The 126,508-nt window shown below is 39.7% G+C and overlaps 2 protein-coding genes across 2 annotated transcripts; one reads left to right on the forward strand and one right to left on the reverse strand.

Moving 5' to 3' along the window:
• The first annotated feature begins 22,415 nt into the window (after nucleotides 1-22,415).
• FREM3 (FRAS1 related extracellular matrix 3) lies at nucleotides 22,416-94,153 on the forward strand. The gene is made up of 24 exons (XM_054825299.1): nucleotides 22,416-27,441; nucleotides 29,298-29,387; nucleotides 56,453-56,599; nucleotides 59,147-59,377; nucleotides 59,628-59,753; nucleotides 62,694-62,945; nucleotides 71,943-72,092; nucleotides 74,325-74,534; nucleotides 75,740-75,937; nucleotides 76,526-76,690; nucleotides 77,652-77,834; nucleotides 79,424-79,554; nucleotides 80,966-81,124; nucleotides 82,360-82,663; nucleotides 84,652-84,783; nucleotides 85,081-85,409; nucleotides 86,879-87,071; nucleotides 87,841-87,945; nucleotides 88,200-88,327; nucleotides 89,255-89,389; nucleotides 91,257-91,383; nucleotides 92,430-92,617; nucleotides 92,704-92,850; nucleotides 93,623-94,153. The coding sequence occupies exons 1-24, from the start codon at nucleotides 22,416-22,418 to the stop codon at nucleotides 94,151-94,153; spliced, it is 9,387 nt and encodes a 3,128-aa protein (XP_054681274.1).
• Nucleotides 94,154-96,512: 2,359 nt separating this feature from the next.
• On the reverse strand, nucleotides 96,513-121,654 carry SMARCA5 (SWI/SNF related, matrix associated, actin dependent regulator of chromatin, subfamily a, member 5). The gene is made up of 24 exons (XM_054823428.1): nucleotides 121,290-121,654; nucleotides 118,577-118,651; nucleotides 115,540-115,706; nucleotides 114,702-114,802; nucleotides 113,933-114,033; nucleotides 111,824-112,003; nucleotides 110,217-110,372; nucleotides 109,983-110,114; nucleotides 109,138-109,206; nucleotides 108,493-108,602; nucleotides 107,993-108,219; nucleotides 106,184-106,305; nucleotides 105,943-106,095; nucleotides 104,526-104,658; nucleotides 103,670-103,818; nucleotides 103,309-103,428; nucleotides 102,967-103,077; nucleotides 102,290-102,403; nucleotides 101,971-102,093; nucleotides 100,634-100,766; nucleotides 99,518-99,636; nucleotides 98,334-98,546; nucleotides 97,793-97,903; nucleotides 96,513-96,815 (listed from the first exon to the last, which is right to left on the reverse strand). The coding sequence occupies exons 1-24, from the start codon at nucleotides 121,437-121,439 to the stop codon at nucleotides 96,750-96,752; spliced, it is 3,135 nt and encodes a 1,044-aa protein (XP_054679403.1). The 5' UTR covers nucleotides 121,440-121,654; the 3' UTR covers nucleotides 96,513-96,749.
• Between the last annotated feature and the right edge of the window lie 4,854 nt (nucleotides 121,655-126,508).

Here is a 126,508-nt window from a genome sequence, read left to right on the forward strand (position 1 = left end):
TCTAGTAACACTGGTACAAAACTTTTGTTGGTTAAATTACTAACTTGTGTTTTGATCCCAAATGTATTTTTCAAGTCTCATGTGTACTTTTAGTTGGAAAGAATTAGCACTTTATTAAGCTATTTTAACTAAAGCACAAAAGCTCCAGCTGAAATGAACATATTCCTTAAAGAAATCCAGGCTTTGACAGTACAAACCCAAGCACCTTTACAAAACTGTGTAGTCCAGGGGTGTTACATTGCCAGTGTGCATCTGTCACTCATTGATCCAGACTCTCCAGATACTGGTCCCCAGGTTTTCTACAATTATCAAAGTTACCCTCAGGGCAAGAGACCAGAAGGTAGGCAGTGAACTTTGGTTCCTCACAGCTTTCTGCTCAACAGCTTCTTTTACTTCTCAGTGCTGAAGTTGGTGAGGTGAATGCTGCATAAAGGCGGAAGGTGTCCTCTGCAGCAGCAAAATCTGAACTAGTGTGTGTTAGTATAAACTTCCTTGTCCACAGGGCTTAAATTTAATCCTTTCTTCCACTTGAGTATTTCCTAGGCCATAGCTTTTGCATGTGCTATTCTCTCCTTATTTGGAGCCCCTGCAGCACATTGATTTCTTTCTCAGTCTTGAATAGTAAGCAATTCAAACTAGCAAATACTTACACTGACCCCTGGGTCACCAGGTTCGCTCTCCACACTAGCTTTTAAAGCTCCTGAAACAAGAGGCAGGTCTCCCAGTACACCTTTAGAGGTTTATTCTTTTGCAAATCACTATAACTGTGAGAGAATGTGTATACATTAATTTCTTCATTTTGAGCGCTGTTAGGACTGTACTCATGCATTATGCTCTGTTTTAATATTAAGACTCCCTGTCAACACTTTTCTCATTAAATCATTGTTATTGTTTCTCTGCACCAGGACTTCCATTTTCTCACTGCAAAAATTGATACTCATACCTGTTGGCTGAGGAGACCTTGCAAGCTACCCAAACAGAAAAACCACATGTATCTGTGCACCTGTACACATGTGTCTATTTGCACACAGGAGGGAAGACAGTGAAAAGGGAAGAAGTTTGGTTTATATTTCCCATCTTGGTAGGGGTTTGGACTTGGCAATGCAGCTGATGTATGCATCTTGCTGCTTTTGTATACTATTTTTAAAAACTTGTTGTCTGACCCTGTACATTACAGTGACACAGTTTCCCAAAGCAGACAGCCCTGTTTGGGTCGACTAGCTCTCAAAGAGAGCAAGAGGCTGTGAGGTGTGTATTGCGACGAGAATTTTGGCTTGACTTTTCAAAGGGGTTGGCTTACCTTAGTCCTACGCTCACTTGTTTTTTCCTTGCCCTAACTCAAATTGGGTTTGGGCTTTATTTATTAATATATTTCTCCCTGTTCCTTTAAAAAACAGGAGAAATTAGGAGCCTGAATTCCCTTGGAAACGTAGGACTCGAGCTAAAATGAGCAGTTGTACTGATGCACATGGAGAACACAAGAAGGCTGAGAAAAGCAGGGCTTCTGTTTCCTCCTTTCCAATTTTAATTTTGTCTTCACAAATATTGTAGTGCAGCATCTTAATGGAAGTGCAGTGAGATTGCCAGAGTAAAAGCGGCCATCTCTTTCCTTTTTGTACCTCCACTAGAAGACAAGTCAGTATGACAGGCTGGGGCAGAGGGTGAGTCCAGCAGAGCCCAGCCAGCAAGAAGTGACAGCTGCAAGCCAGGCTCCCACTGCTGCCCTTTCCACCCAGCAGCCATGGGGCTCAGCTCCCCTGCCAGCAGCTCCAGCTGGGGTGAGACTTCCAGCACCTTCCCCATGCAAAAAGAGGAAACAGTTTGAGAAGTAGGACTAATCCGTGGGCAACTTGCTATCCTTGTCTGTCTGTATAAAATGGAAGATTGGAAACGTGGTGAGGTTTTGGGGGGATTACTGTTGTGTTTTAATTTTAAATGCATGAGTGAATGCTTTCAATCCCATGATACATCTATAGCAGAAACTTAATTCTGGCATTTTCTTGAGAATCGTTTGTCTTTGATTTTGAGTATTTCCACCACTTTTTCTTCTGGGTATATAATAAATGAAGGACTGTCTGAAGGACTCTTGATCTGTGAATCTCATTAAAGGAGTTCACCTTTCATTTAAATAGTTGATCAATATATTAAACAAAATGCTGTTTGACCATCTGGTTGCCTAGTAAATGGGGAGAACTATCCCTGGTAATCTCATCAGTGAGCTGGAGTAGGACCTTCCATTTCTTTCTTCTATGCACCTCGTGTCAATTTTATTGCCTCAAAGGACTATGAGGAAAAACAGGATTAGAATCCCATGAAATTAGGATTAGGACATCCTTAATTTATTTCATCATGCCTGTATATTTCAGGTGCATGTCTGCACTTGAACATGCCATCATGCTTAGGACAGGAGGAGGAAGTTTAGGACTCTTATTTCAGCCTTCACCCTCAGTCTCCTGGCTTTTGTGTATTTTGAAAACACATCTATGACATTATTTTAAAGATCTTGTAAGCAGTTTATGAACCACCTTTGAATAATATTGTGTCTGGAGTGCCCCAAACAGTGAAGTTTGAAGAGCCATCCTACAAGCGATCTTAAATATAAGGAGGCCACATAGCGATATTATAAGAATTTGTGCATAGGAGGCCTTATATGTAACATCCCATCTTGGTTTTTTTTTTATTTTGTAGACATGAGACCGACCCACAGAATTCAGGAATGTGCTTCACTGGGCCATATTCAAGCAAAAAAGATATTGATAATAAAAATCAGAATAAACAAAATACTAAAAAATTATTTTTGCATTTGGAGACATTTTCCCAAGAGGGGTCATCTGAAATTTCAAAGATAGTGTTTGCTACCCACAACTATCCCATTTTGTAACTGGTCCCCAAACTGTGAAGGTTAAAAGCATGAACGCCTCTCTTGGCAGAATCCTGTTCCTCCTGCCCTGTGTCCAGCGGTGGCAGAACTCTGACCGGTTTGCTTCCTAAATTACTTTTATCTGTTTGAGAAGCAGGCAAATCTTTCTTTCAGTTTCAAAAGGAAGGCTACTTCAAGCAGGCTTCTCCCATTCTGTTTGGTATGAACAGTTCCTAATGCCTTCAACTCCTCAGAAGAAATTTTTGGGAGCATGGGTAAGCAAAGCTAAGTCAGTCAGGTGGCACTGGGAGAAAGAAGTTTCACCTGGACAGTGAGACAGACTGACCCGTCTGGGATGTGGCACTATACTGGAATGAAATGAGACTTTCTCCCCGTGCAGCCAGCACTGTTTATCTCCATCTGCCATTTTCAGAGAGCATGGGAACAGGCTGGCCCTGCTGTCTCTGTCCTACTTGTATGTGTACACTAGCTATATTTCTCTGTCCTTGTACCTGGCTAGTAAGCTGGATGCAGAAGTGCGTGTGAGCTATTCTGCTGAGTTCCAGAACTTTACTGAATTGGTTGGGCTTTGCTTTACTTACCTGTTTCAGTAGCTGGGAAGACAGGTTTTCAAGGCAACCAAATGCCATTATACTTTATATTGAATTGCCATTTAAGTATGAAGTAACTTGATACTTGTTCCCTTGATGTAATTGATCACTCTGTTTTTTTGCTGAGTACCATGACCATGGATTATAGTATTATTTTAAAGCTGGGAGACAGATGAATGGCAGGACTTCAGATAGGAGGAAAGGAGTTTGGAGTTTTGCCTCTTTTGCAGAAATTTTCAAGTTATGTAATCGGACCCACTGGCTGTCTGAGAGAAAGAGATTAGACACAAGTAGGATTTGTTAAAACCATACATTAAAGATACAAGAAAGTCAATTGTGAGAGTGAAGTAGTCAGACATCCAGGAAGTCTCTGAAAACAGGAGATTATGTATTGCTCCCATAAAGAGAGCATGTCAGGGAGAACAAGATTAATCAAATGCTTTTAGGTGTCATTGCCAACAGTGTTCTTGTTGACTAAGTAATGTTACATGAATCTGTCTGCTGGTTCCCCCTACCTGCGTAAATCACTCTGATCCGTCTAAATGAGGCTGATTTAAAACAAAGCAGTGTCATTGCCCACATGTAAGAGATTACAGAACAGACAGTGGGATCGGTTACATGTCTTAGATTTTTGAGTGTTTTCTATGAAAAAATGGAAAAGGAGGAAAGGGACTTTTGATTTTTTGGAGGGGTGAAAAAGGGAGAGTGTCTTCACTTATGCAAACAGGCACACACTGTACGAACTTCCCTACAAATGTTTCCTCTTTAGTTTTGGAAGTATGGCGTTAACTAACAACAATGAATTATCAGTTAGGAATACTAGAAATTGATAAAAAAATTAGTTCACTCACTTAAATTCAAAGATGACAAGCAGCCATTCTCTTGAGAATGAGAAAAATCTTTGATTTTAAACAATATTGTCTTTGCAGCAGAATACTTTATATCACATTATCATACTTCCAAACTTATAGGTTACATCGATCACATCTATCTAATCTGTTAGTCAAATTCTAGTAGCTTCTTTTTTGGCTTGTCTGTTTATTTTTCCTGTTGATAGATAGTTTTAGTTTGTAGAGGAACACTATTGCATTGTATTGTTATGTGTTGGTATCAATTTCCATTCAAAGGCCAACTTTATTCTCAAATGATGCATAGTATACTGACGCTGGATATAAACTTCAACACATTTTTCTTATAGGTAAAGACAATTAAAACCCCTAAGATATCTTCAGAAAAACATGATTAATAAGCAATTACTGATAATATTTTTTTCTGGGTAATTTTGGTGGCCTTTTTTGCCTTGGAACTAATGACAAGATTCATGGGAGCTTGAGTCTCTATTTTCTGGACTTTTGGTAGCATCATAGGGTAGATCGGCCCTGGGAGGGCACTGGGGCTGAGTTGGACCTGCGTCTGCTCTGGTTCACTTTCCCCTGTTGAAGAACTGAGAAATATTACTGCCTTCAAATAGGTGAGAGCAAGTCAGTCAATAAGGTCCTGTAAAAGGCAAACAAGATGGCCAGCTGTGAGGAAATTTGGGGGAGAAAAGTTGAAAGAATTCATGTTAGTGCAGAAGAAAAGCCAAACTATTTAGACACACCCCCTCTAAACCCTATAGCTCCTCCTCCATAGAAGTGGATTGGAAGGTGCTTAGAGGAGGTGTGCAGTGACCCGGGTAGCTCTGGGGTATGCCACAGAAACAACTTAAGAGGACTTTGAGAGCAGCTCCAAGGAAAGTGATAGCAGAACATGGGGGTGAGTGGGATCATTAGGGGAAATGTGACTGGGCTGAGTCTTGGTGCAGAAGTTTGTCTTGATGCCCTCAAAGGTGTAGCCAAGTGAGATTGTCCTGGAAAGATCAGGTCACCTCCATGATACAACTGTGAGGGTAAGGTCTGGAGTTCATGTTAATCTACCACATGCATGCAAACATTACAGATTGGTGAACTGTGTGAAATACCTTGTTCAATCATGTTGTAACTAAAGCTTTCTTCCTGAATGAGGCTAATCTCCGTGTTTCGACTCTGACCTGAATTCCTTTTCTTATATGCCATAGCTATTTTCTAGGCACAGCCAGCCAGAGCCCTGTACCACTTTCATAACTTCAGTTGTTCAACTGCCAAAGTTGTGTGGGCAAAGATTTACACAGATATGATGGAATGTGTACATCTACACTAATATAGTTGGAGTCTTGTTCTACATGTTGGGGAAGATGACTTAGACAAGAATGGTGGGAGAAGTGCTACTGGTTTCAATGTAAATGCCTGCCTCTCTTCCCTTCATCTCCATCAAATGGAAATGAATGAATGAATGTAAATAAAACAAATGATTGCTGTCCAGCTCTTGTTCCTTTAAAAGGTAAAAAAGTGTTTCATACTGTGGTTACTTACTTTTAGGCTTTTTATTTGATTGAAAACCCTATTTCTAGATAAGTATTCTAGGGAATGGGCACTTGCCCAACAGAAGGGCCTGTGTTCATGTTGCTTGCAACACCTGATGGGCCCAACATAGCAAAATACCTTTTTATGAAGCTTTGCAGTGTTCTCCATTTGTCAAAACCTGCTACTCCAGACGTGTTTGCTGTCTGGCCTAGACATACTTGTTTGATGAGCATGCAGATTTCTGAAACCTTCAAAGACATTTTTCTGTACTTTAGGCAGAATAGGTGATCAAAGACATGGATGAAATAGGAAAGCTTGATACTAATGAACCAAATTCTTGTGGAACTTGGCTGCAGAGCTCCTGTAGACTTCAGAGGGACCAAGGTTTCACTGAAGTTGATGGGTTTGTGTGGCCAGGACCTTGGGAGTGTGTTGTTAGCATGTGCTTAAAAATTATAGCATGCTTTTGTTTGACACACCCTAAGTTCAGCATACAGAACAAATATCTCTAAAGGTATCTTTTTAGAGTATCATATTATTCCATAGCAAAGAGAGCAAAAACTGACAAAGGAATGCCAATAGCCAGCTGTAAGCTTTCTACTACTACCAAAATGTCATAAATTTCATCTCATTTCAGGGTAGCTTTTTCAATTAAAACCTAGTTGAAAAGAGAAAGTGAATGTTTATTTAGTCCTACAAATGCACTGTATTTGTTTTGAGGGCTTTTGGTTTTGGGGGTTTTTGCCCCGAACATCATGGTGTACTTGGTTTTCTAAAATAGTTTACATAGGAATTCCAAGCTGTTTTGATGCCCTTTTTGATGCTATATGTGTATCAATTAAGAAAATTTATAAAAGTGTGTGCTTTTAGGTAAGCAACACTAATTGTGGGTTTTTTCATGCCTTCTCAGAAAAATTAATCCATAAGAAACTAGAAAACCTACCTAGAAAACTATTGAGGCACAAATTATACCAGACATGCAAAGGATGATGTACAACTCTGTGCTACTTAAAGAATAATTTTTTCACGTAAGAAGAGCTTGTAGAAAATCATAACATGGGGTGTGTAGTATTCACTGTAAAGATGTGTGAATCTAGTCTGAGGCATATGAGTGCTACAATTTCTAGTATTATGGGGGAAAAAAGACCATGAAACATGCATTTAAGATCAAGGAATTCAGGCCCATATCCTGTAAGGTAGGCAGACCCAGAGCAAAACTCAGAGTGAGTTTTCAAGCGTGATTAAAAAGGTTAATGCAAATGTTGGATGTATAACCAAGACAGTAACTAACAGAAGTAGGAAGATGAATCTACCTTTTTGTAGCTTTGGTAATGGCAAGCACAGATACTGGCAGCGCAGATTTCTAATATTTCTGATAGTAAGAAGGGGATTAAATTTGGGGAGAGTTTAGAAAACAGGGAATGTAAAGGCTTTGAAAAAATGCCATACTATGGTATACTTTTTTTCTTTTATAATAAACTTTATCATGCTCTTAAAGTTAACTAAGTAGTTAGAATTAGAAATATGTAAGTACATCTACAGTACCATAGTGGTATTCTTCAGATGAGAACTTTTGGCCACATAACCTCTGAGTGGTTGTTCAAATAAAAGATTTAAATAATTGCTAGAGGAACTAAGTCAAAATAGCTTGCATTTTGGCTTATCAAAGCACATAATTTAATAAACTTGTGTACCTGTTGTGAAACTCAATGCTGTAAATGGAGAATAACAAATAGCTTGCAAGTATAAGAGATGATGAGGGCTCGTACACACACTGCAGCCTGAAATGAATTGCTTTCCTTGTTCAGTGTTTCCAAACAGGCTGTTAGGGTGGGGAAAGAAGTTTTGATGACGGAGTTATTTGGGGGTAGGAGGGGGAAATTGGTTTCTTTTTTAAATAAAGGACTTCAATGTTTGTAATGGGAGACTTACAATAGTCTCTTTGTCGTGGGCTCTTTGTGATAATGAGATTATTCTGTGATCTAAAACCTCCCTTTCTGCCTTCAAAGCAGCTACAAATTATAGAAGGTTTTGCTGTTAAGCCTCTTCCTCTCAAAAGCTGTAAGCTTAAAAAAAACAAACAAGGAAATTATATAGTTTAGATCCAAAGCTTGTTTCTTTTCTTATTTAGCCTCTGGTCTTGCAAACTCAGAGCAACGGGGCAGTTTCATGTATGTGATGACTCCATTGATCTCAGCTGCTGGGGTGGGGCTGAGCATCACCAGGTGTCAGTGAAGGATGTGCCAAGCAGGTCAGCCAAGCAACACCTGCTCCTAACACCTCAGAGGACACTTAGACCTTAAAGCAGTGGTTTGCAGAGGTCACTGGTTTAGTAGACACGGCTAATTTTAGAGTGTGGAAGTTTTAAAAGAGCACTGGCAAGTTTGTGAAAATGAGTTTTTGCCACCAGCTGTAGAGGTAGGCAGCTCTTCTTTCTATGGGTTTGAACATTAGTAAGTTTTCTGTCAGTTTGTTTGCATCTAAACTTGGGAAGGTTTGTCTTACTGATAACCCAAATGAATATCTCTCAAGTTAGTCCTAAAATTTTTGTTCCTTGCTTAGCTTCTGTTTTGTACAAAATACAAATATTTTGTTTGTTTTGTGATTAGGGGTGTGTGTTTTCTTTTTAAACTACATGACTAGCCAAAATGTTTGTGACTCTACTGAGAAATACTAGGAGGCACAGATGATGTAATGCTGTTTTATCAAGGGAGGGAACAAGAAAAAGATTTGTAGCATTCCATTTCTTAGGAAGTTGTTTTTCTGATATAAAAGCCAAATTCATTTTAGGTAGAGCTCCTACCATGTCACGGTTATGCTCCTAGTCAAAACCTGCCATGTTAATGGCACAGTGCAGACTGTTCTTTTGGCATATGCTATAAACCAGTAACTTTCTAGGCACTGAATCCTTAGACGACGCCATGAGAGGTTTGATGGCTGACCTTGGGAAAAGCTCACTACTTCTCTGGAACAATTAGAGTTGTGTTGTTTGTGGGTGGAGAGTATGTCTCCTGTGTTGGTACCACTGAGGTTCCTTGTGTGCCCCAGGGCATGCAACATGAACAGTTGAATCTAAAATGCCATGCAATGTTCAAACTTGCTTTAAACTACTGCAGTCATATTCTGACTCTGTATCACCAAATAAATCAGTATAGCTGTTACCTCTTACTGATTAAGCTATTATCAGGGTTAAGGCAGTATTTATATTTTGCAGTCATAGTGAGTATGTTTGTATATTCTTAAATGAAAACTACAATTATGTGTGACTATTAAAAAAAGTTTTAAAGCATCAGCTTTCAAAGACTCAAGCTGTAAATGACAACTCTTTTCCAACCTTGTTATTGTGTGAATTGCTTCTGATTGGCCATAGTGACTGTAGGAGTGTACAAATAAATACCAGTTGGTTGGGTCTGAGTGCCTGAGGGTGTGTGAGCTGGCTAAAGGAAAGAAACAGTACGATATATTCGTACAGTATGATATAAGTTGTTTGTAACTTTACCTACAACTGAATGCAGTGATAGTACTTTATACCTCCTGAGAGTCTCTTATCTGTTCATACTAACCTTGTTTATATATCAGATGCCTTGTGTTTGCAGCTGTACCTGTGCACAGCCAGTTCTGCTTAAGCCCCTGATTGCTCATGTGTGTTTAAACTGCCTGTCAGCCCCTGGGGTGTGTTGTGGACCTTGGAAGCTGCTATCAAGTATGGTCCACAAACTTATTGTCCCCATTCAAAGAAGTGATTTCTGAAGATGTATGATGATTGTTTCAGTCTGATGCTGTACTTAAACAATTTCTTTACTGAGGTATGGAATCAATAAATAGAGAAGAGAGCTTAGTAGTATAGAATGAAGGAAAGAGCACTAGTAATGTCAATAGCCAAATCTTATTAGATTATTATAAATTTGCTATGTTTTATAATGTTGATATTTGTCTTTCTGTTTATACTGGCAATATAAAGTATTGTATTAGTGAATGTTCTTAATCTTAAACTTAATAGCTTCTCCATTGAACTGTACCGGTTAGTCTTGAAAATGTATTCCAAATTTAAAATAAAAATAATAAAATAATCTCTCCAGTTGGAGCAAAAGTGTTCTTGTTGCTGCTGGAGCTCCTATGAACTTCCTGGTTGTTATCAGATTGCACCATTAGCTGCTACAAAGTGGTGTTAAAGAGGATTTTAATATTAGCCTAGCAGACTTTCTGATCTTTTACTAAAGCTCAGAGAAGCACTTTTCTCCTAAACATTGTCTGCAATTCCTAGCATGAAAACTCTCATTTAATATTTACAGCTTTGTATTTCCCAATACTTACCAGCTTCAACAAAATGTTGCGGAGTAGTAGAATATGATTGTTGAAAAATCCAAGACATACTGTTATAATATTTTATAGTTTGAGTGGAACAGAGTTATAACTCTACAGTGAGTTCTGATAAGATATACAAAAATCTAGAGGTAGCTTTCAGTGCAGTTTTTTACATGTATGCAACATGAAGCACTTCTGTTGGCTTGCAGACCATAGAACTATCAAACTTAAAAATAATCTTAAGCATGAGATTTTCAAATATTAGGGAGAGAAACAGCTGTTCAGAAGGAAGTGATTGCTACCTCTGCACAATGTTGGACTCTGACTCTGTATTTGAGATTTAGCCGAGAGAGACAAAATATGGCAACATCCATGTTAGGAAATTAAACTGCCAAATGCTAACCTCAAGGTTATTGCTGAAATATATTAAAAGTGAATCAATTGGGAGCACTTGAAAAGGTCCTTATCTTTGTTCTTTAATTTTTTGGAGACCAAACTGGCAATAAGGGTTAGATTTAATACAGTGCTGTGTAGATATATGCATTGTTGTGGGACTAGTGGTAAGTATAGGTTGTTGTTGCTCTATTGATGGTGTTTACTCTGGACAGGGGACTTGGAAGAAAGTAGGACTGTTATAAGAGGCTTGTACAATGCCTGTAGTGTCCGATTAATCTCTTGCTGACTCACTATATATAGCCAATAAATGTATATTGACTACTATATAAACTAGTATATGATTTATATATTGACTATCTAGCAATATAGTACTAGAGACATGGGTTGATAGATCTCCTTCCATCTTAGCTGGAGGCTTAGATTTTTGCTTTCCATGCATAGTTGGGGATCATGGGAGAATAATTCTGAGTTTTGTGTATAGTATCTTATACGTGATGCTTTGATTAATGAGTGGTGGTGTCCCCACCTAAGCAAAACTGCTTAGAAGGGGTTTCTTGCTTCGATGGGAGAGCTCTTTCTCTTCTTTTTTTAAGCCTTGTATTTGTTTAACTTACTGTTAATAGTCTTCCTTTTCACAAAGTTGCCTAGCCTTTACTTACATTGTGCCAGTTCTTGTTAATAGTAGAATGACTGTATAAAATAAGTGTGTGTGGGGGGGGAAGTCAGAGGTACTCATTAAAAGGCAAAGGTGACTCTCTCTTCTTGGGGAGGCGGGGTGGAAAAACAAACAAAATGAGATACAGCATTAGTTTTCTTCTGCGTGTGCTCTTTACTGAGCAGCATCTTTCTAGTGATGTTTGCAACATCTGTACTGTGCCTTGGAATGCGCAACAGCTAATTAGGGTGCATAAATATCCTACTGTGGGCATTCATGTCTACAAATATTTTCCTGTATATGTTTTTGGTAGATTTTATAGGTTTGGTCTTCCAAAAGACTTAAGTCAGAAACTATTTTCTCAAAGTTAGGGCATGGAAAAAGAGAATTTTTCCAAGTCTCTTGCTGCTTCTCTACAGCAATGTGGTGACCAGAGCAGGCAAGAAACCCCACGCTGAGATGTCAGAAGGGGAAAAGCCTTAACGTGTTATGCTATGTTAAGGGTAACCTGAGATTCTCCAAGGGCGTGGATTCACCTGGTCTAATCTAGCCTAGATATTATTTTGGGCTGTGGGAGACCAGTGTTCAAATGCCCACTTTGCCTTTTGCCCCAGGCTTCCTGGGGGACACATACCACAGGCTTTCTTTTTGGCAGCATCCTCCCACATAGCTGTGCTGCCTGGAGCCCAGGCTTGAACCTGTCTCCTGAGTCCTGCCTGGAGTTGGCTGGTTCTACTAGCTTAATGAGTACTCTCCGCATCGTTAAGTATCAACTTCATACCACTGAAGTATATGTCTCTGTTGAAAAGCTGGGTTTTTTCTGTCAAATCAGTGCTTTCCTTTGGAAGAGCACCATTTTGTCAAAAAAGAAAACAAGCAAAACCTCTAGGTGAACCCAGGTCTACTCTTACTTACTTGACATATAAACCCTGAAAAGTGGTTTTATTGCTTTCATTCTCCTCCCCACTGGGCTGTCTGGAGTAGCTTGGTAACATTACAAGCACGTACATTGTCTCTGTTGTCCCATGAATCTGAACAACTTTCTCATTTATCATAAGTAGAAACAATGCAGTAAGGAGGAGAAGGCTAATTCTACAGTCTTTTAAAGATTACGTATGGGTAGAGGTATTTTGTGGTGCTGAAAAAGGGGATTATTTTTCAAATGGTTAGCATCAACAGTAGAGTACTCCTATTTTTCTTCTTTACAGGGAAGCTAAACAAGTAGGAACTATTTCTCACTTCACAGAGTAGGAATTTCAGAAAAGTACTGCTGTGATCTGGCAATACACTTTTGCTCATTTTTTTTTTTTTTTTAAGAAACACAAGGATCATTGTCCCAAAGAAAGATATGGATCAGATCCCCTGAATATTGGAGTGTGTATGTGACTCCCTAGAACAGAATAGCATCACTGATTAGGAGCCAACTAAATCCTCTTTATATTTAACATCAGCTAGAATTTGAACTTAGATCCTCTATGTCAGAGCAGATGGTGCAGATAAGATGGGTAGCATCTGGTTTCATAGGTCCTAAGCAGATGTATCACTGCATCAATGTAGCAGCACATCACATGCCAAAAATCCTGAGTATGTTATTGAAGATAAACCTGTGTGGAAAAACTCTGATGTAAATACAGGACAACATAGAGTCCATTCCTAGTAGAATATTGAAATGTTGGGTTTGGGTTTAATTTGTGTAAGCTTCTTCCATATTTCTTCATCAAAATAAGAAAAATTTGAATAGTTGCTACAGGGCTTGGGAATCTCCAGCGACAGATGCAGCTCAGATTCCTAAGTTTGGCTTGCACTTAGGAAAAGCATAACAACATTATAACATAACAGTACAGAGTGAAAATGGTTGTTCTTAAAAATAAAACGGGGTTAACTTGATTTCAGTTTCCTAGGACTTCTGACCAAGCCTACTGCTCTCCCTGTATGTTATCTTCTTTTAATCCATCAGTCATCAAATATTACAAAAAAATCATGCACTTTTCTCCTTTAAAATATGAGAAATGGCCAATTCTTAGAGCCACCCAACTGCTTTTGGTTTTGTAAATACAGGGAGCAAGTCTCCAGAGTGGCAGTAGCTTCCGACAACTGTAGGTGAGCAAAGAGTTATTAAATTGTACTCTGTTAAAGAATGAATCTAAAGAAAATTTTGCTGGCTTTGTAGTAAAGCTGCTAGGTTGCAGATTTGATGAAAACAAAACCAATTGATAAAATGGGCCAAATTGCTGTGGAAGACCTAGTTTATGTAATCATCCTGATTTAGAATGAATTAGAGCAAAGATATGAAGAATATATTTGGCATATCAGCCATTTTCATTTTGCGTGAAATAGAATTTACAGTTTACAAAATCTGGAAAGATGTGTCAATACCTTATAACTATTTTGTATACAATTTTAAAAAATCCTTTTATCTCCATAAATATTTAATGGATATAATTTATTGCTGTATTTCTGTATTGTGGTAAAATATAGGACATTTACTTTAGCTTAAGGTTTCTTTAACTTCTATCGACTTACTTTCTTGTCTGTTTTTCATACCTACCAACTTTCATGGGTGGTGAGCTGTGTTCTAAAATTGTACAGCTTCTCTTCCACTAGGGCAACAGCTAGAGGAGCCCCCACCTCTCAAATAAACCTCTGCGGTGTACAGTGGATCACAAATGTGCTCCTGTTCTACTCCACAGACTTTGTGTCTGCTCCGCACAGAGGTGGACAGGCAGCTCCTCCGCGTGCATGAAAGAGTTAAAGCTTTCTAGCCATTTCTCCCGTCGGAGTAGTTTTGCCTGGAGTACAGTGGGCTGCTTGCATGAAAGGCTGGCTAGTCTACCTGAGCAGATCTCCGAGGGCAGCTACTGATTCTGTAATCCTCTCTGTTGGTAGTGCTCATGCGAACAACCTCATTGACCTTTTCTTAGTTATTCTAAAGAGTACTAAGAGGTACTAAGAGAAGGACTAGCCTAGATGGTGAGGGACTGTTTATCAGGGAGTGTAGTGACAGGACAAGGGGTAATGGGTTTAAGCTGAAGGAGGGTTGATTTAGATTAGATGTTGGAAAGAAATTCTTTACTGTTAGAGTGGTGAGGCACTGGAACAGGTTGCCCAGAGAGGTTGTGGAGGCCCCCTCCCTGGAAGTGTTTAAGACCAGGTTGGATGAGGCTTTGGGCAACGTGGTCTAGTGGAGGGTGTCCCTGCCCACAGCAGGGGGGTTGGAACTAGATGATCTTTAAGGTCCTTTCCAACCCAAACCATTCTATGATTCTATTCATTTCAAAGAACCCAATGCATAGTTTGGAATTCACTTATTTAAGAGGGAAGGAAGATTATAGGCAATAGACTATTAGATAAATGAGCAACCTGACCTACCTTGGCAGAAGCTTGCCTATGTATCTTCTATAAAATCAGGAAATGTCACAGAGGGAACACCTGCAGCATGAAGGAGGGAAGGAAACCTGTGCCATGCACTCAGTAAATGTGCCTGGGTAGCTACTTGGCCAGCAGAAATCAAACACAGATGAAGTGTGTGTACACAAAAATGTTTTTGAAACTTGAGTGAGAAGAATAAAAGGGTACTTTCTGTTTCTGTAATTCTTCAAAGGTGCACATAACCATTGGGATCTCACTACATTTGTATGTAAGTACAGTTTTAAAAGATGGACATTGTAAACTTTTTATAGAACGTTGCATATATTTATAGAAATATAAATGTATGAAATAGTGGTCTCTAGCCTGTGCTCATGGTCTTTACTTTCTCTTAATTGAGGTATAAGGAAATAGCTGTTTCTGCTTTGTACTGTCATGTCTAGTTAGAGAATCCCTGATCTTATTTTCATGGATAGTCACTGAAGATGCTCATTGGTTTCTAATTGGTTCCAAATTGATATGGAAAGCACATTGGTTCAAAATATGCCTCTCCCAATACAGTTGTCTAGTTCTACCTTTGTATTCTGGAGCAATTATTGTAAGAGCCATGAGTTCTTAACTTTCTTAGAAGAGGAAGGGTTGGTGGTTGTTGTTGTTGTTGTTACACTCCAGTGCTAATCAGGCAGTCTGGGAATGCATTTAAAGGCAAATGCTGCTCCTACTCACTGTACAGGGTAGAGCTGTTGTGTTTGCAGGAGCACGTGTTTTTTGGTCACTGCTATTCCCCTTCACTCTGCGGAACCTGTCTCTGGGGGAACTGAGCAGAACTGCCCAAGAGTGTATCTCGAGCCTGTAGCCAGATACTGAAGACTTGTTTCTGCCTGTCCTTGTGGCAGAATACATTTTTGTCTGGGCAGAACGCTCTGGATCTGACACTAACATTTAAGGTTGCATGAGTAAAAAGTTGGACTCTTCAAAATCCAACTGTTTGCAAGCCTTGTCTATGTACTCCAGAACGCTACTGCAAATTAGTAAAGCAAAGCCATGAGTTTAGAAGCCTTGTGCACAGGGGAGCTTCCTCAATGTTTGTATGTCACTGCCCATTTGCTCTACCTTGTCAATCAAACTCAATGAAGCCGCTGGCTCTGTCATAGGGAGAGTTATGGTATGAAATACCTATTGGAGCATTCCACAGGGAGCTCCTGGGCTTCATTTATGCTCTGCAGCTGCAAGATGGAGAGGGTTTAAAGAGGCCCTGAGGATGGCAGCTGCAGCATCTTTTTTGTTTTTCCCCATGTTTAAATGGAATAGACCTTTCTTAAAATTAAGTAATATTCAATCACTTTCAATATCAAATTGCTACCTGTTTTTTTTAATTACATCTAACCAAGAACTAACTAGTCTGCGAGGAGAAGGATATTATAGATGGACTGCTTAGTGTTTATATTTTCAATGTTAACATAGAAGGAAGAACCTGTACATAGCTTTAGTTGGTCATACACTGTTTGCTTAGGAAATTTCATCACAATGTTTGTGACTGTTTTGTAAAAAATTACAAAGTTCTTCATTGTACTTTTACAATAATATGCAAAATTTAACATCATGAAGCCATCGTATGCACTTGTACAATGCTGGAAGATTCTCAAGTCTAAGTGAAGACTGACCATTCATAAATAAACTTCAGAGGGAGCTCTCTTGCTCTACACATGGATTAAAATATCTTATGTCCTCATAGTAATACTGTGATTTAACCCTAAAATAATTTCACATGAAAAGCTTCTAATGAATGCATTTGTTTGCTTTCATTTATCATATCTCCTTGCCCAGAAAGTGCTGTGCTTTAACATGAATTTTTAAGTTAGTCAGCACTTCAATTGACCGGGGTGGGAGGTGTTGCATGAATGATCATTTCAGATCCCATGACATCCTGGCTTGAAATAAACTTGGGGAAGCAGGCCTTGACAAACATCCCTGCATCTTGCAGGCATCAGGTTAAATAAGAAAGAGTACATTTCATGGATATGGACTCTTTAATGCGAATGGCCTCCTTTGAAGGTAAACAAACCTAAGGCTGTTACCTCAAGCATTACAGTAAATCCTTGTTGATTTATGGGGGGAAGGGGAAAGAACAATGAACAAGTGTGTGAGGTCCCAGTATCCTTGAATATAAGGCTGATTTTGAGTCAAAGATGTTAGTCTCAAGGTTTTCCCTATCGTTGTTTAAATAGCCTCTTGGATACTTTTGTTTTCCTCTAATTATTTAAAAAGTGAGAAATCATCACACTGATACAAGAAAACACTCTTGGGCATCCACTGAATTTCTAGTTGTGGAATGCTTACTTATTTGAAGTGAAACATAACGCTATACAGTACAAATTAACCTGATCTTTGTTAGGTTTTTTGCAATCTTTTTTCTTTAAGTAGATTTTTACTTACTTGAGTATATTCTTAGCATTCCATTTAGACATGTAGTTTTAGTATCTGACCCTACCAGATCCCTCTCTAAAAAGTGCAAAAGTGGATAACTCTGAATTCACGCTAAAGTTCCTCAGAATCCCCAGCTATTCCTCCTTATGTTGACAAGACTTCAGCCAGTGCAAAAATTGGATGGAAATTTATTAGGAACTGTGAAAGGACTTTTAGACACTTAAAAAAACAAAACAAAACAAACCTCTAAAGTATATTCTTTGCATGGGAAGTTGCAGCAGATAGTGACCCTGAGGATGTTCATCTATACAGCCAGATTCTAGGGGCTGATTTATCTCCAGGCTCTGTTCTCTGATGAATGGTTATGTACCCTGAATTTAGGGCAGGGTCTTCAGTGATACTTTCTACTCCAACAGTTACCCCTCTACTTTTTTTTAACTTGTATGAGTATTTCTAAAGGGGTTCAGAATACAACAGAAGAAAGGATTTCAGTAGCACAATCCTAAGACCTTAGCCTGGAACTGAGGTTTATAACCTGGTTCTGGTACTTGAGGTTTTTAAGGACTATAGTGTTGCCATCCCCAAAGTCCTATAAAGGTCCTAAGTTTTAGAAATCCAGTTTGTACATATATACACCCCCCCATGTTTGTTTATACACACACAGACAGTTGATGAGGACAACTGTTCCCAGTAGAGCGTGTGGCAGATGCATTTCAACATCTTATTTTACCAGAACAGGTACATATACTTCATAGTATGAGATCTTGCAGATCCAATCTATTTTCTTCTAGGTACTTGGTTCCCTGTGAGCTGTAAATTGCAGCAAGTCTGCTGCCCGAAAGTGCAGGTACATGCTTGCTCTCATTCGTTAATCCATTTAGCCCCTATAGCATGAGACAGTATAGCTTAATATGTCCTAACATCATGTAATGCCACATGATAGAGGTTTTTCTTTTCTCCTGAAGAGAAATATGGTAGATAGTATTGGAACTACATTAATTTGGGGGGGTGGGGGCAAAGCCCTGTATGAAATGCAAAGGTAGCATGCAGATGAATGGAAGTATGCATGCAGAAACCCCAGCTGTGCGCTGCCAGGGACTGGTGCACTGCTTACAGCCTCTAAACAAAGGTGTTTGGCACCTGGTGTGTGGTTAGAAGAAAGGTAGATCACACAGCAAAAGCTCTCATAAGATATGGGGCAGGGTCCTGATGCTTCCAAACCAGGGCATCTCATCTACATAAGGTAGAGGTTTGTTTTTAAAGGGAGATGTTGCTGACTTTTTTTTGTTACCAAAAGCATGTTAAGTGAAAGGAGCACTAGTATGCTCAGCCTTGTGAAGCAGTGTTTGACTGACGGTACTAATATGTTATTAAGATCTGATTACTTCCAGGGTGGGGGACAGGTGTCTAATTTGGTCATTGCTGCATCTCTTATTGCCATTCACAAATGAAATAAATATATTAAAAGAAAACCAATGCAGATGTAGTTATGCCCTTAGCAAAATAGTTATATTCATTAGGTTAATTCAATAAATTACTTATTTTTCTGCTTTGTTTTTTTCAGATTCATTCATGTTTTCCAATTTGACTACCTTCAAGAGTTCCTTCCCTCCAACTAGTGTCTCCAAGATCCATTCAAGAAAACACTTCCTCTTACTTCACTTCAGGATGTGATATACAAAAAGATGGACTGATGCTAGTAGCTGACTATTCTTTTGATTCTTTTTAAATTTTTTTTTTAAACTTGAAACCAAGCTAGATGGAAAGGACTGTTCCAAACTACTGAAGAGTCCAGACAGACTGGAGACTTAAACTGGAGTAAGCTGGAGCTGTACAGCCAATAGTGAATTCAGAGGCAACTGGGCAACAAATTCCAAGGTAAGCAAAAAATATCACCCTGTTCTTGTATCTCTGTATATTTGCACACACTTAACCGATGCTTGTTAAGACTTGCTTATAATGCTCGCTGTTAAGCATGAGAAATAACCTAACCATCAGAAAGAGGCTTTTGGAAGATGTATTGTCTGGCTTTAAAGTGCTCACACATCACTTACGTAGCAGGTATTCACTCAAACATCTTTGTGGTTGCAATTTTATGTATGTTTGTGTGACGATGAAAAAGGATCTTGGTGTGATTACTGTAAATCTACTTCTGTGGAAAATCTGTCTGCTGTTTTAGGCTGCAGGTCATAATTTCTGTAATAATTGGCTCTGAAATCTTAACTCCCAGCACATCAGAGGGTTGCCACAGTGACCTGTCAGATTGCCTCAACCTACTTAGTTACTAGAGGTTAACGTGTGCATCAGTGCTTGTGTATCCAAAATTAATTACAATTGTGTGATTAAGAAAAAGTTTTGTTCAGAAGGGAATACTTGCAGAACTTCCTTACCTTCACTTTTTTTAAACGCAATTTGTCAGCGCAACACTTAGTTTAAGTGTTTTTTAATGGAATAGGTAGAGATTTTTCTCTTCCAGCTTAATGAACCCTCTAAGCACTTTTTTTGCTCTCCTTTCCTTTCCTTTTTTTTTTTTTTAAATGACCCAGACTTAGAACTTGAGGACCTAGCTGTGTATGTTGTGCTGCACCAAGGTTTGGACTGTCTCCTAGCTGTGTCTTATGCTCTTCTGTGATTGTAGAGCCTAATTTGGGATCAGGAGTATTAATAAAAGATATGTAGAACATAGAGGGGGAAAATGGGCAACTTCCATTTTTTAGTTGTAGTTATGCTACTATAATAGTGAACTAACATGGTGATAAATCAACCTCTCTAGAATCTTCCACTGATATCAAGCATCTGTGTCTTATTGACTGACTGATCTCTACTGTTAGTAATAACTTGCTTTAATATTGGAATACAGTGGGGTTTTTTAACTGGAATATCATTGTAGGACAGAGGCTACTCAGCTATGTTTGAGGCACAGTGAAGCTACTTGAGCAAGTAAAACTTGGTTTTGTGTAACAATTCTTCAAACTTGATTGTAAAATATCTTGTATAACTAGCATTGATCCAAAGCCCATCAAAGTCAACTGAAAGGTGATTGCAGGACTTGGAGAGCTTTGAATCAGGTCCTAAGAGCTGGGAAAACAAATACTCCTTTTCTGCAAATATGTATGAAAGCATTTCCACCGATTTTAACATGTAATATGAGCACCTATGTCTACATGCTTATAGGACTGGACTTCAGTGACATAAGAAAGATGAAAAGCCAGTGAAACAGAGGAGAAAATTATTCTTGTACTGTGCACAAAGTCAGTAATAGGTATGAGCAAGGCAGTCAGAACCATTACATGTGGTTTGGATTTAGTTTGTCAACACTTTAATGTCAGGTTTCCATAACGTCAAAATACATAATCTACTTTTTTCCTGAATTCATCTAGTGGTGTATGTTCATATTTCTGAGAAATTATACTACCTCACAACGAACTGAAAGATAGAAGCAGGTTGAGCAAAAATACATAGAGAAAGCATATTCCTCAATTCTTCCTGCCCAACACGTTCCTATGATGAAAAATGTAACTGAACACATTTCTCATTCCATTTATTTTAATGGGAAAATTTATCTTACCTTCCAGGAAACTTGATGGAAATAGCATACAATCTCTGAGTTTTTGACAGACCTTGTGTACTGGCACTGTGTCTTATAGAACAAATGCCTAGATTTGATTGAGGATGGAAAAAATGCAAATTTTGTGAACGTTGCATGCTTGTGTATATATGTAGATGTACACACAGGTTTCAGTGGGTAACTTGGGGTTTGTTACACAGTTCTACCAAAGAGCAGAACTTGGCATAGTGGCTTTGAATCTATCAAGAACAGAAAACCCTTTTCTATCTGCAAGTGGTTATTCAGCAATGTCTTTGTTACTGATTACTGCAGTTACATTTGCCCAGAAATATCCCGTTGGCTTGAGGAAAATAAACTGGATGTATTTAGGGTCTTGAAAGGACAAATCCCAGTAAAAGTTTGTTAGTGTCAACCACACTAGAGGCTCAGTCCTCACTCCAGAGAACATTTCCACAGAGTACAGAACTGCTGTCTAGTGTACAAGGAAACTTGTGTATGAGAAAGTCCTTATACTTAAAAAAAAAAAAAAGCCATTGCTAAACTAATAGCAACTTGTTGTATAACCTCGTGCTAAACCAGAGAAGTGTATTTGGTCTCCCTGTGTACTTTATTTTCAAATACAAGCAAAATACTGAAGAATGAAAAGCCAGATCCTATTTTATGGTAGTTAAGAGTGGGTAAGCAATTAATCTTCATGCACAGTGGGATGCATCAGTAAGTTGTTGATATTTTCCTGAAGAATTTGAAAAAAAAAAATCATAAACAGTAAATAAAAATTTAAGCAACTTGTCACTTTAATGAAATGGTAGGCTAAATGTCAAAAATATTAAAGTGCAGTAGTAATTCCAACAAATGGTTGGACTTGATGTTTTTAAAGGTCTTTTCCAACCAAAATGATTCTATGAAACCTTGGTTTTTAAAATCCAGTAGCATTTTTATCTGCTGTCCTCAGCCAAGAGCCTGAGCAAGGACTGAGCACCTGCAAGTGAAACTGAATAGGAATGGTCCCAAGCAAAGTGGAAACTGCCCAGGCTGCTGTTAGTTTTCTAGCTGTGAGAAATTGCTTAGTGGTAAGCAAACATCCTAAAGTCAGTGTGGTTTCTGATTTCCCCTTTCCCCCTGTTACTGTCTGCACACGGCATACCATTCATGCTAAGTTTGGGGGTGAAGGGGAGGAAACTACTATCTGTAGGAAAAGATGAAGTATCAATAGCCCCTTCCAGAGCAGGAAGGGATGGTCGTGTTGGCTTTGAAATTCTGTATCTGCTCCTCTCCACGCTGAATTTGCTTCCCCCTCCAGAGGAAACTTGTATTACGTTTTCAGCCGGAGAGTTGCTCCGGTGCGGGCTCCTCAGCCCTGGCAGCGAGACAAGCCCCGTCCCTGCCCGGCTGCTGCCGGCCGCCTTAGGTGCCTGCTCCCCTCTGCCTCTACTTACCTCTCCCCAGTTCCGCCGCGCTCCCCCCTCTCCTGCCTTATCTACCTCTCCTTATTTTCCGCCCTTAATCTCGCCGCATTCTCTCGCTGTCGTACTGCCCGAGGGAGCGAGGCTGCGGCCGTGCCTGCGCCGGGAAGGGGTCCGGAGGCAGGGGCGGGCTTGCTGTTCCCCTCGCACCGGTCCGGCTCGGCAGCCCGCCTCGGGACGCGGGTCTTTCGAGCTTGTTGCCGCCCCCGCTCGCATCTTACCGCCGCGCCTAGCGGCCCCCGCTGCAGCGCTGGGGGAGGACCCTTTCCCGCCCCCGCCTCGACCCTTTAGTAGCTACGGCGGACGGGCGGCAGCGCAGAGCGCCCAGCAGCAGCCTGGCCATGGCCGGGGGGGCCGCGGCGACACTGCTGCTGCTCGGGCTCATGAGTGCGCGGGGGTCGACGGAGCCCGATGCCTCTGCTATCCTGGTGTCCAAGCGGGGGCTGCGCGTCCCCCTCGGCCGCTCCGTCTCGCTGGACCCGGCGGCGGACCTGGTGCTGCGGGTGCAGCCGGGGGACAGCTGTGCCGTGGCGGTGCTGAGGAGCGGGCCGAGCCCCCAGCCCGTCGGCGCCCTGGATCCCCCGCGCTTCCCCTGCTCCTTCGCCCGCGGGCAGGTGACTTACACTCACTTCGGGGCCCGCAGCCCCGGCCGGTATCGCTTGCGCCTCCAGCTCCGCTACGACTCGCCCCGCTGGACCCTGGTCCTGCCCTTCACGCTAGAGGTAGAGGTGCTCTTCCAGCAGCTGCGCCTGCTCAGCCGCAACCTGCCCCTGCCCGTGGAGAAGCTGCGAGGGCTCAGCGCTCCCCTGGACAGCAAGGTGCTGGGCTTCCCCGAGGGCGAGCCCGGCCGGCGCTGCCGTCTCACCCTGCTGCCCCTCGCGGTTGCCGGCGCCAGCCCTCTGCCTGCCTACGGGCGGCTGCTGGACGCCGGGGGGCGGCCCCTGCCCACCGGCTACAGCGGAGACTGCTCCGCTGTCCTGCAAACAGGGATCCGCTACCAGCACACGGCGGCTACCACCTCCCCCGGCCGGGACTGCATCCCGGCGCGGGTGTCTGTGCTGTCTGCCGCCGGCCTGGAGGAGCAGGAGTACTTCCAGGTGCTTGTGCGGATCCGTGAAGGGGCTGACAACATGCCACCCAAGCCCAGCTTCCTGGCACTGCTTATGATGGAGGTGGACCAGTTTGCACTCACTGCCCTCACCTTGGACATGCTGGCTGCTGAGGACCTGGAGACCCCCCCAGACCTCCTGGTCTTCAATCTCACCTCCTCCTGGCCCAGTGACCCACAGCAGCAAGGCTTCCTGCTCAGCACTGATGACCCCAGCTGCCCCCTTGTTGCCTTCTCGCAGCAGGAAGTGAGGGAGCTGAAGATTGCCTACCAGCCCCCTACCCTGGACTCAGACCAGGAGCGGCTTTTCCAGGTGGAAATGGAGGTGCTGGACCCTGACGGTGCCTCCTCGGAGCCTTTTGCTTTTGTGATCCTAGTAAAGCCCATGAACACATTGGCCCCTGTGGCTACTTTCAGTCATGTGGCTGGCCCACAGCTGACGCTCTTTGAGGGCCAGTCACGGCCTCTCTCTGGCAACTTGGAGATCAGTGATGAGGACAATCTGAAAGAGGTGAAGGTCTGGGTCACACGTGGCCTGCGATATGGAAAGCTCAATGTACTGGGTGTACCGCCCAGCCGCAAATACTTCACTGCTGCAGAGCTAACAGCAGGGCAGGTGATTTACCAGCATGATGGCAGTGAGCACAGCTACAGTGACAACATTGTTTTCCGCATGGCAGATGGGCAGCACCAGGTCGAATTTCTGTATCCCATCGCCATTGCTCCTGATGATGATCAGCCACCGTTGCTGAATGCAAATACAGGTCTGGTGCTGAGTGAGCACCAGACTGTCCAAATCTCACCTTTTGTCCTCAGTGCCACAGACATTGACTCTGATGATTCCTCTATCCGATTTGTCCTGGTTGAGGACTCAGTGACATCCCTACTACACTCTCAACACTTTGGTGAGCTCCTTCTGCGTCAGGCAGAGCAACCGCCATCTTATGAGAGCAGAGGAAGTGGAGCAGGGGTGGAGAATGACTTTTCTTCCCCCTGGCACTTTGTGGAGGACGAATACCTGTATGAGAGGGTGGTGCATGAATGGCTGCAGCAGGACATCCTCGATGGGAGGCTGTTCTTCAGACACACGGGAACTCACAGCACCAGCCCAGTGATGGGCCGCATTGTGTTCCAGCTGCAGGATGACAACGACCCCCCTAACCGATCAGGGGAGCATGTGCTCACTGTTAAAGTGCAACCAGTAGACAACCAGCCACCTGCTCTGTACCCAGGTACTAGCCTGCAGATGACAGTGCAGGAATACCAGATGACTGTCTTTAAGAAGCGCTATTTACGGTACACTGACCTAGATACGGATGACAGGGAGCTGAAGTACACGTTACTGACACCCCCAACTGACACGGATGAGAACCACTCTGTGGTCACTGGAGAAATTGTGTTGGCTGACAGACCTGAGACGTCCATTACGCGTTTCACCCAAGCCCAGGTCAACCACCACAAGGTAGCATATCGACCCCCGGATCAGGAGCTGGGGATCACACCACGGGTGGTTCAGTTCACATTCCTTGTAGAGGACTCAGCTGGCAATTCTCTGCAGGGTACCTTTACTCTCTTCCTGCAGCCAGTGAACAACCAGCCACCTCAGATCACCAATACAGGCTTCACTGTGCTTGAGGGAAACAGCTTTCTTCTCACCAGCAGTCACCTGGATGCCACAGATGAGGACACATCTGCAGACCAGATTGTCTTCACTGTAACTCGAGCTCCAGAGCACGGCCATCTACGTTATCTGCAGGAGGGTCTGATGGTGCGAGGGGAATCTTTCCTACTAGATGATATTGCTGGTGGGCGCATCTCCTACGAGCACAGTGGTGATGAGTTTGCCAGTGATTCTTGTCAGTTGGAAGTGAGTGATGGAGTCCATCGTGTGCCTATTACAGTCAAGATTGCTGTGCAGCCTGTGGATGATGAAAACCCAAGTATCGCTCTCCCTGGTGGTCACAGGCAAGTGGGAGCAGCCATTGATGTCCTGGAAAACGGTGCTACTGAAATTACTACATCACTTATCCAGGGTACAGTTGAGGATACAGATGATTTGGTGATGACCTTCATTGTGCAGGATCCACCCAAGCTGGGTGACATCTTCGTGGATGGAGTGCGATCAGAAAAGTTTACCCAGCATGACCTCATCAGTGGAGCAGTAGCCTACACTCACACCAGCGGAGAGATTGGCTTGAAAAAGAGGTATGATTCCTTCAATCTCGCCATTTCTGGCCTCTCCAGTGAATGGGTGGTGGGAGTCAGCACAGTACAAAGGGTGCGTGTGGCTGTAACTATATTGCCTGTGGACAGCATTGCACCTGAAGTGATGGTTGCGGCAGAGCCGCTCAGTGTCCTTGAGGGAGGAAAGAGTACTCTGACTCTGGATCAGCTGGATGTGGAGGACATAGATACTCCCAGAGATGACATCTTGTGCATTGTCACAGTTCAGTCCACTTCAGGATATTTGGAGAATGTCTCTCCAGCCCCAGGGTCTGAGAAGTCTAGAGCCAGTACCGCCATTAGTGCTTTTTCCATCAAAGATATTCGTCTGGGCCATGTCAACTATGTGCAGAGCATTCACAAAGGGGTGGAACCTGTGGAGGATAGATTCACTTTCCAGTGCTCTGATGGTGTTAACTTCTCACCTCACCAGTTCTTCCCCATTGTCATCATCCCCACCAATGATGAAAAGCCGGAGATGTTTGTGCGTGAATTTGTGGTGCTTGAGGGGATGAGCCTGGTGATCGACACCCCCATCCTCAATGGAGCCGATGCAGACATGCCTCCAGATGAACTGCGTTTTGTTATTACTGTCCCTCCTAAGCATGGGCAGATTGTGCAGCAGCTGTCCACAGGCACTGTGCCTGTTCACAGCTTCACTCTGGAGGAGATTCAGGAGGCTTCTAGCATTGTGTATGAGCACGATGACTCGGAGACGAAAGAAGATAGCTTCCAAATTCAGATGACTGATGGACACCACACAGTGGAGCAAAATGTGCTGATTATGGTGATCCTGGTAGATGATGAGACCCCCAGGATGGCAATCAACAATGGTCTGGAAGTAGAGATTGGCAAGTCAAAGGTCATCTCTAGCCGAGACCTTAAAGCCACAGACATTGATTCAGAGGATAAGAGCCTTGTTTATGTCATTCGTTTAGCACCTGTGCAGGGTTTCTTACAGCATCTGAACAGACAAGGGGAAGTGCTGTGCAACATTACACAAGGCACAAACTTCACACAAGATGATTTAGACCAGGGTTTTATCTGTTATGTTCATACTGGCCTGCATGGAGTGCGTGATCTGATTAAATTTGATGTTACTGATGGTATTAATGCCTTGATAGACAGGTACTTCTATATTACCATTGGTAGCATTGATATGGTCTTCCCTGAGGTGATCAACAAGGGTGTAACTCTGAAAGAAGGTGGAAAGGTCACACTCACGACTGATCTGCTCAGCACAAGTGATGTTAACAGTCCTGATGAAAATTTGTGTTTCAGTGTCACCCGGTCCCCAACCCGGGGCCATCTAGAGAATTCAGACAGTCCTGGAGTGCCTGTTATTTCCTTTACTCAACTCCAACTTGCTGGCAACAAGATTTACTACATTCACACTGCAGAGGATGAGGTGAAGATGGACAGTTTTGAGTTTGAAGTGACAGATGGGTATAACCCAGTCTTCCGTACCTTCAGGGTCTTCATCACAGATGTGGACAATAAAAAGCCAATTCTAACTATTGGTGACCTGGTTGTTGAGGAAGGGGAGACCAGGCTGATCACCCCTTTTGAGCTGACTGTGGAAGATGGGGATACGCCTGACCATTTACTGTTATTCACGGTCACTCAGGTTCCAGTGCATGGCCAGATTTTGTACAACAACAGCTACCCAGTCACCAGCTTCACCAAACAAGACTTGAATGAGAATCTGATCAGCTACAGACATGATGGTACAGAAACCAGCCAGGATAGTTTCTCCTTCTCTGTGACTGATGGGACCCACGCAAACTTTTATGTTTTCCCTGACACTACCAAGGAGATCCATCAACCTCAGATGATGAGGATTCAGATCAGTTCACTGGACAACAGGGTGCCACAGTTAGTGGTGAACAAGGGTGCCCCTGCTCTGAGACAACTTCCAGCTGGGCACCTAGGCTTCCTGATCACTAGCAAGGCACTAAAGGCAGAGGATCGAGACAGTCCACACAAGCTGTTGAAATACAAAATAACAGATGGGCCAAAGCATGGCTTCATCATTAATACTGGCCTTGGAAATGAGAGCATTAGAACATTTATGCAAGGTTGGTGTTGATGGTCGTATTTTTTTATAAACATTGGGCTCAGTGAGCTGTTGTTTGGTGTTATATTTTTTGAATCGTTGTTTCAGGGGATTTAGAAAGTAATGTCTTTTAAACTCTGAAGTATATGCAAATGATCAGAATTAGAATACATGCATTTTAGAAATGAAGCTTCGTTTTACCTATGAAGACACAATAGAAAAGTTCTGTGCTGTATGTGCATCCATTAGCATGTTTACTACTGTATGTTAAACGTACGTCTTACTGTGTATATAGCATGGCACTGCTCCTAAGAAGATGGGATAAAATCTGATATGGTGATTTGCAGATCCTGCACCAGTTTCTGTTTGCCTGCCTGGAAATTAAACCCAGGCTCAAGAGTCACTATTGTCTTCAGAGAAAATTGTTTGGAAAGGAGCTTAACACTTCTGCACATCACTGGATCTAATATAAAAAAAAAAAAAAATGGGGGCAGGGGACGCGCAGTATAGCCTCAGTAGTTTGGGTGACGTGATGTGTGATTCTGTTCTGCAGAGAAAGCTCAGTAGGTAGGGAGGCCTCCTTTAGGTCAGCTCCACCAAACCTGTGCAGAGAGCAGAGCCTCAGAGGATGGTAGGGCACAGTGAGAGCAGCCAGACTCTCTGTAAATGTCTCTCTGTCCCAGCTGATCTTAGGGAGTTTGCTGAGTTTAGGACTGTCATTCATCTGTTCTGGATAGAACAATACGTTGAGAACTTTCACAGGCAGACTTCCAGCCTAGACTTTGCCTGCCTCCAGTGTGCTTTGACTATCAGCAGGGGCGACAATTACCAAAATTCTCATTTGACAGTCTAAGAGGATCAGCGGTCTCTATTATTTTTATGTGCTTAGGTATGTTACCTTTTTTTTGCAAGAGAAAACAATCTGGAGAGAGAAAAAGTCTTTATCTGCATTTTATGTATTTATCTATAACTTCCAGACAGGTCGTAGCTTTAAGATTATGATAACACAATTTATTTTTAAAAGTCTGCAGTTTGCCTGCCACGCTAGTGTTGTGAAAAATCATTTGCCATTCATTCAAGAATATTTCATACATTTTCAGTTGATGGAAAGCACCTGAATCTACCATGCCAGAGCAAGAGCAACTGGTAACCCCAGAGGAGTAAGTCTCTTAGTAGATCAGAATTAGCTCTAGAACAGCTTAATGCTGCATGGAGTATAAAGGACATTTAGGTATATCCCAAACATTTTTATATCAAATGAAATTGTCATTTATTTAACTAAAATAAAAGCAGAAGACTTCTCTGAAGTCTTCATGTTGATGAAATGTGGCACAGGATAATACACCTGCAACTTTAGGGTAATAGAAATGTCCTGATGGTTTTCCTCTATTCTCTGGGAATATCAAATAAAAAAATTATTGACTTTTAGACCTATTTGTGATTTGTTTAATACATTCTCATATTCACTCCCAATGTACCTGCAACAGTCTTGTGTGTCATAGAAGAGCTCAAAAAACTGATTAAATTTGAGTTGATCTTTTGAAAAATGGGTAGATCTTTACTCCCAATAGATTGAAATTAGTTACAGCAAAGTAATTCTTCCTAATGTGCTGAAACAAGGATGTGACTTTAGTATTTCAAAATAAATATTTATGGTAAAAATGTATCTCACTGTCTTTTTGCCATTGTTTTTTGAGGTAATAACTAAATTTATGTTGTGTTGCTGAGTATAGACCAGTATAAGAAGCCATGCCACATCATACAAGTTTGGTTGCTGAAATGCTTTATCCACAAATTAGGCAACTTATTAGTAAGTAGTCAGTCCTATATTCTGTAGTAAAATTCTATGATGATTCATTTCACATATTCTTTTCTTAGCCGATATTGATGAAATGAAGATCAGCTACATCCTGAAGGAAAGTGATAATGCTACCAGTGACATCTTCTATTTCTCCATTGAAGACAATGGTAAGATTAAGATGCTTAATTATACATATCTTAGAATTATACCATCTGGAAGATTGTTCACATTAAATAAGCAAATCATCTATTATTTCTTTATAAGTAATATGTAAAAAGGCCATGAACACATAGGACCACAAATTAGGATATTTTATTAATTTTAATATATAAAGTCACAATTAGTGCAAACTGCGTGGCCGGCTATGTACTCTTAATGGGATATCCTGTTGTCACAATGCTGTTTGTTCAGTGGCTTTTATGGAGGACTCTTGGCAGTGACAATCAATCCCTCGTGGTCAGCTATGCACGTTACAAAAATTCAACTGTGCAAGGTGGGGTATTGATGGTTTTGAAATCATGGCCAGCTACTGAATCAAAAGAGAAAATTAATGCTAACCTGTTTTAGATAAGGAGAGTTCAGTTGATGTAGATCGTGGCTGAGCACCTGGCAAAATGGTAAGATGGGCTGGTTAAGTCCATTTTGCTTTTATTTATACAGAAGCACATCCTTATTTTGCATAGATTGTTATTGTTTCAAAGGCTTCAGTGGACCAGTGATTATTTACATCAACTGATATACATATGTTGCAGTTTTTTGCATATTCCTTTGATGACTCATATTTTAAAATATGTTTTTTTGTGTTTGTGTCTTGCTTTTTTCCTGTAGGCTGCAATATTTTTCCCCAATCATCCACATGAATTAAGTTCACTGAGAATTCATCAAAATTTTACACAAGTTCCTCTTAATTAGATTCATAAAATAAGTTTGCAATTCAGTTAAATAACTTCTGTATAAAGATCTGCCTTCACAATAATCTCTGTAAACTTCCTGACTAGCTTGATGTAATTCTGAGTGCATAGAACATGTCAGAATAGCATTCTAATACAGCGTTTGACAGAATGTTAAATTTGTGAGTATTTCTTAATGGGCCTCAAAACAAGTCTGAAACACCATTGAAATATTTTGTCCAAAATTGGCAGACTCAATAAAAAGAGATCTGCCTTGATAGGTATGGGGATAGTCACTGAAAAGCAATAGCTTCTTTGAGTTTGCTAAGACTTCCTATTCTAATTATTGCAAATCAAAAAATTTATACCTAAATCTCTTGAAAAAGTTACTACATTCTATCTATAATCAGTCTGTTTCTATTCTCGTAGCAGTATAAATCATTGTAGTTTTATGTCCACCATTTGCTATAAACCAGTCCAGCCACAGATAAGTATGTTCCTGAGAAATAAGCATCCTGTTAGGGGTTAAGAACTATCTCACACTTTGGTTAGCTGAGATATTTTGATTAGCTGCAATGAACCTGTTCATTTTATGAATTGAAGATGAATGCAAGTGCCTTGGATATGAATTCCAGTGTTTTCCTTATCCCGTCTGTAGGGCAATGCTTACTGTTTTCGTGCAGTGTGCTGAGGGTATCAGTTAGCAAAACAATGAATTGCAACTTATTTATATTCAGTTGTCCAAGAAGTAATTGAACATTTGGAACCAGTCATCTGGTATTTTCACTTTGTTCATATATGGACCTTAGAAACATTTTCAATGTTAGATCGACCACACCTCTGGTTCATTGTGATCCTCTCAGGGACAAGTTTCTCACGCTTACAAATGAAGATGGAATAGTAGGCAGCTGGGAATATGCATAGTATTCGTAGCTTGAAGGAAATTATTTCCTTTCTAGTTAAGGTTTAGGTAAGCAAATAATTTCATTCAGCTGTCCTTACACTGGGCTTCAGGAAACTGGAAGACCTGTTTCATAAGCAAAGAACGCACCAACCCATTCCCCATGGCTGGCACTTTGTATCCTTGGCAACTTTACAGCTGGAGAGGTCTTCTCGTTTAGGTGTCAGTAGAATAATTGGGAGACAAAGCTATGGCAGGCTGAAAATGGCTTTTGGTTTGTGCTTCCTCTGGTTATGCTGAAAGAAAATAGTTGAACATTGGCCAGCTGAAGGGGATGGAAAAAACAAGCTAGATTTCACAAGCCAATTATTTTCTAGCTCTTTTTGAAGAAGTGTGCAACTGTTGCAATTAAAATCAAATGGGGCTATTAATTTAAGAAAGATTGGAGATGCATTCTTTGTCTATTTTTGCTTACATTTCACTTAGTGCACAGGAGAAGATGCTGTGACCTGCTACCTTTGCTTCTTACAGACATCTTATTTTGCTGTTGCTTGATCGATATACAAGTCTTTCACTGATTGCGGCATGACTAAGTGGGGTAATATAACAATGATGAGAAGCAATGGGGAAAAAGGAATGAGATAACTAAACAGATGGTAATTCTTATTCCTTATACACCCTGGAACACAAAGGGAGTCAGTTACTAGATGTTTTCATTAACAGCGCTTTCAGTCTCTGCTAAATGGAGTGATTCTTTCAGCTAGATTACTTCATCATCTGTCTGTTCCAGACATCAACAAACAGTAAGAAAAGCTGTGGCAATAAATGTGCGCAGCTATGCTTATAACCAACACATGTACCAACCAAGGGGTTGTTGTATACTGATGTGACTGGCACAACTACAGGAAGAGTACATGGCTACAGGAAGGTGTGCTGAGCGAGTAACATCTGGAAATTCACTTAAAACTTGTTTGGTGTGGGAAAGAAGGTTGAAAAGTCATGCTGTCATTACTACTATAGCACAAGGAAATGCTTTTAAAATATATTCTATCTGGATTAGTCTTTTGCTGGCTGTGGTGCTTAGAAATGCATTAAACATGTTCCCTCAGGGGCATTTACCTCCCAAGGGAATGCCTGAAGGAAGGCACAACTGTAATAGCTGTTGCACAACTCAGGAAAAAATACCTCAAGGCCCAGCAGGAGAAGAGAATGTACACTGCTTTAGTACAGTTTGCAACTGCTTCAGCAACACTCAAGAAAAAAGCCTGCTGTTTTCTATGGTTTTATGTTCTATCTTCTAAAACCCTCTTAAAAGCATTTGATTTTGCGCCAGTACAAAGGAAACCGAACAATGAAGCGTGTGTTTGTACCGAATGAGTGGAGAAAATGCATGCATTTTCCTCTGTCTTGTCACTTCTCCTGCACAAACACAATCAGGTTTTTCCAGGCAGAATTTTCACCCTTTAATTGGGAGAGTATACTTCTGAATAATAGCATTTTGTCTAACCTGAGAGTAGGAAAGCTTCCTTTAGGTTCTTCATCTGGATAACTACTTGTTCTGATACGTAAGAGAGCTGCTGGCAAACCTTTATCAGTGATATGTGTGAGAAAGAATGGCTGGCAGCTTTCAGAAAAGTCAGTCCCTCTAATTTGAGGAAACTGCTGTCATTCCTGCCATTAAACTGAAGATTTGGGCAGAAGTACTAGAATTTTAACCTACTAATTATTGGTGCATGCTGACAGCTCTGAATTGTGAGTGTTCAGTGTTGAGCCTGCAGTTCATTTCACAGACCAAATGTTGGTACAAATTGAATACAAAGTAGGTAAGGTTCAGCTGGTTTTCATGATTTATTCCTGGGGTGAGTATACAGATAGCGTAATACTAAGTTTGTTCAAAGATTTATAATGAAGCAATGACATACAGTAAACCTAGAGTGGTTATTTTTTACTTTATCATATTTGCTTTCAGAAGTATTTGTTGTTTTTCCTTGGTGATTTTCATGCAAAGATCAGCTTAGACTTGGTTAGTCCAATACCTCTCCACTTGTTTTACGTTCAGTGATATTTTGTATGAGTAACTTTTATTTACCTGTAGAGTTCACCTTTTTTATTTTGTAGTTTTTTAGTACGCTTAACCTTTTGACACTCCTGTCATTGCTGCCCTCTAGACCTTGTTTTCAATTATTGCTGCCAAAAGAGTAATGAGGGCTTGCTGATGCTTAAAGCTACAATGTTTTGCTGATGTGAACTTTGTGCGATTAGTTCAGGCTTCTTTCAGACCTTGTGTGGAAGCAATTCTAAAACCTACAATTCCCTTTGGATAAAGGAGTCCTACCAAAATGCGCTAAAGAGTATTCACAATCCATAAAATATTAAAGAAAATCTTGTATTATGTACTTCTAGCTACTAAAAAATAGAAAGAAAAATTTAGAATATGATCTAAAATGTGAATTTGTTCTGTGCATTTTGCTCGATGTGGTCCCAGGTCCATGGGTGAAAATCTGACCCCTCTAAAGTTAGCAAGAGCTTTGCTATTAATTCTTGCTGGCCTGGCATTTCACTCAGAGTCCTTCTCACATGTATTTGATTGGTGCTACAGCAAATAAATTGCATGGGGGAAGTGTGGTTGGATGAAAGCCTTAAGGAAAACCTAGCAATTCTCTAGTAGTATGTAATTTTCCCACCTTTTTTCTTAGCTTTTACTTTTCAAAGACTTAGACTGTTCAGCCAGGGAGTTGATCCAGGGCCTGATCCAGGCTTCCCTGAGGCTGATAAAAGGAGCCTCAGCCTTTTATCTTTAAGCTTGTTAATGTTTTTCTAGGCAAGGAGTATGGCTCCTTAATTCTGAATAATCTTTCAGGGTTTTCATTGAAGCTGGCACCTAAGAAGGTACAAGAATATAGGCTTTTGTAATTCTGTGAGCTACAGAGTTCTCGCAGATTCTAATACAATATTATAGTAAGTCACATGCTTGCTTATAAAATCTAGAAACGTTACGATATCCGGTCACTTAGGAATAGGTATTCTCATTAATGCACAATGTGCAAGTGAAGAATTAATCTCTCAGCAGAATTAAATGGTGTTCCATTGTTTCCTTTTATAACACAAACTGAAATATGGCAGATCTGGCAGCTTGTTAGCAATCCTTGGTTTGAATTTGATCACCTGTACTGGCAGAACGTAGTTGCTGGTCAGACTTAGTATCTGGTGAGGTTTGTGCGTGTTAATGACTGTATTTACCTAACATAACTGTCTACTCTTACCTGTAGGTAAGATTTCCTCTAATTTTACCAATGATTGTACAAATCTACTTTGTGTTACCATATGCAAGTATGTGTACCGTCCTCTTGCTAAAAATTGCTCCTTTTTAATAGGCAAGTTTTGTGCATCTGGCTCCTCACATCCACAAATCTGAAAATAGTTTGCAGACCTTGCAAAAAATGTCACAGTGGTATAATTTCACCACTTTCAGACACAAAGGCGCATCATTTAAGAGGCAAATAATTTCAAACTGCTGAGCCATCTCCAAGCAGCCTTAAAAAAACACCCAAAGCTATGCTTTTCCCAAGTTAAATAGAATTTTTAAGGGGTTTACAAAAACTTTTGATTTTTAATAAAGTTTGAAAACATTAGTCAGCAAAGATGTATGAATTCTTATGCAACAAAGCTTGTCAAATAACTTGCACTGCAGGAATCTTTTGGATTCAGTGGGAAAATGCCTTCCATTTTTAATGTGGTTTTGGTGTGCTCTAATTTGCTGTCATGCTTGACAGGACTGAATGATGCATTTTACCTGTGTTGACCTCAAGAATGAAAAGCCATTAGGTGGGGAGGCTTTAGTATGATACAATTGTTTGTAAAGGCATTATGTTTCTGCTGAAGGGAGAAAACCTGAGCAATTGTGGAATGAAAGCATTGAAGTGTTTCTGACAAGGCTTTGATTCATCTCTTCATCTATTGCTGTTTCAAGATACTTACTTTACTGTGTTTTCAATTCTAAAGCCAGATTTTCCAAATGAATAATGTTACACACCTGAAGACAAGGCTTTATTTATTTTTTATTTTAATTTAATCCTCCCCTCTGATGTGTTGGATACCATTTCTGCTGATGCAGGATTTTTATTTTTATTACTATGTAATAGAGAACAATCATACTAGAACGGAGGAATTGGACGACAATGCTGTTCTTAAGATGCAAGAAATAATTGTTCCACTTAGTGCTAATAAGTCCTCTGCTAGACTTCTTGTACAAATTTTGTCTGAATTTGTGAAGATGTAGAAAAACTGGAGAAACTGTCCTGGAGGAGGAAATGAGCATCACCAGAGATCTAGAAAACTTGACCAGTAAGAAAAGATTAAAGGTTTTGGTACTGTTCACTCTGGAGCAGAGGACACAAAGAAAGGATATGGCATTTGTTAATGTAGATAAGAGGAAGAGAATGAGGTGGTGTTCTTTACCACTGTGGTTAGCAAAGTTTACTTTTCACACCCTGTATAATGTGAGATGCCTGAAGAGAATAATTAAATGGCAAGGCATGAGAAAATCTTAATTCACAAGTTTGTCTATTTTGCCCATCACTATGTATATGAACATTATTGACATCTTGAGGTGCTTGATGGGCCTGATTGAGAGTCAGAAAGACGCAGAGGTTAATGCTTATCCCTGTTTGAACATTTTCAGTTTTATTTTCCTCTCTGTGCCCTGACACTACTAGGTTCTATCAGTAATCCTTACCGTTTTGAACTACCATTGCAATCAAGTTGTTATGTCCCCTCCTTCCCAAACCACGTTTCTTTCAGTTTCCTTTCCATTCTTTACTTCCTAAAGCTGCTTGACTGCCCTCTTCTTTCCTCACCAATTCAACTTTGGTAATTTCACTCAGTTATTTTACCGAGTCCAGAAGTCTCTTCTTTGAACTAACACGTTTCATGGAATATCTAGGCTTGATTTTTAGATTAAAGGCATAAATAAGGAAAAGCCATAACTTTCCATGTTAATCTGTTCTAGTAATTAATCATCCTCATTGAGGAAAATACATATGTTTACACAAGCTCGAGTAGTCTAGCTTCACCTTTGGGCTACAAATTCTTCTCATGACAGTGCTAGATTGAAGAGTTGTTTATTGCTCTTGCTTTTCTCCTAGAAGGAATATTTCTATTCTGCAGTCAAAGTACCTTTTGGTTTTCTTTTCACTGAGCTTTTGAAAGCCAGTCAGAATCCAAACCTGTATCTCTGCATGTGGTGCTGCTTTGTTATGTAAACCTATTTGCCAGCTAAAGCTGTCAGGTTCTTACCACAGCATTATTTTACACAATGTAGATACTTATATGTACTTAATTCCTAATATTAAATACTTTTTCAACGAGGCTATTGTTGTGTCCCTTTTGCTGTGTCTATCTCACTTTCTCAAAAGCCTTTTTTAAGTGTAGAAAGCAGAATTGTGTGCCAAATTCTAATTCTTAGTAATGTAGAGAAGTAAAATAACCTTGAAGCTCCTGATTGCTGTTCTCCCCTTCATAAAACAAAGGATTGTCTAGCTCTAGTATACAGTGGAAGATTATTTGTTATTGATACTTTTTTCTGCTTTATGTAATAGATCCTTTTCAGAAATGCAGCTTTCCAGGACAAGGTGCCTCTATCCATATGTAATAATGCTTTCTGAAAGAGAGTAAGATTTGCCAGCTGTTTTATTATTGGCACATACTACATGTGTTTGAAGACTACATGGGATTGTTGGGGTTTTTTAAATATCTACCCTAAGTACATGGTGTTTCATCCTTTCTAGTGGCAGTTTAGAAACTGATTTGTGCTGCTTTAGAAAGTAGTTCCTTCTTCTCATATAGTACAAGGACATCAGTCGGCTGCTATTCGTAAAACATAAATGTCTGCTGAACATTTCTGTCCTTCCTGCATCATTAGTAATTTAAGCATCTCTTTGTAAAAAAATGATGTTGTTATTTAGATTTTGAATCTTTGAGGATGGAAATTATTCTCTGATTTATAGGTGCAACTTTTTTTTTTCTTCATATTGTTGTCCCTTATCAATTCCCAGTGTCAGGGAGGCTCAAAACAAGAGACAAGAAAATAGGATGTGAAGGATCTAACAAGCAATAGCTCAAAGAGGCTGATCTCTATCTGCTAACCAGTTCTGTTCTGATGACAACAGCAGCAGCTACCAAAGACATAATACTTAGACTACCATCTCCTTTGAACAGATATGAGCATAACCCTAATGCTCTGCACTTGATAATTTTTATTTCACACTGATTGCTCTCTGTTTTTCATTAGCTCATGTGTTGCTGGTTTTCCAAATTGCTGCCTTCATGTCTTCCCTCAGAGATGCTAGGTATTTGCAGAGTTGCTATCTCCTTGATTATGGTTTTTTGGTACTTAAGAACTTTGGTTCTTCTGAGCTAAAAGGTCGTATTTGTAAAAGCTTCATTATTTTCTGCTATGTACAACTCATGCCCTTGTGGAGTAAGATTCTTGTCTAGCCAGTATCCATAGGGTTCAAATCTGTGCCCTTTATGTGTGTGTAGCAAATAGGATGTGTATCTAAAGTGGGAGCAGACACCCAGAGTAGTACTACTTACACTGTAAGCTGACTGTATGGAAGCAGCCCTGTATGTGAAGCAGGTATTGTGAAGGTGCTGCCCTCTGTTTTGCCTTTATGTGTGAACTTTTTTTATTGTCTGGGATTTTACAAGGCCTGGATGAAGCAGCAAAGATGCTTTGGCAATTCTGAAGCTGAACCAGCTTTGAGACCTACTCGCTCACCTGCCATACATCTAATAAGAAAATTGTATGTTTTGTTTGGTTTTTGAGGACTTCCTCAACTAAAAGAAAAAAGTTCCGAGTTTCATCTCATGTTGATACTACTTCACTAACTATTGTTTCTTCTAATAATAATAGCATGCGAGGCCTAGGATTTAGATGAGATTTGACTGTAATTGAACTGTTAATTTCAAAAATTTTAAGAAATTACAATTAAAGTTGGGTGCTTAAAAAAAAGTAATTCTAGTATTGTGCCACTGTGAATGAGATTAAAACCAGGGGTCTCTAAATCCTGAAAATTCTCTCCCACAGAACTTATTTGTTATCAATGTCACAACAAGACCTGCTTTAGAAGATGTCAGCTGGGAGGGAGTTTTGGCCAATGTTATGGCTTTTCAGAAATTAATTTTCAGTCCCACAAGTTTACTAGATTCAAACAGTAATACAGACTTTTAGGAAAAAGTACTTGATTTTTCTTTCCTGACTTTTCAGGAAGTCGTATATGCTTTAGCTGGAGATCCACACACATACATTTATATCTGAGTTCAGGTTCATTTCGGAGTGTGATCTTTGATATTCCACTAAAAGCTTTTAAAACCCTAACGGTGAAAGCTAAACTGTGAAATATTAATTCAGTTCATCATTATTTGGGCATATTGAAGAAATTTAAAAGGAAAGGGATTTTTGCAGCCTAGAGGACAAAATTTTCACACTATTTTCTTGTCAGTGCAGTGGTTGTCCCAGTATTACATACTGGGATTCAAATAAAACTAAAATTCCCCCAGAGTGTTTGCACTGAACATAGTGAATAGTGTTAAATCTTGAATTTGTTAAGTAGCTGGGATTTGCTGCACAGCTCCGTTCTCATAGTGCCCAGGATAAATGTTGGGGCAAGCAGGGCAACTCGGCTTTGGCCTTCACTGGTTTTCATCTGACCACCCTATTATGTGTGTTTAAAGGCACACACTGAGAACTGCTTCTGACCACTACTATTTCATTTGTCAAAAACATTTTCGTGCTTGTTTAAATTTAAATACCATATTTAAACATTAATGCCAGCATATGCACATGTAAGGAGACATGTTAATAGGAAAGGAAAATGTATTCATTTAAAAAATGTCTTAAGTGTACAGTATAGAAAAACTAAACAAGAAATACACAGGGAATTGGCAAAGTTTAAGGCCCACTTCTTTGTACATTGAAGATTTCGTGGCTGAGTACTTGTTTTTAATCATGCAAAACAGAGTAGAGAGAACTCTGTGTTAACTTTTCAAAATAATTTGTATTAAGTAATTCCTTGCTAGTATCTTTTTCACTGGACTAAAGCTTAGGATAAAATGAATTCTTAAAAAATAATATTGCTATCTTCTTGTTTATGTAGTAATTGCACTGAAACATACATCTTGCCCTTCAAAAACCACAGTAATCTCTCGTGTACTTTTTGTAAGCAGACTATTAAAATAAAAAGTAGTTTTCCCTCCTTTCCTAGGAAATACATTTCTCATTTAAGGGCCAGTGGCCCTTACAGTCAAGTCAATGTAGCTTTAACTGCTGTCTTTGAACAACCCACAAGTCTACTTTTCATTTAACCTAGTGATAAAGAACCCAATGAATGGTATGTGCATAAATTTTTAAGTATACTTTTAAATGATAAAGCTATGTTTTTGCTATACAATATAATTTACAAATTTATTTTAATCCTTCACTTTTTTCTTATCTCTGTCGTCATGTCCCTTCTCATCGAAGAGCCTGATAACAACTTTTAGAAGTCACTGGAAGTCTTTCAAAAAAATCCAGTGGGCTGTGACTAGGCCTCATACACAGTAACCTTTTCTAAACAGGAGCAACAGCACAGGTCCTCAGTAAGCTGCTTCCATCTACACAAAGCTGCTTAGATGGTGCAAAGCAGCTGGAAGGTTGCTTGGTTGGTGAACCTAAGGTATGACCTGCTGTGGTGGCGTGTTCTTGGATAAGGTGTGCAAATAAAGAGCACCAAACTGCATATATGAGGAATGTGATTAAATTGTAGTAGCAGCAAAAGACTTATTATCATTGAGTTGTATGGGTTTCTTTTAATAGGTAAATTAAACTTTATTTCCACAGAGTACTTTTTCAGACAGTTTGGCACCTTGTTATAAAAATTATTAATGTCGATGTGGAGTGGACTAGAGAATATTCGTGTTTTCCCCTTTTTTATTTTTCATAGGAAATCTGAAGGATTTTTTTCTTTGATAGTGTCTAAATCATCATGGACTAATTCAGTCTTTTGGGGCAGTTTTTTACTATAACATATGCTGGAGGTAAGCAGATTTTCAGAGTTGAATTTTATGCAAACATTTTTTTGTCTTCATATTTTTGATTCTATATCCTAATGACAGGAGATAAAATATGTATACATTCCTACTTTCTTGCATCAGGGTAACACTGGGGAAAGCAACTACAAAATATAACACAAGATTTTTCATATACTTTTGAGAGCAAACAAAATACTTGATTAAAATTTCCTTGCTGGTTCTTTCCAGTTAATACCTTCTTTCAAGTTTATATGCCATTACTGTGTCGATCAATGTCTGTGTTTTTTGTATAACTATCACAGAGATTATTAGAGCTTCAGGCTTCATAAGTAGTTTATTTTCCTGATGGCTACCCAAGAACATAAGAAGGATGTGAGTTCTCCAAATACAGTCCCACTCAAAATGGTACTTAACACCTGTTTAAAGCATGACTTCAAGAGTATCATGGATTCATATGCTTGCCATGTGTTTCTCTCAATACCTACATAAACTCAAGGAAATGGGACTATGGTAATTTTTTTTTCTCTCATTTTTTTGCAGCCTCAGAGCATATACACAGAGCTATTACAGATCAGCTCTCATATGTTATTGCCATAACTTACTCAAGTGTTGAAGCCCTTTGATCTGCCTGTTTCCCCCCATCAGGCTCCTTTGATGGGATTGACTAATTTGGTGGTTCCTACAGAAAATTCAGCTGGTCTGTTTTATTCTTTTGATTGGTTGGTTGGTTCAGTGCTGGCAATGGAAGGGTTCATCAAGAATAATACAAGCCTTAAAGCAAAATCTTCCTTTTCTTGTAACTTATCAAGTCCAGAATACCTTGCCTGCACCGCAACATAATTTATAATTTTTTTAGTTCTCTTATTTTTACTACAAGGCTTTTTTCTCTGTCCTTTTAGCCATAAGACAAAATTTAAAAGAACATGAGAGAGTGCAGGAGTGACAAAGAAGGAAAATTATACAAAAAGAGGAGTATATGGGATGGCTGTCTCTTGCAGTTTGTCTATGGACACTGATTAGAATTTCTTCATGTCTCAATCTGTTTACATCTTCATTTGACAATTTTTTAGCCTGAGAGATTTAAAAGAACACATTAGTAGATATTTAGGAGCTTTTATGACTTACTGTTGAAATTAACCTATCCTTAGACCATTTTTTTTTTTTTAAATTAAATTTATGCATTTGCCTGCCTTTCCTGTTACTGATGAGTTAATGTGTTCCATAGATGTTTTGTTGTAACTATAACATGAGATAATAGAATTCTTTGGGTTTTGCTTGAATGTGTATGGGTAAACAGGCATGCACATGTTTTAGTCTCTGATGTATTCAATCTGTTGTTGTGAGATACGTAAAACATATCAGGAAGGTTTTTGTATATCAGGCACTTGACATATTTGTCATTATTTCAAAACAGTAAGAAAGTTGAATGGAAACTAAAGCAAAACACACTTACCCCAGCCAACTGATGTTGTATTGTGAATGCGTGGCAGCAGATAAGTTCTTCCTGAATGGCATAATTTTTCTTTTTAGGAGAGCTGATGTAGGTCAGCTCCTAGGACAATAGATAAAGTTAGTTTCTTTTTGACTGCTTAACTGACATAGAATCATAGAATGGTTTGGGTTGGAAGCGACCTTAAAGATCATCTAGTTCCAACTCCACTGCCATGGGCAAGGACACCCTCCACTAGACCAGGATGCTCAAAGTCCTGTCCAACCCGGCCCTGAACACTTCCAGAGATGGAGCATCCACAGCTTCTCTGGGCAACCTGTTCCAGTGTCTCACCACCCTCACAGCAGAGAATTTCCTCCTAATATCTAATCTAAATCCCTCCTTCAGCTTAAGGCTATTACCCCTTGTCCTATCACTACACACCCTTGTAAACAGTCCCTCTCCATCTTGCTTGTAGGCCTCCTTTAGGTACTGGAAGGCTGCTATAAGGTCTCTCCGGAGCCTTCTTTTCTCCAGACTGAACAAGCCCAACTCTCTCAGCCTGTCTCCATAGCAGAGGTGCTCCAGCCCTCTGATATTCTTTGTGGCCCTCCTCTGGAGTCTCTCCAACAGGTCCATGTCTTTCTTGTACTGGGGACCCCAGAGCTGGATGCAGTACTCTAGGTGGGGTCTCATGAGAGCAGAGTAGAGGGGCAGAATCACCTCCCTCGACCTGCTGGTCACATTTCTTTTGATGCAGCCCAGGATACGGTTGGCTTTCTGGGCTGGAAGTGCTCATTGCTGGGTCATATTGAGCTTCTTGTCCACCAACACCCCCAAATCCTTTTCCTCAGAGCTGCTCTCACTCCATTTTCCACCCAGCCTGTATTTGTGCTTGGGATTGCCTCAACCCACGTGCAGGACCTTGCACTTGGCCTTGTTGAACTTCATGCTGTTTGCACAGGCCCACCTCTCAAGCCTGTTAAGATACCTCTGCATGGCATCCCTTCCCTCAAGCACGTTGACCACACAGACCACACAGTGTCATCGGCAGACTTGCTGAGGGTGCACTCAATCCCACTGTCCCTGTTGCTGACAAAGATATTAAACAGTGCCAGTTCCAATACAGACCCCTGAGGAACACCACTCGTCATTGATCTCCACTTGGACATTGAGCCGTTGACCGCAACTCTTTGAATGTGACCATCCAACCAATTCCTTATCCACCCAGTGGTGCATCTGTCAAATCCATGTCTCTCCAATTTAGAGACAATGATGTCATGTGGGACAGTGTCAAATGCTTTTGCACAAGTCCAGATAGATGACATCAGTTGCTCTTCCCTTATCCACCGACACTGTAACCCCATCATAGAACGCCACCACATTTCTCAGGCATGATTTGCCCTTAGTGAAGCCATGTTGGCTGTCACCAATCACCTCCTTATTTTCCATGTACCTTAGTGTAGTTTCCAGGAGGATCTGCTCCATGATCTTGCCAGGCGCAGAGGTGAGACTGACCAGCCTGTAGTTCCCTGAGTCGTCTTTTTTTTCCTTTTTAAAAATGGGGGTTATGTTTCCCTTTTTCCAGTCAGTGGGAACTTCACTGGACTGCCATAACTTCTCAAATATGATGGATAGTGTCTTAGCAACTTCATCTGCCATTTCCCTCAGGACTTGCTGATGCATCTCATCAGGTCCCAGTTTTTGTAATATTGGTTTTGAGTTTCTCCAAAAATGCTGAGCAAACATTTCTCAAATCTGTCACTTAAGGAGGATTGTTTTCCAGAACAGGACATACTTAATTAAAGGATGTCATTTGCTAGTGCTGCTAAAATTGTTGACTTGATGGTCCATGACATTCTTCCTGAAGATCTGACATGCCTTGGGCAGTCTTCTGTCCTCCTCTGGTTCTTTCAAATCTCAGGGTTTTTTTCTTCCACGTGTCTTTTGGCAATTCCTCTTTACGTCATTCCTTTTTTTCCTACAGTATGTACCAGTAGGTTCTGCAAAAATAAATTCAACTACTGTCTATGTGTTCAGGGTTCACATGGGCCTGTGATTTGTCTTCCAAATCTCTTTGACAGCATAAGTAGGCAATTTTCTTTAAAGTATTATTTAAAGGACAATATTTCTGTTCCATAAGTGTTGTCAGTGATGGGAATTTTAAGCATGAGGATTAAATGTGCATTCAAAATGGTATGAAATGGCTCCTAGTTTAACCTCTTGTAATTAGAGGGGCACAAATTCCCCTGTAAGTCACTTAACATCTGGTGAATCATCTGAATACACAGATAGGCAAATAGAAATTGAAGTGTAGTTTCAAAGTGCAAAATCTGAATCCAGAAAGTATTTATAAATAACATAGAGCTAATTAAAATGTATTTTTATGTGCTTTTCTATTGGATATTGATCATGCCGTTTACATGTGTGATACATTCAAGAAAGTGTGGTTATTTTTTCTCTGTCACTACCCAGAAGTTAGGGGAAGAAAAAAGAACATATAAACCTGTTCCATATAATATGCCTGTCTCAAAGAGAATATAAATTTATTTGTTCTGTTCAACATGCATCTCCTATAGTGCTCAAGATGTTTTTAGGATACTATGGGGTTCAGTTTCAGATTTTTGGAACTCAAGCTGAATTATACAAAATGGAAATCGAAATAGCGACAAGTTGCAAACTTGTTATCTGGTTTCACCTAAATTTCCTTGAGGTTCATTGTCAGTATCAGCACTGAGCTTCTCAGCATTAATCTCTTTGATATCTGAGTCTAATATTTTCCATTTGCTTCAGCCTGTTATCAGTTCTTAGATGTCACTTTTTCCAAAACACTAGAAGATGCATTTCCGTATTGTTATTAATCTGTAAAAAATTAAGTGAGGGTACTTTAACGGACAGAATATGCAGACCAGACGCTGCTCCAAAGTGGTACCTTCCAAAGGAGGTTATAAGGGGGTTGTGTCCCAAGAGGCAAGTCTCCAAGTCTCCAGAACTCATGAGAGGCGCAGCCGCTGCATTGATAGCACTGGTCTTGATGAAGGTGGTCCCACATTCTCCATTGTTAGCTTCATCTTCCATGTAGACAAAGGGCAGAGCCATTGTGCCCTTCCTAAGGCAGGGCCTGCACTGCCTTGTCCTGGCTGGCTGATCGTTTTTGGGATGGGGAAGAAGAGTGCAGGATTTTCTACTTCCAATGCCGTGACCAGGAAAATACTTCTTAAGGTATTTGATTTCTCATGTGTCATTTGGACTTAACTGGCACCAGTGATGAGACTGAACTTTCCAAGGTCAGCCGTGTTCCTGTCCATTACTCTGGCTTGCACCCTTCTTACGCAGTGTGTATTTCCCTTTGCTATGCAGGAAACGGCTCCACAGGTCAGCAACAATCACATTAGCCTTATTGAGGAAAGAAATATCTCTGAAGTTAGGCATCTGCTTTTCCTGATGTTATAGAAGTTTATGACGTTTCTTTGTGATTGCAGATAGGAAATGAATAATATACTTATCATGCCCAGATGGCAAAGCTCTTTCTCACTTCTCAAAGGTACTGTCTGTTGTTCAGCCTCTACCTAGTATGGCACTTTAAGATGCCTTCTCTAAGGGCTACCTGTAGTATCAACTGTGTTGCCTAGTTTTGACATGTTGATGTAATTTGGGGAATTATGAAGGCCATAACTTCCCAAGACAACCATCATGCTTATGAACCCCGCATATTCAAACTACAGATCAGTCATCTGCATCTTGCTGGAACACTTCAAAGGTCAAAGTATAACATAAATCTCTTGCACTGATCTTTGGTTTACAACATCTCCAAGGTCTCACTGTGAAGCCTCCACTTCGTCAGGTACCTGAAATGCCAAGTGTATTAAAGTATGTTGCAAAAGAGCATTGATTCAGGGGAGGAACTTAATTTATGATTAAAGCTACCATTTGCATTATAGATGCATAGTTTTATCTCATGTTAGCACATGTGGAAAGTCACCTTTTGGAAAATATAGAGGTGCTCTGTTTATAATGAAAGCTCCACACTTCTGAGCTACGATTAGCATAAGATAAATGATTCCTTTGTGTGTTGAGCATGTGTGTTGTCAGTCATGATGTTATTTTTGCACAGAGGATGATAAACTTGGTAATATATCTTTCCTCTCTACTTAATTTGACAATTATGAAATGTAATGTATTTTGGCACTGACCATGTAACAGTATAACTGAAATTATATTTTGCTCAGGATGGAGTATGCAGGACTATTGGACAGAATACATGCATCCATTGTTCTTTCCTCCTGCTTTATCCTAAAGGAGCCAGAGAGATTCAAAGAATTGTTGTTCTCCGAGACAGGGATTGCATTTGTAACTGTGTGATGAGTACCATTTGAAGAACAAACACATGAAGAGCAACCTTTTTTAAGATTGTCATGTGTATCCACTCAGCTGTACATATCTATCTACATCACTTTGATCTTGTCCCAGTATAGTGAACAAATTAAGCTTCTTCATGTAATCAGGCAGTTCAGATAATAATAGTCTACCTCAAAATCAGGCCTATGGTTCACTTGAAAGAATTGTGGAGTTTTCTTCCAATCCAGGTAGTAAATTTTGAATTTTTGTATTCTACAAGATTACAATGCATACTCAGTTCATCATAATTATCATGAATAGAACATGTCTCGATACCCTTTATTAAATTTGGTCAATGTGAGGCATCAGATAACTTTATTACTTTTGTTGTCATTCTATGCTAACACAGTCATAGGCATTGATGAGCTGTTGGGAAGGAGACTGCAAGTTCAGCTGATATCCTTTACTCTAGCCTGTCACTGACAGGTTAGAGATTCTTTTTGAATTCAGTTCATCTTAGCAGAAGGGCTAGGGGATAATTTAAGGCCAGATTCAAAGATTTTCTCAGCTGAGTAACGTAGCTTCTAGGACAGAAGTTTAAAGAGTGTTTTTAAAAAAACAGATGTGCGCCAGTTAATCTGTCTGCAGTTACTTAATTAGGTTCTGATCTTTTCTGCAGATTCAAGGATTAGCATAAAGGAAATACTTGCCAAATCGGTACATCCATAGGTGGAAGATATCATTCTTCTCCTTTGTGTACCACGTTGAATAACTCAGTCATCAATTTTTCCTCGATGGCAATTACTTACTTGTGCAGTTTGACTCTTAGATTTTCAGCTGTTATCTCCTAACTTCAGCCTACTCCATAACTAAATGGCATTGGCATCACTTGTTTGCCATGTCACAAAATTGCTACCAAACTTTCTTCATTGTGATACAGTGTGTAAGTAATGATGAAGCTCTTACCAAGGACAACCTACCTGCTTCATGAGCTCTGTGAGCAGAAGTGAGCAAAGTTCTATTCAGAAACTTCCATTTCTCTTTTGGATAGCTGCTTTACCTTCCTTTATGCAGGCTTGCCTAGAGAATGTCCTGACCAAGTGTGATAACATGAGCACCTTTCACTGGGCTCTAGTGCTTCTCTTTATTGTCTGCAAAATATAATTGTATAAAAAATTATCATTCGCTTGAAACAGAACAAGCGTACTTCTTCAGGAAACCCAGTTGGCACTCCCTTTTGAGGATATCAAAGGACAGGGTGTATGGGCAGGCAGCCTTCATGTATGAAGAAATCAAGACTGTCATGGAGTTATAGGAGCAGAAAATCAAAAGAAAGGGAGGTAGAGGCAGTCATCACTTCCTGTAATACTGATCCTTGTCAGACAAATACTGATTTCTGTAAGGTTCCTGAAGAGGCTCCAGAGCATTACCCTGTTGTGGTGCTTCAGACAACGTCAAGTGGCTGGAGAATTTAGGAAACCTTTTTGTCATCATCCGTCCTCATCCACTAGTCTTGCTATGGCTCTGCAAAATAGCCATGTACAATGATCTTTAAGACAGCAGGCATTTCACCAGGGAGTAAAAGGGAAGGCCTCTGAAGCATGAAATAAACATATCTTACATTCTGTCATACCTCTTGGCACCTTTCCAGGATCTAGATGGGTGTCTATGGATCTTGGTGATCGGTCCTTCTACTTTCATTTGTGGTTTGTTACTTCCTGTATTAATTTCCTTTGGCTGCACTGTACTACTGTTTGTAAACAGTACGCTTATCATACTACCCTTTCAAAAGCTTATAGTAAAGTCTATAAGGCACTTATATTCTCATGATAAAAGGTTCATTGTAAAAAATCATATTCTATATATTGTTCTCATGATATTTTAGAGATTTGGCAAATCATTTGTATACGTAATAGACAAGACAGCTTGCAAGTGGGTTGATAGCTGTTTGAAAAAACTGATACTGAGTAAGCCTAAATTAGATCAGATGTATTAGGTTGGATTAGGATCAAAGCCCCGACAGACCATAAGTATATGCAAGACAATGACTGGGTAAGAAAATTTCTCATGGAGAATTTATCACATAAGTTTTGCTGGTTTGTCAGTTCAAATAATTTGCAGAATTCTTGCATGTGTTTGTTATTGTGAAGCTCTGGAAGCATTCTCTGGTAAAATAGTCTTTACTGCATGAATAGCTTGTAAACTGAATACTGCACAATTTAGACTGTCTTAATTAAATGAATTGGTTGATGATGATGCTTCTATAGTAGCAGGTAGTTTCTGTAATTAAACATGGAAATGCAGGTGATTCCTTGGAATATAATTTTCAATGTAATTAATACAAAAAAGGATGGTGGTGGAAGAACAAATTCCCACAGTTACCATGATTTCTTTCAGGTTGTATACAGTCCAGAAAACAGAGACTTTAGTATTAGCTTTGCCTACAAATATTTTTCAAGGAACACTCATCACTTTCTGCAAACAATGTACTTCCTTGGTAGTCTTCTGCATAACAAAAATCCAAGAACCATCTAGAGCAAACAAGTGACAAAGAAGTTCCTCAGTTCCTTTTTTTGAAGGTTTTTTTCTGGCTTAGCCAAAAATTGGTTAGCCAAAAATTAATTTTGTTGCTTGTTCAAATTAATGTGAAAAATTACTCAGGAGCTCGCTTTTAGCTTCCTTCAGGTGCGTGTTCCAGTTTTTTAATATTTTGTTGTTGTTGTTAACTCCACTATTCTGATGTTCCTTTATTCTGTCTTTTTTCTCTCTCCTTTCTCTTTTTTTTTTCTCTGAGTCTTTCCAAGAGATTTTTGTGAAATAGTAGCTAGCAAACTCCTATTTCCCATCTGTCTTGTATATGATTTTGTTGGATCATAGGCCTGATTTCAGGGTAATTTATCGTTGTTTGAGCTGCCTGGTTAAATGAAGAAGATTAATTTGTTTGTATATTGAATGAGAAGTAGGAGTTAGACTTAACTCATGACAAGTGGAGTATGTAAGAGTATGTGTGTGGATGACTTCTAATAAATTTCATTATATCTCTGTAATGATATAAAGTTGCTCTCAGGAACAACTGGAAATTCCTTGGATAGTGGTAAAGAGTGTGTTTGTGTCTTCGTAGCACACATCCTTCTACAGTAGCTCTGTCTTAGTCCAGGCCCCATCTCCCCTTCTCGAACCTTCCACTTTTAAATTTTCTATCTCTTTCTAAAAAGGGGAATGTTTCTAAATAGGACACGTCATGGCTAGACTGCAGTTATCTATGACTGTTAGAAAAAAAGACAAAACCTAGGCAAGCCTGTGATACAAAACTTTTCTGCTGATTTTTCTCCTAACTACTATTAAATGCAACTCCCCTCTACCAGGCAAACTGGTCTATTTAGAAGTGCAGTGATGATGAAATATATATTGGAAATATATTGAAAAAATATGATTGAAAATACCAGGTTCCCTTTTGCCAGAACAAAAATTCTTGGGCTTCTCATGAAATCTTATACTCGAAAACTTTTACAGTCTCTGAAGCAGCAGTGTTTGTTTGAGAGCTGCTTTTACTGTCTGAGCTTTTGTAGTATGTTCGTATATCAGAAGAACTCCAAGAATTCGGAAGGTCTAGTTGATGGAAAACACCTTCCCAGCCATGCAGGATAAACCGTGTTCCTCCATGCTCATACTTACAGCAAATTGGAGCATGGCTTTTGTGTTCTAGTGAGCTACACTGGCACGGATGAACAGTGTATTATGATGACTTCCACTGGATAAATAGTTTTAGTATAGAATTACAAGTAGTGCAGCAAAGCATGTTATTGTGGGGCTTTAAGGACTTTTTTTCTCTTGAGTTAGTGGCTTCAAGAAAGACTATAAAGATATAGTGTAAATGACAAATTTTAACAGAAGGATACATTGATTGAGGTGGAAGATGACTGGGTCTGGGTAAAGATTACTGATTCATGGTAAAAACAGGCCAAAGCAAAGCAACTAAGGCAAAGAACATGAGTAAAAACACTGGAGTCACAAATGAAGTAATGTTCTTTCCTGATTGAGAATATGGAAGCAGATCAGTTTTGGGTTTTTTTCTATAAAATGCATGTAGTTTTTGTTATATCGACAGCACACTGGAACCCTCCAGTCCTGGAGCAGGAGTGGGAAGGGTGGGCAAGCGAAGGCAAAGATGCGATATGACTTTTGGTCTCCTGCTGCACAGGCTCGCCTCATGTTTCATTGTGGGCACTGGCTCATCATTCTCAAATTACAAATCTTTTAGTCAACTTCCAGGTCTCTTGGAATTCAGGAGGATGAAAAGACAAAATCCTCATAATTAGGTTAGATTTGAAAGCAAGTAGAGAAGGTAATTCAACCCGTGCATACCAGCTCCACCACAAGCTGCAATAATGGAAGTAGCTCCAATGAAATATGAACAACAGTGTGCCTGTTCCTTTAACTCTCCCTGTCTAACCACGTCAAACAGGAAAAAAAAAAAATCTTGAGTATAAGCAGCGTTATTCATTAAGGCCTAAAAATTTCTTGATGATAACTGAAATCAGGCATGAATTGTAAAGGACCTATTAAATACCAATTTAAAGACCATGTAAGAGACTTTGGTGCTGTACCACTGTTTTAGATTTGTGCACTCAAAATGATCAGGTGTACTTTTTTGTCAGCTATTTTTTGCTCTTTGGACAGTTAGTGCTCTTTCCCAACACCTATAATTTTTTCCTATTTTTAACTTGCATATGCTTAAAGAAAAAAGTGTGATACTGTACAGCAGCCACTTTTGACGTGTATTCTGCACTTTGCATTTAGATATTTTTTAAAAAAAATTATAACTTGCTTACTCTTTGTTTTTATTTGTTTGTTCTTCACAGTCAGCTCTAAGGTCTTTTGAAATGCTGGCATGTCCTTAAAATGGAATTTATGTTATAATTAGACTTAAAGTATTTGGGAGACCAGAGTGATGCATTTCTTTAGAAAGCCATTTCACCAATAATTTGATGTTTCTCAAGATTTTCCTTTAGCTCAGATAAAAGTAGCTGCTGAGAGCAGGTCAAGGAAGATTACTTTTTCCTGAAAAAAAGTGGGGGGGGGTCCTAGGTTGAGAGCTTATGTTGTTATTTCAGCTCTTGAGACATTCAGGAGGGGAAATCTACTAATTACATGAAAAGTAAAGACAAAGAACTAGTCCTTTTGTTACATCTTCTAATTTTGCAATTTGTGCTTACAGTCTTAATTTTATAGAAACAATTCTAGAATTAAAAAAAAAATATTTACAGGAACAGTGAGTCCATTTCTGAATTTTCAGTCTGAGGTTATTGCTGGCTGTTTGTTTATTTAAATTTCTTGGAAAATACTTTTGTGAGAACAAAGTTTTCTTGAGTCTGATAGTATGTCTGCCTACTGCTTGTCTGAGTAGCACATTAGACCTTCTGTGCATGCCAGCAAAGGAGGAAGATAAAAGATGATTAGGGATTAACGGCAGCTGTTTTAGCTTGTCTGCTCAGAACAGCCACTTGTTCCTTCTGGGCCAGAATGTTTGCTCATTGCTAATACCACACTGAAAATATTCACTTGTTACAACACAGCCTGATATTGTTAGTACACACAAACAAAACCCCACCAAACAACAACAAAAAAAATTACCAAAACCCTTTCTAAGCGCATCTATGTAAATGCAGGGGAAAATGAGATATCGGGGGCAAGGAAGAGTGTTGTTTTGCTTTGTCATGCCGTTTTTTTTTCTTTTTAGTTTCTTGGAGTATGACTTCTCTGAAAAAATAACTCCTTGAGCCATAGTACAAGATTAATTTTGTTCAAAATAAAGACAAAGAGAAAAACTGCCTAGTTCCCAATAAACTCTACATTTTCTGACCTGTTATCTGTCCCTTGCCCAAGAATTTTTGAAGATTTTTGGGTGGTAGGGGAATGCGTGCCCATTTGTGACTTTACCACCCCTTAATTTTTTAGCTAAAGTTACAAATTTAGATTTTCCCCTCCCTCTCACCTCCCTTTTTGTGTTTTCCAACATTTGGAACTATTTCCTTTTCATACATATGCATATTTACTTTCTTTTTCTGAACTGGTAGGTTTTGTTCTTTCTTCATTCTGTGCTTCTCCAACTTTTCGTTCCTTTTATTTCCTTCACTGTTTATTCCCCTGACCTGCTTTCTGTCTTTCTGATCCCCTTCAGTAAATTTTAGCTATCCAGCAAATCAAAGCCAACTGCAAACATGCTTGCATCCACAGAGCAGCTGTGGAAAAGAAACATAACTTCACTTGAAGGAATTGATAGAAACACTGCCAACCACCCAAGCTAAACCAAAGTCTGAGATGGTGGTCAGATGGACTTTTCACCAGAGCAAAAACAAACAAAGTGTCCTGCCATTTGGGTTATTAATCTACTATTCTTTACTAATCTAGAACTGCTGAATATATATTTATGCTGTCTGTGAGGGTTACAGAAAGAAAAGCTATGTTTCATAGCATGCAGGACCCATGTGCCAAGCACGTGGCCAACTTTTACCTCCTTATATTAATCTAGTCTCTTTCCTCAAGATCTAATAACACTTGGCATGCCGTCAACCTTTGCTTAGGGGTAATAAAACCAAGAAAGCAGTAACTACGATAGTATTTTTCAGAAAACACTGAAAATGGAGGGCTCTCTTTTATGAAACTTGGGAGGTTTTTATGAATTTTTCTTTAACAAGATAGAAACAATTCTGACTTTTAGATTTACGAAGCTGATGGTATGAGACATCCCTTGAAGGCTTCCCTCTTTGGCCAGGAAAAGGCTGATAGACTGTGTAGTGAAAGAGTTGGGGCCCTATTAATTATAATACCTTGTTGGAGTACCTCCATTTATCATAACTGTAGAACTGCAACCATCTAATTTCATACTGGTTCATTTTTAAGATATGGTTTGTTGTAATTTCCAGGGTTCTCTGTTTCTCTGAAAAATACAAATGTAAAAAACTTAATATGAATGCTTAATTTTTTCAGCAATTGCCCTTGCAGATATATTCTTCCTAAAAATGGCAAAATGGGAAACTGCAAGATTTTACAACTTCTGATGTATGTGCAAATAACCTAATCAATTTGTGTGTTACTTAGAAAACAAATATTTAAGTATATATTTGGAACACACTTTACAGAATAAAATTCTCCTGTTTGTTATTTTTAAAGCAGAAGTACTAACTCCTCAACATAAAGAACAGATTCCATATCCTACACTATTATCTCTTAAAAAGTACAGAAGATATATTACGATAAAGATTTAAGCACTTCCTGCTCTAGCCTTTTCCTAGTTCTGAAATACGGAATGGTTGAAAAAGTTGTGAGTATTGAACCTTGCGTTAGTATTGTGTATAGTGCGAGTTCCTCAGCTATCCTGATTTTCACTGAACTTAAGCAGCCCAAGGTTGGGAACCTGCTGTTGGAAGTGCCCCTACCAAATGAGATGTCTGTCTGGAAAGGGGAAAAAAATGTCCAGGAGTATGAATGGGTATTTTGCTAGTAATAGGAAATTATATGAGTCTACTTTGAGCCTACTTTAAGCTTACAGAGTGTTTGGGGTCTGCTTTTGGGATCAGTTTGTTTAATGCAAGAGTTCACAAAAATCCAGATACTGAGTTCAGTTGGGTGTGCTATACATACCACTGAAAAGTGATGTGCATCTTTAGCTGTCTTGCTCTCTGGTCTTTCCTAGTGATGATGAAAGCAAAAGACATTTTCTAACAATTCATGGTGGCTGCTTTGTGTCATCAGCTCCAGTGATCAGTCATCATATCCTGTGATACACACTGTGCTGAGGTTGCCAATGCTATAGGTGACCATATGCAATACACGTTTTTTTTCCCCTCACAGTTTCCCAAGAGTATGTTTTTTTGCATGTACTGCACACTAAGGATGGCAGTTTGGGAGGTGTTTTACTTTAGGTTTTCAGCAACATTATGTCGTGACTAAATAGTCTGGGGATTGTTATATTGCAGATTAACCTTCCTAAAACCATTCCCGCTCTGGCAGTAGGAGCACACATTTCCAAAAGAAAATATCTGTAGAATGCCTGAAGAACGATGAATATGTCTTCACTAAACAGCCACATAGAATAGTGTATTTAGCTTTACATATAAGTGTTTTATATGTATGGAGGAGGAGGAGGAGGCTGAATGTGTTTCCTGTGCGTAGGAGGGCTGTGCAAATGGATGACAGAGATGTTGGTACTTGTGTCTGGAAACAATTGTGCAGGTGATCTCATCACATCTGGGTTTTAGCTCTGTATAGATCTATATAGCAGTTCGGCAGTAGTTTCACAATTGAGAACTAGCTTTTGACTGCAGTTGTTGACTAGTAGGAAATGGGCTGGTTTATCATGAATTCATTATTGAATTAAAGTTTTTTTTCATGTTGTAAGCCTTTTGGTTGGTTTTGGTTTCAATCTAGCCTTAACTCAGAGTTTTCCTTTGTTTACAGTCCTTCATTTCTAACCTGATAAGTCTTTGTTAATTTGGAGCACACTGTGTTCATTCTTATTTGTAAAAAATGGGGGGAAAAAACCCCAAACCTAAACCACTGAAGTCTGTCAGGAGCTGAAGGCTGTGAAACAGCCACCAGGAAAGATGTCTAGCAGAAATAGAATAATCATGCTGAAAAGCATTTTTTTTGTCAGCAGAAATAGCGTCATTCGTTGTGATGTTTCTAGGGAAAAAAGAAGCCTTTCTATTTTCTATAAGGGAGTAGTCACCAAGAAGCACATGTGAATTATGCTTTCAGAGGTCTTTTTCCAGCCTGCACGCAGCAATAGAGTGCCAGCCAAAGCAGCAGCCAAACAGCTGAATAGAGGTTATTTTAAATATTCCAGTTGGTAAATAAGTTTAGGTTTCAGCTTGCAACTGAGGAGATTTTTCAGAAATCTGTTTTCTTCAATGCTTTTCTACAGCGTTGCTGAATGACTTGCATTTTTTGTTCAAAGGCACAATTAATTCCAAGTTGTAACTACTTAAAACATCTTGAAATTGATTCCAGGCTCATAGGTTTTACGCAGCTGTAACCTCACTAATTACTGAAGTTACTCACAATGTATAATCTAGAGTTGCTTCCAGTTAGCAGGAGAATCCTGTGCTGGACTTTGCCCTGCACTTTTTGAGAGCCTGAGGCAACTCCCATAGAGATAGCTAGTATAAGAATTTGCAATGTTAAAGCGAATGAGAATTATGTGGCGATTTTGATTAGATGTCAACTGGGCAGTAGTAGAGAATTAGGTCCTTTAATCCAAAAGTTTCAGTGCTTATTTTATCCAGTGCTGAATTAGTCAGTTGATCTCATGTTGTCACCCTTCTGTAGCACAAGTACGTAATTATAGAACAAAATGTGATTTTTATTTTACAAGAAAAATGTTAACCAACATTTTTAACAAAAAAAACCAAACAAAACAAAAAAAAACCAAAACAAAACCAAAACCCAAACCCCAAAATGCTGGCAGGATACAATTTTCTATTTTATTAAATTGTCTGTTTCGGAAAGTAGAGGCTTCTTAAATATCTGAAATACTCTTTTTTGCAAATTTCTGTTCGTTATGTGGAAAATCATCAGACAAGTGGAAGACAGAGTCTTACTAGTTCTTGATGTGGGCAACTTTTTTCTTATCTATTCTTATCTTGTCTATATACCTTGTCAATATCTATAAGCAATGAAAACTTTCTGAAATTAGATGTTATAATCTCGTACTACAAAGCATACTGCATGCAGTATAAGGCCTAATTTTGCTAAAAAAAATAGTTAATGAGCTGGAAGCTTATGACTTCAAGATCAGTTGTTATTTGATTACCTTTGTGTGGAAACAAGGGATTTGCCACATCATATAAGAATATTACAGAATACTTCTAAAGAGTAATTTTCCAAAACAGAAGGAAATTACAACATCATTTTTGTTGGCTTTGTATATTTTAAATAGCATTACATTCATAATTTGAATTTTTTCCAGTTTTCCTTTGTGTAATACAAAATAATGACTGTTTTTAATAAATTATTTTCCTGAAAGCAAAGAATAGAAGCTGAGTCACAATTTCCAAATATTTTTGCACAGTCAACCAATATGTAATTCATGGTAGGATATCTTCCTTACGTGATACTACATGTTGCCTGCATTTACTAGGAGATGCTGAATTCAGCTTGTACTCATGTTTGGTGTTGATAGGCACATACTAGCATTGTTAAGAAGAGTCAGTAATATGAGACTACAATGTGACCTACCTAAAGCCTCCCAAAGAGTTATTTTCACAGCTTAATCCCACTCCTGACAGAAATAATCTTTGCAAAAGTAATCTTTGAGAGTTAATAGGTAGCTTAATTAGGTAGCTGGTGTGCTAAGACACAGGCTGTGACCCCTGAACTAGCTCCAGCCTCTTGGAAGATGTGTGCCGGTCAACCCTGGAAGGTCTGGGAGAGTGGGCCATTGTGGTTCACGTGATGCATCTCCGTCCCTTATATCTGCAGGTGAAGAAGCAGGCTGGCTTTGTCCTGAGGTGATATAAATATACTTAAGCAATGACCTTAGGGAATTCTAGTTGTGTTTTGCAAACTATATGTAGTATTAAGGACATTTTTTCTGTGGCACAGGGGGGAACATGTTAAAGAGCCAACCATTTCGACTGAACTGGGCTTGGATTTCACTGGAGAAGGAGAACTACATTGTAGATGAGAACTCCAAATTTCTAGAGGTGACCATCAGACGCAGAGGCTATCTGCGAGAAACCTCTTTTATCAGTAAGTAAATAATGTTTGAAGCTTCTTGCACCAGAAAAGGCAGCTGTTAAGGAGCTGTTCCATAGTTGCTTGTTCCTCTGTTTACATAATAAATGTCAAATAATGAGAACAACAATGGTATAGATTTTTATCGCTCAGACGTGGCTATGTGTTTCATTATTCCACTGCTGAAATCTAAGTGAGTATGTATATTAGTAGATGTAAGAACAGATCAATAAAATGAACTTCTGCTGTTTGCCCGGTGTCTTTTTCCTGAAGTCACTTTCCAAACAACAAAACAGAAATTGGGATACTCTATTTATTTTGGGCAGGAGAATACATTTTGTAACGCATTAACTTTAGCTATAAGTAAACAAGTTTTTGAAGTAGCTGGTCTCTGTTGCAGAACCAAATTGTGAAGTTAGTTACAACTCCTTGCTTTACAAGGGCAGCATTATGCTGGCCTTTTTGCTATGAGAAAATCCAAAAGCTACCAGAAATTCTCAAAGGGTCATCTGCTAGCTGAGGTGGCTGGTATAGAGCACACTGACGTTACAAGTGTGCTCTCATGGGATAGCAGAGTACCCAGTCATGACAGCTCTGCAAAGTAAATAGGAATCATAGAAATCTTCGCACCAATGGAGCGACTCGAGCGCTCAGCAGAAAGGTCTTTTTCTCCCTGATTTAAAAACAAACAAAAAGAAAAAAAGGTTTAAAGTTTTAGGCTTTTTATCATTTGATCCCATGCGTGGCAATATTTGCTTTGTACAACACAAATATATCGGGCTATTATCTGAGTATTAATTAAATCAGTCATTCAAAAACCTAAGCAGTTGTAGAATAGAAAAACTGTGGGAATTTAGGAATGATTTAGGAATTAAACAATTTAGGAATGATTTCATACTTCACAGCCTTCAGAAGCTCTTCGCTAGCCATCAGGTTCTCCCACAAACACATAGGCCATTGATGTGAGAGGGATTAATCATTCTCAACTGGGGAGGTAAAGTGACTTGTAATTGCTGGTTTTGAACCTTAATAAAAAGATGCTCATATATTTGAACTAATGCTGGATTGAAATCCAAAGGCAGTAATGAATTTCAAAACCCTATGGTGAGTTACAGATCTTCGCTTCATTACATCCGCAGTTGGATTCTGCCAGTAGGTGTGCACCTTTGATTAAAACAAACAAGAAACCTAGCTGTAAAAATACGCAGGCTTAGAAGTGTGTAACAACTCTTTGTATTTAAAAATCTTCTCTTGAGTGCCTTCCTATGATATATTTTTATGTATGGTACAGTCTCACTTAAAAATAATTTAAAAAAACCATGTAGTGTTTGTGCTGCATTAAGTAGTAAAAGCTGAATGAATCCTTACTTCAGTTGTAGCAACCTGCATGTGGGTTTCCAATAACGCATGTTCATGTTTCTGGATACTGTTTTTGCTCTTTCAAAACGTGCATGGTTTACCATCCTTTTCTCTTGTTGCAGCAAAAGCCATCCGATGTGAGTAGCAAACAAAACCTGCTTTGAGTTAAATCCTCATCTGCTGCTTTACTTTGAACTAAATTAATTCATCTCTGTGTAACTACCCTCTGTGATTTTTATGAAGATGAGAATGTGTAGTCTTTTAAACCTATACAGTGAAAAGATTCTGCTTGGATAACACCCCAGCAGAGAGGATGGATATCTAACTAAGTGTTGCAGTTTAGAGTTACACAAGGAAGAAAAAATGGGGGTGGGAGAGAAGCACCAAATTTGTATAGTCTGGTGGACCCAGTAAATCCTAAGAACATTGTTCTGTCACACAGAGTTGCAATTCCACATCAAATGTCTAGTTATTTACTCACCTAGCTAGGAGAGCATCTGCAGAAGCAAGACTTGGACAAGTGCAAAAGTCTTTAGGGATTATTTAGTGTACAGGTGAAAGTGGTAAAAGTACTTCACAGATCTTAAATGTGTGTAAGTACAGCACAGATACAGAGCAGTAATAGAAACTGTAAGCACAAAGTATTAAACGTAATGATTAATTTCTCTTTGAAAGAGCTGAGTGGTGGGGTTGTGTTTTGATTTGGTTTGCTTTTTTATGTGGGTGACTAAACTATACTTTCAATGAAGCCTTGAACACCTTAATTAACATAAATTTCTTAACAGACTGATACATCTTTTCTGAAGGCATAACTGGAAAACTTTTCCCACAAATTTTTATATAGATGAAAAATTGGCCCTGTTGAACAGTTATGTTCAGTCATATTTGATAAATAACCTCATGCCTCAGTAATTTTCATGGCTGGATAGGTTTTAAGTGCCCAGCAGGTGAAGTCAATGGAATTTTTCTTGCTAATACAATTCTTTCTGCACACAAATGTTTGCAGGACCCTACTCTTATTATCTATTTTTTCATGAGCTACGCAGCAATATTAGAGAAAGTGTGATATAACCATCCTTATTTTTTTCTGAAGGTCAGTAATTGCCCGATTAGCATTTTAAAACTATTTTATGTGGTTGTTGTTTTAATTTTATTAAAATATTAAAATACATGGAGAACAATTCCTCCAATTTTTTTATGCAGGTATTGGAACCAGAGATGGCACAGCAGTAAAGGATAAAGACTTCAAGGGGAAACCTCAGAAACAAGTCCAGTTCAATCCCGGACAGGCATCTGCTACCTGGCAAGTGAAGATATTTGCAGACAATGAATATGAGACATCTGAAATATTCCAGATTGTTCTGTCTGATCCAGTTATGGCTGCTCTTGAGATTCCAGCAATAGCAACGGTTGAAATTGTGGATCCTGGTGATGGTATGTATCACTTTTTGTTCCCCGAGAATTTGCGATTAGGTGCAGTATTGTTCACTTGCAGGTTCGTTGAGTATCTGTATACCTCTTTGCTCTGTTGTGGTTCAGCCTTCTCTTAAAGCTTCACCTAGCTGAACAAGGAATTTGTATTTCTTATTAAATCTCTTTCCTGGCTAAATTCATACTCTGTATGTAATGTCATACTTGTGTTCAGCCTTGGTCCCCCCGCTTCTCTAATCATGTTTTTCTTCAGTATCTACAGTGTATATTCCTCAGCTGGAATATAGAGTAGAGGAAGACATAGGTGAACTACTGATTCCTGTTAGAAGATCTGGAGATGTCAGTCAAGAGCTGATGGTCACTTGTTCTACACACCAAGGTATGTTATCTAGCTAGGTAACAGGTTAATCAGCTCAATAATCACGTTTAGGTAAGTAAGAGAGCAAACGCAGTTGTTGTTAGTAAGCAAGTATTGCCAGTAACTTCAGTAGCTTCTCTGCTTATAGAGTGTTTTAAAGCCCCAAATGTAAGAATACGTGTGTGTATGCACATGTATGTGTATATGTATACATGTATGTGTGTATATATATGTTTACATATATGTATAGCTTTATTTGAGGAGGGACCATTTTTTTTCCCTGCAGCTTTCCCTGCTAAAGAGGAAATTCTTGTTCCTTCTATTCCCTCTTGTTTAGAGGGAAAAAATGATTCTTCTAGTCTTAAGCCCTGTACCTCGCCTGTTGCTGAAGAGCTGACTGATCACCTTTGTATATACCTTGAAGGGGAACAGAGGTCCCCACTGGGGGGTTTCCCTGTTGTCAGTGTTTTGCTTTTAGACTATGTAGCTGCAAGAAGCTGAGTCAGGACTTCAGTTGATTCAGCAAGAACTAGTATTTGAAAATTGACAGACTACAGGCATTGAGTATCACTTTTTGTTTAAACATAACTGATGCAAAAGGCTGCATGAAGCAATGATCTGTCTTAATAATGCTTTTTATCTCATTTGTGAATCTGTGTTATCAAAGAAGGCAATGTATGGAGTTGGTCACGAACCACAGAGATGTAGATTTAGAACTAAACCATTTCTAAAATAAAAAGAGGTTTGGGGGGTTGGTTAGGTTAGAAGCCACCTATAAAGTTCAGATTACAATCCTGTCTTCACTAGATATTCAGAGATGCCTGAATATAAGTTTGTAGTGGTGTGCTGACTTTCAGCATGATGATAGTGACTCAAATACTATAGTTAATACAGACCAGTAATTGATAATATGATTCCTCAAGTTGAATCTCAAGTTTTCCAAATATAGTTCTTGACTACAAAATAAGCCTGCTATAAACTGAAAAAGCAAGATGGCAGAGAAGAGAAAATATTAGATACTGTAAAAATACCAGATATTGTGAAATATATCAGATAACTCTTAATCAAAACTAAAATGTGCATTCAAAAATAGATTTAATAAAGATAAGGTAATGGGCATTTATAAATGAAACCAGGCTTAAGATAGAGGTTAGTATTTATCCTAAGCAGTGAAATATGAAAGTTTTGACTGAAAAAACTGGTTTTCATATAGAAGTCTTCTATCTGCTTGTCATAGCTTGAGAGACCAGCATTCTGTATGCTTCATGGGCAGGGAAAATTGGGACTCATCTTCAGTTCTGTGACTTATTTAAACTTCTGGTTCAGAAAATCCTTTTAACATCTTTTGTTTCTATTTAACCCTTACCTGTAAGAGTCACCCTGAGTGGGTGGCAGGAATCTTCAGTGTGTCAGGCATTCAGAGGTCATTTGTTCCTTCATCAGTGACTTACAAGGGCTTAACAGAATTTCTCCCTCTTTTGTTGTGTATTGAGGCACAGAAAATCTTACAGAGTTACTTAAACCTTTTTGTCCTGTCTGGACAGCCTGTTAAGGCTGTCAACCTGTCTGTCCTTAATAATGCCAACCATTTACCCAAATGCACAATTGCTGTAATTGTTGTCATGATCTGTGTTTTTTCATAAAAATGGTGCAGTAAAATAATTTTTCTCAAAGTTTTAAATGTGATAAGCATGGAAAACATGACACTGTCTCTCATTTCATCTTTCTTAGCCTGCTTAGTAAGTGTCTGACACATTACTAACCCATGTCCATGGTAAAGGAAGGTAATGCATGTTGTGTGTACTTACTCTGAAAATCAGGCCACCGAATGTACTCAGAATTATGTGGATTAGAAGGGACCTTTAGAGGTCTCCAGTTAGGCCTGCTTCTCAAAGCAGGAGCAGCAGTGAGGTGGGATAGGGTTGCTTAGGCTTTTGTCCCCTGAAAAATCCGTGTGGACCCAGGGCAGGCCACTGAGGAACTCCACTTGTAACTGGCCTTCAGGTGGAGTACAAACTATTAACCACCATCTTTTGATCCTGGTGATCTGGCCAGTTTTCACCCATCTAGCAGTCCACCCAACCAAATAGTAACATCCCAACTGGCAACAAGGATGCAAGTAGTGCAAATCCACAGCAGTTCTTAGGTTCATATTGCATATAAGCCTTGCCCTTTTTTTTTTTAACAAGTATTTCACACAAATAAACGTGGCAGAAGTAAGAGGGAGGAATTTTTTTCCCCACCTTCTAAGAATCACACAGTGAGGTAAATGTGAAGTTTAAATTCACATTCATTTGTTCAGGAAGAATCCTCATCCTAAAGTCCTAAGGACTTTCATAGACATTCTGATCCATGAAATAGTGTGTAGAAGTGATAAGGGAAAACATCTTGCCATTTTCCACTGCAAATGTTATGAAATGTGGTCAGTCATGTGTGCTGTTAAATTAGGTGTGGCTCCACGTCCTCATCTTTCAACAGCAAAACCTATCTGGGGGTTTTGCTCCTTGCCTCTCCTAACTGCTTTTGCACTCTTTTCTTCTTCCCATACAAAATTGCTTTTTATTGTGACTGTTCAACTGCTGATGGGGCTGTGCTCTACATAATTTGTATTGAAGCATATTTTTGAGAGTTTTTTTAATTAGTTGACTCACTTCTCTCACCTGGTTGAAGTGCAGCCCCACAAAAAGGCTGAGTAAGGATAACTGGAAATAATAGTGAACTGGGAGCAGAAATGGTTTCATGAGGGTGCTGGGTGATAATAAGAGCCCCCTGAGCCATTTTGCTACTGGAGAAGTTGTAATTATAAATAGGAAGAATTTCTTGTGTTTAACTTGTTACCAAAGGACATTTATTAGTCAGTTCCAGTATAAAATGCTTTTTCTGTGTTTGTTTCATTCAAAGGGCTGTAGTTCTTTAAAGTCCTGAGTCCCTGTAATTGATTTTTACCGTCTCTCCTCATAGGTTCTGCTACTGGCACAGTACCATCCACTGTCTTGTCTTACTCTGACTACATCTCACGTCCTGAAGATCATAGCAGCGTTGTTCATTTTAATAAGGATGAGACTGAGAAAATCTGTTGTATTATCATTATTGATGACTCTCTCTATGAAGAAGATGAGACCTTCAATATTTCTCTGAGCATGCCAGTGGGTGGCCAAATTGGCACTGAATTCCCGAGCACTAAAGTAATAATCTTGGCTGACACAGATGATGGTGAGTATGAAGAAGCAATTTTGTTTTGCTGGGACTTTCCTCTTTGGAAGTCTTACTGATTAAATAATCTCTTCCACTGTGTTTTTGTTTTTTAAACAGCTGAAAGCATGGGTATAGGATTTGCTTACTCAGTAGCAAAGCTGGCAGAACACACCTGAACTATGTTTAAGATACAGTGTGAATATATATCATGCACTACAGCTTACACTGTTTTGTTATTGCAGTAAGAGTCGAGGATTGGATTTTATTTTCTTTACTGGCATAGGACTAGATGGCTGATTTATTACTCTGAAGTAGATCTGTGAGGATTAGATTTACTGTTACTGCAGCAGAGCCTGTGATTACAGTAGTTTACACAGGTATAGGATTAGTTTTGTGACAGTATTACAGATGAAAACATTTGTATACTATCAGATAAAGCTAAAGAGTAGAGATAGTTAATAAAGGCTAATTTGTCATGCACAGTAATTCCCAGTGTGTCAAGATTAGTGCACCTTTAAGGTAAAAATGCAAGTCTTCCTTTTTTATAAAGTTGGAGGCACAGAATTCAATTCAAGAATTGATACGATTAGACAAACAGAAGAAAAGCCATGTACTTCGCTGTCATACTTCTGTTTGTTCTTTTAGTCCCTGTCTAAATCTTTCTTGCTGATCCAATCTTGTGCATGTAATTGTGCTAAAGTAGGCAGGAGTTTTCTACTGTGATTAGACAAATATATGTTATACAATAGTGGTCAGGTTTGGTATTTAAGCTATACTGAGCTGATTATTTGGAGCTTTTGATTAATTTCATAAATAATGAGAATTTGGGGGCTGATTTCTGTGTCCTGTAATAAAAAAGTAATTTTCACTCTGTTATATGACGCTAAAGATCAAGGAGAATATTTCTACTAGCTGCTGTTTATTTCTACCCTTTTGTATGTCCTGCAGAAGTCAACTAGCCAAAACAGACACAGTCAAATTGATGAGAGGAAAAATGTTTTCTCAAATGGAATGTAAATGGGCCAAAATAATCATGAGTGTAATTTCTCTGAGGCCAAAGAATTTACATCAGAAGTGAATTTGCCATAATAATGACATTAATAAGAGTATCATGGTCTTTAGCTGGATGAGATTTGTGGGAATAGGAAGGGAAAATAATGCAGAATTAAGCCATTGCAGCAAGGAAAGAGTAGTTTTCTTTACTAGACTCAATGACCATATTTTTATTTTCATGGAAAACAAAATTATTTATTATCAGCAGATCAAAACTACTTTCTATACTGTTTTTAATAGCAAATTATTTTATATATATAAAGCTAAATTACTATATAGATAGTTATTTTATATTAATTGTCAGACAATTATCATACTTCTAATTTTCAGTACAACTTTGATAGGCTATCATATATTCACTTTCTTTCTTTCTTTGTTACAAAGCTTTCTTTCTAAGAGTACCAGCTGGCAAAATACTTAACAACCTAGCACCAGATAAATTCAGAGTAATTCTGAACTCAGCCCATGCCATATGGAAAGATAGCCAGGGCTTAAGTTCATTTTTTAAACAGCGTGCTCTGAAATGAAAAGTCTCTTAAGAATACATGCCTTTGTAAGACTTTTTCCATTTTGAATAAACAGACAGGAAACAGGCTGCCACTGTATTTTTGATCTGACCTGGAAGTAGACTGCTGGCATTGAATTGATTGATAAGAAACTGGACAACCTTCTTTCTCATGTGTAAAATGTGAGCTTCAAAGAGTGTAGTTTCATCAGTTGTGTTTTTCTGCAGAGCGATACCTTCATCCACCAAAAGTTTCTAATACTTATACAGTACTGTAAGTGTATACACAGTGGCTAAGTACATATATTTACCACTCCTACAGCAGATAGTCCTACAGTCCATTAAAGTGAAAAAGAAGGTTTCATAGCCATATGCCTGCTTGTGTCTGAAAGATGAATGCTGTGGGGTTTTTTGTTAATACTGGGAAAAATGGGTTGTTTAAACAGATAAAATTTCACATTGTAAAGTTCAGTATACTAATAGCTGAAGTACGCAGACCAAACTTGGAATGATTGTTAGACTCATCAAAGGAATAAGGCAATAGTAAGCTTTTTTCCCAACTGGAAAAAAGCTGAGTGCAGCCTTGATATGGGATGCGACTGCTGTATTCGCACAATCCTTTGGTCAAGTTGGTCATGATGAAGTGTGCTGTGATGCCTCTAACAACAAAGACTGGAGAACCCTACGATGAGAAAATGAAAGAAATTGAGAGACGAAGACTTTAAAATATATGTTAATAGAATTATTTGCAGCATTAAGTGATAGTAATAATCTTGTGTTAGCCAGCCCTAGAAAAATAAAAGGAAAATGCAAAATTTTATTATTAAGAGCTGATAGTGTTCCAAAACTACTTGTATTGATACGTGACCATACACAGCATAAATTAATGTTGATTCAGGCCATGATTAGCTTTAATATAAATGAACCTGGAACATTTTTTGCATTTATTGGGCTTTTTTTTATATTGCAAATTTTTACAGAAATGTCCATAATATTGGCACCACTTCCAGAATGTTACAGTTTTATGAACTGCTTAACAGTTCAAATAAAAAGTAGGTAACCTTGCAGCAAAGTACTAGGCATAGTCCTTCATGTATAATGGCAAGCTCTGAGGTCTGAACCTCTTTATTTGTAAGTACAGATGGTAAAAATACAGCTGAGATTGAGTACAGGGCAATATAGCAGATAAGCTTGAATAATTACATCATAAGTGCTTAAATACCTGCAGAGGTGTTAAACTGTCAGTGCAGCCAATGGAGGCTTTGTTGATAGCAAGATCAGGCCTTTGACAGTGTAGAGAAATGTGCAACTGTGACCACATACAGATATATGCAGTATGAATGTGTTCCTTGCTATAGCAAGTAATGCGGGAAATACTCCTCACGCTTTTTCTAAATAAAAGTAATTTGGGAACAATTACTTTGCTCTTTTGTTCACCCATGATGAGACTCTGTGAACACTTCCTGTCATACATATAAAAGCAAATACCTTGTGCTAATTTTATTCATAACATTCCTCATCTCACAATGATCAAATTCAAAGAAAGCTGGTTATTGCTTGGTATTAGTATTGGTATTGTTTAACATTAGTAAGATTTGGAGTAACAAATATATTTCTTGTCAACGATTTTAAAAAAAGAAGAAATTTTGGAGAGAGAAGGCTTGAGTTTCTTAGGCCAAAGCAAGCTGTATGTAAATGCAACAACTTTAATGTCAATCATTTCAGTGCTGCCCCATGTCAGTGAAAGTTGAAGAATTAGTTATATTAAGTGATCTGAAATGTTTTTACTCGCATTAAGCTTTACAGTAAGAAGGAAAGCCATTTAAAGTGTCATCAAGGAAAGCAAATATGTTGTCAGAGTTTCTGTTAGTGGAATTGCTGCTGTTTAAATATTTATACAGAGTGGTTCACAAAGTATGTATGTACGTATTTCAGAAGAAACATTCTATTGATAAAGATAATGTCACCATCAGGTGAGATAAATACTAGGCATTCAAACATTATTAAATTCTCTTTAGTCACTGTTCCCATTTTGAAAGTCTGATAGCAGAGCACCGGTAGGAATGGAAATTATTTTTGTCTTGCTGGCTGTTCTGTTGAGAGGTCTCATGAGAGCTTCATAAAACTTGTGAGACAACTGGTATCCACAGTGCTGTGTGTGTGAGGATGCAGGAGAAAGCAGTTTCTTGGGTTTATTGTTTCAGGGTTTGAGTTTTCTTACATATATTCCACTCAGGTCTCCCTCTCTGAAGGGTCCTATTTTGTTGCATTTTTAAATAAGTGATTCTGTATAATGACCTTATACTGGAAAATAAAGCACACATTACAGTGACTTTTTTCTCTGAAATGCATGAAAATATCCAGTATTGGTTCTGTACACAGGCTTGTTTTCATCTCTCAGATTGCAACTGTAGAAACTTATCCCTATTTAACACCTGAAGGATTCAAATTTCCACCATGTCTACTCAGGTGTGATACAGTTTGTTATATGAAGGCATTGATCAAAGCTTGAAGTATGGTTTGAGAGGTATATGCCCAGGGATTCCTTAAAGAGAAAATAGACTTTATAAAGACGAGAGTTCTAAAATTTTGTTGTCAATGTCATAAGGAGAGGCCCGCCACAAACTGCTTCAAGTGAAGATCCATAGCTCCTCACGGAGTCATGTTACATGCACAGAAAAACGAGAAATAACTCATTAGTAGGTCTCAAAAGTCTTCAGAGTCACCAGTTTCATATGGCTTAGTGCGTGAAAAAGTTTAAAACTTAAATATCTCTGAAACTAATTATTATTCCACATTCTCATAGCATCATAACATTTAAATAAAGGAAAGTGTTAGTTCAAGAATTAAAAAGAAAAAGAAACACCAAGTTAATAGTCAAGACATAATGCCTGTCCTTTGATCTAGGGTCTCTCCAAGCCAGAGAACAATGCAGGTTTTGTAGCAGACCCTTGATCCTAAACCAGTAAGCTCTGAGTAGTGTATCATTTTCCTGTAATGTGGGCGCCTGGGAGCACACTGTCCCTGTCTAGCTGAACAAAGGGTCCGCTTGTTCAGTAAAGGGCTTTGAAGAAATAGGTGCAAACAGCTTGTGATTTTTCTAAGCAAGCGGAAATCCACATTATCTCTTTGCTTGTGTGGTTAAGTGGCATCACGGGTAGAACGGGTTTCAGGACCACAGCTTTAGAAAAAAGAAAATTGACTTATTTTCCAGGCCAAACTAACACCTAGAGCTATTATTTTATGAAGGAAAATTGATTTTAAATTAAAGGTTTATGGCATTTCATGATTGAAATCGCTATTGTTTACCAAAGATTACCAATTAGCTCAGATGCTGTTCTGCTTTCTTAGTTAAATGTTCAGTAATTAATGTAATGATTTCTTCACTGATTGTCCTAAAAAAGAGAGAAGAGTATAAATACACGAATGACATCTGCTTCTAAAACTGCTTTTCTTTTTTCCTATTTTTTTAAATTGGTGATCAGCTTTTGAAATCCTAAATAAGGTATGTGTCTTTAAAATACATTCTCTTGGTAGAATTTAAAGAATGCTGAGGTTATCTTTGGGCTCCGTAATAAGAATGGATTGTGTATCAGAGACAAGTGATTAATTTGCTGTAGTAATTGAGTCACAAGTGTCATCTTCCTTGAGGACTGGGCCCGTACGTTTAATAGCCCATTGACTGATGTTTATTATCCCTACTATTTCGGGGAGAGTAGGTGCATCTAGATTGGACATTCAGAAACTCTGACGACAGAGAAAACGCTGTTGAATATTTCACTGGTCATAGTCTCCAAGGAACAAATCTTTCTTGTTGTACTATATTTATATGGGAAACATGTTAATCTGAAAGATTAAAAAAAATAATTATAGAGATACTTTTTAAAAATCTTATTTTTATCTGCTTATGTTGGAAATGAAGAAAAGTATTTGCTTGCTCAGTATTTTTCATTGATAACACAATAAGACTGAGAAACTTTGGATTATTGCAGCAAGGATTTCAAGTTCTCTCAGCAGGGGAATTATAAGAAGCTTAGCACAATTTAAGATGACAGATTACAATGAGTATAATAGAAATGGGAGAGATGACTGTAGTAAGAATAATATGACTGATTATTGCATTTCCTTAAGCTATATTTCAAAACAAAAAACATGTTCTCAAAAGAAGCAGCACTGACATCTGAAGTTACAATGTTACAGTCCATATAGTTGTAGACACAGTATGCACATTCAAGGGGGGGCGGGGGGGAACTTACTCTCCCAATTAAGGAGGCTGGTATTTTAAGGCCAGTCCAAGACAGTTAACATGAACTGCAATAAGCTCAACTGCCTGATCTCTTAAAACTTCTAAAGAATTTACAGCCTGTACTTAAGCTGTGCCTAAGGGAAATTGAATAGACTTTTGATATCTGAAAAGCAGATTCCTATATAAATAGAGAAAATTAACCAGTCTAGGTTTTAAACTAAATCTAGAATCTTGGACAGTTCTTTCAGATGGGAGGAAGGAATGGGAAAGAATAGACGCTGTTGTATTACAAATATTTTTTTAAAAAAATTAACAATAGAAATAATAATTTTCTTTTAATTACAAAGATTCTTGATTACTCTTGCCAGAGTAAATACTTTGCATTGATCATCTTCATAAAATGTGGCCAAAATTCTAACAGTTTTTGTAAGTTGTATTTTTCCAAATTATTTTTCCACTCTTGGTGGGAGACCCCAATGATTTTTCTGCCCACTCAGTTGAAGTAGGCAGAAATCCTGGTCGCAGTGACAAAGATACAACTTGGAGTGTTGCCATTGCCTTGGGCAGAGTTACTCTTTCTGTGCTTTACACAAGTTGGTTAAGCAGAACTGTAACATCTTACAAGGCATCATTAGTCACCTGATAATCCATTAGGTGTGACAAAAAGGTGCACGTAAGTTTGGATATTTGAACTCCTACTCTTCTCCTCAATGTGTGGGAAAGACTTCAATAGTAAAAAATGCATAGCCAGTGGGAAGGGAATGTGATCATCTTCAAACTCTTACCTGTCACGGCAGGGGGAAAAATGCCAAAACTGGCAAATAATTTGTCATTAAAACTGCTGGTTGGAGGGGTGGGAGGAAGGTGGGGAGAAAAATTTGTGTTGGGGTACTCCTTTAGGCAAAGCAAAACTTTCTTTGAAAACAGCTTGAAGTATTTAATTGACATGAGACATTCAGTTTGACTTTCAGTCATGATACCCTTTTTCGTAAAACACAAAAATACTTCAAGAACTGAAAATTAATTTTTCAAGAACAAAGCCAGCACCTTGAATCCCCCAAAGGCTGCAATTTTTAGCTAGAAGTAAGTCCTGAAGTCCTGATGAGTTGATCTGTCCCTCAAAAAAACACGTTTTCAAAGGGCTTTGGTTTTTGTTAAACTATTTAACCCATCATCAAGTGTCTGATTTCATTCTCTAACCTTTCTCTCGAGTTTTGCATACAAAAGCATTGCTTTGTCAGACATCGTGCTGGGCCGACTAAGGAAAGAATTTTTTCAGCCTGTTTAAAGGTAATCTGTCAAAAGGTTGAAAATAGATGTTAATGCAATCCTGCTTGGAACACTTGTACCTTCCTTAGTACTGTGTGCTGAAGATCTCATCTGCTTCTGCAGCAAGTCTTTGTGATTATCAGGGTTTGCTCTGATGGTAAAGTAATGCAAAGGTTCACAGTTCAGTGGCTCAGGAAAATTACAGTAAGTATCCAAAGGTGCCTGCAAGCTGGAGTGGCAGCGTTTATATAGGTATGGGCCAGATGGTGTTCTGATGTGTTTATGTATACATGGAGGAAGCAGATAGTGCTTGTAGGCAAATACAAAATTCTCAATTAGCTGAGCAGTGCTGTCTGTCCCTGTTGAGAGGAGAACTTAGCTAGATATTCTCCCCTGTTTGCAAAAGAACATTTATTTAGGTTTGGGAAGGTGAGATCCAGAATGTAAAAAATTATTATTAGGATGAGGCACTTTTATTATTGAGTTGCTTCACATTGTATAGAAAAGCCTGTGCATTTTTCTATGTTGTGCTTGCCACATTGAGTCACTGGAAATTGTCTGTCCCTTTTGTAAAACTGGCTTTAAGCTCAGTAATAAACTGAGCTCTGGAAAACACCAGGTAGCCAAAAATTAAAAACTCTTTATGGACCATGGTGTTTTAGTCTAAGCTTCCATTTCCCCAGCTATAGAAGACAACAATCATGACTTCTAAAGCTTTTCAGAGTTCTTTGAATTTCCCCAAGAGGTACAGCAGAAATGCAGAGTATTAGATGAGTGCAAGGCTTTTGTGCAACTTCAGCTTTGGCAGTTCTACTAAAGAAGATACTGGCTATTGTGCTAAAATAATGTTGCTGTGGTATTGGAGAGATTCTCTACATTGTGTTAGTATAGATTAGTAATAATATGCAACACGGACAAAATGTGTCAGGCTTTATTAATACTGATAGCAAGATAAAGCCTACTATTGTTTAGGTGACAAAAGTAAAGGAGGCCATGTATTGAATTTAGCAGACTCTATCCATTAGTCAGTAAAAGCAGCAGGTATAACATGTCTCCACTGTGTGCTTCTTCATTCTTCTTGATGGGTATTCAGAAAGGTGGCTAAATTGGCACTAGTCTGAGACAGTCTCGTGAAGTTTGATCTCTTATGCTAAACAACAGAGTCTGCTTAAACCCAATTTAATAGTGACCTTTTCCATGACCTGGATTGTGCAACTTTTTGTATTCCCTATGAATAACTAAAGTTAGTTTACCACACTGAAGAAAACAACAGCTTGTAACCCTTCAATCTGCCACGTCCATGTCAAATGTATGCTTTGAAAAGAATTAAAAAGGTTTGTTAAAAAGTCTGAACTTGTGAAATCCTGCAAACTGCCTTTATCTTTCAGGGAGGGGGGAAGGTATATTTGGGTATATATTTACTTTAATAGTAAATTTAAAAAAAAAATCTGCCTTGGTTTACTTAACAATAATGGAAGAACAATCCCATGTCTTATGTCTGTGTTACACTACATAGTCACAATCTTTGAAATGGCCATTTTACTTTGGATGGTAAGGTAAACAGCCAGTAAGCTAAACAGCTGGCTGTGGAAGATCTCTGTCAGCTGCAGATAAGATCAAAAACACAGAGATATAACACTTTATTTACATAATTCATGGAGTGTGTAGTTTGTTTTTTAAAGGATAAAAAAACCCCCTTACAATAAGTGGTAGACAGGTGCATAATAATGTTCATGTAAGTGAGCAGTAGATTTTACTGGGATTTGCAGGGGAAATTGGTAATGTTGTGGGGGGTTTGGGGGTGTTTTTTTATTAAAAGTCATACTGCAGAGTTTGAGCACTAAAAGTCAGACTGGAGAGTTTAATCACTAAATATACACATGCACAAGAGCAGGCCAAAAGAGGCTCTTTCAAAAATATATGCACTTCTCTGTATATTTAGAACCTGCTTTGTACTTTGGCAACACTGAATATCGAGTGGATGAAAGTGCGGGTTATGTGGAGATTCGTGTCTGGAGGACTGGAACAGATCTGTCCAAAGCAGCTTCTGTCATGGTGCATTCCAGAAAAACAGAACCAGTGTCAGCAGAAGGTGAGTTTCTCATAAAAATGTCACTCACATTGATTTAGAGTATGTGAATATGAAAATGGGATATCTGGCATTCACTCTTATTTATTTGCAGTGTATATATGGGGCGGAAAAGTTAAGTGAAAGACATCAGACCTGGATTTATGGGGTAGAAAACATGATATTTGTGTCCCAGTTGTGCGTGACAAGGACAGCTTGGCTAAGCTCACTGACTTTCTGATGGAGACCACAGAATGGATGTGAATAAAACGACCATTAATTTACTCATGCCTTAAATGATGGCAGACATTGGGAGAAACAGCTGGAGTAAAAGAGAGAGTATTGTGTTTATAGCACTGTGTTTTCCTGGAATAAAACTGAATTTACAACATAAATCTGCAGGTGCCCTGAAATGATGCTATCAGTACATTAGTCAAGGAAGCTTTATTTATCTAGGAAAGCTGGTGTACCTGAGATTTTAGGGTGTCTCAGTTACTATGGAGAGTAATTCTGGAAGGCACCACCAGTGTGACCTCCAAGGATTTTCTCTGTCCAACACTGACCCAAAATACCCAAAATCTGGTGACTGTCTCTGTAAAACCCTTTTTTTTTGTTTCTCAGTCCCAATGAAAAGTCATTTTCCCTATCAGACTTTGGGAATACTTAGGCTGGCCAAAATTTTGCAGTGCTGTTTAAAGATGTTGCTTGACTTGCCAGCTGCTGAATTAATTTTAAGGAGCAGTTATAGCTGCTGGGTGTCAAGGAAATCAGTTGCATTAATGAAAGTTTTTCTGTTTGGGCCAACAAATTGATGACACGCTAGCAAGAGATAGATAAGGCTTCAGAAATTTTCATATTAAACAACCTGAAACCAAAATTGTCTTTTTTAATATATAGGTGATAGATGATCATATTTGCTACCAAAATAACAAAGAATTACAGCAACTAGTAATGCAGCATGTCTGACTGAAGGGACAGTTAATTAACTTATAGTGTACGTATATGAAAACAGAATTTGACTACAGTTACTGAACAACAGAGAAGTGCTTAGCAAAATAGACAATGTATGTGATGAATACATGAAGACTCACTATTCAGGAGAAGAAATAGGATTGGGTCTTACAGGATTTTCTGTGTTGTGTATAAAGTAGCAAACTGATGTTGCATTTCTAATCTTGTATGTATAGGTTTTTTAAAAAATCACTTCTGTTAAAGCCTAGCTATGAGACTTGGAAAAAATATCCTTTTCACTATATCTTTTCCTAATTTCAAGTATTTATAGAGTTTTGCACACAAAAAATATTAATATGGTTGTATATGAAATGCCTATGCACGCAATATTGGATTAAGGAAAGAACAAAACCTGTGCAAGAATTGTCGGTCTTCCTAATGCACAGAGCCGACCAGGGAGGTCAGCTTTTATGCAGGTAAGTGTTCTTTGCCTCTAATCCAGAGGCTGCAAAATGGTATGTAGAAGAAAAAGGCACAGTCGCTTTTAAGTATGTAAATTTCAGCGGACTCTGGCAAAGAAGGGAAAGAATTGCTGTCATTACAAGCAACAAGTAGAACATTTAAAAGGAGATAGGGAGGAACACTCTGGTTAAAAAGAAGGCAATATTATGGAAATAGTCAGAATCTCAGTGAAACAATGGGACACAAGCAAAGGAGGAAGTGAAGTCATTATACAACTTCCAGTTTAGATTTAATAGTCTCATAAACACACAAAAAAAGTCATTCTAGGTGTTCTCACCTGCACTCAAGCTGCCTGCTTCTTTTAGTGATGAGACAGTGGTAACAGCATGATTTTCAAGCTCAGTGATCTAGCCTAGTGGAAGACACTTTTTCTTAAGGTGCAGCTGGAATTATTCTGGGACAGACATCTGCTCCTTTAAAGGTAAATAGCTAAGTAAAACCTCATGTATGTAGTCCAGAGTTGAGCAAAAAGGTTAAATTGCTGTGGACATCAGGTTTGTTGCGTGTTGTTGAGTCTGTAGCCTGTTACTCTGCAATTTAAGGGATCTTAAGTTTTAATTGTTCTGATGGCATAAAGAGTAAATGATGATCCAGATACGTATTTGTATGTGTGTTGCACTGTATGTTCATTGTTCGCAGATTTATTTGCATGTGACAAAAATCTAAATTAAATTTTCTCCAAGATAGCAATAGAAACAGCTGCAAACACATTTCAGAAATGTACAAGTGAATGTTAACATACAGTAGTAAGTGACCATACAAGTCTTGTTGCTTCTGAAACAGCTGGAGTTGATTATGTGGGCATCAGCTGTAACCTGGATTTTAACCCGGGAGTCAACATGCAAGTTTTTCGAGTGATCATCCTTGATGATTTGGGCCAGCCTGTTCTGGAAGGTCTGGAGAAGTTTGAACTAACTCTCCGCATGCCTGTGAATGCAGTGCTTGGAGAGCCTTGCAAAACTACTGTCTTTATCAATGACACTATCACTGACTGTAAGTATAAAGTGGGTGGGGGACTTTTTTCAAGGGTTTTTCCTTTTAGTGTTTAAGTGCACTTAGAAAGTGGAAGAGCTCTTTTGGCAGTAGCGTAAATAAGTGCTGTGATATATCATTTACCCCAACTACGATGTAAAGATTGACAACTATATGCTACACCCGAAGTTGGAACATAGGGCTATAGTGCTGGTTCTGTACTCTGTCCTCCTTCTCATTATGTACTTGAAGATACTGTTTTGGACAAGCTAACAAAATAGTGGAACTGTGCTGTGAGCTAAAAATACATTTGTTTATGTCTGTTGCATTAAGTCTGTTTGTTTGAATAAATGTTCGTTTTGAAGGTAGAGAAGGCATAGGGATTAAACATTTTTCTCTAGTAGTTGTTTGAACGCCAAAAATTGTAAGGAGCTAAGTTTTTCAAATAACTATGCAGATATTGATGCTCATGCTATTGCACGAAGCTGTAACTGTGTTGTCTATTCTGGGGGAGCATCAAGGGGGCAGAAAAAAAGGTAGGTGTAAAACTTTCAAAGTAAACAACACTCAACACAGCATCATGTAGAGGTTCTCCAGCACTCGGTAAATAAACCAAGCTGACTCTGAGCAGTTTCAGGTTTCTGTAAATTCACTGCACTTCAAACACTTTAAGAAGCTATGTTGCTTTAGAAGGCTCATTCTCAAACAGTACTCTGAGGAGCAGTCACTATTTCACTGTGAAATACTCACTTGTTGAAGGCAGTGCAAAATATGATACATCTCCGGTGGAGACAGAATTGTGGTCATCGCCCCTTTTTGCCCTTGTGGTATCGTACACTTACTTCCTCTCTGCATCACAGGTAAAAGAGACTGCTTTATAGAAAAAAATCCCACAGCTCAGAAATGGCTCAAATGAGCCATTTTTAAAAAATGTTTTAGAAAATTCAACAAGTCTTAGCTACTGTGAGAAAACTGGTGACAGAATTAATACGAAGTTGGCAATTAGTTGCTGTAGACCAGGAACATATTTGAAGTAATCTAAATTCAAAATCTGCGTTTAAAAAGCATGTGTAAATCTGAACCTTCTTCAGTTTATTGAAAAGGTTTAGCAAATCAAATGCCAAGTCAAAAATTTCTACCTTTTTTTTTAAACCACAGAATGTGGTTAACATTTTTGCCCATGAATGAGGGTCCTTTTCAACTTACATAACATGTTCTGTTGTCAGTACCCAAAGTCCAGTTCAAAGAACCAATGTACATGGCAAATGAAAAGGATGAGCAGCTGGTGGCCCTCATTTATCGAAGCGGGGACATTAACCATAAATCCACAGTGCGTTGCTATACTCGCCAGGGTTCTGCCCAAGTTATGATGGACTACAAGGAGAGGCCAAATACAGATGATTCTGTAGTGGTGTTTCTCCCAGGTAAGCTTTTCCCATTGGAATTTGAAAATCATGTGTTACTTTTGTCTGACAAGTAATCTGATGGTAAATAAGAGCGAGACCTCAAGGGCATTCTGGGAGTTGTTATACCAGTTGAGCTCCTTTGGATCAGGAAGGTGGCACAGGACTATTTAACAAATAGTTTTGTGACTATGAAAGCAGTACTTTCAAAGATTTTTATGGCTGAAATCAGACAATAAAGAATTTGGTAATATTGACCATCCTCTGCTACGCTTTTGAGCATAGTATTTGTTCAGGAGAACAAGCAGGAATAATACTGATACAGTGCCTTCAGCAGAGGGGAGTTGGAGCAGCAGATTCTTTGCCAGACAACACCCTGCTGACTGCTGCGCAGGATGCTGCTTAGTTCCCATTGTGGCAGAGTCATGGGATTGACTCAAACACAACAAAAAAAAATGAAGTGTGCCGGTCAGCACTAGTCTCTGCTTCCATGTTCTTGAGACTGTCTTTTCTATAGCAAGCCTGAAAAAGTGTGGGGATTTTGGTTTTAGTTTTTATCTTGGTCTTTTGTGCTCCTATGAAGATAATATCTTGTTCTTGCTTCTGCAGGAGAAAGTGAGAAGCCCTGTGTGGTAACTCTGGAGGATGATGTAATTTATGAGGAGGAGGAGGAATTCAGATTGGTGCTTGGAACACCAAAAAGTAATTCCACTCTTGGTGCTTCCACTGGGGATCAGAAAGAGACCGTGATCAAGATTAAGGATGAAGAAGACAGTGAGTTTTATGTTAATTGTTGATTATATATGTAGCTGCAAACAGGAAAATGGGACTAATTCCATTCAGTGTTTGGTTCAACAGTTCTCAAAGTACCTAGTACCAAGTTTTTCAAAAAACAGTGAAGTATTTTATTTTTATGTTTTGAATTTGCACCTTTTTAACCTGTTCTGAATGCATCACTGGCTCTGCCTTTTGTGAGGTAACGGGAAGAGAAATTATCTTGTCTCTTTCTATTCCATTTATTGCTCTATGTGTGTTGCATTGATAAGAGTATCATAAATTCGACTAAGTTGAAAGAATCATGGATGCCTTGGGTCAAATTCATAAAACTTTCAGGAATATAATAGGGACTTTTATGTACAGATTGTACAGATTATGCATCTAAAAATGTCAAATGGCATGTGTAAAAAAAACCCAACCAAACAAAAAAAACCCCCAACAACAACAAAACAAAATAAACAAAAAACCTCAAACAAACAAAAAACTATAATTGGTAATGCTGTAAAATGGACTCCTTACAAGTCATAGAGAGTCATTTAAGAAAATCAGATTTATCCCATACCTTTGGCAAGGCATTAGAATAAACAACTTATAAAAGTAACTGCTTTCTTCAAAAGCTAAACATATTTTATTTCTAAATATTCCACTCTATACTCCACTAAAGCAAACACCAGGGGACCAGCTATTCTCCTTTAAATAATAGCCACAAACTTCTATCTGAATTCCAGTTTCCAAAATATTTCACTTCAATCATTCCACACAGCAATCAATAAACCAAATAAATTAATAGCCAGACAATGACTTTGAATTTTCAGGTTTGTTATGACCTTCTCATTTCCTTTGGACTCTCCACTCTCAGATAAGGTATTTGCACTTGGTCTAGTTGACATAAGTAAATTATTTTTATTTTTTTATTTAATGTTCGGGGGTTTGTTGTGCTTTTTTTTTTCTCATCTAGAACCAGTGATTAAATTCTTTGAAATAAAACACAGCATTCAGGAGCCTCAGGAACCTGGAGAAATTGCACTGGTAAGAATCCATGTTCTACGCCTCGGCGATAGCTCCAAAGTATCTATTGTCAGAGTGCACACCAAGGATGGTTCAGCCACTGCAGGGGAAGACTACAATCCAATGTCAGAAGGTAAGGTCTTCATGGGGTGTGGGGTGGGAAACATCAGTTTGGAAAGTGCCTTCCTGCAAATGAATGCTGGACAGGGAGCTGAATTCTTGTTTTGATAACCAAATGGCAAGTACTGTACTTTAGACACAGAGTTTCTGCTTCATTTTGTGTGTTTTGGAATAGGAGATTTGAGTGTTGTCTGGTTTTGTTTTTCTCCAAGTTAACTATGGGACCTGTAAGAGACTGTATTAGCATTGGATTGGACATGAGATCCTGTTTGCTCTGGGCTACTTTGAATTTCCTAACCTGGAATGCAAACTCAGGATTTCTCCATAAGAATGAAAGTTCAGTCTAGCTCAGGTTGTTATCTACCCAAGTCATGTGTTTGAGCAGAATTTAGTTCTTGAGCTTTGTCTTCAGGTCCCCTGAGGTGGCAGAGGGTTGGGATATTGTTATGATGGCTTAAAATGATACAGGAATATGCTCAAATTCCTGATTCTGCTAATTTAAGGCAATTGTCTAGATTTGCTCTGCTTTCATCATCCTGCAGTATGGAAGAGAAATCTGCCCTGAGTGCTTACAATAAGGAGTTGCCAGTGGTGTGGGATGTTTTTCATCGAAAAGCTGGCACCCAGGTCCCCCGTGTCCCAGGAGAGAGTCCAAACCTCAAGGTTACAGACCCATGTTCTCTTTCTGTGACCCACTGCATTTCAATCTGCTTTACTCACAGTGACATGGTTTGGATGGATTGTCACCCTCACAGGAACAGTTTATAGTCTGGTGGTTATGCGTGCTCCCTAGGGGAGTAACTTTTCTACAGTATCTTCTGGGGAGGTATGACCTTGAATACAATTAAAGTAAAATGAATAAACAAGGTCTCTCATTTCTTGAGTATTTGTGCTATTGACTGGGCTGGTGTCAGAAAAATGGATACCACTTCCTCCTGACTTCTAGCAAGAAATAGCAATCCCCAGTTGGTTTCTGGAGGAAGGACCACAGATGCCTATTTCTAATAGACCATTCTTGTCTTGAGGTTTCATGTAGATGAACATGTCTCCTAAAGACCCAATGCCAAGTATGTTGACTTTTCAGCTCGAAGTGCAGGTGTTTTGGATCCTGCTTAAATGTGCATTGCAAATGGAGCCTTAGGCTGTATCCACGCTGGTATAATAATGTACCTGAGACCATTCCTTGGCATGCAGACCCACTCTGTTGAACTTTGTTTGCCACTGAAGCAGGATGTCTGCATGCAAACTGCCTCCCTGGCCCACACTAATTCTGAACTGTGTCCAGGAATTGTTTGGAAGAAAGCTAGTTGGCTTGGCACAAAATCATGTCAGGTTATTATGTTTTGATATTATTTTAAGTCTTTCAACAAGTTATCTCTATCAACTTGTATTTATTTTTTCTGTCCAGCAAAGTGGGTTAGTTTTACTTGGTCATTGTGCTGAAGAACAGATAGTAACAGCTCAGTCTACTACTGCGTTTTACTTAGAGCAAACCCATGTTATTGCAAGAGAATATGTTACCTTGAATGTAAAATTGATGAAGAAAACAATTGTTTGGCTTTTGATTTTGCATTAATTTGTTGTTTGTATTTTTTTAACCAGATATTGAATTCAGAGAAGGAGAAACTGAGCACTTTGTTGAGGTAGAGATTCTGTATGATGGCATAAGAGAAATGAGAGAAGCATTTACTGTCCACCTGAAAGCTGATGAGAACATGGTAGCAGAGACACAGGTAACCATTGTTAACAACAAAAGTTGCCATTTGTAATATTTTTTATTTGTATAAAAACATCTAAAAAGCCATGTACTCACAGCATGCTTTACAGTCTGGTATTCATATGCTCCTGTGGTTAGTTTGGTGCATAGCTGTCTAAATAGTGGTATAAATTAGCTGTAAATCCACACACTTTGAACAGTCTAGAAGCGTTGAATTACAAATTTTATGTGTGACCCACTATATGCTTCACAGAGAGTTTGGCAGTGGTGAGCTCTCTCATTCTTTCCAAGTTATTGGTATACATCTCAGGAAAATATAGTGCACTAACTGGCTTGTAGAAACCTGTTCTGACTTTTCCCATTAGAGATGACGAAAAGTATCAAAAGATTCAAAGATATAAAAAAAGAAAGCAAGAAGCTGTGATTGGCAGTTTTTTGTTTGTACTAATAATGTCTCTGGCTGCTACCAGACCCAGTACAATGGAGAGACTGTGCTGGTCCCTCTCTAAACATGTGTGGAGAGATGTAATTTGACTCAAACAGTAGCAACTTCTCACTGCAATGCTATATAAAATAAATTACTAGACACGGAGAAACTATGTCCCTGGGATCCATTACATCATGTATATTATACTTTGATAAATTTGTAGGCTGCTATTTTAAAAACAGAGGCTCTAAAATTAACACACAGTCTTTATACTTAAGCTGGTAAAAGCCTAAACTGGCTGTCAAGTGAGATCAAATTGATGTGTAGGCTGAAACTACTACATGGTCTCTGAATTAGTTTAGGAGAGTTTGGGGGTTCATTTTTGTATTTTATGTTTGTGGCAAGGTTTTGGGAGGGTAGATGAGTCAGGAATGAAGTTGAGCATGGGAAAACGAGGAGGAAAGGTGGTGTTTTAATGTTTGTCTTTTGTTTCTTACTACCCAAATCTACTTTAATTGGCAATAAATTAAATTAATTTTCCCCAAGTTTAGTGCATTTTGCCAGGTAGAGTAATTGGTAAACCATCTCCCTGTCTTTAGCTGCACCCATGAGCTTTCTCATCCTATTTTCTCCTCCTGCCATGCTGAAGATGGGGAGTGAGTGAGCAGCTGGGTGGATGTTTGACTGTTTGCCAAGGCTAAGGTGTTTGGTTTTTTTAAAGAAAAATTGGATTATTTTTATTTCCCTTTTCCTAGTGTTTGGGGAATTAATTCTTCCTTAATTTTTAGCTAGTTGCTGGTGAAGAGGTTTTAAGTGGAAAACCGTTAAAAACCACTGAGGATTGAATCTTTTTTAACACAAGTCACCATTTTATCAAAGAATCCTGGGTAAAACCAGAATGAGCTTGGTGGCAGAAATTAAGTTGCAGGCACTACTTCTCCTTCTCCCTCCATTCTTTATTTCCAGCAGTATACATAACCTTTTCTCTTTCTCAACTCAGATGAGTAAAGCCATTGTGTACATAGAAGAAATGGACAGTGTTGCAGATGTGACATTTCCAGCTGTGCCCCAGGTTGTCTCACTTCTGATCTATGATAATACTGCTAAAAGCAAAGAGAATCCACACCCTCCAACTGGCTATCCTGTTGTCTGTGTAACGGTAAGGCTTGTTTCTGCATGCTTTTGTCCAACTTACTCCTTCCGTGCTCTGGACCATGTAAGAAAATGGAAACAGTATTAAATTCTGGAAAATGATGACTGAAAGCAGCAGATTGTTACTGTGTCAGAGGCACTTTCGAAAGTCTTTCTGCTGACCTAACTTCAGGAAAGAGAGCTTCCAGGAGAGGGTCAATAAAACTCCTAACCTCTGACAGCTCTTTCTGCAGTGTTTCCTGCAGACCTAAATAGGTCTTTAGTACTGGGCTGTGCTGCCAAACCAATAACCGGTTCCAGGGGATGACTGGGACACATGGAATTGGGGCCGGAAAAATAGCAATTCCTAAACCTAAAGCTGAGCAGGCAGTAAGGTGAGGAGGAGATAAGTCCTGCCCAAAAAAAGGTTGGTGGCTGGGCCATACAGAGCTTTCCAGAAACAGTTCACGTCGTGGACTTTGTGAGCAGAGCTGCGCCATGAGCAGCTGAGCAGCAGATTTTACCAAAGTTGACTGAACAGCCTCTGGTGTCAGCCATCTGTCATCTGCAGGAGACTGCTCTCCCGGACAGACCTGGCAGAGGGACACGTGCTTGTGCGCCTGCTGCTTCTGTGTAAAGTCAGGTGTTTTAAACTGTTCATTAAGGATGATTTTGAGAGGGAAAAAAACAAAGCTGCATTTTGCACTAGCAAAAAACACGCATGCATCTTCACTCCTGCTCGATTCTGTTGTGGGAGCAGCAACAGACTGCTGGGGAGGGTGCAGGTGTAACTTGCCAGCTATTTGCCAGGGATGTATAAATTCAGGCCATTCATTTTATGTTTCTAACGGTTTCTAATTACAGTGGTTTCGCACTGGGATTTTTCAGGCTAGGGTGTCTGAATTTGGAACAACCGACTTTGATGTTGTCAATAAGAATTCAGTTTTTTGGAGTTAGCACTAGCATTTTCCAGGTTTGCATGGTCAGAGGTGACACATGAGTTGTAACAACAACTCACTACTATCTGGGTTTGGTTTTTTGTTTGTCTGTTCTTGTTTTTAATTTAAAAAGCCCCATGGCATTCATTCTTATCCCTTCAACTAAGGGGAAAATAATGTGCCTGCGTAAAGGTCTTGTCTTGCTGATACAGTTTTAGTAATAAGCACAGTACCGTTAGAATAATGCTTAACAGTTTGCTTGCTTGGAGCAGGTGTAGGTAAGAATAGATAACCCTCTTTATTTTGTGTAAACGCCAACCCATAGGCATGCAATCCCAAGTATTCAGACTATGACAAAACCGGATCCATCTGCGCCACAGAAAACATCAATGATACTCTGACCCTGTACCGCTGGCTTGTCAGTGCTCCAAGTGGGAGTGATGGTGTCACCAGCCCAATGAGGGAAGTGGACTCCAACACTTTTTTTACCAGCACCAAATCCATCTCCCTGGACTCTGTATACTTCCAGGCAGGCTCCAGGCTTCAGTGTGCAGCTCGAGCTATGAATGCCAATGGTGATGCAGGTCTGGAGCTGCTAAGTCCAATTTATACAGTAAACAGAGAGGAAGGTAAGTTGCTAATGATGGGAATTAGGTAGCCTTTCTTGGGAAAAGCTGATGGTGGTCTGCTATGGGGTGTTTTGTTTTAGGGCATTAGTCCTCGTATGTTAGTTAATTTTTTTTCATACACATATGAGACTGTTGCTAGTGAAAGGCAAAAGCATCTTGTAATTGTCTCATCAGCTCTGGTATTTCAAGAGTTTGTGTCCATCATAGGTCATGTGTAAAAGATTGGTGGGTGCATTGTGATAATGATTTTTTTACACCTAATTGGACTAGTGAGTAGAGCAGAATTTGACCTCCCCAGTCTTGAGTCCTTTGCTTTTCTCAATATACGTATTTCAAATACACCTCTGTTTCCATGTGGTTTTAGTTTAAACAACACAGCTACTGACACTGAAAGCAGGTTATAGGTGTATTGAATTTGCTGTTGTCTAAAGACCTGTAGCGTAAAGACAGTTAAAATATAGATGCTGGAAAAGGGTGGGGGCATGGAATCCATGTGGAAATTCAGATATTGCAGCACTGCATGCATAACTCTGCTGAGAACTTAGGCTATGCCTCAGAAGGTAAGGGGATGTCCTAATTCTGGGTATAGCTCGCGTCCCTCAGGTTTCTTAACTGTGATCCATATCTAGATGCGTATGTCTGATCTGTCGCTTTTCCTCAGAAATACGGATGAGGAAAATGCATCTTTTTGCTCGATCAGTTGACTAGAGCAGTTACTTGGGAGTTACTTTAAAGTGCTGTTCTGCCCAAATTAAAGTAGGAGCCTGACTTTACTACATCTCGGGATTCAGTGGGCCAAAATGTTGGGTTCTAGGGGATGACTCTGTCTCTTTAGACTAAAATGTTTCATTTAAGCTCTATAATTAAATACTCACTGGGTGAGAGAAGCACTAGCTCACCGACTATGCAAGTGGGTCATGCTCTGCTTCCTCAGCTCTCTGTTTTGTGCAGTTCAGTCCTTCTGCTACATCTCCTCTGCTACATGGAGTCTTTCACCTCCATCTCCTCCGGCGCAGTGCAAAATCCCTGGGTAGGATTGAACTATGTGGGAAGAACTGAAAAAGTTTTGTATTACCAGGGCATCTGTGATGGTCGTGTTGTTGACAGGCTACTGCTACTACAAGATGAGACAAGGCTTGTTGATAAGAGGTAGTATTTTCTGTTAAGATCACAAGTTGAGGAAGGAAGGAAAGCTTTTGGGCTTGTAATCCAGACTGAAATCTGTCAAGGTTTTAGGCAGTTGTGTACATGCTCAGTGACTGAAAAGTCTCCCTTGAGACTTCCTATCTTTAGGAAGTTAGGCAGTAGCCTGTGAAGTTTTCAAGATTCTCTGAGGCTCCTAAGTGTTAGATTTATAGGTCTAAAGTGGCCATTATCCACCATACCTCCTCTGTAGACTTACCGCTATGCTCCTAAAGTGACAGTTCTGTGTATAATTTAACTGGAAATGATCTTTGGCTCAGTCATACACAGAAAAAGAAACTGAAATACCTCTCCAGTGTAAATGGTGGGCCCTGCAGAACAGCACAAACTGCCCCTATATATTTTAGTTAGCTGTTGTCTGCAAGACATTGGCTCCCCTCAGACAACCTTTTTTTTTTTTGTGGCAAGAGCTCAGGTGTGGTTGTGAACCACCCTGCCCTTCACCTCAGTAAGCGATGGCTGCCAAGGTAAATGCTGGTGTAAAGTTGCCATCTCCCCATTTCTAGGGAAGAAGAACAAATCCTTGTCAGAAAGAGGTCAGGTTCCTCAGCTGCTGCTGGGCATTGAAGGGTTTCCACACTTCCACACTCTCTGGAAAAGGACCTCTTGGCCTTAGGAGTTAGACCAGGCAGCAGGGGAAGAGCTGCGAGGAGCTCCCTAATTAGCCTGTCAACATTTTTGCATTTTTCTGACCCAGCTTCATGGACAGATATCTCCAAGCTGCTTAACACAGACATGACACATTTTAGCAGGCATCTCACAACCTGTCTTTCCCCTTTGCTCAGGTCTTTGCCAGCCTCGCACCCCAGGAACAGTAGGAGCAGAACCTTTCTCAGCTAAAATTCGCTACACGGGTCCAGATGATCCTGACCATCCCAATCTGATCCGACTAACAGTCACAATGCCCCATATGGACGGTAAGCATCAAGTGGTGAGAGTAACCACTTCATTAACATAGGCTGCTTTGGACTTTTCCTCTCCCACAGGTTTGTCTCCACATTTGTTTGCTGCATTGTGGCAGAACCACAAATAAACCGTGTTTAATGAACAGCTTGCCAATTGCAATGTTAAAGTATGGACGAAACATTGGGCATCCTTAGCTCCTATGTTCCCAGACTCCAGCTCTAAAAATATGTTCACAAGCAGTTAATGAATACTTCGTTTGCTCTTTTTCATTCAGGCTGTTAATGGGTCATGTGACATTTATGTTTTAGGAATGCTGCCAGTTATCTCCACGCGCCCCTTATCCAACTTTGAGCTAATGCTTAGCCCAGACGGCACTCGTGTGGGACACAAGTGCTCCAACCTACTGGACTACAATGAGATCCAGACCAAACATGGGTTTATTACAGAGGAAACTAAGAACCCCAAAGTGATTGGAGAAACATCACCTTACCAGTACAGCAGTGCTCTGCGATCCGCCAAAACCTTGCGTTTCTACCAGAACCTCAACCTTGAGGCTTGCCTTTGGGAGTTCCACAGTTACTATGATATGTCTGAGCTACTGACAGACTGCAGTGGCTCCATTGGCACAGATGGGCAGGTATGTGCCACTGAGGCGCCTTCCTCTCTCAACAGGAGCCTTTGGAAGCACAAGTCCAACAGAAAGTGTTACTAAGGATTGCACGAGAATGGATTTAGTCACTTTGCAGGCAGTTTGGTACGTGTTCACTTAGCACAAATGTTTTTAGAAGTACAGATCTGTTCCTTTGCACTGTATTTCTGTGCACAGCCACAATTCATCTTCCTGGTAATTGAGCACAGCTTACTGCATTGCTGTTGCTCCTAGTGTGGATTTTAGAAACTCTGCTTTTTTGACTCAAAGAGCTTTTCCAAACTGTGTACATGCTTGTGCTATCACCCAAAGCCTGTGTAACACCATATTCAAAGAGGTGGCTATGATTTTATTGTCTTATAGAAGTAAACCATAAGTATAAAGTATGTCGTTGACCCTGGAAGTGTGTTCCAAGGCTACAGAAAAACATGCTTTTTTACCAAAAAACCAACAAAAACACTCTTTTAATTAGAAGCTGTGATTTAGGCTTACAGCATTTGCGCTTTAGGCAGAGCTGTCAGGTAGGTGAGATTTTATAAATAGAAGCTTGGTTGATAAGGAACAAACAAAAAAAGTTTACCCAAAATATGATTTTTCCACATACTTTTCCTGAGTAAAACAGGCTATCGTTCCAAGTCTTTGATATGGATTAGATCAACATTGATCACAGAGCAGGCACGGTGGCTTCCTTGTGCTGTGTCTGACAGCACATTGCATTTCCTTGGAAAATAACCCAATGCACAAGCGCTCTGCAGCAATTGCACTTAAATTAGAGGAAATTCCAGGGGCTGTAGAGCCTCTGTGCTGACTCTGCCTTGAATCAGCCTTGGCTCAGCAGCTTGATGCTTTCCTGTTCCATAGGTGCTCAGCTGATGCTCAGTGACCAAAGAAGATTTAGTTACTAATTATCTGCTTGGCCGCCCATTCTGGTTGCTTGTTGGTTGCTTGGTAGAGAGACCTCCATAACTCAGGGCATAGTTTTAAACTGCAGTGTTTCAGGGTTTCACAATCTGTAGAGTTCAATCTATTGTAGAGGTAGGTGTTACTTACAGGGCTCGTTTGTAAATGTGTGTTTGATTTCTGAATGCCTAAGGAATCTGGTGGTTCTGATCTGGAATTTTAATTTAGGCCACCATCAATTTCTATGGAGTTTGTTTTGAAGGCTTTTTTTTAAAAAAGAAATAAATCCAAAGTAAAACAAAATCTTAGATGGTCCTTATTTTGGAGAGGTACAAACTCTGTTATGTTAAATTGGCAAAGGTTTGGGGACACTATCAAGTGAGGTGGTTTGCAGCACCTGAAATAATAGTGATGTCAGTAACAAATGAAAAATATTTCCGTGCAGTTTATTTTTTTGCTTAGGTTTAAACAGTGCAGTTCATGAGAACCCAAGGTTGGCAGTGAAAGCAATTTTGTTCAGGTTGCATGCAGTGACCCGGTACCTCAATGTTTTTCAGGTCTTAAATCTGGTGCAGTCGTATGTAACTCTGCGGGTGCCTCTCTATGTCTCCTATGTCTTCCACTCCCCTGCTGCCATTGGTGGCTGGCAACATTTTGATTTGCAGTCTGAACTGAGACTCACCTTTGTGTACGACACGGCTATCCTGTGGAAAGATGGGATAGGCAGCCCTCCTGAATCAGAGCTCCAAGGTGAGCTGTTTCAGATGCCATCATTTCTACACTCCATCCTATTCAATGTTCTGATGATGGGAGTTGTGTGGTCGATAACTTGTTGCTTTTTAGCCTTGAGAATCTCAAAAGCAGTAACAGCATGCTGACTCCTCAGTTAAAGCACCCACCCAAAGGACAATTATGTTTGGTTTTTAATGTGTATGTTACTAAACTAGATATTTTGAATCTTCCCTCAATTGCATGCTGCTTTTAAGCTATAAAAACCAAGACAAATTAATGCACAGACCAGCTCTAAAGTAGACATTCTTATGGAAAGATAGACTCCTGTGCTGAATTGGTACACGGTTACCGGGCAATGGAAGCACTTACATAGCCCAGTGCAGGGGAAGTGCCTGCAAAAGGGACCTTACTAGAGTGAGCAGCCTTGGTGTCTGTGTGACAAAAAGTCTCACACCCCTTCTTTCTCTTGCCTGCACTCTGTTGTATCAGCATATGTGGATATACTTCAGGTAAGTCTGGTCTTATGTCAGAAAAAGGGACAAAAAAAAAATCTGCCTTAATAGATTGAACCATTAGCAGGTGTAAATGAGTGCATTTCTTCTGAAGTTGGTGGGTTTGGAGATCTGTCTCAAAACAATCAATGTAACAGGGTTTAATATCTGTAAAGAGAACCAGGGTTTAGGTAAATGTTTCAGATCTCCAGATGCAGAAAATATATGAAGAGCCTTCCTTTAAAAATACACTCGGGAAATGGTGGTGGTAAAATCATTGGCTTTTGCCTCCCTAGGCTCACTTTATCCCACGAGTATGCGGATCAATGATGAAGGACGACTAGTGGTGAACTTCCGAACAGAGATTCATTTCCGGGGCCAACTGGTGATGTCCCACCCAGGTACGTACCAGCCTGTCCACCTCTGCGAGCCAGAGTACTTGTAGTGGTGTCTACCTGGCAGAAGAGAAAGGTATCGCAGTAAAGGGTCTGTCTCGGTGTAGAAGGAGATTCAGCAACTGAGGCACTTCCTTTTCTGGGGCGTAAGTTAATTTCTTTCCAATCTCTTGCTTTTTTGCTTTTGTGTGTTGATTTTATACCATGCCAGGCATCAGTGTTAATTATTGCAAATTATAATTTGCGTTTTATTCTTTCAGGAACATCTCTAGTATCAATGGTAATGTCTGCTGACCACCCTGGCCTCACGTTTACACTCAGTCTGTTACGAAGCGAGCCGACCTTCCACCAGCCTGTGCAGCAGTGGAGTTTTATCTCCGACTTTGCTGTGAGTTTGCATTCAGACTTGAATTTAGGGAAGCAAAGGGGATATCAGTTTTTAATGTACTTTCCATGCAGTCATCAGCACTATAAGATCAGTGAGCATCAACTCATTTGGATGCGGTCATGTGTTTTCATTACACAATGAGCAGTCAGAAGTCCCTGGTGTCCCTGGAGCTTGAGTCCAGCGGCCTGAACCCGTGCTCCCGCTAGCCGGCACCATTCACTGAGCAGGCCAGTGCTGGAGCTGTGGGCCTCTCTTGAAGAATTTGTCTTAACGTTATCTCCCTTGGCATTGTGAGGAAACTGTGATCCAGGAGTTGCTGCTGCTGCTATAAGAAGCTGGATTTTTCCCCACCTGTGGCAAAGCTGCTTGGCTCCTGCTGAGCTCAGGAGTCGGTGGGAACTACTGTGGCCCCAAAGCCTGTGCCTCTAATATGGCAGAAGAGGCTTGCTTAAAAGTGTCTTGCTTCTGTGAGAGGGACACAGCCCAGTTACTCAGCTCTTGCTGAGCTGGCAGGAAAGGAGCCATTTGCATTCACTAAAAATCCAGCCAAAATCATCTTCTCTTCAGAGAGATTTAGTGTGTTAGATTTGGACATTGACATGTTCGATTCCCACCACCACCACAGCAATGTCAGTCCCTCAAAGGCCTGATCACAGGTATTCTGTATTAGTCCTCGTTTTACAGAGGAGTAGAGGAGAGACAGCGTGTGTCAGTGCCTTGCCTATGCTGCTGAAGTACGCCGACGGTGTTGGTGCACGCGCTTCCTGCACGAGGTAAAGCAGCATGATTGCAAACAGCAATGTCCAAGTTTGTGAAAGTGTTTAGGATGCTGCTGGGAATTCAGCTTCACCTCGGGGGCAATGTGAACTGAAAAAACAATTGTTCAGAGACTCGGGAGAAACGCTCATTTCTCTAAACTTTTTGCAGGTACGAGATTACTCAGGTACTTACACTGTGAAATTCATCCCTTGCACTGCTGTGCCTGGTCAGCAATATGCCCTTCCTGTCATCTGCAACCCACGGGACCCAATTGCATTTGATATGGACATCAGGTTCCAACAGGTACACCATTTTACTTAGGACTTACACGTTTTTCCATGAAGCCTCATGGGTAAAACCAGCCAAAAAGCAAATTTAGGCTGAAATGCAGGTGTTCTGTAACCACTGAAAGAGATGTTCTGGCATAGGCCATCCAGTACCAGTTTTCAAGAGAAAATTGTGGAGTATTTCAGATGGCTTCAGAAGGAATTTTACCGTGCTTGTAGACTGCTCTAGATCTCATCTTCTCAGGTGAGATAAAATCAAACTGAATTTTTTTCCCCATTAATTAAAATCTTATTTTTCCATTTATTTACCTCACAGTCCAGCCTAGTCCCAAGTGCTTTGCTGCTTTTTTTCAGAAAGGCAGGGGCTGAAGGGGGGAAGGTATTTTAGTTCTAAGCAAGATTGTTTTCGAAAATAACTCATAGTCCTGAGGTTGATTTTTAAAACTGAGATTCAGTGTAATAGAATTGTATCTAGAGGATCTTTTTCTCAAGCGGTGGGAAACACTTCATTCAATGTTAGTGTGGCTTTGTGACAGTTTTCCTGTATATATTAAATAAAAAAAAAAAAAAAAAGCAGTGCACCAAGCAGCAGTAACTTACTATTGTTGACTGTTACGAAGACCAGATTTTCTCTTGCAGGTGACTTGAGGAATGACTTGAATAGCATTTGGAGACCAAGGGCTCTGAATCTGAGACTTAACTTCCAGTGAACGTACCAAACTTTTAAAAAGTTCTTAGTATAACATTGCATCGTTCAGTCAATGCATAACAAATGACCTGATTTCTGCCCCCCACAAAGTGCTGGATACCTCAGAGGCCTTGGCAGTGTCGGTGAGAGCTGTTCAGCCCTTTTGACCATTAGAGCTGCTCTTCAGCCTTCTGCTTCGTTATCCGGTTGCACGGCACATGTGGCAAGTGTGGAGACAGCTGTATTACATGCAAATTAACTGATTGTCTCAGTCTTGTTTGCTCAAAGGATTGGTGTTGAATTTAATTTAAAGATAATGCTTCAGCAATAGTCTTCCTGCTGCCACCTTATAATGCAGGATGTGAGTGCTACACAGGAAGAGGAAAATGATTTGATGAGGAAAGAAATAACTGGAGTTGTGGTGGCATTTGCATATTAAGTTAATTTTGCACTTCTGTGTGTATAATCACACCGTTATGACTTACCCCTAGATGCTAGGTTTATTGTGGTCAATAAGATTAAATAGTGACATGAGACAGTTTAGTTCTTTACCTTATTTCTGTGTTGGAGAGCCATTTGCCCTCTGTTCCCCTCAACATCTCCCTGCCATCACACGTGTGCAGCACACCGGAGTGCTGGAGTTGCAGGGCAGGCACAGACCCGTGGCCCGGTGCCAGCTTCCTCCATCCGAATGTGGGGGCTCCGTTGGGCTCCTGCAGCCATGAGGTGTTTGTGGTGGGGAAGGCAGAAAGGTGGTGACTGGGAGAAACCTACCATTGCACCAGCAGAGTTAACCAACTTGTGAGCAGCTCCTATGTTGTCACCAGGTGTGGGCCATGGGCCAGGTTACTTTTCTGGGCAAATTGCAGGTAGCTTCTAGGTCACAAGTTCTCCCAGTAACTTTTGCAAGTCTCACTGAAAAGATACGTTGCTGCCCTGTATCTGAAGAAACAGATCTTTTGCTGTTTTACTCTGCAATGTTGAAATAAAGCACTACAATTGTGTATTTTAATAGGTCATGATGAGAAGCACAACAGGAACTTTATGTATATATGTAGGAGGGATTCTTATAAATGCTGTGTACTGCTGAAAGGTTTGATTAGCACATCACTACTATGGCAATGGTGTACGATGACCATTGTAAAGCTCCAACCAAGGCGTTTTTTTGATCATTTAATTTCACTTTTCCCCACAGGTCAGTGACCCAGTGGCAGCCGAGTTCAGTCTAAATACTCAAATGTTTCTGCTGTCCAAAAAGGAGCTTTGGATATCTGATGGATCAATGGGATTTGGCGAAGGAGCTGATGTAGCCTTTACCAAAGGTAAAAAGCCAATTGCAGATTCAGCATATTATGAAAGCTAAAACCAAACCAACCAGCAAGAGCCAAATATGTATTTTACTAGTTTTATAACCCCTACATGGCCTATGTATTTCCACTGCAGAAAAGTAAAATACAGAAGCACTAAAATATGATGTAATTTAGTGTAATTTAAACAGGCTTTGGATCTGTTTATGGGCTGTGAGAGGAAAAGCATTCCAAATGTAGGTGCAGAATTTAGGTGCATATATCTGAAACTGCAGTTCTGAAAACCCTTGCTCAGTTACTGCATAATCACATATTCCCCTCTCTCTGGTTATTTTGTTTTGAAGCTGCCCACACTAGAACTTTTTGCCCCATTTTGAGGGGGCTAAGTAATTCCAGTGCTTAAGTTATTCTAGTCAGAAATGTAGGAATTGAATTGTACACCTGAAGCTCCTTGACTTGGTCATGCAGCTGTTCTCAATTGCAGGCAGGTTGCACAATAACTGCAGCTGGCTTCAGCCAAGCTGCTTAGACTCATTCTTGATTTTTATTTTTCACTTCTGGCCCGGGGCAGGTGCTCTCGCACGCCGTACTCGCGCACTGACTGGAGCTGTTACCGGGTTCCAGGGAAACTCCTGGTAATGGCAGTATTGGACCAGAAATAATTTTGGTTTTAATTGGTCCCTTATTTGAGTTATCAGTCTGAACCCCAAATGTCCTGTTTATATCTTTATTTTGCTTGATATAATGCTATCAGGATGGATAGTTTCTTATATGTGAATATGGGTTGCCCTCTAGTGAAGAGAAGGGAAAAGATTGCTTAAAAGAAGAGCTGTGCTATAAGAACCACACATCAGTACGAGTTGTAACAGAAAATAAGACTAAGGCATATGATAAATTAGTAGTAACATCCACGGAACATCCTATCTTCATGTGCAAAGGGAAATACATTTAAAGCTAGATAATTCCTGTCCTGAGAATTTTTAACAGCAATGGTTTGGTAATAACTTCATTTAATAATTCTAAGTTGATATAATGCAAAATGTATTAATCTGCTTTACTAGGATCTGAAATCTATGGCCGAGTGATGGTGGATCCAGTTCAGAATCTTGGTGACTCCTTCAGCTGCAACATCGAGAAGGTGTTCCTTTGCACTGGCGCCGATGGGTACGTGCCCAAGTACATCCCAGACAGTCAGGAATACGGATGCCTGGCTGACTCACCCTCCCTCTTGTACAGATTCAAGATCCTGGTACGTAAAAAAAGAGTTATGGTAGCATGCTTTTTTAGATCCCCGATTTCCATGTGAATCTGGAAATACTAACTTACTTCCTTTAGGATAAAGCTCAACCTGAGACACAAGCGAGAGCTTTTGGAAACCTGGAGTTTCATGCCATGTTGGCAGCTGATCATGCAGATGCTTTTCCTCTAGTAAACCAGCCTGGTTCTGATGGTTTCAGCCTGTCATCTGCCCCACTCTTCCAGGTAAGTTGTCTGATAAGTATACCTCAGAAATTCTTTCATGCTAAAAGACATCTGGGGTGGAGAACAGAGCATGCAGGTACTCACAGCTCTGTGTTAGTCAGTGACGGACTTCAGCAACACATTTACTTTGCTCCCTCTCCCTGCCAGTATAAAACAATGACAGCATTGCTTTGTAACCCTGAGCTATCCTTCTGCAGCCTTGCTGTTATTGCAGACGTACACCTGTGACTGGGAGCAGAAGGCACTGATGTAGCTCTTGAGTCACTGGGGGCCTTTTTACATAGGAGAAAACTACAATATTAGACTTTATTTTCTTGCAACTAGAGGAAAAAAAAAGGTAATTTGTATATGATAAGAAATAAAAAGAGAACTATGCATCCTGCTTCAAGTCAGATTAATTCAAATTCCTGAAGTGGGGTTTTTTTTTTTTTTGTCTCCTGAAGTGGGGTTATTCTTGCCTAAATTAAGACTAGTGTTTTATTAGGTAAATGCAGTAGCCTTTCCACATTAACATTAGAAAGAAATAGGTTCTCTTAGAGCATAGTTTATCTGACCTACTTCAGCAATCTGCATTAGGAGAAGATTAATCCTATCTCCAAGCGCCTGTTTCTGCCGTTGACTTTAATTAGACATATTTGGCAGCAAACTTGGGACATCTGTCTGGATGAATCTGATGTTTGGTGTTTTGCAGCTTACAGTAAATGTGTGCGGGGAGGGGGTTGTTCTGGTTTGTTGGGTTTTTATTTGTTTGTTGTTGGTTGGTTATTTTAAGGTGGCAGCTGGCCGAGAATGGTACATTCATACTATTTACACGGTCCGATCGAAGGAAAATGCACACAGGCACAATGGCAAAAGAAGTCTTGACTACCACCATGTGTTGTCCTCTGCTAAAGGAAAAGGTAGCACCACGGCCTTTAAACGCAGTAGAAGAGCCAACCCAGATGCCCCGGTCTTCATGCAAGACATGAGAGCAGATAAAAACAGGGGCACGAATATTCAGCATATTGTACTTGATCGTTCTGACAAAGCTGTCATCATCCAGAAAGAGGTGGTCTCAGCTGGTGTGCTGCATCACAGGCCAGTTCTGGAAATCACAAGCAGGGACTCTGGAAACGGTATTGTACCCGTTACTGGAGGTTTGGCAGGACTGCTGTTTCTGGTCTGCACTGTGGTGGTAACTGGGTTTTTGGTGAAGCAGAGGAAACAGCTCTCTGCAGGGAAAAACAAAGCGCCCGTCTCCCACTCCAGCAGCAGTGACACTATGGCTGCACGACACAGCAGCAGTGACAGCTCAGAAGTCTAGCCAATTTCTTGGGTGCCTGTCTTTTAACATGTAATTTCACCAAAAAAACCAGACTCAAATCTAGCTCTCGGCTGACTCCTTTGCACAGACAATTGGCTGCTCCAGTTCTAATGGTGTTCAATTACATGTAATGGGCAGCTATTTCTGACAGGGTTGGTGTACTAGGTTCAGGTGTGAGTGAGTGACTGACAGAACTCAAACTAGTACTCCATGAATGGGAGTTGATGCTTTTTTTTAAAAAAAAAAAACAAAACACCAACCACTAATTTTTCTTTAATCTTTCGAATATATGCAGCTGTAAATGTGCCTTATATCCACAATGAAAGGTTGGTGCTTAGGATGCTGGTTTTGGTAACATGTACACAGTATCTAGCTTTCATATAACTTTGGGTGGGGGGTGGTGATGGTGTTTTTTTTAAAAATAATTATTGCTGAGGAAAGAAGAAGGTAGTAGTATTAGAATGGAAGCTAAGCGGTAGATGATTGTGTTCTTTTAAATGAGTGATACCAACAGTTTCCTCTGAAATTTTAATGAGGACCTCAGACATATGAACAGTGGTGGGAGACTCACACAGGTAAGGCTGTAATTGCAATTATCTGTAAGGAGAGCATTCCATGTGATCAATGAGCATTAGAACTATATTGTAAAGCCACACTAGAAAGAGTATCTTAATGCTTAGGTGCTGGCATCAAGTGCTTTCAAACATGCTTGAAGATTCTAGTACTTCAAACAATACTGACTGCCCTCCCATATTGTACAATAATTGCTTATCTTCCTTTGCTTGATACAGACATCACAGTATCAAAATACAGGCAAATACTTCTACAAGGTAGCTTATTTTGCCAGATGGCACTGGGGCAACATGCTTGTATCATCTAGAGCAAATACTTTGGTTTTTTTACTTCCACTTGCAAGAAAATGTTCTCTAACTAACTAGTAGGATGCCATTTGGGAGATCAAAGTTTAGTTCTTTTCACTTTCTGCATACTGGCACTTGAGAATTGTTAGCACAAATGAAGTGCTGCTCAGCTATTTAATAAATCTTTCCCTTCTGCTTCCTCTAAAGATTTGTAGTTAGGCTAGTTGTAAACAAGTTATCATGGCTTGTGGTTTGGGTTTTTTGGATGGTGATTGGGTTTGGGGGTTTTTTGTGCAAAGGAATGCTTTGAAAGAAAGGCTTCAGCATTGCAGCATTCTTTGCTTAGGGTACACTAAGTGTAAGAAAGAACTTAGTCTGATGTCTTCTAGGGCTGCCATGACAATTCAACTTGTGTTGTAGATTGGCTCTTAACTCTGCTGTACGTACCAAGTTCTTTTGACTTTTTGAAGAGCAAAATATGGGTACTGAACCTGTTTTCAGCTGGTGTGTGCAAATCAGTCACCAGCAAATAGAAACTCATTTAACATACCAGTAAAAACTGTACTGCTGGACATGACATTGCAGCTTTTTTCTTAAGTTGCTTTTTCCTTAAGTGCTTGTACTCCAAAAAAGCTGCTTTTTCTAGGGACACATTTCTCCTGTTCACACAATGCTGATGCCTTTTGATGTGTGTTTTTAAAAGGGCAAAACCAGAGCAAAGATTACTCAGTGCAAACTGAGCATTTGTTCTGGGTTGTGGTTTGTCTTCCCCCCCCGCCCCCCCCCCCCAGTAAATTCCAAAGTTATGCTACATTACACAGTGGTATTGGGAAACACACACTTTCATCTCAGTCATTATATGCCAACTACATAAAAAAGGCCAGTGGAGGAAACACTGGTGCGTGGTACTGTCTCACTAGCTCAGCAAACAGTGTGGGTTACCAGACAATTCCCATGTTGCACACCCGGAGTCAGCACCAGTTCTTTTCAGAGTCATCAGGGTGGTCTCTGCGTTTACAGTTGTTTGACAGAAGGCGGTTGTTTTACAGTGTTACCTTTTCTGTTCTAACTTGCTGTTTGCCAATAAAAACAATTCTACCATTCTTAGCCCATTCTAATTAAGTACAAACCCCAGGGTGACTGACTTACCTTTCTTCTGGCATGGATTTTAAGCAGGAAAATGTTATCATTTTGTTCCAATCTGTATGTATGTTGATTGTTAGTTCTTGAGGTAAATACCTGGCCTTTCCACTAATGTCAAAGAAGAGAGTAAACCTGTGCAGTAAAATTAAGTTCAATAAAGGGAAGGTCAGAGCCACAGAGTTTCCAGAAATGGGGTTTGCCTGGTGGTGGCTTGTAACAAGAAAACACAACTAAATAGTTCTATTGATAACAATGGAAGAAGTGTTCACAACACCCTAAGAGGAAAAAAAATTGGGGAATAACTAAATAAATAGGTATTCATGTGGAAACATTAATGAAAAAAAGTCACGTGAAGCTTTATTAATAAATGAAGCCTATTTATTACTTCAAAGTGTTAATGGTAAAAAAAATTCAGCACAGCTGTTGCATTTAAAAAAGTGAAACTACATTAAGTACTATGTTTCTAGTTCAGTAAACAGATGAACCCGATGTCCTTTAATGACATAATAGTTGAGCATTATACAGTACATCTTATGAAGACCCGTAAATTAAAGAACTACTTTTTAAATTTAGTGATTACAAAAATTCTGCATTCACAGCTTTAGCTTCTTTTTTCTTCCACGACCATCAGGAGTACCATCCATTTTGCGCTTCTGTGCCTGTAAGGTAAGGTTTTTTTTAGTAAGTTATTGTGATACAAAAAGATTGTAAGCGAGCAATGTGTTTCAAGTCAGAGCAGAGGGAGATAATTTACACCCTGGCAGCTTTAAAATGCAATAAATTGCAAATGATGTAATATTGCAAATATGCACATCCCCTCTGGCTACCTGTTGCTTTGTATTCTTCCAGTTCTGGAAGAATTTCATAGAGGTAAAAAGCGTATAGAAGCAACTAAGGATGTTATAAAGCTTCCTATTTATGAAATGGTATTTCTAAATACCTGTTTAAATATTCTGTGAACAATTCTAAGAAACTTACTAATCCACTACTCTACTGCTTTCTGCACATCTGCAAAGTTGTGCTTCTAAGTTTTTGACACAAGAGCTCTAGGCAACAGCAAACAAATCTAGGCAAGAAAATGGGTAGCTGGTAGTTCCTTTACAAAAGAGGCCTGCGTACTTAGCAGTACTTTAAATTCAGTCAGAAAGAGAGTAGTCAAGTGCATGTGCTCTTTTCCCAGAGCCAGCTCCAGGAGGCCATTTCATGGCCAACCCCCATGCAAGGAAAGCGATGGCAGACCGCAGTAGAATCTACACAGGTACACTTGTAAAGAGTGGAACAAATGGGCTGTGTTGCCTATGTATCCCTCAGTGGTAAACATAATTTCTTTAGGGATAAAAATTAATCAAAAGGCCAAATAAATCTGGTTTATTTTAGCACGGTAAACCTATACAAGATGTAACAAGTTTATCTGCTCTCGAGCGTGCGAGCTCTAATTTAGAACCTGAACTTACTTTCCTTCATTTGACACCCACAACCTGAATGACAGCATGAACTTTAAGCAGCTCTTAACACTACCCTGCAAGGTCATTTGTTGTTGTTTTTAAATAACTTTGATATCATTTTTCCTCAACAATTAGAAAAGCACCCTGTTTCTGAATGAGCTTTTCCACTGAAATGCCTTTTTAAATCTTACCGATGATGGTTTTGGTCCACGTTTCTTCTTTTCTGCCTTTTCCTTTTCTTCCAGTTCCATGTTTTCTCTTTCAATCAGGGTGATTAAAGTATTGCATCTTCTTTGCAGCTCCTAAATTGCACAACACAGTCACTCACTACATTAGGCAGCCACTTAATGTAAAAATCGTATTAGAATATTAGAAATGCCTGTAAGCAGGTAAAAGTATTTTGGTCTATCTTGGCAGAGCAAAAATGGAATGGAATATTTTTGACAGCTACTGGCCGGCTTCATCAGAATGGATTTGATCGCAGATGTTTGCTTTTTAAAATATGTTTGTATTTAACTCAAATTCATGTTGATTTTGAAAAATGGTACCCTGGAATTTTGAATTCCCCTCCCCCCAACTTTTTAGCTTACTGTATTTGCTATCCACTACAGTTGTTGGAAAGTCTATAAAAATGTAATGTATTGTATTTCAGAAGCTATGTAATTAGCCTGGTGTATAACCGTGTTGTCATAGGCATTCATGAACAAAAAAGCAGAGCAGATTAATACCTACCATTGCAGTTCTGGACTTGAGAAACCAGTCAAATCTGAATTGCGGGGAGTTTCGGATACATTGTCTTAATTCATCATAGACGTTTTCTTTATCAAATCCTAGCTTGTGAAGCATACAGATGAGAAAGCGATCTTCCTCTTCAGTGTAATTCTTCCCTTTATTAGTACCATACGATATTCTTAGCTGGTGGAAAGGGGCTTTGTATCTGCCAATCTAAACAAAACATATAAGATCAGATAAAACTAGGAAATAGTTCAGAATTAGTACAGAACTGTTTTATAGGAAAGCAATACATCACACGAAGGTAGGCAGATGAACAATACCAAGTTAGAAAGCTAGATCTGTTATGATCTCTGGTGCTAAGTAAGTCACCACATGTGAGGAACTGTGGGTTCTAGATACTGCATTTACCAATACCATCTAAACCTGTTAGTTCTGGTTTAGACAACAGCCAGCTTTGCTGTGATCTTTTGATTAACAGCAGACTGCAGACCTGTCACGACATTTGAAAATAGTCCAGATCTGCCAGGCTTCAAATGGCAGCAATTCTTTTTAACATTACAAATCCTCAGGAATGGTCAAAATCAGAGTAAAAGGCACATGAGACTGTAGCACAGGGTTCAGCTGCACTCTGGTTAATTGAGTCAGACACGGTTCATCCCCTGACTTCCCTAGAAGAGATAACTAACTAGTCAAACCTGAGGGGGTGGGGGTGGATGCTGATACACTGTCTTAATTTACTACAAATCTATTCATTACCAAACCCTGGCTGGTGAAACAGGTCAGAACAAAAGCCGCCTCTGCTTGGGAAGTCTTCCCTTTTTAAGTGCTCTAAACGTACATCTAGCAGTTTCAGTTACACGGGTCCAAAAGAAATTCAGCTGCTTCAAAACGCATGTAGTTATATGACACTATGAACGGGTCTGTCCTATGATAAAGGTGATGTTACAAACAGGAGGTTAGGCCATACCTAAAATTAGCATCATCATTGCTATCAGTCAGGACAGTATTTCTATAGAATGGAAAAGCTATAGGAAGCAACTGCTGAGGAATACGCAAAAGAGGCAAATACCATGCCCAACATGTTTTCTTCATGCATGAGTAACGCTGGCCAGACACCGAGTCCTGCATCTCACCTCACTGGCACAGGGAAATAAAGGAAGCAAGAAACTTGGCAAAGATACCTTTGTATCAAGTGCTTTTTTTATGCTGATTCGTCTCTGAATTCTGGCTTCTCCTCTTTCTATCTGAGCCATGATCTTCTCTATGTCTTGGAGTTCGTTGCATCTTTCCCAGAACACAGCTAAGAAAAGAACAACTGGTTAGTTTCTTATCACACATCTTAAAAGTTAGGGGTTTTTTTTAACCTTAAAAAAAAAGATTGTTAGATGTTACTTCCTTTTACCAGAACTTACTGCAGTATAAAAATAGCCATGGCTTTACCCTATAAGTAACCTTCACTTCCTGATATCGTGTACTGCAATATTACAAATGCTATTTTGACGGGGGTCGATACAGGAATCCTCAGCTTAAATGAGGTGCAATACAGGCCAGAAAGCCAATTGTTAGCCAATCTCCTCCTCAAAGAAAAAGGCTTCTTGAAATGGAAGTGGATATAACAGCAATACATTTTTACAGAGAGAAGCGGGAGGGCAACTGAGTAGCGAAAGACAAGAGCGAGTGTTTAAAAGACAATTAGGTGTTTAAACACCTAAGGGTTTTTTTAAAGGATTTTTCACATCTGTAAGCTGTTCTATACCTTTAGAAATTGAGCCCCAGGCCCTTGCAACTGCACTGCAGTAAAAAACACTTCTGAGCCATCAGAGGTAAGTAGCCAAGCGCACTTAGGTTACAAAAAGCAATGGCCATTATATATTCAGTCACAAAATGGTTACTGTATCCCACTCTTGATGAGGATGATGTAATAAAAGAAGACTACTGGTTAGTGAGTACAAGGAAAAGTGAAATCGCTCCAGCTAAGCATTGTTTCTCAGCATTGCCTTTTGCAAAAATTAACAAGAAGTGAAGATAGCACTACCCAGTTAGGGTAGCTTTAGGATATATTGAAGTGGGTCAGTAATTGTTTACGTGCATGTTTTAGTGCAGCTTTAATTACACAGGGGCTAAACATCTAGATGAGTAGATCCCAAACCCATCAGTACAATTCTACCCTGAAAGTCCTAAAGAGCTGTGTAAGAAATTCTCACAAGTCAGATGTTACCATGTTCACAGGCAGTTCAAACTAGGAAAGCTATATTAAGTATGGACTCACAGAGCTGACTACTTAAGGAGTAAGTTACCTGAATACTCAATGACTTCCTCTGGGGTTTTTCCTTCTACTTCTCGTGCTATATTTTCGATGTCATCACGGCCCCACTTCTCATTGGCTTTGATGAACTGGTTAAAATCTCTCTTATTCCAGTTAGTGAATCCCTTTATAGCAATCAAAAGAAAACAGTGCACAGAAGTTCAGATTTTGTCTGTCTCATTTCTTTACACTGTAACACTTCCATCATTCCAACATTACTAAACCTCTGTTTTCTCTGCAGTTTAATATTCGTAGAAAAACTTTTATACTGCAGTCACTGTAGAATCTCCATCTAAATACTACATAACAATTAGCAGTGGTTCTCTAACTACCTACAAGTTTTGGACAAAAGTGTCTTCAGCTCATAAATTAATCCCTCCTAACAATATTCTCTGAAAGAGAACATAGGAACACTTTTTAAGAAGAAAAATCCCTCAAGGAAAGCAAGTAGCATCTATACTAGTTTTGTTTTGCCAAAAAGGGCCACCCAGTGCCTCAGATACCGTCAGCCATTTCCCTGGTCACCCGCCCTCAGGTCTAAAACTATCTTGTGGGGCTATTCAACAGGGACAGAAATAGTACTGCTGAAGTCATCACCTGCCAAATTAGGTTAATTTCACATTAGCAGTTGGCAGTAAAACACTCTGCCAGCCATGTTTAGCCACAGCTTACTCAATTGAACTGTTCCAGTGCATTACTACTCAAGCAAGAGCTTCTGTCTATAATTCTGCCCCGCCCACCAAAATACAATGTGAAAACATAATACTCAAATAAGGCACAACAGGCATTAACCCAGTTTAAATGATTTCAATGTACACGCTACCTCATTGTATACCTATTCAGCTCATATCCTCTTCAAGAGAGGGATGCTATCCACTATCAGTCATAGCTGAGGAAAACTGACCATTCATCCTGCAGGCTTCACTTCCACACGGGAGTGATACTTTCCACATTAGTTGGAGTGTGGCTTCTGTCAAAGTAGCATGTTCAGCTCTGCAGCTAGTCTGCTCTCACAGCTGAAGAAAGATGTCATGGCCTACAATCATTGCAAACTTGGCAAGTCAGCCTCTGACACTGGGCTAGTTCTTACTTGTCAGGCTTAAAATACACAGTATGTAGACCAGATTCTGTAGCCTCCAAGTACACTAATTTGGTGCATGTTCTTCAAAGGTATCCAGGCCCACAGCAAACCTAATGCTAAAACTCTTTCCAGTCCAGCTGTGTTAACTATGGTGTGTGCGAATCAATGAGCAAGAAATGGTCCTGTAATACTGTAAAACACAAAGCAAGCTTCAGCTGACTTCAGTCTCACTAAAGCCCCAACTGTACCTGGGTTAGAAGCTTCTCTTTTTCTTCTAGTTCTTCATCATTAAGAGGTTCAGCCTCATCAATCTTAAGCTGCTCTTCCTTTTGTGCTTGGGCTGCATTTGGCAGATCAGGATTACGAGGTACCTGAAAGGTTTTGCATTTTGTAAAATTTGATTAATTTTTCACAGCTAATTGCTAGTTGTCACTTTTCTGTTAAAAATAACCTATTTGTTCAGCTCAACATGATTTTATTTCATTGAAATTACTGTGATAGGCAGGACAAGTACATATTCTCCTACTATTGCAGTAAACTGTTGCCATGTGTGAATTCTTCAATTACCTTGTACCCAATTGTCTTCCTGTAGTAGAGAATCTCTTTTTCCAATAGTTCAAACAGGCGTGGAGGAAAGAACTGAAAATCCTGTACATTTGGCTGTTTTGGAGGCCGTGGTGCCTGAAATACATACAAAGTTTGTATTTGACTCCCTTGCACATCCAGAATCTGTTTGCTTGTAATAACTGATTTCACTTTGTGAGCCAGAAAAAAAAAAAAAAAAAGGCTTTATTGTTACAAAAATGCACTATCGTAACTAAAACAAAAAGCCACACCATGCAAGAGACAACTACAACCACGAAGAATTCTAAAAGTGAAAGACCTGTGAGAAAAGGGTCTTTTGGGAGGAGGTGGCAGCTGGGGAAAGTCATACATGCAACTCCTTGAACAAAGTTCAGGTGTTCTGAGCAGCAGTAAGGAAATCTTGCACAGCTGCTTAAATAAAAATAAAATAAGAAACAGCTCAGTCTAACCCTCCTAACATCTTACAAATTTCATCCTGCGCTCTTTTCTCACAGAAGCTTTTCTCGAGTCTTTTGAATTTTTCTAAATTTAAACTGCCTCCCCAATTTCTTAAAGTGAAGAGAGCTGTTTTTATGAATAAAGACCGATTTCTCACTCTCAGCTTTAACCATTTATCAGGCATATTTGAACAATTTATTTTTTAAATTAAGTCAACTCACCTTGGGTGCTTTTGGCTCACTGACTCGAAGAGCCTCTCTGAAATAAGCATCCACAGCATAATTGGCTTTTCTTTCTCGTTTAGGTGGTTCAATCCACTCCGTAAATGCCATCTATAAAACCAAATCCCACCACCCCAAAAAAACATTAAGACTGAGCCTTGCAGAATATTCAGACCAGCTACAAAGTTTTATATAAATAAAACTAGGTCTACATCTACTTCATTAAATAATAAAACTTATAAACTATTTTCTTAGATTATATCGTATTTTAAGCAATACTTAAATAAATGTGGTTCAATCACACAACTTAGTGCTTTCCTCCAAAAGAAATGTAAACGTTACCTTCTGTTTTTCTCTGTAGTCTTCCCCTTCAAAATTGTACACGCTGGATTCCGTGTCCATTGTGAAATTCCTGAGTGAGCTTTCACCCATCTTTGAAAGTTTCTCATTCATTTCCGCAGTCTTGGAGGGGAGAGAGAGAAAACAACAGTGGCAATTTTGAAAGGCACTCCATTATGAAACATCTCATTTACACCAGTAGAAAAACAAAACATGCTTGACCAATATGAAAACCCTCAACAGCAACTCCCCCCCCCGCCATGTCTCTCCAGCTTACAAACAAGTTATGATCAAGGAATATACTATCTTGCTATCAAATTTAAGTCTAGAGGTGGGATTCCATTTTTCATAAACTTTCTCTCACCTTCTTTGCACCCCTTTCCAAAATGTGATCAATATCTTCATCTGTAATCTCGCTCTCCTTTGAGGCAAACACGTGTGTCGCTCCATGTCTAATCATTTGCAGCATTTCATCCTTCCCCAGTTTATTCAGGTTCTGATCCACCAGTCTTCCTGAAGATAAAGCATGAGAGGACAGCAACTAACTAAAGAGTTTACTTTAGGGAAGGAGCAATATGTGATTTTTTTTCTCCCGCTTACATGTCCAGGTTAAAGCTATATCCTTTTTTCTCAGTAAAGGAAATCCCAAATGAATAGAAACCAAAAAAAAGACCAAAAAAAAAAAATCTAGACAGGGTTTACTATACATGACTTGTGTTCAAACAACATCATGTTGGATGTGAGGTCTTTTGTATGAACTCTGCTGTGGTGCATATTTTTACAATTTCTAGCCTAAAGCTTAATGAATCTTTTTTTATTCCAATCAAGTCAACCAAGAAGGTTACGCTGTCATCACTTCTCCCCCATCTTATTAAAAAAACCCGAGGCATTAATTTCTCCAGTTCAAAGGAGAAGTTGAGTACTTTAAAAAAAAAAAAAAAACCAAACCAAAACAAACCCCAACATGACTATATCCACTTATACATATGTATCACTAGGGAGGCAATCAAAAAAGTCACTGAGAAAAAGCCTACCCCCTCCAGTAAAATAAATTTTCAGGTGGATCAGGCCTTTGCACTCCATCTTCAGAGTTCAGCTGCGGCAAAAGTAACATTCCCTTTGATTCTTAGGAGCTGATTTCACCATAGTTCATGAGTTGTGAAAAAAAGAGGAGAATCCCATCATATATACAAAAAAAAAAATTGCCTTCATATACTTGCCTTGCTGAATGACTATGGAATCTAGCCGGAGTTTCATTTCTGCACGTTCCACTATTCTTTCTTCTACTGTATTGTCCGTGATAAATCTGAACACTCGAACAGTCTTTGTTTGACCAATTCTGTGTGCTCGATCCTAGGCAAAAAAGAAAAGCAACAAAAAAAGTGGGTTTCCAGCCTGGCTATAGAATAGTTTTCACTTTTCATTAGTTTCAACATACTAATTTACAAACCAGAATGGCATAGGTTAGGTTCCATCTTTATAGCCATCCAGTTAACATGACTACCTGAGAGAGCACATTCCTATCTGCACGGCAAGTTTTGGGGTGGTTTGGTTTTTTTTTTTTTTTTTTAAATAGCATCAACACTGAGTATGTCTCTAGATGTCATACCTAAAAACACTGTGTGTTTGGGGTTGGTTTTTTTTTTTTTTTTTTGTTCAGTCACACAGGGGAGAAGACTAGATGCTCCTGACCTCATGTAACCTTCTGTAAAATCAAAGTATATAAGAAATTACCTCTGTACTGACCAAAAGCTACCTTTTTCAAAATCATTAGTTGTGCCATGAATATTTCAAGAAAAACACAACGCACCACCTCACCTGACTGGCAAATTATTACCCAGCATGAGAAGTAGTGCTCTGAACATATACCTTCAGCAGTAGCTGGAACTATCTCGCCTTAGCTTCCAGGCACCAGTTCCATCATTCTTTTGAACTAATCTTTGCTATAATACTTGAGAACTTAAATGAAATAACTACAACTTAAATGAAATAATTAAAAAGAAATTTCCCAGATTTGCCAGCGAAAGGGCTCATTTGTCAAAAAACACTGGTAGTTTTTACATAGCTTTACTTTCTGATGTGGTCAGTAGTGTTCTTGACACATCCTGAGGTTGGAGATGCATGCAAACCTACTTCAAAAAGACCCAAAATTAAAGATGGTCGCTAAAAGGAGCTTGCTTACTTATCACCAACATAAAAGCAGGTTTTGAAAAGTGTAATTCAGCTTTTCTTTGTCTCTTTTCCAAGGTCTCAGGGAAGACACTGTAAACACATTCACCTCCACTCCCCACAGAAGTAACGCTTTATACTTTCGGGATTAAGAATGCTAGATTTTTTTTTTTTTTTTTTTTTTTTTAAAGCAAAGCAGGCTATTTTCATTAAATACTTCTAAGAGTCCTGTAGCATACAACCAGCATTTCCCATTGCACAAAACATTGCGTAGCCCAAATGTGACTAAGGGTTCCACACAGTGGAAGCTGCAATGGAACTGAAAATCAGTCTTACAAATACTAGTCCTGTGCTAAACCAGGAAAAAAACCAATTTATTTTGGAACTACTACATCATGCCACACATTTCCAGGAAAGTTCCATAAGAAAGAGAAGAAAGAACAACATAAATTCCATGTGGATTCTTACCATAGCTTGAAGATCCACTTGTGGGTTCCAGTCTGAATCATACAGAATTACAACATCAGCAGTAGCCAAATTGATTCCAAGACCTCCTGCCCGTGTACTCAACATGAACACAAATTTCGAGCTACCAGGCTCATTATATGCATTAATAGACGCCTACATAAATAAAAGAAACATATCAGTTGAACCAAATGTTTTACGAGTACTATTTTTACTTAAATAAAATACTTCAAATTTTAAATACCTGTCTCTCGTCATGTGGTGTTTGTCCATCCAGTCTACAATATTCATAATTTCGCCACATACAGTAATCTTCCAAGATATCAAGGACTCTGGTCATCTGACTGAAGATTAAGACTCTTGAACCTGTTTGGGGTAAAAAACTTTCTTATGTTTCCACCAAAACTTAAGACCTATCAAACTCTACAAGTTTGCATTACCAGAAAGGGAAGGAGGGCAGCTCCATGTACTAAGAAGCAGTTAGAATTTCAGAACCCAATGTATAACACAGGGCTGCAGCCACTGCTATCATCGTGGCTGTGGGGGGCTTCGCTGCCTACGGGGTTAAACCATGACACTCCTTTTTGGTGCCCAGTGTGGGGCTCAAAGGGTTCCAGCCAACGACAGATGTGACCTGAGTGCGCCAGGCCAAATTCATAGCTGCTACTGCTCTTTAGTTACTAAATGGCAGGCTCCTGGGCTTGCTTGCCTCACTGTATGTTAAGAGTCAAGTCAGCAGCTGCCTTTTTGCTTGTGTTTCCTGCTGTAGCCCTTATCAAAATGTTCCCAGACACAGCAGAGTAAGATGATAACACAAATATAAAAACATCAAGGAGTATAAAGAATGAAATTCTGAAGTATCTGTTTTGGATTTAAGATATCTAGAAATAAAGTAAGTTCTTCTTAAAGACTTGTCAGTTTACTTACCTGCCAAGAACAACCTCCAAGAAATTAAACGTACAGTAATTTATGTATATACACACAACCATTTCCAACCTACTTGAGAGATTTAAGTAAAACACACAATATTACAAAGCTTCCACTTCCCCTTGTATTCTCCTATTATGATTTTTTTTGTCCTTTGGACTCAAGGTCTAATAACGAACTCTCTTTTAAGATGATCATTTGATTTAAGACCAGGCGAATTTTCATTGCCACATCTCAACAAGAAGCCTCACAGTGAAAAGAAACTAAGACCAAAACCAGCACAATAACCACTGAATCCTTCTTTTTTTAGTCTTACAATGACACATATTGCAACAGCTGACTAAGTGATACCTGGATACGAAGTACAGGTTACTTGTATATTACCTAAGGCTGAGGTTTGGACTTAGTTTTATTCTTCTGCAGTGGCTCCCCAGTCACAAACTTTCTGCCACCCCTTTAGCCAAGTTATTTCAGTAGGCATGCACATTAAAATAACGAGTTAAAAATGTATTCCAGAGTCAAAAATTCTGTGGCAACCAGTTTTACAGTAATGTATTCCAGAGCTTTGTCCCTACTATCAAATAACTTTAAAATAACTGACTGTCCCCCATGTTTGCGTGCCTTGAAGAATTCACTGAAAACACTCAGGTGCTGCTCAAAATCATGCCCAGCAAGAAAAACCAACATTTCACAAAGGATTTGACTTTAACCCTACATGAAGACTTTGAATCTGAAATGGTACTTCATGGCAAATCAAAGGAGTAGCTGAAATACCACATGATTATATTTCAAACAGCTAACAACGCTAAGAAAAAACCCTAAAGCCCAGACCAGCTGCTGTTTCTATGGTCTCAATTTAGCTGGGATGGGGAAAAAAAAAAAAAAAAATAATCACAACACTTCACAATCACAAAAAGCCATAATGGCCTATTAATCCAATTATTTATGAAAGCACTTCACAAACTGTTTTTGCATCAACTATTTAAGATACAGTGCTTGGCAAGCTGGAAACTAACAATAATCCTGGCTAAAGCATGCTGGTTTTTGCTCAGGATACATGGGAACATTAAGAAGCACTGACTTTCATTTTTGTCATTGACTCAAACGACGACGACGAGATGCATACCTTGTTCTTTCAACTTAGGTAGCAATTTGTCCAGTACTACCATTTTGCCACTGTTGGTGACCAAATGCATATCTGTGGTGTAAGGTGGACCAGGCTCTGCTCCATCAAAGAGATACGGGTGATTGCAACATTTTCGCAGCTGCATGAGGATATTCAACAGTCTCATTTTGTCCAGCTTCCCAGCTGAATTCAATATATCTATATCCTTCATTAAGATTCGTGTATACCTACACATCAAAGAAAGAAAAAACTTTTGTAACTCTAAAACAAAGTTGGCCTTTCTTTAACTGATAAGTATAGTCAAAAGTTCACCCTCCCTGTCATTTCATCAGGTAATTCTCCCTGTTATGCATGGGTTTGTCATCACCAAAGTGTCAAAAGGAAATACGTATGAGTTGGGAGTATACCAGGAAGAATTAAATCAAGTTCTACACAATAATCAAGTCAGAAGCAGCACACTCCTGAGCCTTAACCACAGCAGAGTAAAGCATGTGAATTACCATTCTCGTTGCATTTTGCTGAGACCCACATAAATTTTAACTTCCTTCTTTGGAGGCAAGCTTTTCTCCACATCAGCCTTAATACGACGTAGAAGGAATGGTCGTAGCACCTGAAAAAGATTGCACAATTGAGCATATTTTGGAAACTGAAACACTGAACAGGTCAACAGACAAAAGCAGCGCAGATATTCTCTATCATAAATGCTGAAACATCGGACCTATTGTAAGATCATCTGAAAAAGAAATCTATATCGACGGGTTATTATACGTGGGAATATACATGTGCTTTCTTTGGAAGAGTGAAAGATTAGGCCAAAATCATCTTTCTGATGTTTTTTATGTCCCTTGATTCTTTTTTAATTTTGCTTGACTCAAAAAGTCATAGTCTCATCATAGCCAATATTTTTAATGTAAGCATTTCAGAACCCTGAAAGCCAGAACTATTGACCCTTCTCTCCCCTCCAAAACAATTTCCTTTTCAAGAAAGAGATCATCTTCTGAGCTTCACCAACCTACTCTGAAAGTCTACCAGTTTCTGGGATAAGCTATCTTACCCTAATATTCTGTCACAAGAAGCATCACAAGAATTATTTACAACCTATCTTAGGTAAATGTAACACTTATACAAAAAGCAGAAAGACTTACCATATGGAGACGTTCCACCAGCTTTTGATCCCCTAGACAGTTGTTTGTATCAAACCATGAATCAAAGTCCTGTATCAACAAAATCATTGGTATATAAAAGGTTTCCTTTCAAGGTGCAATGTCATTACAATGGTGAATAATACAACTCAAGTGATTCTCTTACATAGGCAGTAAATAAAAGAACAAATTACCCTCTTTGGTCTATTTTTATGGAAAGCTCTATAACACATCTTCCAAAAAAGAACCAAACCTCTGTACCATTGGAAGGAAAAAAAAAAAAAAAAAAAAAAAAAAATGCAAGTCATTTTCTGGTGAAAAAGATTCACTCATACCACTCCACTGGACAAATTCCATCTGGAAGAAGCATACTACTGCAGCATTTGATGAAAAGTGAAAAGGAAAAAGTAAAATTTTGGTGTAATGCACCACAAGGCTTCCCTTTCTACAGAGGTTACACTCCCAATTCATCAAAACAGTTAAGCACATGCTTCACTTTGTGAAGTCTGTTGCTCATTGTATAGTATCTCCCAACTCACAGGAAAGAAGTCTTAGATAAACAATAAGGTAACTTATAGTTAAATATAAGAACAAAGTTAGATCATCTTCACGTTGTGATTTTACATACATCTTCTATCTGCTAAGCTCACAAAAGCCCTTAAAAACGGCCAAGCTGAGAAAAATAGTCCACCCTACTACACAATTCTGGAAACATTTCCAACTGTCAATCTATCGTTATCAGTAACTGATACTCCTGATAACTGACAAATATACATGTTCAGGTTTATTTTCAAATCCAGAAAACCAGCAAAGTTACTTTAGTTTGATTAGCAGAAATGAAGACTTACTTCCGATGAGTTAAAGACATCTGGCAAAAGGAAGTTAAGAAGCGCCCAGAGTTCATGTAAGTTGTTCTGAAGTGGAGTTCCAGTTAATAGCAGCCGATTTGTAGTCTTGAATTCCCTCACAATTTCTGATAACTGAAGGACATTGAGACATTAGCAAATACAACAATGTGACTAGTCCCCCACCACCACCTAATAACCCACACAAATCTCTCTTTCAGTGAAAGTATAAATTACCTTTGATTTTTCATTTTTAATCCTGTGGGCTTCATCTATAACTAGATATCTCCAGTTAAACTTTTTGAATACCGACTTCTCTTTGATTAGCATTTCATATGATGTTACGCAGACATCCCATTCTCCAGGCAGCAACACATCTCTGACAAAGGCAGCCTAGACAACAAAGTGACAGTTACTGAGGCTTTGTCAACTCTAAAACAAAAAGAACACACTGGCATTGTGAACATTTTAAAACAAAGTTGCTACTAAATTTGAAAGAAAAAATAAAATTAATTATAGAGGAAATACAACATACAACCATGGTAAAGCCTGACAAGTTTGTCAGTGCTGAAGCTGTTAAACCCTTGGGGCAGAGCAGAGAAGGGATTTCAGCTGATTTCTGGCTTTGGAAACTGGAGATGACTACCTACACACATGAGGTTTTCAATAGCTGAACTATAAGATCAGAACTCAATTTTCTGTAGGTTTGCTTTAGGTTTTTTTTAAGTTTAGAAAATGGTAGGGTTTGAATACAAAAAATAATCCCAACACAGCTTTATTCAGCTAACTGAACAATTTCTAGAAGGCTGACATCCAAAGTTAAAAGTAGACACAGTAATTAGTCAAAATTCAAAATAAAGAGATGTGTAAATGTCAAGAACTTAACTCATATAAGCAAGAAATATACTGAAGAAATAAAAAAGATTCAAAAAAGATGCACAAAAAAAAATCACAAGGTATCAGACCTGGACCAATGACCTCCAGAACTATTTAAAGTTTCATCAATATTTTAGTAATTTCTAACCCAAATAACTCTGAAAATAGAGCTAGGTGCCATTAGAATTAAAAAAAAAAAAAACCTGCTGACAAAACCAGAAGTTTAATGGCACCAATAATAACTCTTCCTTCCATACATAAATGGGTAACTCCAGCTAGCAAATCTACAGATGCACCATCATATTCCATGGGTTTTTAAGTTTTCTTTGCTGCGCAAAAAAAAAAAACCATAGCAAAGAACTGATACTGAAGTAACATAAAAGAGAACGATTGAAATAGTAAGGCCATAGGAGGCTGAACAATATTTTCTCTTTTAATTGACAAAATTGAAGCCAAATAAGATCCATTTGCATACCACTTACTGACCAACCCACCTTGTCCTCTCCAACATTAAATTGACAACTGTTTTCAGAAAACAGTTCCTTAGTGACAGACCTCATAATTCTCTTAAGAGCTGCTGTTACAGCCAATACAACATACTGTACTATGCAGAGCAGAAAACAAACATTTTTACAGGTTTATATATTCACGCAAATGACAGCACTTTACATGAAACACTTCATTTTCCTATTTTAAGATTTATCAGGTTTTGTTGGTCTACACGGTGTATTGGCTTCACAAAAGGAGACAGAAAATCTTTGGACAAAAAATTATGAGCATAAAGTGAAGCAATAGCTAGGCAACATATGTGTGAATTCTAAGCCGGTTGTATTTTAAAATAGGTAGCACTTATAGGTCTTCCTGTTTAACCACTACAAATCCAAGTAATATCCTTCCCTGTGAATGAAAGTAAAGGACAAGGTCACATGCTGGATTTACAGAGGAAAAACCACCACATCAACACTTACTCGCTGGTCTTTGTCACCTATCAAACAAACTGCTCGAAGCGTAGGTACCCATCTCTTGAATTCATTCATCCAGTTATGTAGAGTGGACTTAGGAACTAACACCATGTGAGGACCGGGAATATTTCTGTAGTGTTTCATATATCCAAGAAGAGAAATTGTTTGGAGTGTCTTCCCAAGACCCTGTAAGAGACATTAACATGTCAGAAGAAAGAAAGAAAGAAAAAAAAAAAAAAAATCACTCAGGAAACACCTTTAAAAACCCCAGGAGTGAGCACCGAGTACAACACGGAAGACACAGCAGCTTGAATAAATGAGTGAGATACACTAAAGACAGTGCTTACTCACAAAAGGCATCAAAATCTCAGTTAGGAAAAGCTTGTATGGCTTCCCACATTTAATAAAAAAAAGTAGTAAGAGTAATATTTTCAAACCTTGGGTTATGAAGTTAGAATTTTACCTTACCTTTCAAATAAGACACATTCTTAGAAGTGCAAGAAAACATTATTTCATAAAATTTCATTCTGTCAACTAGGGTGTACTCAGATTATTTATTTAGTGGTCAACGAACTTTACAAACTGGACACATGCGTTCCCTTAAACTTGAACTAAAGTGAATAAATTAAGAACCCTGTAAGGAGGCTTTTACAAGCCACAACACAGTGTCAGTTCTTGTGGGAAGAAAGCCAAATATAAATGTAAACAGCTGCATATGTCAAAGGAGAAAACAAATACTGAGCTTCTTTAGAAGTACTTTTTTTAAGCGCTCTATTCTTTATTCAAGAGAAATATTTAAAACCTTCTATCTTCAACATATAATTTTAATTAAAACAAAACTGAGGAAGACATGCAAAAACCAGATCATTCATCTCATTTAAATAATTCAAAAAGATTATGACAAACACATGGGATTTAAAAAACTCAAAAACCATCAGTGCAAGTTACTTCTGCTTCTAAAATTCAAGTTTTTGCCTTCAAAGTAACCACATTCCACCTGGACAAGTGTTTACAAACTGTATGAAAGGCATTAATAAATTCAAAAGGATTAATATTTAAGAATTAATAAAAAAAATATTAAATTGTAAATATTTTAACTCTTCAACACATGATAGATTTTGGAATACCAGAAATTCAAGGATTTATAATAAAGTTTCCCAGTTGTTTTTATTAAAAAAGCCTGCTCCACTTAGAACTGTACTCAGAAAAAAAAAAATCCTCTATTCATAAGCATGCATGTTGAAGAAAATCCCTGATGTATTTCAAAATTAAATGTTACTAAACAATCATTTAAATTTATCTGTCTCTAACTTATCTTGAAGAAGTTTTATTACACAGAAATTACCAGAAGATATGAGAAATGCAATATACTTAATTAGATTTTTGTTTTTCCTTATTTGCTCCTTATGAAAAACAGATACAAATAAAATCACTTAAAGGACAAAAACATATCTGCCTGTCCAACTACTACAATTTCTTCTGCATTCATCCCTTGTCTTTCAGGGAAAAAGAGTAACAACAGAAGCAAAAGCTACTAATGGCCAGTGCTGACTGAAACGGCCACGGTCACAGCGTGAAAGAAATTTTAACACAGCTCTCTAGCTACATCTATCTTTGCATCATTTTCCCCAGAAAATTTCCCACTGGTGTAGCTCTTGCAGCTGAAATCAGTCCATATAGGACACTCATATCCTGCTAACTGCATTCTACCCTAACAACAACAGGAAGCGTTCCTGCATTTGTTGTTCTTTTCATACACGACACACTCTTCACAAGGGCAGCTTGAGATTACCGCAACAAAACAGCTGCAATTTAGAGAAAAAAAATAGAGGACAATGACATTCTATGGAATGTCATTATTTCACCTAATTTTATTTTTCTAAAGGTTGACAGATTTCATATGCCTATTTCTAAAACTACCTTCACAGTTTATTTAAATTAAGATAGCTGTGACACTTTTAACATTAGTGACTTAAAACATGCTAGAAAAATAACATTTGGAAAATTACATATTGCATTTTATGCTATCAAAAAATCCCATATATATAGCTGAACTAAAATTGTACTGTATCACATGTGTTCACAAGTCCCCTGAAACATGGGCTGTGTGCATACCATTTCATCTGCTAGGATACCATTGATGCCATTTTCATACAAAGAGATGAGCCAGTTCAGTCCTCGGACCTGATAATCACGCAGCTTTCCCCATTTAACATCTAAAAGACATGAAAGAACAGACCAAAAGATCTGTAAAAACTAAACGAAGATTTTCACCATCCCTTGCCTGCTAACTGACACCGATTACCTAAGCTAGAGAACAAAATCAAACAGTACATTTCATGCAGTAAATTTCAAGGACAATGCAGACTGGAGACAGCAACATGTTAATTTTGTTTCTGCAAGCTGCTCCAATGGCTTTGTTTTCTGCAAGAACCCAAAATACATAGAAATTCTCTTATCGCCACCCCCAAATCAGAACACAGTTGAAGGTTAGAACAGCAGAATACTGAATTATCTGTTAAACGAAGTGGAAGCTGTTAGGTGCTTTAAATTGTATCAGAAGATAGGTTACATACGTAAAACTTGTAAGATGACAGACTTCAAAAACAGCTAGCTCTCTCCTAGTAACTAAAGTATAGCAACTGCATTTCTAAAGGACAGGACTCACTGGACTCTCTTTCTAGTCTGACTGAAAATAAACAGTCCCTCGCTAATACATTTTGTCCCATTAGACCAGTGCTGGACTTTTTTTCCTCTTTCTCCTGTCCCCCACAATTGGTTCATTGTCCTTGGGAAGGATGAAAATAAACTTCATTTTAAACAACTATTTGAAGGAATGGAACAGGGGAGGGGGGAATAAATAAACGAACAAACAGAAACACACATGATGGAGATTCTTCAAATCGAGTGCAGACGTTAGTTGCCTTGGAGCTTTCTGTTAACAGCTCCTCGTCTTCTTCCTGCTCTGTTCTACGATGGCGGTAGCTGAAAAAGTGCAAGAAAGAAGTAAGTTCTGGCTAAACTGAAAAGACGTGAAACTGTTCCAAACTTAAATCTGACATCATTGCAGTACAGAACGCAAACACCCAAACACGTTTTTAGCAAGATTCTTCAAAAGAACTTGCGTTTAGCTGATCAACTGAAATGTTGTTTTTTAACTCTTTAGAGCCACTAGCTTCTTAGTAAGATAAGATGACCACATTGTTAGCATGCTCAAATACTAGAGCAAAGTGACTGGAAAGGGGTAAATTGCGTGCATCAGTACTGGCCTTTAACTACAAGACAGAGAATGACACTGTATTTAAGAGTTCTGGAGCATCTGCCAAACGCTAGATACACTGCAGCCATATAAGCTGCAGTGAAGGCAATCCAAATTTCTAGACTTCCGATTTTCAAGCTGCCTGTAAGATGCAGTATACTGATGTTCTCCACGAACTCTTACAATTTACAGCTATGAATGCTCTACTTTTCCGCCCCCGCTTTTCTTCATGCTGGAATACTTTTAATCATGATAGTGTGTTTCTACCAACGCAAAATTCTTGTAACTCCTAGAATTCTTAAACATCCCTCGACTTACAGGTGGGCAGTGGAAAAAAACCACAATTACACAGCATAAAATGCACACCGAAAAAGGACAAAAGACTAGCAAGTTTAACTTACGCCTCTAAAGTACAATAAAATCCATAATTACAGTACAAGCTGGCCTACATGTCATCACTCACTCGCCAACTGACAGTAAATTCTGTTTCTCATCCTTCTTTATTCGTGGACGTCCAGGCTTCATTTTCAAAGGTGAAGTTGGAGTTTTCTGAGCAGCAGGCTGAATGAAATGAGCAAACAGCTCAGTCTGCTTCAACAGATACTCAAATCTGTTTGCTCTGTCTGTTTGCTGTTGACAAAGAAAATTAAATGGAACAAGTGTGAGACATTACAGTATGTATTCATTCAAAAGAAAAAGCTAACATGCTTTTGAAACAATATAGATTCACATTTCTTTATATACATAGCTACGATAACAAAGAAGAGATGATTAACATCAACAACATAACTGTCGCTGACAGATTAAATATTCTTTTATCGGGTCAAGCTAACATTGCTACACAGCAAGATCCAAGTTGCAAGACAGACCCGAGCTAAGACTGAAATCTGACTTTGGCACAAAGATTGCATGAGTGTCGCCAGACAGGGCCAGAGTCCCCTTAACAACCTGCTCCTATCAAAAATGATAGTGCTACTCCCAGAAATTTACCCTCACCCAGCACACACAGGATTCCTCAATGAACTTGTTCATCTCACCAACCTGGCAACAACTATTTTCTACCACATTAGTTTCCTGCCTGCTCAGTGAGATACACCACCTCACTGCGCTGTCAGATAAGCAAAAGGGTTAGCATGAAAGGGGGCAGAGGGTGTAGAAGAGCCCTTAGCTTGAAGCCAGAATACCTATTTCATCAGCAGAGACCTCTTAGATATGCTCAGCCTAACCTGTCAGACTGCTTTCTTTGATGTGAGTCTCTGTTTCTGCTGTGCAAAAAAGATTACAGGAGACAATATTAGTATCTAAAAGGTTCAGTTCCTCTGAGACAGGTTCCATTCGGAATCAACATACCTTCCCAAGGCCACATCAAGACTTTAGAACAGACAATTAAGACAGTAAACAGCTCCAAACTTAACAGCAACCACTCTGACATTCTGCCAGCTGCCACAACATAACCTGGTATTTAGCAATTTGCGCAGTTACAGGAAGTCAGTTTTCTTAGTAAAAAGGAACATATGTTCCCGACTTCTGCAAGAGCAATGCCAGCTCTGTCAGTGTTCTCCTCTTTATAGCAAACAGTTCCTGCACTATGTAAAAGACAGGAAGACAGGGGGTTAGAGAAGAGAGAGACCAAGAAAGAGATCCTCTACGTACCACAGAAGAGTCACTCACTCTAACTACAGTTTAAGCCTGGTTGACACAGCTACGATACACATCCACTGAATTAAAGTTTTCCTGTCTATTCTGCATAGTTGGGGTTTTTTTTGTTTACTTCACCACAGTTTCTGAAGTTTAAACTAGGTAAGATCCTACCACTATCCAAATTGCTGACCCTTATTTGTAAGTACTTGTTTCACCGGCTGTGCAAAAGAGAAGTAGAAAAGATACAGAATGCATTGCAAAAGTTTCCTCGTTCTAAAATTTTAGTAAGGAATCTTCTCTGAGTTTTGGCACTGCAGACACATCCCCGCAACTTGTTTTCATTGCACTTAAGGATACTCCTTTAAGAGACTAACAAACATTATCCGTATCTTTTAGATAGGACACAGACAAGAACAGGCTGTACTCTACAACCTTGAGCTATCCTTCTACCAACAGGAAACTTTTCCCATTTTCTTTTCCAGTGCATCTATTGTGACAGTAAAATGCAATCTTCCTTGTAATCGTGCCTGTCTAGAGATTAGGAGAGACAACTCCAAGTTCACTTTCTTCAGTTTGCGAGGAAGTAGCACAAAGAAATTAGCAGAAGACCGGGTTATTTTCAGAGGCAAGAAGAAATAACACAGGAAACAGCAAATTATAAGAATCAGTTTCGCTTTCCTCTGAAGAAATTCCACATGCAGTCACAGACACTGGAATTACGAACAGGAAGAAAGGAAAACAGGAACAGAGAAAGAAAATGTGATGAGACGGCGAGGACCAAACGACTCCATCTCTTACATCCAGGATCTTATAAAAACTAAAAAAATAAGGAAAATAGTAAGTTTTCTCCTATCTAACCTGTGAAGCACAGAATCACCCATCTTCAAAAGCTCAAGGACTCTAACTAGAGCTTCACAAAGAACAAATTTAACTTCAGAAAAAGCTAATAAAATCCCTTTCAGTCTACACAAAGTAAAATGGTTGGCCAAGGCTTACAGTCAGCACTTGTTCTCAACAGCAAACCTTTCCTAAGCCTCTTGTGAATTTTGAAAGCTAACTTTTATTTACTTTAACTCGTAAACTGTACTGCTTGAAAGAACATGCCTATTTTAAAGTCCTCCTACTAAAGCATATTTCAACCGAAAATGAATGCAGTGCCTAATCAAAGGCTTATGCCAAACCTTTCTTTTTACTGCTCACTCCCCAAGAATTAATATACTTTTCCTACAAAGGACTGCTACTGCTGCAGTTCAAAATAAGTTTGGAATTATTTTCCCGTATTCAACAGTGATATAAAAAGGGTCCTAGACTTCAACTGATTCCATACATTGTGACAGTAAGGCAGCAGCCATTTAAATACTTGTGGACCCTTTCCTAGAGGATCCTTCCATTTCTGACTGAGAAAGTGAATATGCAACTCTTCATAATCCCCCTTGCTTACAGGAAGGAGAACTCCACAGACAACTTCAAAAACAGCTTGACAACTTTTTATTACATTTTTTCCCCTAAGACATTTGAATATTTCCCATTATATCATTCTTTTAAATCTAGAGCACCTCAAAGCTGCTAAGACTATACCTCCTAGAAACAGCAAAACACATTAACAGTTATTCCCACAAATAACTGCAATAGAAATGCAGAAAGAGCAGAGGACCAGTGAACAAAATAATAAAAAGGAGAGGGGTCTGAGGGTTTTTTCTGGATATTATTTGGTTTCAAGTTACTTAAATATTTTTTTTAATAACTAGACTAAGTTTTATAAATCCAGTTAAGAGATTTCAAACAAGCAGAAAACTTGGTCTATTTTAAGCAACTGTATAACCACTGGATAGCTGTACACAGTCCCAAATATTACATACCATTTTCTCTTCGTACGTAGGATCTGCTTCCTGGATTTCTTTTTGTTTTCCTGGTGATGCATCATCAAAAGATTCCTGAGATGAAAAAGAATTAGAAAAAAATTATTTTCTGAACAAGGGAAGCTACCCATATATAGGAGAATAAGCTTGCCTCAAATTACTTTCTATCCACATCAGATGGCACAGCCATCTTTTGCTGCTTTGATATAGTCCGTTTTCTATTACTTACTGTAAAATTACCTGGAGATGGATCAAAGATCCCTGACACAGGGTGAGGGACAGGGCTAGATCTCTGTAATCCGATTGAGCTCCATCATTAAAGCATCACATCAAGGTGAATGAGAGAGACAGCTGTGGTCCAGGAGCTCAGCATACTGCTTCTAGCTTGCTGAGCCAAAACCCTCCTAAAGCTAGCTCTAGAGAGTACTGTGAAAGAACTTGCTCCAGTCCCAAAGCAAGAGTAGTTTCAAGTTTTTGGGGTTTTGGTTTTTGTTTTTTTTTTTCCCCCCTTTCTTCTAGATTACCCCAGTCCCTCATCATCCTGTATCAAGGGAACAAGTCTATGTAAGAACCTGGACTGCAGTTTTGTCCTGGAAGCAGGCTATGAATTTAGACAAAGTGCATTTTTCTCTTATTTAGTTTACTAAATCAAATAACTGTTGTTATCACCAATGGTACCGCTACTAACAGAAAAACAAGTCGGTTGGGAAAGGGCAGTCCTCCCTCATCCCCTTCTTGCCAAATCCTTGACATACTGCCTTCAATTATTCTTTCAGATCAGGGCTTTTTTTATCCTTGTCTCTCCTCTTAACTCTTTCCCCATCATCTCCCACATGTAATTTCATCTTCTATTCTTAAACCCAAAAACAATAGGATGATCCTTCCCTGGTAAACCACACTAAGGTAGTATATTACAAAGTAATTCTTGAAAGGATAAGAAAAGGAAATAAATGAGATGCCTTCAAAATCATTATTAACCATCTGTTTAATTGAGCCAAGAAAGAATTGAGCTAAATTCAATCAACGTAAAACAAAGGAACAGGAAAGTACAAAACAACATGCAACAAAGGCAGGCAAAACACGGATGTTTGTGGGTGGGTGTTTCCTCACAGAACTCTGGCAGGTAAGGTGCGGCGTAACAGAAGAATCCCAACGCAAATGTTTCATTCACCAGTCAAAACATATAGAACTGAGCATAAAAAGTTGCGGCTAAAGATATTCTAAACCCATACCTGAGTCTTCTTACTAATCTCCTGCTAGATTTAGCCAACACCCACCTAGCAGTGAGCACAAGCACAGGGCTGTTTGAACTCCCATACAAAATTCATGTTTCTCCTGAAATGCCTAACATGCGAAATACAGAAGCGCAGCAGCACACCGTCTGATCTCGTCATGTGCAATAAAGATGACAAACCCCTGCAATTTAGCTGGAGAGCAAAAAAAGCAGTCTCTCGGATGACGAGGACTATCAAGAACCTATTTCAACTGAAACTTCACTTTATACAAGGTAATCCCTTCCCCGTGTGAAAAAGAACTAACTTGGCAAGCCCAGAGAGAGCCCTCGCACACGGGCAACTCAAGAGCATGTGTTTCACAGCCTCCACGCGCTTAGCCCCAGCCCGGAATTGCCCTATTTTTGCAGGTTCGAGCAGGACTTATTACCCACAGTGCTCTGGCTACTTGCTCATCCGTAAAATACGGCATTTGCAAATTTATTTAGATCAAGTAGGTTGGACTGTTCAGCATGACTCAGAGTACAAAACACCCAGGGCTGAAAGCAGGACCAACCAGTTTCCTCGTATCATTACAGAAATAATGCTGCGATAAAATTAGCATCTCCAGGCAATCACTCAAACCCTTTGAAATCTCTGGAATAAGCACCTGTTGCCAAAAAAAACCCCCAACCCCTCAAATAACCCCTCACCCCGCAAAATAAAAGTTTTGAACTACTTCAGTAGACAGAAAACGCTAGTGCTTTTTAGAATATGGACTTGCTCATCGCTGAAGCAGGAAGCACAGCGATAGGAAGGCTTCTCAGGGAGGGAGGAAGAGGAGGAAGGCTACTTGTAAGAAGCGGGTAGCGACCCTAGTGAGACCTCTGCGTGTGTGCGTGGGAGGGCAGGACGACGAACCCCCTCCCGAGCGGCAGGACGTGAGGGCGGCCTCCCCCTGCCCTCCCGTGACCCCGCTCCAAAGAAGACAAATAAATGAAATGACCTGGCGACGAGGCCTCCCCTCCCCTCGTCCCCGCGGCAGCAGCCGGCGGAGGAACACGACGCCCGGGACCCGTGTGCGGCGGTCGGCGGCGAGGGGACGCGGAGGCACGGAGCTCCCCTCCCCGCCCCGCTCTCATCGACCGGCCGCCACCGGGCCGTTTCCCGGCCCCGCCACCGGCCTTCTCTCTTCCCCCTCTCCCTCTCCCTCCCGCCGGGGCCCGGCAGCGCCCCGGAGGCGCCGCGGCGCACGGCACGACGCGGCCTCGCGCCCGCCCCCACCCGCCCCTCCATTGTCTCCCGCGGCCCCACGCGGCCCGGGGACGCCCTACCGGCGCCGTCCCTCATGGCGGGCACCTGCCGCCGCGCAACCGGGCGCGCCCCCCCCCCCCCCGCCCCCCGCCGCGGTGCCCCCGGAGCCCCCCGCCTTGCCCCGTGAAGCCGGGGAGAGGGGTATGGGGGGTGGTGGGGGGGGTGCCCCCACCGGGGGAAAGCCTGACCTCCATCTCGGCGTCGCCTCCGGCCGGGTCGGCGGCGGAGGGAGCTGTCCCCGCGGCCTCGCTGCTGTTGGCGCCTGGCGGTGGCGGCGGCGCGGTCAGCTCGTCCGGTTGCGACGGCGGCAGCGGCGGCGGCTGCTGCCCGGCGGACATGATCCCCGCCGCAGACAACGCTCCGCCGGGACCCGGACACGCGCCCGGCTCTGCTGGGCGCTGAGGGAGGCGGCGGCCGCCCGGCGGGGGCTGAGGGCAAGCGGAGCCCGGTGCGCGGCCGCCGGCGGAGGCCCGTACCCGCTGCCGCCCCGGCTTTCCCGGCGGGCGCCCACCAACCAGGAACCGAGCCGGCTCCCCGCTCTCGCGAGAGCGCCGGTTAGTGCGCGCCCTCGTAACGCCCGCTGCCGCCTCCGCTGTGACGTCACTGCCCTCCCTCCCTCTCCCGCCCTGGGCAGCGCGCGGCCGCGCCAACGGCCGCCGGCGGGGCGGGGCCAAGCCGGGTTGCGCGCGCGGGGGAGCGTTGGGGCGGCCCGGCGCCACGTGCCGCAGCGGGGGCCAGCAGCGGGGCCGTGAGACACCGAGCCTAAAGGCGTCAAGGAGAAACGTTCATCGTCAGAGGCGGCGAAGCAGCGGGACGGGGCTGTGCTCCTGGGCTCAGGCCCTGAACGCCACTGCAACGTCACAGCGGGTGGCTTGTGTGAGCAGCTCGATGTTGTCATTAAAGAAAGGAGGTGAGCGCAGCGTGTCTTAAATAAGGCAACTCTGTTGAAAAGCAGTCAGGGTACAGTTTTTAAGTGTTTAAAAGCAAGAGACGGGATAACATCAACATCACAGCGCTGCTACCCCGACAAGGGAATGAAGGGTTGTTACTAATCTGCATGCTCAGGGTGTGCTCTTCAAAACAAAACGCAAGGAGGGCACCACTGCTACGAAGCAGCAGCTGTCCATAAAAACAAGTGCTGTCCCAGATCCATCTCCCAGGACGCCCCTCCAGCAGGAGAGGGGGAGTGCTGAGCACGACCGTGCAGCACAGAGGGTGCCAGAGCTAACCGCTCCGTCACCTTCCCTCCCTCTGCCTACAAACTCCGCCTGGCTCCTTCAACCAGAGAGAGAAGTACGGGTTTATAAACCACCTCATTAAACACAGCGTCTGCCCCTAGCTTGAAGCCGTCACGGGCTGCAGACGCGACATGACGTTAGGACATGACTGAGCGCACCTAGACATGCAGTACCCCCACTGACCCTGCCTGGTGCCACGTCGCAGAGCAGCACCTCAGAGGAACCCTGGCGCGCACAAAACAGATGAAAGTGAACAGGAAGGTAAATTTAAGAGCAGCCCTACTGCACTCCAGCTGCTAACGGAGGCCGAGTCCAAAGCGCCAGACCTGAGCTAGTTTGAAGCAAAAGTCCCCTGGGTGGTACGCAGTGTGGACGACTGCACATCAACAGAATGGCTCTGCAGATCTACTCCTGCGGATTTGTTACACTTGTAATACTTGTAGGTGTGTCTGCATTCACAAGTAGTGGTAATGCAGATGCAGCCAGTGAGTGTACTCCACTGAGGTTTGTGAAGCTGCGGCTCCCACGTCCTGAGAAACTAGTGTAACCACGAAGGTAGCAGCTAAACGGAGATCATGTCCGTGATGATGATCACAACTCTTCATTTCATTGTTTTTTATTACAGACCTCCTTTAAATTTTTTTTGAAGTTAAAATGATTAGCTTTGACATTTCCAAAAGATTGTTTCACTTCATTTCTGCCAAAACTACTCGGAATAATAACTTCTCAGAAAAATCTCAATTTTCCTAAAATAGGATTTCTCAACTAATAACAAGTTTACTGACATATTTTCCCACTGCTTGTTGTCATCTCTTATCATGGATGAAAACCCAGTCCCTGAGCTTTGCTGGAAGCTTTTCTCTGCCTTCAGGGAGCCAACTGTAACTTTTAAATATGTGCAGCAGCAAATTTCACTAAATTGTATTAATTTAGCCGCCTATACTATTCCAGCAGAGTCTTGTGTCCAGTTTTAATCTGCTCTGCCTCAGCTTCTGCCCCTTCTCCTAGAGTTGCTTCAGGTGACGCAGTCCTGCCTGCGTGGTGTGGAGTGTAGGTAAGGGTGGGAAGCAAGCTACGCTCCCCCTCCCCATTTTGCACTCTGTCTCCCTTGCAAAGCACCAAAGAAAACCACATTTAGAGGATCACTGGCGAAGAAAAGTGAGGTAGAAGGTCCTTGGGAAGGAGTCAGGAATTTGGGAAGAGAGGTGAAGATGTTTCAGCACCTTTGACACCATCTTTTATATTCAGAATAAAATTGCCAGGTAAGATCTGGTTTGGTGGAGAAGGTGAGAAAAATTACTAAGGGAAGAGGGAGAAAAGCACCACCTCCATCCAAATCTCACTGATCCTTGGCCATCCAGTAAAATAAAACAGCACCATGCCAGTGGGTGGTGAGATACTTGTATGCCTCGTATCAGAAAAGCTTAATATGTCATTCATCTCTACCTCAAAATTGTTTCTCTTCTCTTCCTGGCTATTCCTTTAGCTTCTCCCTTCCTTCTGAGAAACTCCACCTTTACCATACAGATAGAATCATTTTTTCTTAAATTTCAAAGTTCATATGCAATAAAAAAACAGCCCCAAATATTTCATTCTCAAAAAGTGAAATATTATAAAAAATATTCCTAGTCAAAACCTGAATTCCACAATAGAAACAGGATTATTGTTTTGTTCCTCTACAGCAGAGGTAGGGGGAAAAAAAAACAACCCCAAAACCAAACCTTAGTCTTGCAATATCACACGAGTATTTTTGGATAACCAGTTTTACACAACCTGCAATATCAGATGCGTATTTTTGGATAACCCTAGCAGGATAGTAATGAAATACAGTTTTACAGACCCAAATGCTTCTGGCTAGATAATTCACTTCTCAACAAAAATCCTAACTGTAGGTCTAATCCATTTCATTATTCAGTATTACTCACTTGAAGTTGCCATGGACCCTGTGTCACTGCAGGAGAGCAGTATCACTAGGAGTCAACTCCTACATCAGAACTTTGGACAAGCTATTTCCAAGTGAAGGGAACCATGCTGTGAAACAGCAGAAAGAGTTACTGAAATCACTGTGCTCAGAGGAAAAGGCTCAGCTAGAGGCAAAAATAAAGCAAACTATTAGACCTCTAACAAGTACAGAGGGCAGGCATAATAATAATGAAAAAAAAAATCTCTTGTCAAAAGAGGAAAGTAAGACTAAAGGTTCTAAATTTCTTAAAGTCTTGGAAGCAGAGCAGAAGACTATGAAACCCCCCCCACAAACCAACCATCGAACAAACAAAAAAAACCCTAACCAAAACAGGAAAGAGGTCTTTCCAAGTTAACGTGGAGATGCTCATAAACACACCAAATCACAACAGTCCATACAGAGCCTGAATATGAGACCTTAAATTAAAAGCAGCCAGCGGCATAAAGAAGCTCATGACAGGGTTTTCTAATGTGCTAAACACCAACATATGGTCAAATACACAATAAGGCAAAAAATCCTCCCTCAGCCAATACTAAACTGTAGAGACAACTAATTATTAACATGCTTATGAAGTTAGTGAAGAACAGTTTAATTACAGATTTTTGTCAAATCTCTCAGGAGACATGTCTTTCAATTTTGTTGCTCAGTTGTGTAATCATAACTTTAATTAATATTCTTTAGATGACTTCTTGTTAAACAAGAAATTGAAACACCACAACTAAGAGCAACTCTAAATGATACTACTAGCAATTATGCTAATAGGCACTGCCGCACATGTATCAACACTGTAAATCTTCCCAAAGTTTGGGAAATGAAAGGAGTGAAACGGTGGTGGTCACACCATCAGTCATATGGCAGTCATTTGGATTCAAGAAGGTAGGAGAGGGGAGAGAGCCTGGTTTGCATTCAGATCTTAAGGGGTTTTGTTGATGTTTTTTAAAAGTTTAGTTTAAAATGCAAGAGTAAAATACTACGTAAGTGAGATTAGATACTTCCAGTTTTTCTAGCCCCTCACAACATTGATGTTGAGCTGGACTATCCCATCCAAAGCTAAATAGAATTAGGCCTACTTCAAAGCCATCACTTTTCTGTCACCAGCATTTTTCTTCCAGTCTCTCATCAGTGGTGCTGCAGGCAACAGGTTATACGCACACGAACCAGCAACCAAATCAGCCGTCAAAATCATGCTATGTTTGTTAAAAAAAAAATTAAAAAAATCTCTGCCCATCAGCAAAGGTACAGCTTTGTCATAACTGATAACACATTGATTTTCACGGTAAAAAAAATCAACACATGCAAAAGACATTATACATTAATTTCAGTAGATTCCTTAATGCAATGGAAACAATGTGAGTTTATCACATGTAAGTGTAAAAATTTCTGTCCGTGTGCTCTCTAAATTTTGAGTACTGTGAGGATGACACTGAAGTTGTTCAAATTACAGTGTAACCATCCTAGCAAAATTAGTGTTTCATACAAAATAAACAGCACTGAGTTCATCTGCAGTGCTTAAACTCTAACGAACATTTGTAAGCCTACTATGTCTTCGGTCTATCTTCAAAAAGCAGAGTACAAAAACAGTGACACATGAAGACCAAAACTCTCAAGTTTTGCACAAGCACAAACCAGTGACAATTTGGTAACAGCGACACATCCACATAGCATGTCAGACTCTGCTTGCATCCAGTTTAAAACAAGCCCTTTGATCAATAAAATATACCCATGCAAACTAACAACCCCATGCAGTGTCAACTGCTGATACTTGTCTTAGAAATCCTGGAAGAACAGAGACTCTGTAACAAGCTGTACTCTCACAGAAGAAACCCAGAGTAAATAAAATGCTTTTAAGTTTTACTTGCATGCTGCTGTGACTGAAAAAGCTCAAGCAAAATCCAAAAATATGTGGCTTTTTAATATGTAAAATACATTTTTATATATGAAATAATACACGCACACACTTCATTACACACACAGATCCTTCCCTTTTCAAACCTCCAGATTCTCCTCCCTCTCAGGGGTCAGGTTCTCCCGGATCCTGCTTCCCTGCACCCATGAAGTTCCCACTTCTCACCACTTGGCACGGCAACCCGGGCGAGACAAGGCAAGCAAAGAGGCTCCCTCGCAACAGTCGCTTCTTCCATCCATTGGCACTGCAGTTAAGCCACCTGACATCCTCCTGGTGCTGTCATTCTGAGAGCAAAAACGG

This window comes from Grus americana, chromosome 4 (assembly GCF_028858705.1).
Source record: "Grus americana isolate bGruAme1 chromosome 4, bGruAme1.mat, whole genome shotgun sequence".
Classification (NCBI taxonomy): domain Eukaryota; kingdom Metazoa; phylum Chordata; class Aves; order Gruiformes; family Gruidae; genus Grus; species Grus americana.

What these genes read in the sequence shown, in the direction of transcription:
- FREM3 (XM_054825299.1), top strand. Translation starts at nt 22,416, where the DNA reads ATGAGTGCGCGGGGGTCGACGGAGCCCGATGCCTCTGCTATCCTGGTG. An exon ending in ATCCTGTTGTCTGTGTAACG is followed by an intron (nt 81,125 to 82,359) that starts GTAAGGCTTGTT and finishes GCCAACCCATAG; the next exon opens with GCATGCAATCCCAAGTATTC. An exon ending in GTTTTATCTCCGACTTTGCT is followed by an intron (nt 88,328 to 89,254) that starts GTGAGTTTGCAT and finishes AACTTTTTGCAG; the next exon opens with GTACGAGATTACTCAGGTAC.
- SMARCA5 (XM_054823428.1), bottom strand. Translation starts at nt 121,439, where the DNA reads ATGTCCGCCGGGCAGCAGCCGCCGCCGCTGCCGCCGTCGCAACCGGAC. An exon ending in GGAAGTCATTGAGTATTCAG is followed by an intron (nt 99,637 to 100,633) that starts GTAACTTACTCC and finishes TTCTTTTCTTAG; the next exon opens with CTGTGTTCTGGGAAAGATGC. An exon ending in TCAAGTCCAGAACTGCAATG is followed by an intron (nt 97,904 to 98,333) that starts GTAGGTATTAAT and finishes TGTGCAATTTAG; the next exon opens with GAGCTGCAAAGAAGATGCAA.